This window comes from Nyctibius grandis, chromosome 4 (genome assembly GCF_013368605.1).
Source record: "Nyctibius grandis isolate bNycGra1 chromosome 4, bNycGra1.pri, whole genome shotgun sequence".
In the NCBI taxonomy this organism is placed as follows: domain Eukaryota; kingdom Metazoa; phylum Chordata; class Aves; order Nyctibiiformes; family Nyctibiidae; genus Nyctibius; species Nyctibius grandis.
This window is the reverse complement of record NC_090661.1, coordinates 16,311,600-16,455,778: the sequence shown is the minus strand read 5'-3', so window position 1 is coordinate 16,455,778 and position 144,179 is coordinate 16,311,600. Positions and strand designations below refer to the sequence as shown.

At 41.2% G+C, this 144,179-nt stretch overlaps 2 protein-coding genes across 2 annotated transcripts in view; both read left to right on the top strand.

Moving 5' to 3' along the window:
• The first annotated feature begins 40,573 nt into the window (after nt 1-40,573).
• Nucleotides 40,574-122,381, top strand: PTPN5 (protein tyrosine phosphatase non-receptor type 5). The gene is made up of 14 exons (XM_068398702.1): nt 40,574-40,637; nt 41,610-41,770; nt 83,946-84,127; nt 85,067-85,186; nt 87,009-87,092; nt 92,658-92,896; nt 95,864-96,053; nt 99,343-99,427; nt 103,964-104,043; nt 104,537-104,674; nt 108,320-108,430; nt 113,311-113,471; nt 116,697-116,810; nt 120,566-122,381. The coding sequence occupies exons 3-14, from the start codon at nt 83,966-83,968 to the stop codon at nt 120,657-120,659; spliced, it is 1,578 nt and encodes a 525-aa protein (XP_068254803.1). The 5' UTR covers nt 40,574-40,637; nt 41,610-41,770; nt 83,946-83,965; the 3' UTR covers nt 120,660-122,381.
• An 8,130-nt stretch (nt 122,382-130,511) lies between these two features.
• The window catches only part of IGSF22 (immunoglobulin superfamily member 22), a 22,326-nt gene continuing 8,658 nt past the window's right edge, over nt 130,512-144,179 (top strand). The window contains 22 exon segments of the mRNA XM_068400043.1: nt 130,512-130,554; nt 130,960-131,088; nt 131,804-131,903; nt 131,994-132,001; nt 132,992-133,069; nt 133,353-133,507; nt 134,661-134,937; nt 135,267-135,433; nt 135,435-135,500; nt 135,502-135,559; nt 136,603-136,657; nt 137,321-137,456; nt 138,087-138,173; nt 138,175-138,232; nt 139,451-139,634; nt 139,636-139,707; nt 140,052-140,121; nt 140,124-140,289; nt 141,267-141,437; nt 142,791-142,830; nt 142,832-142,894; nt 142,896-142,915. Coding sequence (XP_068256144.1) covers nt 130,512-130,554; nt 130,960-131,088; nt 131,804-131,903; nt 131,994-132,001; nt 132,992-133,069; nt 133,353-133,507; nt 134,661-134,937; nt 135,267-135,433; nt 135,435-135,500; nt 135,502-135,559; nt 136,603-136,657; nt 137,321-137,456; nt 138,087-138,173; nt 138,175-138,232; nt 139,451-139,634; nt 139,636-139,707; nt 140,052-140,121; nt 140,124-140,289; nt 141,267-141,437; nt 142,791-142,830; nt 142,832-142,894; nt 142,896-142,915 — 2,203 coding nt within the window.

Sequence of the window (144,179 nt, the reverse complement as noted above, 5' to 3'; positions counted from 1 at the left end):
TTTTTTTAATTTCCACTTAGTATGTATTTCCATGCCAAGCAGAAGTATGCTCTCTACCCACTCTGAAATTCATACCCAAAGACACATTGCCTGCAGAAATGCAGACTTTAGGAGGCTTTTTTTTCTTGTCTATTTTTTCCTATCTAATGCTTTTGCTGGTTATGGAAAGTTGTTCAAGACTCTGATCACTCAGAGTGCTCTGAAAGAACTTTTATTAGCAACAACCAAAGCTAACAGGCCAAGGCAGCACATAAACAAGAGGTTTCTTCTTTTCACATCAGGATCCCTAAAGAAAGGGATCTATTGATCTTCTAAACTATAATGCAGAGCACTCAGCTTTCTATATTTTGCCTACAAAAGCTGCTCTAAGTTCCCACCAGGAAAATGATGCCAGGCTGACTTCATAAAGCATCCTGAAAAAGGTTTGAGCTCTTATGAAAACTAGAAATTCCATGGCTATTCTTAATACTCTTATAAATATTATTAATATTATCTGATTAATATTCTGTTAAAAATAGTCTGTATTACCTTCCTCTATGAGTTTTTACTGAAGTAGCATTATACAGATCCTTACTACATAAGCACACTTTGGTAGTGGCAGGAAGAGAATTTTGAGCACCTGAGCGCAGACACCCACATCACTTGTCACAAGGCCCCGAAAGGACCTCAGTGAGTGGGAGCTCTGTTTCTGCCCAAGGGGCAACTCTGCCGCTCTTCAGTCTCACAAGCATTGCTAGCGTTGGCCTTGCTTCAGTAAACTGTCCACCAGTTGACTCCCTGCATTTAAGCATCAAGCCAGCTAGCCTTGCTGGCCCAGGCACCATGTTGTGCCACCTCGGTGCCGTGTTGCTTGGGGTTTGAGAAGTTCAGTAGGACTGGCCACACTGGAACTCAACCAGGCAAATAGTGACAGCTCTGCTACCATAGCAGGTACTTGTGTTATGCAGGAAGTGAGACCTGACAGATGATATAAAATCTCCCATTAGCCCACTATCGTGTAAATGACAGTGGCCAATAGCAGAAGCCTAGGGAATAAAAGGAGAAGAGAATAACAGCATGCTAAGCATGTAGTAATGCTTTCCCAGGGTCTCTCTGGCAGGTTTTCTCCAGCATCCAACAATCTGCAGCTCAGGGCTCTGGGATGTAAAGATATAGGCATCTGTTGCGCATCTATGTGGTTAGACATTGATGCTTTTCGTGGGAAAGAATACAATTCATCAAGAATCAAAATACAGATGTTTCTTTCTTCAAAAGTTAATTCAGACTTATAAATACCAGAATCATTTGATGAAAGCCTGGAAAATTTTATGGAAAAATAAATTTAAAAGCAAGAAAGAGGGAACTTCCCAGCCTACCCTTGTCTCATATTCCCTTGTGTGCACCCCACCTATTTGATCCCGTTGAGCTAAATTGGTATCAGTGATACGGTAAACTACAGACTAGGTGAGGTTATGCCAGTGGTACAGTCAGTCATCCTGTCTTCGCTAAACCATTTTCAGAGGAGCAAGAGGAAGGACTAGGAAGACCTTTGTAATGTGCGCAAGTATATCGGTGCTTTTATGGCCTGTTGACTGGAAGCCCTACACATTTCAGTTGATAAGGCAATCACAAGGCTTTCACTCTCATCTGAATAAGAACATTTAATCTTTGCAGCATTAAGTCCCATGTGCTAAATTAAATTTCCTGACAGCTCAGCAAACAGTTTTGATACTTTGAACTGCATTGTACATGCTTTCCTTTCATCACAGGATACATTCTGTCTCAGCATCAACAGCCAAGAGGAGAAACACCACTTAGGCTAGGGAGCTGCATCTGCTTCAGCACAAATATAAATACTGCGGTCAGTGCGCTGTGGTATCCAGAACCACTGTCAAACAGCAGGCAGCTGGGGTGGGATTCAGATGACCAAGCAGAGGTACCTGCAGTGTGAGCAACTATGTCTCAACTAGTCATTGCAGGCTCCTTTAACTGTCCATGGAGATAAACGGCTACTTGGTTGGCACAGTGCATCTCATCTGATGCAAGCAGCTGGGCAGATAGCATCCTAAAAGTGCCTCTTTCTCTGCATTGATTTTTAAGGCTGTGCAGAGAATTAGCCTAGGTGTAGACAGCCACATTGCAAATCTCTGTGGTCAGGAAGGAAGAACCTGACTTTCAGTTCCCTCCCAGTTCTAGTCTAATAAAAGTCTTTGCCACAGTAGGTTTGGGGAGGCTTCTTTATTCCCCCTGCTGCAACTCACTCATCTATGAATGTGTTTCAAAAAGCTTCATACTTATGGCTAAATTTTGCATTTTCATTCAAGAGTTGCCTAAAAATCTAAAGCTGAGACAGCTGGTCATATTTTTCTTTCAAGGGAAGAGAAGGAAGACAGGGAGCAGCTGATGGCATTATTGAAAAAGCAGATATTTTTTCACATCATAAATTCTCAACAAGTTTAAAACATTGCATTTTGGTAAAGTTTGCCAAATACTTGTGCTGATTTTGTAAACAAAGTTTTAACTCTTTTAAATCTTTGTTAAACTTTCCTTATTTACATTTTTACTAAATAAGAGTGGGTGACAGTTGTGATTAAGAAGATTAAGAACAAGTGGTGTTCCCCAGGGCTCAGTATTGGGGCCAGTTCTGTTTAATATCTTTATCAATTATCTGGACGAGGGGATCGAGTGCACCCTCAGTAAGTTTGCAGACAACGTCAAGTTAGGTGGGAGTGTCTGAGGGTAGGAAGGCTCTGCAGAGGGATCTGGACAGGTTGGATTGATGGGCCAAGGCCAACTGTATGAGTTTCAACAAGCCTAAGTGTCGGGTCCTGCACTTGAGTCGCAACAACCCCATGCAACGCTACAGGCTGGAGGAAGAGTGGCTGGAAAGCTGCATGGTGGAAAAGGACCTGGGGGTGTTGATCAACAGCCGGCTGAATATGAACTAGCAGTGTGCCCAGGTGGCCAAGAAGGCCAACAGCATCCTGGCTTGTATCAGAAATACTGTGGACTGTTTCTAGGAGCAGGACTAGGAAGGCGATCGTCCCCCTGTACTTGGCACTGGTGAGGCTGCACCTTGAATACTGTGTTTAGTTTTGGGCCCCTCACTACAAGAAAGACGTTGAGGTGCTGGAGCAAGTCCAGAGAAGGGCAATGAAGCTGGTGAAGGGTCTAGAGCACAAGTCTTATGAGGAGCGTCTGAGGGAACTGGGGTGGTTTAGTCTGGAGAAAATGAGGGTGAGGGGAGATCTTATTGCTGCATACAAGTACCTGAAAGGAGGTTGTAACGAGGTGGGTGCTAGTCTCTTCTCCCAGGTAACAAGTGATAGGACAAGAGGAAACAGCCTCAAGTTGCACCAGGAGAGGTTTAGATTGGATATCAGGAGAAATTTCTTCACGGAAAGGGTTGTCAAGCACTGGAACAGGCTGCCCAGGGAAGTGGTAGATTCACCATCCCTGGAGGTATTTAAAAGAAGAGTAGATGTAGTGCTTAGGGACATGGTTTAGTGTGGACTTGGCAGTGCTAGGTTAATGGTTGGACCTGATGATCTTAAAGGCCTTTTCCAACCAAAATGATTCTATGATTCTAAGATTTTAAAGAAACAAAAGTTCTATGGATGCTACAGTACAAGCAAAAGGTAGACTGGGGGAGCAATACACAGTGAAAAAAAAATTGTCGGAGGACAGAAATTCAGTTGTCTTTTGGTCAGCTCTATTCACAGCTTAGTCTCTTCCCAGTTTTTCTTGCATCATCTGGAGCTCATAGCGTTTTAGAGATTTGCTGGCACAGGTTCAGAAGTATAGCGGGTTTAGCTATTAAAATCAACTAAAAAATACACTTTTCTTTGTTATACCAGTGAAATGTCACAGGAAGACGAGTTTGACCTACAAACCTCAATTTCTCAGTATCCCAAACTCTAGCCTTACTTGATCAGAGTAACTGAACATGCTTGAAGAAGAAAAGCTTAATTTGCTATAAGAAGGAATTAAATGTGTATAAACAGAAACGAGGTTTTGGCAGGCTATCCTCTTTCCTAATCCCTCAGTATTTCCCCAATCATTCTACATAAGTTGTTTTTATTAACACTACAAGAGGCCATCTGTCTACAAATACCCAGTCAAATAATAGAAACCAATGCAAGAATAACCAAATTCAGCTACTGACAGATCTAAAAGATTTGTGTGCAGAATAAATATTTACTTTTTAGGCACTTCAATAGCATTCTGGGAGTTTTCCAAGCATTTATCATTTCAGGGTGGCAGGGAACTGTAACAATTCTTTCTCCACCCATTTCAAGAATTTTTACTTTCAGTCACCAAAGATGATGTAACATGAGGCCTTTCCAATCTGCATCACCCTGTTATCACACCTCCAAAATACTGTGCGTGCTGTAAATGTGACAAGCTTATAGAAAACATAATGGCACATTCTGATCCCCAAAATTCTACCTCTCTTAGAAGTGTCTCATCTGAAAGATCAGAGTTGCTCTACAAAACTATGTCTGTAGCAATGGGCAGGTCCTCTGGATGGGTCCCCTGAATCAGTTTAGATGGATTGGGTTTAGTAATCTAAACTAAAATACTTGGATTAGTTGAACAGTTTCTGGTGAGAAATATTTTAGATTTGTTTTTAAACACACCAATTTGCATAGAAGCTTCCTTTAAAAGCTTCATTTTGAAATCAGCATTGTTTGTCATATTAATATTCCCATTGAAAAGGAGGGAGAAGAGGAAGAAAAATGGGGAGGCTGCATAGAACTAACCTGCTGGCCAGCACTAGCAAATATAGCAACTTATATCATATTGTGCCGTTATCTTCTGCTATCCAAAGTTTCCACGGGGACAAAAGAGATTGAAAAGAGTAACTACAAGTTGCAATACATCTCTGAGCAATGAACATAACAAAATGTGTGCAAGTGTGGGAAGAGGGTGGTTTCCCTTCCTGTTCAACAATCTAAGAAATGATAGTGATCCGGTAGTGTGTAGTTATTTTTCAGCTGCTCCTTGGCTTCCATGTTTCACCACTGCTTGTCCAGATGCCTGAGAGAGAGGAATACCCACTTAACCCTATGAACAAAATACCCTGGTAGTCACAGGGCCTCCCGGGGCAGGCTGTTGCTGCAATGTTCACAGAGAGCTGTAGAGCTGTGCACTTCCCGCTTTGCCACATGCAGGTTAGAGCCCCCAGCCTGTCAGCAGAGCAGTTACTTGTGTCTGGCCCTGATGCTGGGAGGTAAAAATTCAGAAATGTTGCAGGCACATATGATCACTCTCTTACATTGATTTCCACTGACTCAGAACTGAATTTGCCTCAGTGGCCATAATGATTCTAACTTGTAATTTTAGGTTTTAAATTAAGTGTCAAAATATATTATAAGCAGCTGATCACAATGAAAACAAAATTAAATATGATGAAGAAAGATCAAAAAAGTGTTATGGAAATGGACTAGATTGCCTCTTGAATGATTATCTCTGCTTGAATACACAGATACTTAAAATAAAAGCCTGTCTGCCTTAGGAAAACTTGCCTTCAAAATATATCCTGGGATTTCTTGTTCTTAAGAGAATGAAATATACATTGAATGAAATGAGGGATATCTTTTCACTAACTACCTTATGCTGTAGAGTTCTGATATACTGAGAACAATGACCACAGTAACTAAAAAAGGTAGACATACAGCAGGTTTGTATAAAAAAAATACATAAATGTTTGCAATATGGTCCGAAGTATTATCATTACTGCTTAGGGAACTAAAACATTTCACCAGGGATAACTACAGCAGCCAAAAATCAACTATTATGTAATAGCTGAAAAAAAAAAAAAAAGGGAGAAAGAGGGAGAGTCCAAAAAAAAACCACTCTGCATCTCCTCATGGTCCCTGGGGTATCTCTCAGACCAGATGTTAAGAGGGAAGGATGTGCTTGTACAGCTTGCTGCACAAGAAATGACACAAGGACCATGCTGCTTGCAACAGGGTAGGTAAAGAGGTGTCAGAAATGCTTAGGAACTCATGCTTGTGGAAGGCAATGGGGAGGAAGAAACTCCTGTGCTTAGTTGTAGGTCTCACCTTCAGAAGATGAGGGGCTAGTTCCTGGCTGTGACGTTTGGTAAATCAACTCATCTCCTTTTGTGCCTTGGCCACCTGTATGATGGCTTAAGCCAAATAGCAATTTTGTATCATTCAGAGCCATGTTTAAAAAAAAGGAATCATTAATTTTAAAATCAAATAGTTATACTAATAGATATTAGTTATTTTACGTTGCTATACAATAATATAGTTGTTATAAACGATATTTATATCTGCTTTGCAGATAAAACAGTGCATTTGGAAAACAGTTCTTCAACTACAAAAACTATACTAATAAAATGTATTCCCCTTCCTGCATAAGCTATACTGTTACAAGGCACTTACCACCCACGTAACTGTGGCCACATTCAGTAGGAGTTGTTTCCTTTTTTACTAGCTCAGTGGAGTGAATGCAGTATGACTTCAGAGCGCAGAGAGGGACCAGCAATAAAAAATGCTCTTCGGCTGTTAAACCCACGCACCATTTTGCTGGGCCTGAGAAAAGGATGGACAAGTAGCAGGAGAGTTAATGTCAGGAAATAATAATAACACTAATACTTCACTAATTACTCTTTTCCTCTGCACTCGATCAAAAGTGAGATTAGGACTGCAGCTAACCAAAAAATAAACCCCAAAAGTTTATGTTAAGAATAAGAGGATACATCTGTTTCCGGCCTTAGCCAGATCTGCTCACCCTTGTCATCAGAATAGTGCACTGAGACACAAGGTTCTGAAGATTAAAGCTGAGGGTCACTATTTTTACCCAGAAGAGCTCAAGAATATGCGTAAGAGTAGTTCATTATGTCATCTCTGCCTGTGACAATGCAGAAGTCTTGCCAAACAGGGAAACTCCTAATTGTAAAAAGATCATTTGAGTGAACACAAGTGAGAGATTAAGGAAATATCTGGCCCAAAAGAGTTCTTTACTCCATTTCTGGAAGTCAAAAAGACAAGCTTACCATGGATTTAACTAAGCACAGCTCTAACATTTGGCTTTAGCAGGACTTTGCCAGTATGTCTAACATGTCTTAGTTCCTACAGTGGAAAGTCCTTTCCGTATTTTAGAGCTGGTAAAGAGATACTTTAAAAACAGACTCCTTCATTTCATTTTTCTTTTACATACCTCTGGTTTCGGCCTGTTGGCAGGATTTTTTAAAAGATGAAATTTGCTACAAAAACTATCAGAGTGGGAATACCTAGTCACACTGACAACTTGCTACCATCTGTTCACTGGTTACTCATGAGTGGTTGGAGTCCCCTTTGTGCTAAGCACTGCATGTATGCATGGCAAATGAGAAAGTGTCTGCCCCAAATAGCTCAGAATAGACAGAGGTAAGATTTGCCCAAGACTGCAAGATGTACATGGCAGAGCTGGGAAATAAGGCCAGGTTCTCTCATTTCAAATCCAATTCCAATTCACCTTTCTTTCTGAAATGGATTGGAAACTGGCCTATGTCTGTAAGGAAAAAAGGTCCATATCACTGACGAATGCACACAGGGTTTTAGCAGTCTGTGGCTAAACACAGGAGGATGTACAGACGCTGTGTATGGAGAAGCTAAGTTATTTTTTAAGCTCAATGAAGGTGGAGGCTCTGCTGCAGCCTGCACTGTTCGGGGTGATAGCAGCAGAAGTAATCACTTTGTTTCACACAGACATCTCTCCCTGTGAAGCCTCCTGTCCTAGAGGAAGTAACGGTTTGGGTTTTGCCACCCCTTTTCTCCCTTCCCTAATATAGACCCCAACTTATCCTTATTCTAGCAACCTTCTGTCTTCAAAATGCCTGAACCAGGTTTCTACAAATCTGAGATTTACAAAAGAAAAATACCTTTGGAACCCTTTTTAGTTGTCTTGTTTGTCTTTTTTTGTCCAATATCTCAGGACCTGCTCGGGCAGTGGGGAGATCTGAGCAGGGAGGGAGAAAGGGAGAAAAGAACCCTGCTCAAATAAACAGCCTGTTCCTGCTCCTCACTGGTCCCTTGCCCAAAAGATCTGCTAATATCACAGAATCTATGTTGTAGCAGATTTTCATGACATCTTGAACCATTAACCTACAGAGCCTGGTGTTCAGTTAAATGGAACAAATCCCAGTCCAAGTATATGCCTGGATTACTGGTACATTGGAGCCTCAGAGCCAGGGAGGTGCAGAAGGTCCAGAGAAGCAATGTGCAGAAATTGCACGTATTGGTGCCGTGATTCCTTCTGTAGCGGTCAAACAGCAAGAGCTGCTGTGTGCCCAAGGAAACAGGTCTGTGTTTGTCCTAATGATCTGCAACCAGGTGTCTTTCTCAAAGTCCCTTCATACAGGAACACAGAGGAGGTCAAAGCTACTACTGCAGGCCAGGAGCTGTGATGATGACCATGCAGCTGTTCTATGCGATGTCTGCAATAACTTGTATCACCACCACTTCCTGAGCCCTGGAGGTCCTCACACAGAGCTCTTTTACCCTAGCTTTGCAAGGAATTAGGTTTTGGACCAAAAGGCACTTAATTACTATGCAACTGAAGAACTATGGAAGGTGCTACCTAGGTTTTTGACAGCATGATTCACAGTGGTTACTTTTGTCCTTTCAATGAAAGCGATGTAATTAAGGAAAGCACAGTAAGATCAAGTTTGCCTTGCAGAAGGAGACAGAACTACAGTGACTGAAGCACATAACAGAGCGATGGAAAATAAGCACTCCTCCACAGTTCATGCAATGAAGCACTCACAGTGTCAGCTTTGAACTATCCTGCAGTGTATTTTGAATAATACATTACTTACATGCCTGGAATAAAACAGAAATCTTAACGTTACATTGATTTGACTTTGTAAGTGGTTAACTCATAAATCCTCTTAATCAAACAAATGCATCCAGGCTGAAGATTAAGGTTGGTTTTAGAATTTTTTTTTTAAAAGTCACCACTGCCAAATTTCAACTGTAAGGGAAGGTGTTACATGTGCAGTTTCTAATGTTACTGCTCAGCCTGCAATGAGATTATGGTATTGTTAAATTGAAGGAATTCCTGTTCCATGGTGTTGTTTTTGGCTGATCTAGTATTGTGGGTTAACTTCATGTGATGTATTTTCTTTAGAACAAATTTCCTTCAATTCATCAGCAGAGGTTCAAGCTGCTCTGCTAAGAGTTTGTGACATTTTTTTGGAAGTGGTTATGAACACGCCAATGAAAAGTTAACAGATTGTCAGGAAGACTCCCTTGGGAATGACGTTTCTAATTTTTCTTTATTCTTTATCTTTTGTTTATCCTCTTTTCCTTTTCGAGACTGTACCTTTCCAGCCCAGCAAAACTGTTGTGTGGAGCTGTCTACCTATGACACAATCCTAGAGAGCTGCAGAAGAACCCAGACCAGGCAAGAACAATCTAATTATCCACTAGAATGGAGGCCTTGAGCAACAGAGATTCAAGAGCAAACCCGCAGTTAGTGGTTACTGTAGACTCTGCTCCTGGCTCTCCCACAGACTCATTGGATAACCATCGCCGATGATTACAATCGGGTATTTCAGACCCAGCCATAAAGATACACATCAACAAATTACCAGTGGTGCAATTGGTGCAGAACAACCAGCAGGTCACCTGTGGAATTGTCTCTAAACAAAAATAGGTGTGTCCTATGCTTCACAAAGGACAGAAACAGCCAACACACACAGTAAAACTGGAATGAGCTCTCTGACAGAGTCATCTGGATCATGACAAGAGTATGCCATTAAGTATTTAGTCAGTGGGAAAAGGCATGTGATTGTAGGTAACATAGCTAAGTCATCTGTCTTGGTAATTAGAGATAAGAAAACACTATACTCAGCCAAGCGGTGGAGAAAGATGGATTAAAATAATATGGTGTCAGTAAGAACAGGTAGGGACAAATTCTTTTGCTTTAAAGCAAAAGAATACTTGCTATTTATTTTCCTCTGAGGTTTTTTAGATTTTATAGAAACAGACCATTTTGAAAAATTCTAATTGGCTCACTTAATACAAATGCCTGTCCAAGCCTCTTCAAATCCATTAAGAGAGGCAGAGAGTACTATTAAGAAAAAAAAAACAATGGAAGTAGTGAATGAATGACCCTTGTCCTATAGCCCTGTTCAAACATACATTTCCCTTAACAAGTGCAGTAAACTGCAGCTTTGAATTGGATACGGAAAGAAATATACCCCTAGAAAAGTTAGATTTAGCTCAGCCATGAAAGCTGTTCTGTAATGTGGCAACAACAGGAATACAAGAGCTTCACATTCCCCTTTTATATGTTTAACCTTTGACAAAAAGGTTAAACACTTTCCTCACGACTGACTCACATCAGGAAACACAAGAACCATACTCTCCAGATGAAGCCTTGCTAGCTGCAAAATGCAATGTCAGCGTCTGAAGTGCAGTAAAACAAGGATTCCTTGTGCAGTTCCTAGTACTGCTACCAGGGCAGGAAGCAGGTCAGCAAGAGGGTCTTTTCCAGACAGGAGAGAGCTGAAATGGTGACAGGAACAATAAGGAAGTTCAGGGCGGGGAGAGAATTGGCTCCAATTCCAAACATCTCACTGAGATCTAATTTAAATGCATTGATGTGTTAAAATTCCCCTAGCAACATAGCAGGAACGTTTACAAAACATTAAATGGAATATCTGTGAAAGCTTCCCGTGTTTCCCATTCTTTGCCTTACAGATATTTTAGGGCCAGATTCTCATCTGGTGTCAATATGCCTAGTTCCCTTCACTTGGCTGATGAATGTAAGCTCAGGTTTGGCTGGATGTGTTGGTTTATTCATTGGAAGACTGGTGGCCAAACTCCTGAACTGTAGCAGCTCCAAAGTCAATCAAATCTGCAAGTACTTAGTACCTCTGAAATTCAGGTCTGAGGACAAAATAGTGCCACTGATTGTTACTTAGTGCCCTAACTGGCTAGAGATGTAATCCAGGTTAAACACAGGCCCTGTGAGGAGGGACAAAGTTGCTCGCAGAGTGCTGAGGAATGAAGGCTGCAGGAAGTGAAGAAGTGCTGAGCACTGACCTCTACCCAGGATAAAGCATAAAGAAATGATCAGAGGTGAGTCTAAGGGTGACTCCCCTCCTCAGTTTAGTATTTGGAGGGGCCCACATACACAGGTAAGAGTGCACCTGCAGTACCTAACATAGGAAAACCCAGGAGTGCAGTTCCTCCACCTGGAGTATGTTGGGCAATGGGAAGAGAAAAGAAATTGCCATGAACATGGCAATCAGCATCTGGAAGTAAGGTATTCTGGCATCCGTGGACAGACCATGCTGGTATGACAGCCAGGCAACTAAGATTGTGAAAAGGTCTTGGAGGGAGTAAATTATGCTACTCCCCTTCCCCATGGCATACTCTGGGAGGGAAAGGGGAATGTAGGATGTGAAGAACCAAGCACTGTTTTCAGGAGCAGATCCTCTCTGAGGTGACCCCTGAGCACTGAATTTGCCATCTGCCCCAACTTAATCCCTCCACTCTACCCCCCACTGCTCTAATCAGCCTTCTTCCTTCTACATTTTGATTTGACTCCTTCTCTGGCAGGAGAAAGCCCACTAGAAAAAGTCATAGGGCTCTAGGACTTCTTGCTCTTCCAGGCTTCCTAGCTGCCTCACCTTTCCCTGCTGCTAGCAACCAACCCACCCCATTTCCCTGCTCACCCCTCTCCTGACATCATATGGCGTCATGTTACTCCTGCTTTTGATGGTGGCAGCAGGAAGCAAGACACAGGGGAACACTTCTCTTGCCTGGAGCATGCATGTTAGGGTAGAAGGGTGAGCTGGCACCTCCACTTGGCCCAGGACACAAAAGCTCTTGAAAACCACAGCACAGTGTAAGGAACTCAGGAAATGGTTGTGGCCAAATTCATGGTTCCTCTCTGCACAGTAAGCCAATTGTGAAACTCTCTGTAGCACAGCATGGGATGGTGTCCGGGTGTTGTCCAAAAGTATTCCCTTCAAGACAATGTGCAGAGAGGATGTGAGGAAGAGGCCATTCCAGGACTCTCTTGACTCAGAGGGAACAGGACTGCTTGTCACAGCAGCACAGACCCTTTCAGCCAAGTTGGTGTGGATGCAGGCTTCACAGCATATTAGGGCATGGAAATGGAGTCTTCTCTGTATAGAGCCTACATGGAGGTGATTCTAAACCATGAAATAAAATTATAAAGTCAGATCTGTAGGTGAGATCTGTCCAGCATATCTAGAGAGTGACAACGCTCTATAACCTGCTGTCCTGAAGGTCTGTCTCCTGCTTCCTTCATTATATGTGCAGTATAGCAAAGGGTAAATCCTACCTCTGGAACCTTGTGGGACTTCTCCCACAATCAAGAACAAATTCACTTCAAGGGAAGCAGAAACTGGCTCTTGATTAGTGATTCAATTTCCCTCCAACACCAAAGCAAAATAAACAAAAAGGAACTCTTCTGCATTTGAAGAGTATTCAAAAATCAGGAGTTTTCTTGGACACTTGGGTTGAAGAGATACTGCCAATGCACGGATCTGCAGCAAATGTTGTACTGCACAGTGCTAACAGGGGATGCAGCCACCATCTCAGTGTCCTCCAGGAAACTCACCACTGCAGTAAACTACATGGTTATACTGGGTTTACAAATGCAGTGAGGACTGTGGCAACCAGCACATTCCAAAATCATCAGACACCCAGGCTCCAGCATTTTGGTATTAACCGTTCCCATCCTGCCCCTCTCACAAGAAACCTTTCAAGCCCAATATTTTACATCAAACCCACAGCATTTGCTACAGAAATTGTCATAGAAACACTGCATCTTCTGCAGCGTGGTATACGATGCTAGCAGGCACCAGGTGGCGATGTAATTACAAGATTAGCAGTGATATCACAAAATCATGTTGTAGTAGAAGTGTTAACTAGACACTTCCATGTATCATTATTGATTCAAAATGAAAATTGCATCACACTCTAGCAACTGCCTGATCTGACATGCACTGAATTTCTGAGCCTCTGTAATAGAATAGATTTGACCTTTAAAAGACTAAAAGGAAGGTTACCTCAGTGTGGGATAATTGACAGCTTTCAGCCGGAGTTTTTCAGACAGATTCTGAGTGGGTTTGCTCATGCTTTTGTACGCGCATGTGCATGTGTGTTTCAAAGAGTAGGAATAACTCGTGAATGGTCAGAATGAACTCCTGCTCATGGAAATGGGAGACACTCTGCACCACTCTACTTTGCAACGATTCTCCACTGGGGGAGAAGGGGAAAAAAGGAGTGGGCAGAATAGGCATGTAAGGGCTGACTCAGTGAACAAATGTTCACTTAGTGGAACAAACAGAAGAAAGTAATAAGACAGTAAAGAACATCCGAGCTTGCTGACTGGAATAGCTGGCACCAAGTGCTCAGACCTGTAGCACTAACGGGTTCAGGATCAGGAGCAAACAGACCTCAGGCCTGTTTCTCCTCTCATCAGGAATAGCACATTAAAGTCAGCAGAGTTATTCTGACATACATTCCCATATCTGGATGCCAGATGGGAAATAAGTAACACATTTTTAAGAGTGAGAGTGACTAACCATTGGAACAGACTAGCAGGGGAAGCAGCAGATTCTCAGTTTTCTGAGCCCAAACTGGATGCCTGCTTTGTGCAGGCTGTGTTCTAGTGAGACACACAACGCTCACTGCAAGGACAGCAGTTTATGGTCTGTGATTAGAAAACATACTATTCAATCTGGCTCTTAATTTTATTAATCTGTAACAATCAGAGCAAATGAAAGGAGAATTGGTTCCTGCATAATTGTTTCTTAAGTGGGTGCATGAACCAAGCTTCCAGTGTAAATACTTGCAATGCAGGATTCAAAGTTCATTTTTTTCATAACTCATCTGCTGGTATAATCACATCATTTGAAATTCACATTAGCTCATCTAAACTGGTTATAATACAAGTGAACTAATTTTCTTTTTGGAATGAGTACCTTTGCTCTGCATTGTGATTTTGGATAACCAAGATCAAGCCTAATTTACACGCAAAATCTATGATCCCAGCACTTTGGTTTTACTATTGCATTTCTGCTGGTTAATCCCACTTAAGATTCCAGCCAACTTGCAAGAGATGGATGCAAATCATCCAGGTAGAATCTGCCTCTCTCTGCAATAACGTACGACCTTGGAAGTTCAAAATAAATAATAGTCATATCAAAGATTCATTTGCACATGACCTCTTCCAGACAGCAAAGCCTGTGAGCTAGTTTAAAATTATTTCTCATCAAAAAGACATATATTTCTCCCCAAAGAACTAATATAGTTTGTAAATGTTTCTCTGTGTGTCCTCAGACACATACATTTACCTCTAACGAACTGTGGTACAAGAGTATCCAATGAAGATGGATCCATGTTACTGTAACTGGCGATTGGCAAAACTGATACGGAAAACTTCATCAGCTGAGTTTTGTAACAAGTTCTAGATGAACTAGCTTTTGATAAATGGGCTAGATTGTGCCTATGCTTTCATTCCTTTTAAGCAACAATGAACATGCCACTAGCCATAAAGTTTTGTACTGGTTCAATTAATTCTGATAGTCTAATACATGGAAGAGTTAAGATATAATAACTCTAAATGGTGACATTTTATTCTTGGTGTTTCATTATTATTCATTGCAATGCATCTTATCTTGATTAATGCAGTGGATATTCATGTGAATCTCCCTTCAATTAAAACTGTGTTATAATTGACAATTGGCATAACTAATTGAAATAACGCTTCCTTTTTCAATCACATAATCTACACATTACAAAAGTATATAACAGTCTTTTTGTTTGCTCATTAGTAAGTTGCATAAAAAGACTAGACCAAAACTCTGTTTCTTGAGATAAAGGAGATGAAAAGCTTATTTTCTTCTGCTGTTTAAATATGTAGATGGCTATGAATAATTTGTGAATATCCTGTACGCATATGTGCCCATCTCCATCTCCAAGCACCACTGCACATAAAAAATGAACTATTCTGTTCAGAAAAAAGTGGTCCAGAATAGTCCCAAGACACCTCACTGGACTGTATACAAGAGAACACAGCAAACTAGCTCTTTGTGGCTGTCCGTCAAGCAGCTCCATTTTCAGTCACTGTGCCATTCTGCCCTCTGTGTAAAAACACTGAAACTATTTGGGATCTCTGCTGCCTTCCACCTTCAGAGTTCAGCATAAAAGACTTCTTTGCTGCTCCCATGCAGAAAAGCCTGAATCCCAAAGGACTGGCTACAGTGGAGCAGGCCAAAAAGCTTCCCCCTGCCACAACAGGGCCCAGCCTGTCAGTGCTGGTGTTCAGGTAAAGCTGGCTCCTTCTACAACCTCAGCTTTGGGTCCCAAGGTGCTAGAGCTTTTTCAAATGTTGAGATCAGACATAAATCTACATAACAGATGTCTTTCAGAGATTAAGTCATGTGTCACTGTCAATATGGTGAATGAGCCTATTTTTTTGGTCCCTATTTTACATAGCACTGCAGAAAATGGACTCTACTTCTGTTCTCATAATTTCTAATCCTGCCTGCACATTTGCAGTCTCTTGGGTCATTGCCCCTTTTCTTGAACAGTGTGTTGTGTTCCACATCAAACAATAAACCGAACTAAGCACTTCCTCACAGTACTCTTCCAGTTTTTCATCACCCTTTCATTGAACAGGATTTTAAAACATTGTTTCAAACCCATTTTTGACACACTCTTACGGTTAAATGGTACGTTCCCTGGGGTAGGCAGATCCTCTTTCTCTTTTCAGTTAGCAGTGCGCTTCGTAAAGCACAAACAACAGCCAGCTATTTCAGTAGAGCTGAGCTTAAGCTGTGTTTTCCTGGAAAAATATATTACCAAGCAGTAACAAACACAGCTGTCTGGTTTTTGTTTTGGGTCAGGTGGTAGGAGATCTGAAATTAATTCAATCTCCAAGATTCAAATCCTGAATGAACATAGATAATACGAAAATCTGCCACTTGGGGAATTATAGTATATGTTCATTTTTCACTGCCTCTCTTTTAGGGAGAAATTCTACTTCCTATTACACCAATGTAAATTCATAGCAATAGCACCGACGTTGGTGGTCTTACCCTGAAATATACCCTTGTATATCAAATTAGGGTACGGCCCTCTATCCAAAGGTGAAAGGCATGGTATGAAAAATGCAGATTACTTATTAACAGTGGAGTGCCTGCAGTGTCATTACCAGCTGAGCTAATATGTATTTTCAAATTTTTGAGGATCATTTACTAACAAAGCTTTTAAATATATTTTAAGATGTGAGTTTAAGAAGAAAGCATGCCTTTTTTTTTTTATAGTATTTCTCTGCACTACTCTCAGAAATTCTCTTAAAATCCCAGAGCAAAGCACTGTCCTGCTCTGTATCCCCCCCCAGATGCACTACTATGGGCTAGCCAACTGTGTGATCTCATGGACAAACCACTGGCCTGAGGATCCCAGCAGCCAGACCCTACTGCCCTCCCTGCCATGACCTGCCCCTCTCCTAACCTCAGTCTTTGATCTCTCCAGTCCTGCTCCCTGTGCCTTACTTAAACTTCAAGCTGGGAAAGTACCACTGTTTGGGGCAGTCTCAAAAATAAGTCTTGAGTAGGGATTGAACAAAGCCTGTGTTGAACCACTTTCCTGGGACTGATGAGTGTATGTTTTCTGAGCACAGTCTGTTTGGCCAGGGCTTGCCTCCAGGAGTCATGGCCAAGCTCTAGCTATGCTGGCAAAGCCCCTTGCAGATACTTGTCATACAATGACTAAAGGAGTGTCTCTGAAAGCATTGCTACATCGGGGTGCCTTCCTCCCCTTCTCCTCCCCAAGTCTCCAGCTAGCAACTACTCTAGCCGAATACTCTAGTACAAACCTGACCTCAGTCTGTCTGCTTCTTCCCATGAACACAAAAGCACTCAGCTACAGCTTTTCCCCACTGATGTAACAGAGATCAGTTGTGATCAGAGCCCTAAGCAGGGGTCTGATTACAGGGAGCAATAGACTCCCAGTACCAAGTAGAGGTATGTGTGGTGGGACAATGGCACAGCCAATGCACAGCCACCCTCTCCAGTGCAGCTGCAGCTCCTCCACTTGGGACTCAAACCTGAAATCTCTGGGGTGTTGCTGTGGAACATCCAAATTGAGTTGTTAATTAAAGAGGCTGTATTATGCTCCAAAAACCTCACCTCAACAAGCAAACCCTTCTCCTTGTTCTCTATTCCCCTCCCACCTTGCCCTATCTTCACACCTTTGGCTCCTTATGTGAAGTTAGCACCTATGTTATCCTCTGTGAGGATGTAAGGGGGTCATTTTCCTTCTGTACTAGTTTTTTTTTTCCTTTTTGGAACTGCCCTTGCCATTCTGCAGACAAGTTCCCAGCTCCAAGAGAACAGTGCATGCCTGCTGTGGGTGTTATGTGAACGGAAATTAAGTGGTTTGGATTTTTATGTGAGAATTCCAGAGGAAAGCTAAATGTTGCAAATAACCTCCATAAATCATTTTAAACAAAGGTCGGGAAATGCCATAATGATTTAGCTGGCTATATCTAAAAAGAAGTTCACACTGTTCCCTGATTCCTGGTAAGTAAGTACGTTTGCTTAAGACGTAATTGAAAAAGTACTGTGTTACCATCTACATTTTCCATTTTGTATCTATCTCCTGTCCAGGCAGAGCTCACTGCTGGCAGCTCTTAACTTGTACTATGCAGTATTTCATCATCCAAACAACAGTCCCTCTGGGGCTACAAAATAAATGGCTGGAGGGAGATAGGTACCAACCAGAAAACGGTTGGGGAAGGCTGGAGTGAAAGCCTGGTGACATCTATAGAGCTGCGGAGTTACTGCATTTTCCTTTGCCCTTCACTTTCCTCAGTCCTTCAGGCTGAGAAACAACCACCAGTTACTCAGTGTGGGATTCTACACTTAGAACACCAGTCTGCTTATTTGTTGTCCTGTACTGCCTCACACGTTTATTCATGTCACTGCAAAACCCTGCCTAACCAGATTCCTGTTTTTTAAGAAATGCTCTTTGCAGGTGGATAGTCAGACAGTGAAGAACCAGGCTGGTTTAGTCCAAACCAGTGATGAGCATTTGTTGGGAAGGAGACATACTCTCTACTGCAAAACACCAGTTTTAGTAAACAAGTTTAAGGAAATAAAGTTAATATGACCAACCAGAGATGTAGTTTCAGGACAGCAGCAAATGTCTTGTTGCCATCAACCTTTGACATACAAAGTCATGCTGGAATGAGCTATGGAAAGAAAAAGAACACAATTTGGAGCACAACAGTAAAATCTGGGAGTTCGTGATCATTCCCCTTACTGATATTCCACTAGGCTTAAAGATAGGATAGTCTTTTGAGAGCATATGCAGTTATAAAATTCTCTCTTGCCTCATTGGTTTTATACGAAGAAAACAGTTGTCTACAGTCAAATCTATTTACTTGCTTGTCTCTCAGGTAAGTTTTATATTGTTCAATAAAAGCTCACCTTACTTATTCAGTATATAAAATCAATACCAAGACATCCCACATTAATTCTAAGGAGTTAGAAATCATTTATTTACCTACTTACTACTATTTTTACTTCTATTTTTATTGCTTAGCTGCCCCAGGAGGGCTGGGGCTCAAATACATCTATTTGGTGAGAAATGGCCTCAGTCTGATGCTCTGATACAAGACTAAGTCAAAGAAAAGAAACATTATCATCCTATTTTTTTTTTTAGCAGTAGGAACTGAGGCACATGGTAATTTGCTCATACACTCCAAAAGTCTGTGTCAGAGCTGGAATTTTAATTTAGATCTCTTGAGTCTCTGCAGTGCCGTTTTTAATGTCTCAGTGAAAGTAGACTTGAATTTCTGTCACATTTCTGAAGGCAGCGGGCCTCAGACAGGCCTCCTTCAGCTTCCATACCTGACTGCAATGCCTCAGAGAGTTGCTCTGAGTGACAGGAGGCACTTTCTTTCCCTGCTGGCAAGATGAGTGTGTTTATTATTTTCTCAACCTGCATTTTGGAAGGTTACTTATGCAGGCTTAGAAGTTCACATGTGACTCTTCTGTGCCAGTCCTCAGAGTCATGGTCCCTGCTGCTGAATATTTGCTATGCTCTTTTGATCCACAGCTTTGAAGAGAGATCTATCAGAGAAAAGGGGGAACTGCCACAGCTGTCTTTTTATAAGTATTTATTTATGCGTATAAAACCAGATGGGAAAGGTGCCAATCCTGTGCCCTAGGCGCTCCTGATGATTATTTAAAAGCACTGCATAACAGAAAGACAAAACCAGTAGACACACAGCAGCAACCTTTGCTTAGAGCCTAAATCAAAAGTGAGAGTAATATGAAAGAGGAAGAATATCCAGACCTTCAGGGTGAAAAAAAAACCAAACCACCACACACTAAGAAACAGCCATGTCTCCAAAAGCCCTAGAATTTGCCAGCTCCTAATTTGGGACTGAATCACAACAGATTGGGGAATTCTGCAAAGAGATGGGGTAGAGGTACCCAGGTCAAGCAGTATGACCATCACAGAGCACGTCCCTGGAACATCCAGAATGTGGTTTCTCTCTGCAAATAAAAAAAGTTAAAAGTAATTTTTCTTGACCACTAAAGAGCTGCTCAGAAATTCTGACCTGGAAAGCTCAAGTAATTTGGACATGATTAGTCAGAAGCATCAACAATTCTGTACACAAATCCTTCTCTGGCTCCTCTCTTGCTCATGCTCCTGAAGGTACCAGGGATAAAATATAGCAACTTCACACTCTCTGTTCTGATCCAGTACAACAGCATTCAAAACACAGGATGCAACCATTAACTTTAATGTCACTCTGGAAAAAAAAAAAAACACACAGAAAAAAACATTGACAAATGTCTCTCCCTGCTCTCTCTCCTTCTGAGGCTTTTCTAATCATTCAGTGCCGTTCACCAGAGGCTGTTGTTTTCTCCCAGGAGTTGACAGTTGCCTGAGAGAGTACTCCTGAAGTACCTTAAGTGGCTTTCAGAGGAAGCTGTGACATTTAGATGCAGGCAGAACAAACCAGGAGGTTTAGAACACCCCACTGGCAAGGTAGCCGAGAGCCGGGCACGCACAGAGTGCCTCAGGACACAGAATTACAGCCCTCCTCAGCAGGAGGCAGAAGTCGAGAACCCATTTTCAAACACATCCCAGTGAAATCCCAGCCACTCCAGTTACAATTCTTTTCTTTCCTGCAGCAGCCAAAGACTAAACCTTGTACTGCAAGAAAACATGCTATTATTTTCTTCAAGAATCATGTTCTAGTTCATATTCTCCTTAACTGCTCACTTTCTAGGAGGTTCAGATTGCTTTCTGTAGGTTCTGTGTATTCTAAGCTAACATTTTGAAATGTCATGCATTTGACATGTTGGAAAATATTGGGACAGCATAAAGATTCACTCTTATTAGACCTATATAAACATCTCCCAACTGATGACCAACTCCCCCTTTGGAGGATGGGGACACTTTGCTAAAGTCATTGATGTAGGCTTTGAAAAGCATTCTCCTGCTAAGAATATAGAGTAGCTTCAGGCATTATGAACCACTTATGCCACGGGTCTGTACCAGAGCCTGTGACAGAATTGCAGGCTTCTGGAATTTTATGTCAACCATTCTTTCCCGCACAAGGCACAGCTATTTCACCCTATCCAGGTTGCCAAAGTCATATTAGCACTGTTCTTTCATATTTTGCATTCTTACATTTGTTCTGCCACATCTATTGGATTCCACCCTGCCATCGCTACCATTTACACGAACATGGTGGACAAATGGATTGCTTCGGTCTTCTTATGCCACCAGCCCTGGCCTTTGCTCCTTCTCACCAATAAACTTCAGGTTCTTGAGCCAAACTGGAATGGCTCCAAGTCACATCAATGTTAATTTGCATGTGTCCGCTGCTGTGGTGCTTCATGTGAACTGCAGTATAGTTGGCTTATGCGCTTCTTTTGCCTTCAGTCGCAGCTATTTGAGATCTCCTGTCAATACTGAATGGGCACAAGGTAGGGCAACTAACACAGTATGCCCTGGGACTCACCTGACCCTAGGCAATTTAGAGAAACTCAGTGGGTTGGCATGACAATCCCAAATTATTTATGTGGCACAGAGACAAGTCAAATTGAATTCAAATCGTTAATTTTCTGTTCAGTAAATATAATACAACCAATCCACTTTGGGACTACAGAAATACCTGAGGCCTCCATTTCCTAACCAGCATTTATTGGAACTTTTCAACCCACAGAAAGGAAAAGATATCAATATTATCATGTTTGGCCCAATTCCTGATAAACATGAATTTTCAAATACCAGAATTTCACGTGGGACAAAATGCTCTCATTTATTTGCTCTTTTGCTGCAGAGAGTGGGAAAGAATTCTAAGCACAAATATGAACCTCGAGATTATTTCTGCTTTCAGAGGGAAAGATGGAGGCATAAAGAGACTGAACTCTGACTGATCCAAGGACAAAAAAACAGTAAATCACCCAAATTACTTTCAGGAGCCAGAAATTCTGACTCTTTGTCCACTGCTGTAATGATTAAAAGATGATGCCAGTCATGATAAAAACCATATAACAAGAGAAGGTGGGCGTTTGAACACCTGTAATTGGCGACAACTAGGCTAATCATACATAGTCTGTATAATCCGAATACCTAAAAAAATACTTTCTCCAACCCACACAGGAAAACTGTATCACTCCACACTCCTACGATGCATTGTACTATATTTTTTTGTTAAAACTGCATCAACAGTTTGTGTAACACTCTTACTAACACATTCTTAAGTTAGAAATAGGAAATGAGTAATAACGCAAGCAAGAGCATCTCTTGTGTTACTTTTGTGTGTGCATGCAATATATTCGTGATATGTGTCACTACTCTGAATCAACAAGAGAGATATTAGACTGCTTGATTCCTGGGTGGCATTAAATTGAAAGTGAAGGTCACCCTTTTGTTGCTCTCCTGATCTCAGGGACATTGCATCAATAAATATAAACAGGACTTTCATGTTGTAAAAGAGTTAAGGTCCAGAGAATTGACACTTAAATGAATGGATTAAAATGCTGTAAATTTAACAAGCAAAATGGATCTCAGATAGAATTTACTTTGAAATATGGATCTAGTCATGCCTCAGTACTGCTTTAGGCGAGTCTCTCACCATCACATTGCAATGAAAACTGGGAAGGGAGACTTCAGTTGATACTTTAGCAAATAATAAAAACTTATTCTTAACTCCTTTGTTTCCCAGTTGAAGTGTTCCAGTAGCTACTTGAATTCAAACAGCTCTAGCCAGTCATACGAAGAATATGGAAAGAGAAAAATCAAGCTTTAGGCATTTTAAGACTTAGTCCACTCTGGATATAAGCAGACAGAATTTGTATCAGCTTCAAAAAGAATTGCCCTGGCTTATGCCATGGATGAGTGTGAACTTAGAGCACAGTTGTTGTATATACTAAGGCAAATACATGCCAGTATGAGCTCAGAACAGCACCTTTGAAGTTAGGGCCTGGGGTCAAGAGGTTAAGGAGGCTGTAAGGCAGGCTTTGTCCACAGCCATACCATCTTAATACATTACAAAAGTTCAAAGTAATGTGAGCTCTGAAGAACTCAAGAAAGAAACTCCAGTATTTAAGAGTTTTGACCCATCATTTAGGTTTAGAAGAGATTTTCTTATTACTTCAGCTAGGAATGCTGATATATTTGAATCTTCAATGACACTAATACACAAAATAGCACCGTAGACTCATCACACAATGCCCTATCTTGACGCTCCAGACCACGAAGAAGACAGTCTCCAGGATGTGAAGACTTCTTGCTTCCCTCATATACCATCTACTCCACAGAGATTTGATCTTGCTGGAAGCCAAAATCTCCTCATCCAGGACTTCAGCACAACCAACCGCATTGAAGCTCCTGCTTCCTTAGACATTATGCTTCACCACAACCCTCCACCCTTCCTTCATTTGTGACACCCTGGTATCCACAGGTAGCCACTGCCCCGATAGGTATGGAAGCTCTGGAACTTCACTGAGAAGATGGAGGCACATTCCAAGAAAAAGCCATTCCCAATTCCTTTACCACCTTGTTGCTAGAGCTGAGAGGTCAAATGGCTCTCTTGGATGGTCTAGAGCATGACCTAAGCTCTGGAGAGAAGGAATTGTGGGGAGATAAAAGGAAGAGAATCTGTAAAGGTTCAGTCAGAGTAGGATTCATCTGGATCATGCAGAACACAATACAAGGATACTGCAATACTTAAGAAGTGCTGTCACCTTGTCCTTTTGGTACCATTTTAAGTCACATACATTTAGATTCAGGATCCTGAATTCCCACCACTTACTGTGCATCCAAAACCATGATAATGGCAGAAAAAAACCCCACTAAACATTTAAAATCATGAACTGTGGTTCTTTTTGTTCTCCTTCTGGGTTTTGGTCCCTGAAGACTCAGACCAGGAGAAAAATTTAGTTTCACTTTAAAAGTTAAGATTCTTATAATGTAGCTATGGTTTAGCCATAACAGCATCAAATGCTGCCAGCTCTGCAGTAAAATGTTGCAGTTTCTTGACACTGCCTTCAAACTCTGTCATATCACAAGTATTGACTCACGGAAATGCCTCTCTCCCAGACAGTTCCTGTAGGGCAACAACCTCCACACAAAGATTCCTCTCAAATCAACAGCTAATCAATGCAACACTTTTCTGAGGTGAAGCTTCATCACTGTTCCACAGCTAAAAGAATGATATGCTGAGATTAAGATTCAAGATTATTGCCCCTCTCCACGGTCCAGACACAAACTTTGGCAATGTCCCAGCTCCAGGCTGAGTTGTTACCTGGGCAGGTGCTACTTTCCCACTATCTTCTTTACTTGACAACCTGATTTATGTGGAGGAAAAAAATAGGCAGTCAAACTATATCTTCAGAGACAGAGTCTGCTAGATCTGCAGCTTGTCCCTTTGACAACACTAGTCAGAGTGAGCTATTACTTGTTGAGAAAAGTCTAAGAGGTACCATGCTGAAATTAATCCCTCCCCTTTCCTCCTGCAGTACCAAGCTATCAGGTGGGCATTAACAAGACAGGTGAAACCAAAACAGTTCTCAACAGCCCACTTTCAATTAACGAGGCTCCATTTCCCTGACAAAGTAGCACTTTGCAATAGGCCCTAATGACCACTACTCACAGTTCTCAAACTTGTTTATTGCTTTGTTCCGATGACATTATTTTATATAGAAAATAGATGTAAAGATGAAATGTAACTATTGTCATTTAGGAATAGAGCAATAGTCCAGTTTGCTCTGCATCCTGCCTCTGTATCTGGCCTATACAGAAGGCTTAAAAAGAGGACATGAATGAAAGGAGGGGAAAAAAATATCCGCCTTCTTACCCTCTTCAGTGCCATGGCCTTAGCCACTTTTCTTAGAAAACTCTTTACCTGACCCCACCTGGTAATGTGCCGGTATCATGACACGTGAAGACCAATGTCGTGGTTTAACCCCAGCCGGCAACCAAGCACTACACAGCCGCTCGCTCACTCCCCTCACAGTGGGACGGGGAGAGAATTGGAAGGGTAAAAGTAAGAAAACTCATGGGTTGACATAAAGACAGTTTAATAGGTAAAGCAAATGCCACATGCACAAGCAGAGCAAAACAAGGAATTCATTCCCTACTTCCCATCAGCAGCAGGTGTTCAGCCATCCCCAGGAAAGCAGGGCTCCATCACGCGTAACAGTTACTTGGGAAGACAAATGTCATCACTCCAAATGTCCCCCCCTTCCTCCTTCTTCCCCCAGCTTTATATGCTGAGCATGACATCATATGGTCTGGGATATCCCTTTGGTCAGTTGTCCCAGCTGTGTCCCCTCCCAACTCCTTGTGCACACCAAGCCTACTCACTGGTGGGGTGGCGTGAGAAGCAGAAAAGGCCTTGGCTCTGTGTAAGCCCTGCTCAGCAGTAACGAAAACATCCCTGTATTATCAACACTGTTTTCAGCACAAATCCAAAACATATCCCCATACCAGCTACTATGAAGAAAATTAACTCTATCCCAGTCAAAACCAGCACAACCAATAAATGTCAGAGCTGTATAGCTTGGAGTAAGTACACTTGCTTTTTTTAATAATACTTGTTTAGTTCTTACCTCCTCCTCTGAAGGCCTGTGACAGTCCACCTCCTGCTCCATTTTAAGAAGATACAGCAACAGGGTAGGGATACAGATGCAGCGTAGGGATATAGACGTTATACCACTGATATAACAGTTGGCCATAGGTAAGTAATTTTTTTTTCTTAAGACGAAGCTCACCCTCCATTTTAAGTGTGGATGACCTTCCAGTTTCTCTTTCTGAACTCTATGCTTGAGTGCCATATAGATCCTATGCCAGTTACTCCTACTCTGAGTATCACACACACCAATTGGTGTGCATTACCCAAGCACTAAATAATGGAAATTGCTTATTACTTTCTCAAATGGTTATTACAGAAAATGAAAATTCTATGTTTCTTGCAGTATACAAACTTTAACAGCGTTCATATTCATAGAGAGGTACTAAATTACATGGCAGACAGCACTGTTAAGCAATAAGGCTTTTCAAAGACACCTACTCCGAACTGGTTAGTTTTAGTAAAGGAGGCTCAAATCAAGTATTCTTGAAATTGTATATTTATATTCTATATAAGTTTTTTTCCAACCAAAAGTAAGTCAGACTATATTATGGTTATTTGTGCAGAAACAGTTTGTGTAAAGATACATATATGCATTAAGAAGACTGATGACATTAACAATGGGTTCCTGCATATACTCTGTAAATAGTGTTCTAGAAAAACCATTAGTTTCATCTACTGCAAAAGGAGTATCTACACAAGAAAAATGCCAAAGTTGCACTAGAAAACTTTCACTTGACATAGGTTATTGCTATTCAGGTTTTTTATTGTCATTCCTCATTATTAATATTTTTCAAATGGGGAAAACATACTTCATAGGCTCCCATACGTCAGAATTTGGAGCAACTTTTGAGCACTAGCTGATGAACTAGGCTTTGTCACAACAGGCAGAAAGAAAGGGCGCTGCTGCTGCTGCTGGCAGTTCAGTAATGCTAAGTGACAACAAGACTGGGAATGAATACCAACTAGAAGAATTCAAAGAAAAAGCTTGAAAACAGCTTCAGGTGCCAGACAAAGCAGTCTTGCAGAGCATATGCCAACTTCTGATGACTACATACAACATGCAGGTCCTTGGTTTCTTAAGTTATTTTCAGCAAAGGGATAGATATCTTGTCTTTAAGTTACCTGCTGTGACATATAAGTTAAAATTCTTAGGTGATTATATGCCCTGGAACCTAATTAAACCAGAGACAAATCTCATCTTTTCCCAATATACTGAAGGCATTTTTTAAGACACCAAGATACTATTAAAACAAAAAAAGTTATTTTCTATGATGGAGATCTCCTAGAAATAGGATACCAAACTTAATTCTGCTCAAGGATTTGATCATAAGGCCCTAATCAGTTTGACTTCCCTGGTTTAATATTTCAGCTTGCCATGTGGTGACCCCTTGGGGCCACCGTTATTCATATACATCATATACATATTCATATACATCATATACATATTCATATACATGTCTCTGTACAGCCATAATTGCTGGTATATACTGGCAATGAATGAACTTCAATAGCAAAGGATATTTATTTATCCTAGACACTTGGAAAGCTTAGGAAGTATCACTGAAATGATTCTTTTCTGCATGAGTTATCTGAAATCCCATGTTTTCAAATATTTCTGACCTTGGTAGGACTATTCCAAGTCAGAAGATACTTTCTATGAAACATTTTTCTACGGGACTCTTGGACCAAATGTACATGTGGTCTCTTGCTACTGAAGCTTACATTTCTCTTCCCAAGGATGATTTTTCACATTATTTTCCTTCAATCTGGAGCAAGAGGACTATTAAATCAGAGAGATAAACAGGTAAAAATCTTCGGCCATACCCAGCTGTAGAGACTTCAGCTATCGCAAGTGTCTGTCAAATCTGCTTAGCAGCAACACTTGCTGTGAAATGCTTGTTTACTAATATTGGCAAGACTACAACAGATGTACAAAAATCAGCTAGGCTACAGTGAACATTAAGAAAGGGCAGCTGATTGCTTAATCTAGAGAGAATTTGTCAAAAACCCCGCTAGCTGTCTGCTGGCATTGAATTTTTTCTAGTTAAGAGGCAATATTCTCTATAGTGACAGCTTTTCCCTTCAAATTTGTGCTTTTGCCCCCTTTTATTCCCCCTGAAATCATAGCAGCTGAAGCTAGACTATGGATTTTTACATATAGGGAGATCTGGCTGGTGATTGCTGTTGGTTTTGCCAAAACTTTTGTGATTTGACCATTTGTATGTAAAATATGCAACAGCAAGAATGCAGAGCCAATGTTTTGAATGCTAGATGTGGACAGAAGGGATCCTGCATAGGTCAAACGAAGCTAGGGGTAACTGGGGTACTTTCATGCTTTGGAAAGCTTGACATGTATTAAAGGGCAACATTTTACAGGCAGCTGTAAGGATAAGGTTAGGTTTCCACAGCAGCCATTAGTCCTTTTTCTTGTTGGCTAATACAACAAAATTTCATGGGCTGTGAGTGTATATATATAATGTGGCATACTGTACTTCTCAATGGATTGCATTTCTGTTTGCAAAAAAAAGGATGTCTTTTAGCACCTAAAATCCAGCCCATGTAGTTTCAGGCTTTTGTAAGAGTCTCACCTGCTTTCTTATGATTGACCTCTGTTGAGTTGGTGCAGAAAACTACAATCGTGGCCTCAGGAATTTACTATCCAATTCAGAAAAAGATACTTTAATGAGTGATAACACATGTCAGGGGGAAATGGAGGAAGAACAATACAGGTGATAAGATCAAGCAATTACAGAAGCTAACAAAATTATTTTAATTTTAGAATTTCCCCATCAGATCTTAATACCTAATATTTCATTAATCTTTTTTTCTACCATTTTAAAGCCAGCCCTGCACCAACTGAGCAATCCTGAACTCACAAGAGTTCCGAAAGTGAATAAGAAATTTTAAATGCACTGCATTTATGGATTCTGTCTTGAACTATCTCCCAGGGCCTGATACTGACAATGCACAGAATGGCCATCAATTTCCTTAAGCGGTCTTAAGTCAAGCACTTACTAATACCAAAAGTCCCATGAACACCAGCTGCTTTTGAAAATATATGCATTGTCTATTTTATTTTTGTTTCTTCTCATATTCATACAAAAAATGGTCTCAAGCTCTTCCACTTCTCATTATCAGACCATTTTCAAAATCGTACATTCTCACAGTATCAGAGCACATGTTCTCTCCTTCAGCAAAGGTATCTTTCATGCTGTAGCTGTAGAGGTCTGCATGCATGATCCCCTGAAAGCACACTGCCATCAGCATACTTTTTGTCCTTAAACAAGGAATAGCAAGCTGCCATTCTGATTTCCTCTGAGCCATATGCTTCGGCATCTTGAAAGCATCCAAGCCAAGACTTCTTTTGCTTTTGTTGAACCTCTACAGTGAGATAACCTCACAGTCCCAATCTTAAACTTTTGGCTTTTTTATTTCTGACTTTTGTGCAAATTGAGGTTTTTACCTCAAGCAGAAATTATGCTTCCAAAGTTTTGAATATGACCACGTCAGCATTCTGCAGTGTGTGTTTATCAAAATAGCTGCTGGTGACACACACTGAGAGAGGGGAAACCCCAGGACATGCACCATATGGTGACAGGGACAGCATCAGAAACAGTAATTACTAATTAAAACAGTTCTTCATGGTTTCAAAATGGCTTTTCCATGAAGTATTAACAACTGCTGGTTAATCCTTCCTTATGACTACTTAATTCTGAATAAACACATCTCTTTCTCAACTTTGGGAAAAGTTGTTTTTTTCTCCTTCTGCCTTTTTTAACATTTGAAATATAAGGAGTATTATAGTAACCATGGTATCCTGATGACATAATGGTTACCATGAGAACAAAGCTGAAATAGTGTCATCAGAGCCCCTTCTCTCTGCTGTGTGTTGAGTTTTATATTTAATAGAGATGGCCAAACTGCTGCCACCCAGCCTGGCAAATTCTATCCTGCTTCACTTGGGTTTCAAAGCCTGTAAAAGCAAAGGTGCCCTGCGCTGCTGCCTTCCACCTTAGCACAGTTAGTTTTGCTTCAGGGCATCAGTGCCACCAGCTTATAAAATAAGTCTGCATAGCAGCCAGGTAGGAGGATAACTGTATTGTAGCAGATTCCCCTAAGACAGTGTCATTTGTCATGTCCCCAGGACATACTCCATTTTAGCCTTTGGCCATGTGTAAAATGGCAGTTCTTGGTCTTCGCTTGCTAGACAAACCAGATTTTAAATCATGTTTACTTAACTGTGCTAGAAGGTTTCTTTGCTAACCTATGCAGGGTCTCTCACCGCATGATTGTCTGTGGTCCAGTCCTGCAATAACTTCTGCCCAGAGAGTGCTTTGTACCCACAAAGGGATCCACTGGCTTCAGGGGGTACTAGCTACGTGCAGAGATGCATCACACCCAGCCTGTTATAGGACAAGAGCACTGAAGCAGGCACCAAGACTCAAGACAACATCGTGACTCAAGTTGCACACAATTCATCTTTATGAGTGCTCCTAAGTGCAGGCAATTCAGAAATTAGTTCCGATTCTCTGTTACCATCAGTCTGACTGCTGTGAACATCAAGTGCTACTCGTCCCTGGGGCAAGCACATCCCATTGCTACAGGGCAAACAGGCACTGCCAAAACACATTACCCAGAGGGTAGCTGCTCCAGCTTCAGATAAGCAAAAGCTATTCCCAATTAGTTTCCTCAGAGAAGCTCCTCTTTCTTTTATTGCAAGAACCACTGGACATGACTCACTGCATATTGTTTGTTCATTTTGCTATATATATTTCCCAAATGCTATTTTAAGTCTCATTTCTCCCTTATGCTCCTACCAAGTTTACTTCACGAAAACAACCCTCTAATTTTAACTTCGTATTTAACCAAAGCAAATGTGATGTGGCTCTGTTCAATAAAGCTATCATCTTAATTTATGTCATGCATACAGATACAAGAAAACGGGTCAGAGGGGAAGACATGGAGGGTACTACAAAACCAAGGCGCAGTAAGCGGGCAGCATTTCATATAAAGCTCCCTGCATTCTGCCTGTTTAACAAAATGTTTCCACACCAACCCAAGTCAGTTCCTGCAGATGGTTCACATATATTTCCTTCCTCCTCTAACCACAATCCACCGCATAGGCTCCTCCTGAAGCTTCTGACCATAAAGTTTATATTGTAGCCCCTTTTTAGTACCTACTACCTGACTTTTTTACTCCAGTTTCACACAGTTCTTCCCGTTTCCTTGCTTTAACCTTACACTCCCTTCTTGGAAAATCAGGATACAGAGTCATTGTCAAAGGCTGACTGCAAAGATTCTCTCTAAAACCATAGAATAATTCAGGTTGGAAGGGGCCTCTGGGAGTCATCTGGTCCAATTCCTACTAAAAGCAGGACCAACCTGGAAGTTAAATGAGGTTGCTCAGGGCATTGTCCAGTTGAGTTCTGAGTACTGCCAAACATGGAGATACCACAATCTCTCTGGGCAGCCTGTGCCAGTTTTTAATCATGCTCACCATGAAAGCGAAAGTAGTCACAATTCCCTTAGATCTGGTCAGAATGTAGCTCTTGGTACAAATTAAGAGCGCTTGCCTCCTGTTCTTTTGCTATGCAGAGTCTGATTCTGCCTTTATTTCTCACTGTCAGGTAGGTGAAGACAGCATTATGATCCTCCCTTTGCCTTCTCTTATCCAGGTTAAAAAAGAAACTACCTCAGCACTCTCAATCCCTCTTTGCAGCAGCATGCTCCAGCTCCTAACCATCTTAGGGACCCCTCCACTAGACTCCCTTGTGTTTATTAATCTCTCTTTTGTATAGGGACACTCAGAACTCCAGATGCAGCTTCACAAGTACTTCACAGAGGTGAGAAGTCACTTCCGTCAACTGCTGCCTATGCTTTTGCTAATACAGCCTGGTATGCAGTTGGCCTTCATTGCTGCAAGGGCACACTGCTGATTCAGGTTCAGCTTGTCATACGCTGGGACCCCCACATCCTTTCCTGCAAAGCTGCTCTCTGGTCCCCAGCTTATACTGTCACATGGGACTACTCCATCAATACCAAAAATACCGCACAAAACTACAAGACTTCGCACAAAACCACAAAACTTTCATTTACCTCAGAACATCATGAGGCTTCTGTTGGCCCATTCCTCAGCTTCTTGACATCCCTCTGAACAGCAGCCCCAATTTGGTTTCATCTGTGAAACGAGGGTATAGTCTGTCCCCTCACATAGGTCACCGATAATGATGTTAAACAGCAACAGCCCCAGAGGAATATCACTAATAACCAGTCACCAGATAAATTTTGAATTGTTGACCACTACCCTTCAAGCCCTGGGGCTAAGCCAATTTTTTACCCACCTTGCAGCTCACCTATCATTCCATGCCTCCCCAATTGTCTACAAGGATGCTATAGGAGACTAAGTCAAAAGCCTTGCTAATGTCAAGGTAAACGATGTCTACTGCTTTCTTCTTGTTCCCTGAACTAAACTTTTCATCATACAAGACAATCAGACTGGGCAGGTATTGTTTGCCTTTGGTAAACCCATTCTCGGTGTTTCCAATCACCATCTTCTCCATGTGCCTAGAAATTGCTTCCAGGCAAATCTCCTTCATAACCTCCCCAGGGACTGAGGTGGGATTGACAAGCCTGCAGTAATACAAATCCTCCTCCTTGCTCTTTTTGAAGATGGGCATCGCATTCGTCTTTCTCCAGTCACCAGGGAGCTCCTCCAGTTGCCACAACCTTTCAAAAAGATAGGAGAAAGCAAGCTTTGTACTGACATAAACCACTCCCTTAGCACCCTTAGATGCATCTTGTCTGGTCCCATGGACATCTATTTATAGATTTTTTTTTTTATATGAAAGATAAACTTGTAAAAAATACAATAGACACAGTAGGGCATAGCTCAAAGTCAAAATAAATGTAATTATATATACAATAGTTCAGGATTTTTGGAATAACGTTTTGTAAGAAAAAAAACACAACTAACCCTCCATTACTGAAGGACCTGCTCTTGGTAGTTTGAGGATACTTGGACAGAGTAAGTCCATCTCCATCACTTCTTCCTTGCTGTACCTCGGGACAGAAAAGAGACAGGGAGATATGATGTGACTTTGAGGCCAAATGTAAGCTGGCCCTAATATGGTTTGGAGAAGCCTTAAGGAAACGTGGATATGTTCATTTTGTTTGACTTCACATACCTGATGCAGAACTACTGAGCTGGGCTGGAAACATTTCTCCCATCAGTGTACAGTGCACTTCATCAGCTTTCTCTGCAGTCTCTGGTTAGCCTTCTGGCTCTTTTATTCTACCACCTCTGCATGAGATCTGTCCTGTTCAGAGGAAGACATAGGCTGAAGTAAACAAGAGAGGGAAAAGAAATATAAAAGCCTGTCAGGTTCCACTAGACTCTTCCCACTGGAAGCAGGATTAATCCTTTCCTTACACTGCAAAGTGGGGGGGCAGCCCATATGTATCAACATGGCCAGATAAATGCGGCAGGTTTAGCTAATTTGAAAGAACTGAGCCATTTGGGAGGGAGGCCCAAAGCTGTCGCATTATTTATTGACTGCTATTTTGCTACTTTCCCCCAAGACAACGCAAGTCCACTAGGGACTGTGTTGTTCTATCTGCTGTGTTATCAATGGGATCCTCCTTTTCTTTCTAAAAGGAGTGGCAACAAGAAGCCTGAGAGCTGAACAGCTCATCATTTTTCTGAGGGTGTCACCTTGGGGCTTTTGCTGCAGAAAGCTGCTCCTACTCTCTCAGCCACAGATCCTCAAAAGACCTCACAAAGATTACTCGCAATGGTGCCTGTGATTTTACAAGGTTTGCTCTCACATCTAAGGAGAACTGGGCTGGTGTTAAGTCATGGTTGTTAGTGCAGGTCAGCTGTTTTGCTGCAGATGAAAAGCAGGGAAAGGAAACAACCTCACCAGTGCACCCCAGGTAACATTTTGACCTCAGTGTGTCTATCTTGCCATAAAACTAAAACCTTCACTGACTTTTTACCTTCACAAGGCTGATTTGCATTTATGAACCTGAGGTTTAAAAAAACCATATATGCCTGTATCAAAGACAGTCCCAGAGAGCAGTCTCAACCCACATCCCTCACCCACTAGCAGGAATTTGACCAAAAGAAGAATGTTGTGAGGGCCTGACTGCTCTTTGCTGCAAACAGTTGGAAGGTCAAAAGGGAAATAAACAAAGTCATTTAGAAACCAGCTGGACTACATTTTTTTAATGACTTCCTGAGCCACAAAATCAAACAGACATATAGCATTAACAAGGACACAAATACAGCAGCGTACCAACTTCAAGTTCCCATCTATTCCCCCCTTAACCCTTACTCAGGATCCTTTACCTGCTCCAACAGCTGCCTCAGACCCACCTTAGTGTAACTGCTTCACCCTCAGCAAGCTGAAACTTGAATCCAAATTTCAGCCACAGCCTCTACTCCACAACCATATCAGTGGATTCCCCAAAATTAGTTAGGAAACACCTTCTGAACACTACTCCAAACCTGGCTCATCAGCTGTGCTTCACCCAAAGTTGAACCCTGATCCCAGCTGTAACCCTAAGTCAGTAACCTCTGCCTGCCTAGCAGAAAGCTAGGAAACCAATACTAATGATAATACAAAACACACAAAATTATACTTAGCCCATAGAGTGATAGCAAGTCACTCCAGGGATAGCAATTGTTGAGAAGAAAGAGGGAAAAGAGAAGAGAGCAAAGGGGAAAAAAAACCCACGCCATCCCCAGCAAGCTTTCCCTTTTATAGTGAACCTGACATTAATGTTACAGAATACACCTGTGGGCCAGCCTGGGTCAGCTGCCCTGGATTTAACTGCTAAGGGCCTTGATCACCACACCACGGCTGGCCACAAACTGAAACAAAACGTAACAGAAAATTGATTCTATAAATTTTATCCCCACAAAACCAGGACACCCTGCTAGACCCTGGCTAGCAGGGTGACAAACACCAGAACAAACCCTAATGCCAAACTGCAATCAGCCTAAATTCAGGGTCATCATGCCCTCATGGCTCAGCCATATACCCAACCCTAAATACTGGCTCCTTTTCTTCTGACGTAATTTTAACAGAGAGTAGCTGGTTGACTGATTCCAACACATTCTCTGCAGCAAGCAGTTAGTAGAGTATAGGGTACCCAAATTTTGCTATTCAAAATCAGTTGGGGCAGATCTAGGCTGTTTTTCAGCAAAAAAAAAATGCAGAGAACATACCCATCAGCACATGTGGCTTTAATGTCATACCCCCTGCACTTGGGGAAGCCCAAGAAGCAAAATGGTTTCTCACAGTGAAGCAGAGAAGCCCTGCTGCCTCTCGACTATTTACTGCTGCTAGCTTCATCCCCCTGCAAAGCTACTATGCACCCCACAGCAACGAGTGGCAGGCGGCTGGTACAGTAGCTAGGAGCATTTGGGACCAAGCGCTAATGCCCTGGGGTCCACTGCAGTCTTTCTGAACTCTAAGAGGACTTCCCATCACAGGCTCATTCCAGGTTTTCACACCACTGACTTTTGGAAGGGAAGAGGATACTGAGCTAGTCCAGTAGTAACTGATGAGTCCAGTTTTGCCTCTTACATCAAACTCTGAGTCACCCTGCACTGATACCAACTTGCAATTCTCTCTTAATTGCAAAAATCACTAGGATAGTACTCACTGCCAGAATTCTGGGTCATAAAGTCATTCTCTGACTCAGAAGAAGGTTTACAACAGCTGTGGCAGTGAGATGTACTGTAGGTGAGTCACATTGAACTATTAGCACAAACATGAGAACCTTCAAAACAAATACATAAGAATTGCACTGACCCAACTAAATTATAATCTTACATTTGTTATCCTATAGCAAAGGACTTGGCAATGTTTTATTGTGCACTGAGTTTTCAGGAATGCAAAATTTAAAAAATAACATTACTAAGACACTTATATGAATCCCAAGCAGCTTTTTAAATTCAGAGGCTAAAATTTTAGCTGATATAAGTTTTCTGGCAGGCATGAAACTTGTGGAGGTATGCTGATTTAAAACAGCTCAGAATCTAATTCTAGATTCATGGGATAAAACCCCATGTTTATTGATTACGTAACTGCAAATGCAGATATGTCTCAAGTGCAGCATGCAATGTATCTAATAGCATATAACAACATACTCCATGCATATGCAGAAGTGGAAAATACCCTGTTCGATTTAAGTTGTAGGAGAGATCTAGACAGATAACACTATTGGGTTTTCCAATCAAGGATTCCAATAAATAAAATTAAGAAAATATATAAAATATTAAGTAACTTAGAGGAATTACTGACCTTCAGTGAATGGATACTGAGGTAATTTCACTGCCTTAGTAGGCCCCCATTACCAAAACATTTAATCCTTTGACTCTCCAGTAAGTTAGGCTAGTAAAACTAATGTCACAAACGAAACTCAATGATATTCATGCCAAAGCAGTGGGAAAACCACCGGTCTCCCGCCAGAGGTTGTGAAGTGTGTGTTCAACAAGTCACAACCTTCTTAGGGACAACTGATCCAAGGAAAAAAGGGATTACAAGGCTACCTCACAGCACCAAGTAATCACTGGGAAAACCAAGCGGGCTTAAAGCAATCTTTGAGATCCTTTCCTCCCTCCTATTACTTCTGTACAAGGGTCCTGGTTCAGGTATTAGGTGCTGGGTTTTTATCAGTATAAAATAGGTTGCCTTTGGTGGAGCAAAGTAGGTTTACAGGAGATGAGGAATCAGCCACTTTGCTTATGTACAAGGCCATGGTCATGGCTCTGGTTTGAGAAGGCATCAACCTTCCACCTTCTACCCCAAGTTTTTTCACCCAAACTTCAGCTGACAAGAGACGCGCTCCTCATCCACTTCAGCACAAAGTCAACCACACTAACTACAGCGCTTGCTCTAAGCCATAGGGACACGTGCTCTAGGCACTGTTCAGATGTGGCCCTGGGAGTTTTGGGGCTGAATGGCAGGGACAAACCCCAGAAAAGGGGTAGCTGCATCTTAAAACCCCTCTGAGAAGACAGACTCGGGGGACGACACACACACGTTGGCAGTCTGCGGCCGCCGGCTCCCCTCCTCAGGAGCCAGCAGCCCGCAGCAGAGGCTGGGGGCACGGACGCCCCGCCGCAGCGCTGCCCACAGCACACCGGTCTACCCACCTGGGCCTCGCCCCCGGGGGCCTCACTGCGGCGGCTCCGGCTCCCCCGGGGGCTGGGGCCGGCTTCTGTGCGGCCGCCGCCGGGCGCCCCCGCTCGCTGCCTGTCTGTTTCATTCATGCTTTCTCCTTCGCCATCTCCCTCTCCGACTGAGGGGAAACGGGAGCGCGCGTGGGCGGCCGCTGGAAGGCTCCGTGTCAGTCAAGCGGCCGAGCTGAAAAGGCGGCGAGCGAGGGAGAAGGAGGGAGAACAGCTTTCCCGGGGGAGGGGGCGGCTGTTGTCGCTGCCAGCCTCACAGCCCTTCCCAGGGGCAGCTACAGAGAGGGGGTGGGGGGAAAGGCAGGAACAGTTTTGTACCACAGACCTTCCCGCCTCGGGGGGAGCGGGCGGCTCCTCTGCTGCCCGCTCATCACCTGTGCCCCCTCCACACCCACCCACTCAGTGGCGACGGGGGAAGCACGGCAGCCGCTCTAAGGGAGAGTGCTAAGCGGGAGGGCTCCGTGCCCCTAGTGGAGCGCAGACAGGGCGCTCTGGCGGTCTGCCGCGTACGTGTCTGCCGGGGGCTGCAGGGGTGGCGCGCCGGCGGAGGGGGGCGGCCGCCTACTCCCGCTGCTCGCCGGAGGGCGAGACCGGTGTGGGTCAGTGGCGGAGGGGGTACGTGGGGTGGCGGGGGTCCCCTTCAGCTCTCCCCGGGGCTGGGGAACTTCCTGAGGCTGAGGGGTGCTTCGTAGTCCCGGCACCAACTGCACCACTGGCGGGGGCGGGAGGGGGAGTGAGGGGGTTTTGGGGAGAGGCGCAGGGCGAGTTATAACGGTTTCGTGGCGGAGGGGGGGGGGGGGGGCGGCGCGCGCGCCCCGCAGCGGGCTGAGGCGGGCAGGGCGCTCGGTAGCGGGGAGGGGTGCGGGCGGCTGCCGGCGGCGGGAGCGGGGGCGCCGGTGCAGTGCGCAGCAGGGCTGGGGGCTCGGCGGGGGAGAGGCGCGGCGTGTGAGGGCCCGCTGCCCCCCGCCGCGCCGCAGCGGGCGGCTCTGCCTTTGTGCTCCCTCCGCACCTGAGTGCGGGGCTGGGAGGGACGGCGCAGGTGGGGGCGGGCACGGTAGGCAGCGGCGGCGGATCCCCGGAGCCAGGGAGGGGAGGTAAGGCTGCGCCGTGCTGCGGCGGCCGCTCCCGGGGCTGCGGGGGGCGGCTGCACGCCGGGGGCGGCGGGCAGCGCAGGTCCCTTGCTTGGCTTTTCCTCTAGCCGCTTCCCATCTCGTCCTGCTGCACAGAGAGAGATGTAACAGCAGCAGCCCGGTCCCCTGGGGAAGGACGGTGCTCGGAGGTGGGCAAGACGCATCAGCCCGGCCGATGCGCGTTAGGGGCTGCCGGGCGAGGGGCTGGGGAAGCGGGGGAGCAGCCGCCGGTGCGTGCCCGCTCCCGCGGTCCCCACGCAGGCGCCCGTGAACCTGCGAGGAGCGCTGAGGGCGGACGGCAGCCCGTCTCCTCCGGCGCCGCTTACACCCCCGAGGCGCCCGCTCCCCTCCCGGCCCTCCGCCAGCCCGTCGCAGGGCCCGGGGCGTGGTGGCGGCGCGCACAGGGCTGGGTGCTCGCACTGTGAATATTCTCTGTTTTCCCTCCGCCAAAGAACACGCCACGATACGTGAAGCAGACGCTGGTGTATGTGCTTAGCGGATCTCGCTTGGGAAGGACGGAAGGATTTAGGGGAGGCTGCTTTCGAACCGGTATGGCCGGTAGTTAACTACTGGCTGCAGTTAAAATTTTAGCAGTAGCAACAGCTTTGCGATGCTTTCCGGGAATATTGCTGCTTTTGAGCTGGTGTGACAGGCAGCCCGTGGTACGCTGCCACTTTCGACTAGATGGCACTGCGGAGAGCAGGATAGTTGGCCTTGGAGGTAAGGAAGTGTTGGGAAGCTGGAGACTTTGTGCAGCTGCATTTTGGTGGCGTTGTGGGTGGAACAGAAGAGGCTTCACATGTGTGTGCCCTGTGAGTTTATTTGCAATTAAGAGGATTTTTTCACTTTACAGTCGTTATTTTGTTACGCGATTATGTTTTAGTGAGACTGTGATTCTTACATTACATTTGGAAAGGAAAAACAAATGTAGTAGGTTAAGCCTTTGTATTACAGCATTGTTTACAAAGTTTCTGTGGGTTGGATCCAGCTCCCACTGACTGCCACCTGATTGGCAAAGAAAGATTTACAGCTGAGGATCAGATTCTGTGCTTGTTAGAGCAATAAATTACTGATTGAAAAAGAAATGTGGCTGCATTACCCTCTTTTTATTTTAGGAGTGATGTATATACTGAGGAAGTTTGATCACAGTGTTTTATTAGGCAGTTTGAGATAACTTCTTTGTTGATGGATCAAGTTCAAATCTTGGATAGACCCAGAGCTCATGTTGATTTCAGCAGAAGTTGTGTGGCACATGACAGAGTGCTGAATTTTGCTGTGTGGAATATCTGAAGTAAAAAAATTTCTCTCTGCTCACCCTACACTTGTTTTTCAATTTGTTCCTTTGGAGTAGCAGAGTGTCGTCCTTTTGCCAATGTTTTCATTGATATATTTGAATTAGGATTGTATATCTGAAGCCAAGGATTGTTCAGGGGCTCAATAGGAGCCTATTGAGAGAGAAAAAATTTAGCCTGTTGACTTGAATGTGAATAAAATGGACACCAGAACTCTTATTTTATATTTGCATATAATGAGTCCCAACACTTTCAGTAGGTATGTGCAGGAAGGTAAGCATTGACTAGACATTATTCTTTGTATTTTGTTGGTGGTTTTTTTGGTGTGGTTTTTTTTTTTTTTACTTCTCTTTTAGCATTATCGTGGTTTAAGGGCTAAGCTTTAAAACGTTTGTCACTTCACTGCAGAGAGAGTTGCCAAGTGGATGTCATGCATGTAAAACTAGAACAAGAGCCTTTAAATAGTAAGACCATCAATTTAGTAACAATTCAGTGTGATAAATGATAGAATACACAATAAGAATGCAAATCTGAATGACTATAGCATGCATCTTTTAATATTGATAAAGTACAAAGCAGAAAAGCAAATAAACATGTTCAGCTTTTAAGTACCTAAACTGAATTGAAATGGAAGAGCTGTTTTCTGTTATACAGTGTATGCTTAAAAAAAAAGGGTGAGGGAGGGAAGAAAAGTTATTTATGAACATTTATTTTGTTTTCTGGATCTCAAAATTCCATTATGTAGCAGGGTGCTTTCCAGTATCTTCGTTCTCAGTATCTGGAGAGGCAGGTGTTGCTGTAGTAGGAGCAATTACACTGATTTGCAGCACAGGAGAAAAAAAAAATTTAAAATTCTGTTCTCACTTTTCTGCCTCTGCCTAAAAAGATCAGCCATTTAGCTCTGTTTTGGGCTTGTCGACAGAAAAGATGAGATAGAGTTTGTTCAAAAAAGGGAGTGAAGTTAACATACAAATTAGGAAATTTCTGTTTCCAGAATAAAATGAGTAAATTTGCCTAACAGACTACATTAAAGAATTCCCCCTGCTTGGCTTTGCCTCGCCATTGTGCAGAAACAAACCCTCACCCGAAGTCGGGGAGTTTTCCTAGGTTTTATTGGTTGCTAGTTGCTTAACCAGATCGCTCTGTCCTGTGGGATGTTGAGTCAAAAGGCAGAAGAGGCAGTGAAGACTAGAGCCCTGTAGGCTTTTGTAGAAGAGGCTTTCTGAATTGTAGCTTTTTAAAAGGTGTGTAACAGAATCCCATCTTCCCTAAGATCACTGAGAATTCTGCGATCGCAGTTCTCTTGCAGTTCACTTCTTATCCTGCGTAGACCGCAGCAAAGTGTGACTGATGGAACCCAAGATTTAACCTATGATAGGGCATGGGTTCTTGGTTTAAGCTGATGCTTTAAAAAGTTTATTTTTAGTTTTCAGTTATAAAGTGTTTCTACTTTAGAGGATATTTGAGACTCCCCGCAAACAAAACATGCAAGTGGAAGTTAAGAGCTGAAGAGCTGATTTGTACTAAAGCGTCTTTAGCAGAATACGGCCAGAAGAGATGCAGAGTATGTGTATGCTATATGTACGTGAGCTACTGCCTCGTGAGCGAGCTATGGTATTCAGGAAAAGCAAGGTTCTTGAATGTCTCTGGAAGGTGACAGGATTTTTTTATCTCACTGTGGAGCTCAAGCACAGTAATTCTTTTTTTGGCTCTTTTCAGACTCTTCCCTTAATGGTACGGAACCAACGTGACCTGTGATTTTGAGCAACGTTTTAAAGATCTGGTATGGTAATAATTTGCATGTTTGAAGTCAGATTCGAGCTCCTGCGTTGTCATACTCCTGGTTTGTGACCAGCTAGAATTACAGTAAGTGGTTCTGTATGTTCTTGGTTTGTGTCTTTTTTTCCTCTTAGCGCTTCCTTGCTTAGTGATCTGCTGCATGTAACCTGCATGTTTGGGGCAGGAGCAACCTTTTGTGACTTGTTTCAGTGGGGCTCAAATTCCTGTTTGCATCTCTAAGAGACTGGTTTAACAGAAAGTAACAGTCTGACCCTGGTTTAAGGTCAAGGGTAGCTGCCCAAAATATTTAGTATTTTTAAGAGGTGGACCTCTAGCATAAAAAAAAAATTGTTTCTTGTTTTCTTTGTGATTCTGTATCGTAACAAGTTTTGTTCTATGTTTTACTGCTGTGCTTATAACAGCTAGATAGTGCAGCCTTCTGTATTTTTATAGCAATGCTGACCTATGGACACAACTGCATGTGTTAATGGGAACTCTTGTTTTAGACACAAACTCACCCTTCAGGTATAAGCAGCTTGCGTGAGTTACAGGGAGATTGATCTCCCTTATCTATCATCAGATAAACACCTTCAGACTAGCCTTGTCAATCACTGCAGTATAATAAATCCATTTAGACCATTTTTTCTAAAAGAATTGAATATGTGATACTGGGTTCAAATAGGAATGAGTGCTAGAAAGAGTGACAACTGCATGTAATATCTTGTATGTGCATGAATTTGTTTAGGATGATACCTACCTTCATAATCCAGTGTGTGCAAACTTAGTACTTCCAGATGTGCCAGAGGTTCAGACAGATTTTGAAGGCTTCAATGCAACGTTACTAACAGCTGCAGTGTGCAGAGCCTGCTCACTAGTTTTGCCCACTGTCACACACACAGCTAATGTGTCACTGTCCAAACTGATGTCTGTGTACATACACCACTCATCAAACTGCTTAAGCTATGACGCAGCTAGTCTTAATTACACTGCTTTTTTAAATCATTCAAATGTTGTGATTCATATATCACTAGAATTGTTCTACCGCTCGTTTGTCCACAGATCATGTTTCATTAAAAGTGCCGATGAGCACCCAGGACTCTGAAGACAGCAGTTTTGTGCAAGATAAGAATGTTCCTTAAAGAAGCTGATGGAGGATAGAGCTCCAGAGTTCCTGGCAGGCACTGACAGCGTAAGATGGCACCGTAGTCTAGTCTGAAATTGTAAGTCTGAAGGAGGACTAGATGTCCTTGACTTTAGAAGTAGTTATTGCACTGAAGAAACTTAATAGTGGGCTAGAGTAGATAGGACCTGCGTAGATGCATTTGATTCAGTTCAGTTACATTAACATGACTATTGAGCAACTAGGTTTTCTCTACATGTGAGTGTGAATTGAAACCCTGTACATTAGAGGAAGTAAGTTTATTTACCCCAGTGAACCTGGAACCTGCATCCATCATTTCTGAACTACTTTGTTTCTAGAACTGTTTGGAAATCTAGGAAATGCTTGGTATAAGCTTTACAGCATGACTGAAACTACTGGTTCCAAAGGAGTCTTCATTTTGAAAACTGTGTGTTCCAGAGATGTTAGTTCATTTGCAGAAGGCTGTTTGAAACCTGCAGTTGGTAAAGGTCATGAAATCATTGATGTAATGAAATATGCAAAATATGTCATATGAATGATGTCCATACCTTTGCAAAGTCTTTTTTGTCACTGGGGCTTTTTGCAGTATAGTGACCTGTCAGTAGGGAACAGGTTACAAGGCAGGAGGTGAGGACACTAACACTGCATATTATGGCTTGAAATACATTACACAGTGGTAACTCCAATATTAAATACAAAAATAACACTATACTTGGCAGATGTAAGATTGATAACTGCTCCTGGGGGGAAAAAAAAATCAATATTAGTGGATATTTTAGTGGACAAGTCCAGTGGACTTAGATTTTTCCATTTCAGGAAGTGGAAGAATCTTATCTCTGGCTTCCATTTCCTTTCACCTTCATTAAACAGTTCTTGTAAGAAACACTAAATGCAGAAAGCAATCTTGCAAAGTATGTTTCTATTTCTAAGTAGGCAGTGATCAAATCCTGTCTTTCAGTCCTGTGTGACCCTGAGAGATGAGGGAGATGGATTTCTTTCACTGGGAAATTGAGGGCTAATTTACATATGGAAATCTGCTAATATTAGCGTGCCAAGCTTATTTTCCACACGTGCACACCTCTTACAGAAACAGGCTGTGAACATGGAAATATATATGCCTAAATATTCAGAATGACTCTTCTAGTAGGTAGCACTGTGTAGACAGACTCTTGGATCTAAATTACTATTGCAGAAGTTGGTGAAATCACTTCTAAACCTAAAGGAGAATAAAGCAAGAAAAGGAGCCCAATAACAGTGCAAGTTGAAGTGTAACAAAAGCACAAAGATCTTCAAAGTACATGTGCTTTGGTAAAGATACATATTTTCATCTGTAAACCCAATATGAAAAGTTAAGGTTAAATGTCCTAGATATATACTCCTTTGTTCTGTATCTGTATAGTGAACAGAATAGTTTCTATTTAGAAGAATACTTTCTATTTACAGTTGTAGCTGTTTATTCAGGTAATGATGCATCTTCTATTACTAGTGCAGTAGAGAAGTGACTCTGTGACATTTGTTACTTCTTGAAGTGCGTGTTTACTGAAATCAGAATTATACCTAGAAATTACAATCTCCCTAGATCCTGTGAGTTCTGTGCGTCTGGAGATGTATACCCTTTACTCAAATGTAAGGGGTGCAGGTAAAGATAACTTGCATTATGTGTCATTAAGAATTAGATGTTGAAAATTGGTGTAAGAATAGCACTAGTCTGTAAACTTAAGTCAGTAAAGTATAAAATTGTTTGAAATAAATGGCAAAGGAGCAGACATGGAACAGTCAGGGCTGTTGATGGATGCAAAGCAACAAACAAGATGCCTGAAGGAAGTTGTCCTTTCAAAAAAAACCCCTTAATTATTTGTAGGAATTTTGGTAAAAATCAGTAAGTATTTTAGATTTTCTTTGTTGTAAGTTACATTTTTCATGTCAAGCTCCTAAGTGTTTGACAGTGGGGTATTTGCAGTATGGGACCACATCGGCCTATGAAATCGTTGCAAATGAGAGTCAAAAGAAGTATTACAACAAATTCGGTGATGGCCTGTGAGTTAAAATGTATTCTAAAATTGTGATTTAACTTAAATTTAAACTGAAAATCTTTTTTGAAAGAATATTTTTATTGAGGAGACATAATTTGGAATGTTTTGATTACCTTCAGTTATTTCATCTATACTTCCTTTCGGGTCTTTCTTTTTTTTCATAACCTACCTTTATTGTTTCTGACATTCTTAGAAGCAGAAACTTGGAACTATCACATCCTTAAAGATTCAATCAAAGCTTACAGGACCATTTGTGTTTACTAATACTAGGTTTGTGCATACCTTCTTTCATTATTGAAACAACAGCATACTACTAATGTTACCGTTTAATGTATAGTTTAATTCTCTACTGATTTCACCTCTTAGCAGGGGCGGCTTAGATGAATTTAGGTGATGAATTCATTTAGGCAAATGTATACCTCACTTTCAAAATGAGGTTGTATCTCCTTTTTTCCCTAATTCCACACCCCAGAAAGTAGCAATCCTTGTAGTTTCTACCCTGAGAGACAGACATTTCCTTTTTCCTTGCAGATAGTTGGTACTCCCCTTCAGTGTGAGAACATACTCTGTTTGTAACGCCAGCAATATCATGAGCCTCTAATGTTATTTTAGAGTTTGTTAGGAAATACAAATGCTGGCATTTTGTAAAGATGCAGAGAGCTTTTTCAGATATCATCGAATAACCAAAACTACTGAAAAAAGCTCAGAATTTTGCACGGTCAGGGTATTTGTTCTGAACTGTATCTCTCAGGTGCTATAAATAATAACTATTTTCTTAATAGATGACTTGCAGTCTGTAAAAGCAGGTCATTCCAATTACTACCTTCTTTCTCTTCCTGCTGCTTCAATGGCAGGAGATTTTTAGCAACCAACAGCATTGCAGACTTTTTTAGGTGGAGGTGAATAGTTTATGGATGTGATATAAGGGGAAGGCTCCATTGGAGTATAACAAGCTTTGGATACTTTTGGAAGGCAGGATTCAAGAAGCTGAGGTGGGCTAAACCAGCAGTAACTAGCTTTTTTTTTTTTTTTTTTTGGGCAGGCAGATACTTAATGTAATTTCACTCTTAAAGAAGGGTTGTTTTTTGTAGCCCCATTCCTACCTCCCACAGGAGGACCACAGCTTTACTTCATGTGTGGAGAATGATAGTTGTAAGTGAACGGTAAGGGGACGGGGAGAGGAGGAGTTGAGAAGTTTCTTCTTTGGTTGAGGAAAGTATGGGGGGAGCAGAACAGTCCATTGAACCTGCTCACTGATCCCAGCTGGTCTTCAAAAATTGGGTTGTCACAAGCAGCCCATGGGTTGGAGGTTGACAGTTGTCATGTGCAGCTGTGGTGACAGCACACAAACATCAGAAGCTTTTCCATACAGCCACTCTGGAAACCTGTTCTTACAATTCTGCTGTTGAGTAGCTACCTACTCAAAAGGCAGGCAGCTGGATCTCCCTGGCTGCATTCCAAGTGTTTCTCAATCAGTAATGAAATGTTGCATCTCATAGTGGTGTCTTGGACTTGAACAAAATTTGGGCTATTTAAAATACAGGCATATACTCCCATAAAATAATAAGGAAGGCAGACTATTGCAGGCCTGCTAATAGCAGTGAGAATCCTTATGGGCTGGAGGTTTCATTTTTCAGATGTTATTTGAAGCATTCCCTTGGATATATGATACCACTTTTGGATTTCCTGTCGATTCACTGAATTACACTTGCCTGTTTAGTTTCTTTTGGGTTTTTTTTTGTTTGTTTGGCTTTTTTTGTACAGGTAAATAAAATATGCTTAATATTTTTTCTAGCCTCATCCAGAGATTCTGGGAAAGGGTGTCCATTTTATTAATCAGGCAGTACAATTTTTTCTGATGGTTCTGCAGAGCCCTTTTTACTTTTAGGAACAGAGACTTGCTGTTTCCTTCCTGTACCTTGACTTGTTGAGTATGGCTAGATTTGTTTATTTTATTTTCCAGAACATCTTCCATTTAGTACTTCAACAGCATCTGTTCCCTCATTTTCAGTCTAAGTGCACATTACCAGCCTGGGGCTTGACTGTAACTGTGTCCTTTAGGAGCAGAGCCTCCCTTGCCAGTACAGATCGCTCCCACCATTCCATTACACTGACCGAAGCATTTGCTCCTTAAGTTTGAGAATAGCAAGCCAGAGAGGTGGAATAATTTAAGTAGTTGGCTTGTTTCAGTCCTCTTCTAAACATGGAAATTGGAGCCTGCAAACATTCATAAAATGAAACATTGGCACAGACATGATCTTTTCTGTGAAACTGAAACTGATGTGACTACTTTGTTATGAAACTTCTGGGAGCTTCGTTATTGTAACAAATCCTGTGACTAAAAAGCATGTAATGGCTATTTTATTCTGCTGGTGATTACTTCTGCACTTCAGAGCCCATTTAGAATGGCCATGTAATTAAAATAGTTAACATTTTCTTTTAAATTAGAGGGGGACTTCTCACATACTTACATGATGCCTAACTTGCACTGATGTACATAAGGAGTTGAGTGCCCAAATGCTGTGTGTATTTTAGCCCGTTATTTATTGTCTTAAACCATGTTTTCGGACCCTTAAGTGCTCTGTTCTTTATGGTAGATTACTGCAAGCATGTGTAACATTCTCCATGCTATTTATGTTTTATAACATCTCTGGTTTCTTAATTATGTATTTTTTCCCTGAAGTAGGCACTGCCGTTTGTTCTTAACTTTTATCTCTTTTGAGCTTTAAGCATCATGTACAACAGTGTATGTCCTGAATTTTTTAGGAAAAAACATTGTCCCTTTGAATTTTGTATGCACTTTCTGACACCCTCACCCCTCAAACCCCTGATTGGAAACACTAGATCTTACTACTGAATATAGTTTTGGCCATTTGCTGCAGTTCTGCGTGTTGCCGGTGGGCAGCAGATCACAAATGGAGATTCAGTGCTCTAAAGTTTTGTAGTGATGCTAGGTAATGAGAGAACCAGCAACTGTGCAACAATACGTTTTATCTGCAGTGTATTCTGTGCAGCTCAGAACATCAGTTTTCAGTCTGTTATCCTTGAGTGGATTAGATTACATTATATTAGCTTGCATTAGATTGAGAATGGTTGCTTTGTGTTAGTCCTGGGCATGACTTTAATGTTACATAAAGGTTTTTTTAGCCAAAAAAATTGTGCCAGTGGTAAGATACTGATTCAGGCATGATTCTTGTTCCTGTGTGTGGATGGAGGAGACCATTACCTGTGTACGCAGGATTTAGAAAAAGATTCTCTTCTGCTTGGCAAGCTTGCTTAAAAGTCAGGTCCTGGTAACACTGTCTCTGGCTTTACTGTGTTCTGTTGCAGTTTACTGGCATTTATCTGGTGGCCTGGGATTTGTAAAGCTGTGCCTATGAGATTGCTTATTACACTGGGAAGAGAAGGCAGTCCAAAGCTAGCTGGAATAGTGCCTGCTGTCCTTTGGGAATTTGCTTTATTAAGGCATCTGACTTATTCCCTTGGTTGTTGATACTGAACAGAAGTAGAAATTGAGAGCAGATCTCTAAGCTGATTTACTGTCCTTGAAACCGGATGTTTATTCCAGTTTGGAATATAGAATTTCCTATCTGTGTCTACAAGCTTCTCTTCCTTAATTTTTTCAGCCAATACTATCTCTGCTGCTTTGTGCATGGCTCTCATCCTTTCCATCTGTGTCTGTCACCTCTCCAGCCCAAGTGTTATCTCCTCTAGCTATGTATTTCTCTCTCTTTCTCTCATAAAGAGCTGAGTAACCTTCTGCCACAAAGGCTTCAAACCAAGGAAGTACAGACTGCTCTCTTTGTCCACTACATCCTCTCAGATTAGCAGCTTCTGTTTGATGTTGTCCAAGTATGAAAGAAGCAGCTTTGCCCCGGAAGCCATAAAATCCCTTGTTTGTAAGGGACTTTTATCACAGACTGAAATGAGATGGTGGCCACCACTACAGGATACATAAAAGAATCATTTGCTTCTGGTTTTTGTTCCTCTTTCGCAACTGATTGCTGTGGACATCGTGCTCTCTGATTCTGAGAACACAGCGGGTATTTGGAAATAATAATCTTGAAACCAGTATTGGTTCTGGAAAATGCCACATTAATCAATCCAGCCATTTCTAGGCCATTTCCTGAAATACTGAACTTAAGCATTGCATCAACCTGCTTGTGATTGCCAACTTTCTTCTTTGGTTGCCACATGATTTTAGGAGCTGATACTTCATAAGTTACCAGAGCTAGAGATGAGCAGAAATCTTGAGATTCTGCTAATATGTCAGGCTAGATAAAAGCCTTGCTTGCTAGTCATAGTGATTTACATGGCATTAGTCCTTTGTCCTAGAGAAGCATTTTTTTTTCATGCTGTTCAAGAACTGGTCTCAGACCTTAGATCAGTGTAAGTTTAAAGCTCCTATGCTGTGCTGATCTCTTATTGTGTCATTTTGGAGCTGTTAATTGATGATAATTCTGAATGCTTAACCCATTTTGTTTGAGGATTTCTAAACCTTTTTCTGGCAGACTATTTCTCGGTGACACTGGTTGATGTGGGAAATGGTTTTGGGGAAGCAAAGGGATTGGAAGGCAGAATAAGCTGTTTCTCTGTAGCGTCTTTTGTGTGCAGTGATGCCATGAAAAGCAAGGGCTGGAAAGGGTGAGAGTGTGATTGTCGCTGTCCCCCTCTGCACCCGCCAGACATTCACATTTGAAGAACATGATGCAGAAGCAGAGTCCCATCTGCTGATGTTCACCGTTGCGTGAGATAGTTCCTTAAAGAAGGGTCCTTACATAAATGACTTTGCTGACCTGTGTTTCTGTGTATATGCCGTATCATATCTGTGGGTGTGTTGTTAACTGCTGCACAGAAAAGGAAAAGCAAGAAATAAAGTCAGTGCTAGAGCTGGAGAAACTAAGCAACCCCTTTAGTTGTATGCTGGTCATTATTTCTAAGCAAGGTTTAGCATCTTCACAAAACGTGGACCAAAATAACTTCAGAAGTTACCCCAAAATGAAGCTTAATTTCTCTTCATGTTGAACTTGATGGCAGAAATCCCCCAGATGGTGGAGGGAACAAGATCAGACTACATGGTGATGGCTTGCAGGTTGTGAAATTTCAAGGCCACACAAGCATTGGTATTTTTTCTGTCTGAAGGGATCCTGATACTCTGCTGGGGGGCAAAAGCTGCTGTTCTATTTTGACTTGAAGTGGTGTCTAGGGAAAGGAAAACAGTATTGGCAGCAGCTTCTTTTGCTTTGAGTATTACGTCTGCATACTCCCTAGAGAACTCATTAATTTTTAAGGCTGTGGCAGCAATGGGCTAAATGGATACAGTGGCGGTACACTGATGGTTTGAGGTGCTGCATTCACCCTTTTGGGATAACCAGTTCTGCTCCGTTCAGTGATGTGTGGCAGCCCAGGATCAATGGGGCATTTTAAGCTGAGAAGGCAGCTAGTTAGCAAACAGGAAGATGCCATTTGGTACAACGGTGGAAACAAGAAAACTGTTCTCTTTGTAGAGCGTTGTCTGTGCTCTGATCAAATCCTTCTTAAGATCGACTTACCATGCTAGTAAACTCAGCCTGTTTGTAGAACTGGAGGAATTATGCAAGAAGGCCACGGTTTATGCTGGGGAGACAACAGTGTGTGAAAGGCAAGGTTCTGAGTTACAGTATGATTTCTAATCAGTAATTGCTAGTCAGTGTCTTGATTGTTGACTTACAGGATCTTAATGTTGTGAATGGATAAGCTTTTCAAACCCGGGTACATTAAGGGTTGTCATATTTCATGTACATGTATATATGGCCCTTTTGTAGCTTGTAGTGTCCAAATACTGTCTTTATGTGGGAAGTCTTATATCAGACAGGGTGCGGAGCTCGTGAGTCCTGACCTAGGACCTGAGTTTTTATGCCCAGCTTCATCTCTATGAAGAGGTGTAACAGATTGACACTGTGTTTTGAGCTATAGCCCTGGACTCTAGAAGAAACAGTGTTTTTGCCATGGGTAGGTGCTTCAAAGGGGTAGTAATCAATGCTGAGCTGGCAAAGCCCAAGCAGGGGAGGCTGTGACATGGCCCTGGGGTCCTGATACCATTTTGCTGTCACCTGGACACACAGCCACAAAGCGTGGGGCAGGATAAAAGGGGGATCCTCCCATGCCCCAGCACTCTGCTCCAGCTGATGGGATTGGAAGCTGTAGGAGCTCCAAAGCTGATACTATATATTTTCTAATTAAACAACGCCAAGATACTGTGAAATACACCACATATAAACATCAAGGGGAGAGTAATGCTCCATCTAATGCAAAGTATATTCTGCACATAAAGCTCGTATATACTGTATGTTTCATCATGTTTGGAAGTTTATAGTGCGTATCTTCCTGACCCTGGACTGTAGACGTCATCAGCCCTGTGATGGAAGCAGGATCAAGCTCTCTAAACCAAGAATAACAGAGCAAGTATAGATGGACTGTGATCCAGACCCCAGAAACAGCTACATGCTTTAACACCCATTGATATAAATCAGTACTTAGACACTGGTTATCCCTTAATCTTTGGGGGGATGCTAACTACCCGTATGTCCCACTGAGATTAGAGTCAAGGGCATTTACCACCTACAGGATTCAGCCTTAAATGCCTGCCAGAATGTTCTCTGCTTTTGGAACTTGAAATGGTTCCAAGCTGGTTTGGTTTTTTTTGTTGTTTTGTTTTGTATTTTCGAATTAAAATATGAAATCCAATCTACCCTGATACTGACACTTTCTCCCCACCTCCCTTCCAGAGTCTGTCTTCCTGGACTGGAACCCTGTATAGCATGTTTCAGTAAGTTTCAGGATTGTTTTGCTAACATATAATTAGGGATTTATAATGTAAATGCTGACACAACCTTAACTAGCCTATTGCAAATGTGACACTATGCATTAAGTACTCTCTAGGGTGCGGTATGCTCCTTGGTGGATTAGCTTCCTGGAAATTTAATGGCAGTTTGCAATTTGTCATCCAATTTTGGTTTTAGTCTCTCTCTTACTACTATACAAAGCAATTTTGATTCTGATAATGTGAGAGATTCTATTTTACTTTGTTTTACTTTCATGCTGTACTTCAGATAGTAGGATGAGTCAGCTGGGGAGATCGTGGAGAAACGATACAAAGACAGGTTGCTTTGTGTCCAGTTAATTTCTAGAAGACTAAGCAGGATATTCATGCCCAGCCCTCAGTAACCAGTTGAATTCATATCTCACCTGTTGGTGAAGCTCAGTTAAGTTCAGAAAAGGCACCTGAGATTTATGTGTAATTCAACCTTTATTTCTGCCCAGTAATTTTATGGAGGTGGAGATAAGCATTATAGGGTATTGTAGGATTTACTTAGTTCTTGGTACATCTGGAGGCTAGATTATTTTGCTTCATCTCAGAAAAAACATTGCATTGTTTTTATTCGTGGGATGCTACAATATTCTGTACTACTTACAGGTTATCCATATAACATCACTATGCAGTAACTTTCTAAACAACTTCATGTACGGACACATTCATTCTGGAATAGCTATTCTTAAAATATTCATCCGACTGTACTGTGACATAACTTGTATCTGTAGCCAAGTTCATAAAAGTTTAATAGTTTTGGAGAGATCTAATTATAAGAACCAAATTGGTCTATGTAGAAGAAATTATTTTTTGTAGAACTGCTTAGCTAAAATGTCGTCTTTATAAAGATCAGCATTTATTTAGCTATTATATACTACTTTTCAAACTCTGCCACCCTAAAAGTTACCATTTTGTTTTCAAGTTCTTGGTTGCCAAATACTTTCCAGCCATTTCATTTAAATACTTAAGCTGTTTATCTTTTTTTTTTTTGAAAGAGAGAGAGTAAATGAATTAGTGGGTCCTTTAAAATGCTTCACCCTAAAACAACTGTCCCTTTTCAAGCATATTTATAGATTCAAAATATGTGCCCCCCCAACCTAGCGTTAACCATGAAAATAGCTTAATTTTTTGAAATTTTAGAATATTACTGAAGACAAAAGCTTATTTAGTGATGACATATATTCTTCTGTGTATTCTACTGCGGGTTGACTGACTTGTGGATGTACTTGACTTATGCTGTTTGAACTCTACAAATGCTGGGGAACCATGAAAATTTTGGCTACCATTACTCATGCCATATGCTGTGCTAGTATGATGCTTGCTCATAAGCTCATCAGGCTGTTTTGATGGAGACTCAGTGCTGAGAGATCATGAACCCACACTAATATTTAATGGCAAAACAGTCTTCAGAGTGATATTGCACAAGAGCAGAAAAAAATACTCCAAAATGAAATACAGCTCTGAAACATCCTTATGAATGCATAAAGACTCTGCTCTGAGTATGCTGGATCATCTTGAGTAACCCTATCAACCCCACTTATGGCATGAAACAAAGGAATAGCAAGCAGATTCTGGGCTCCTTCAGATAGACCGTTCCTGCAAAGGATAAAACTAGGTGAGGCAGTTAGGATCTGCAGTGCAAACATAATAGTCAGTGGAATGGGGTAGGAATGTGTCCGATTCTTTCAAAGTTAGGCTAGTATGGGGAGATTTATAGTGTGCTTTAAAAAATCCCCATGTGAATGATTTTGAAGCCAGTTCTTGATGTGAACTTAAACCATCTAGCAAAAGTTGCTCTAAGTATCTCTCCATAATGTTTCCACAAACCATTTGATGAGCTCTCTGGACGTATGTTGAATTCAGAATTACAGCACTTGCATTTGTATTTTAGTAGCCTTCCAGTACCTGAAGGGGGCCTACAAGAAAGCTGGAGAGGGACTTTTTACAAGGACATGTAGGGATAGAACCAGGGAGAATTGTTTTTTAAACTGAAAGAGGGTAGATTTAGATTAGATATTAGGAAGAAATTCTTTACTGTAAGGGTAGTGAGACACTGAAACAGGTTGCCCAGAGAAGTTGTGGATGCCCCCTCCCTGGCAGTGTTTAAGGCCAGGTCGGATGGGGCTTTGAGCAACCTGCTCTAGTGGAAGGTGTCCCTGTCCATGGCAGGGGGGTTGCAACTAGATGATCTTTAAGGTCCCTTCCAACCCAAACCCTTCTATGTTGCCTGTGATCTGTTTCTGCTTTTTGTTACGTATGACCTGTACTCTGGCTCACCCAGAAGCATACAAACATTTCCTTACCTGAATCAACTTAGAATTTCATGAGCCGTGCTGCACTACTTGGATTGAGATTCATGTGGGTGGGAAGGGGCATTATATCATTTTAATCCAGCAGTTAGCTTAAGGCGTGAAGGAAAGGGGAAGCGATGGCTGTGCAGAGGTGAGTAGAGTTGGTAGAAGGGCAAAGGGCTGTGTGGCAGGACAATAACTCCGTTTTCATGTCAAATTTCTTTGCAGCTGCAGTGTATATCACATGGGGCAGTGCTAATGGCCAGAAGGTGTTTCCCCCTCTTTACACTCTTAGAAAGATGATCTTGAAAGACTTACATGGATTTTGGTAGGGTTGTGAGACTGGACTCAAAACTGCGCTCTGTGGATCTGGTATTCTTACTACTCATGAGAGTCCTAGGCAGAAGAATGTGGTAATTTTGATGCTTGCTGTTGTGCTTCGTGAAATCTGGTGAGAGGGTATTATCCTTAGTGCCCAAAGACTGAGAGCTGAGGAGGATATTGTGACCCCTTGTAGTGGCTAGCTCTATAGCAGGGGTTTTGTCTGTTATGTGGGAGGCTTAGGTTTCTTCAGAGCGGAGAATTTAATTTCCCTATTTCACTGGGGTTGGATTTTTACAGAAATGTAACTCTGTGTACCTTGCAGAATCTGCAGGAGAGCAGAGCTGATTTGTGTTGAGACAGATCTCCCACACAGCTGTGAAAACAAGTGCACAAATTCAGAGTAGCTGGGTGTAAATCTGAAGTAACTGTCATGGAGATTGATGTTCTCTCTAGGAGTTAATCTAGATTTACATCAGGGTAATTGTGACCAGAATCTCTCAGGATTCATCTTTGCTAGACTTCAGTAGCTCACTAAATTAATTGCTAATTAACTTGAGATGGTTGATTGTTGTGGATGCTTCCTACATATTTCTTCTGTCTTACCATCATAGAATTTAAAGACAGAGCTCCACTCGATCAGAACAGATCTTACCTATTCTGAACTCCTACTTGTCAAAAGTTGTTCCCTTCAGCTAGATACTAACACACTGAGCGCAGTCAGCAGACATTACACCAAAGCACTGCAGTACTCAGGAATCCAAACTTGTGCACATCTGGGGTGAAAACAGCAGAGATGTGGCAGCCCATATTGCCAAAGGCACTTCAAATAAGGAAGGGGTTAGAAGAGGTCCTGCAAGGCAGTCCCAGACTGCCCTTGAAGGCTGTCTTGCTGGTTTCACAGTGGAGTGAGGCAGTGTGAGACTTCTTGACGTAAATAGAGTAGACAAAGTTAAGTGGGTTCACCACCGAGATATCTAAGAAACAGCGTGAGCTACCTCCCCTCAAAGCACTTCTTCCCTTGTGTGTCAGAAAGCAGTTGAATTGGTGCTTTGTTAATTCTATGCAAAACAGGTTGTAACATGAAGTATCTCATGGTAAAATACTAATTTGCAGCATCCAGGGCCATTGGATGGGGAAATGGCCAAAGTCATTCCTTCAAGGCCTGACAACATTGAGGCACCTGGAAATTCTACCTCCCTCCCTTCCTCTTCAGATTTTGCTATCAATATCATACTAAAAAGGCACACCCTTCTTCTATGTGTTTTGTATGGTTTAAATGAAATTGGGATGCCAGAAGGATGGGATCCATGTGAACCTGCTGTAATCTGGGCAAGGAGGTCTTATGACAGCCTTACTTCAAAACTAAATTCAGGTTCTGCTCTTGCTTTGTCCAGAATAGAGGCAGAGAAGGACAGTTAAAGCGAGCCAACTGAGAACCCCTAATGCCCTTGAAGATAGTAAAAGGATCTGTGTTGGGGTTGAAAGCAAAACTAAATTAGGCTTCTGTTCAATAGAAGGTCCTTATTCTTAAAATAAACATTTTGTTAGGCCCCACCAAAAAATGTGTCTAAACAGCATGAATCTAAAAGTCACCCTTGTCTTTACAGGCATGCTTAACAACCTTCCAGTCCTTGGGCTTCACTTTGAACTGGTCTGTCTCCTAACAGATTGTAGTTTGAATTGGGAAGGCCTGGTCATACTGACTGATGAACATGCATTGAAGATGTAAGAATACAATAAACAGGTGATCATCTTTCTTGCCTGCATAAGAAAGTAAAGGCATTGTGCCAAGCAAATATGCGCATTAGATGACTAACAGAGCTCCCACACTGTCAGTGTAGGCAGGGAATATGCAATGCAGCCACATATGTGTCTCAGAACCATACTGAGTGCTTTTTATTCTTAATGTTTGGTTTTGTTTTTAAATAGGAGTTCAGATCCTTGAGCAGGATGTTTATCTCTATGCACAGAAAACAATATTGGTCATAGTTTTTAATATACAATCAAGTTTCATAACTACCAGCTGATATATCTATTGCGAGTGACATCAGAATTTCAAGTAATTGCTATAAATGTTCACTAGGATAACTGTGCATGTCATATGTAATTATCTGAGTTTACCTTTTTTTTTTAATGGCTGGAAAAACCCTTTTGTTTTTTCCAGTGGGAATGTTGTTGGAAAGTTTTGTACTTAACTGCCCTAATTGAGGTTTGGTCTCTCTTTCTTTGGTAAAATTGGTGTGAGTTTTTCCCCAAAATTAGTATGCTGTGACAAAGGAGTTTAATTCGATTTGATACTTGCTTCACCATAGTTTTAAAATATACATGCAGATACTACTGAGCTGAACACCCAGGGAAGGTCTGTAAATCCCTGTAAGCAGAATGCAGTTCAACTTTGCATTTAGTCTAGCAGTGAGCTTCAACTGAAGATGGTCCCCTTTTCACTCCTCCAACGATGACTAATCCACCCCCCAAATTAATTCATTTTCCATCAGTTCTGCAAGCTGAAGCAGCAGCCTTGTTGCTGCATAGATAAGATTCACTCTCCTCTATTGCATCACATCCATCAATAAGATGAAACAAACCCCTCTCTTTCTGCAGCAGTGTAAGGCTGGATAATCTCAAATGCAACAGGAAGCTAACCTTAAGTGCTGGTTGTTTGGATGATAGTCTCATTTAAATTCCCCAAGAAATGTTAAGGACCCACTGAGCTAAGAACTCTACAAACACAGAATGGGAGACAGTCTCTTGAGCTGAATCTTAAAAAATGGAGAAACTGGAAACCAAAGACAGGATCCCAAACTGCCAAGTTACTGTTCTGTGACCTGACAACCAGATGATCAAGTATGCAGTGGACAGACCTCGGTTGTTCCCAGAGCTGAAATTTTTCTGATTTTATAATGCTTTTCACTGGCTTATCTCATAAGCATACGGTATTTCAGAAAGCAGACTTTCGGAGTACACGTAGAGAAAGGGAGAAGTCTTCAGACTCTTTCCAGGACTCTCTTTCATTGACAGTTGTCATGCTTTAACCCCAGCTGGCAACTAAGCACAAGCATCACACAGCCCCTCGCACACTTGCATCGCAGTGGGGTGGGGGAGAAAATTGGAAGAGTAAAAGTAAGAAAACTCATGGGTTGAGTTAAAGACAGTTTAATAGGTAAAGCAAAAGCCACGTGCGCAAGCAGAGCAAAACAAGGAGTTCATTCACCACTTCCCATCAGCAGGCAGGTGTTCAGCCATCTCCAGGAAAGCAGGGCAAGAAGCAACAAAGCCCTATTTCCCTTACAGAACTATTTAGTAGCCTGTGTAATATGGATTGGTTTCTATTTCCTCTGTTTTGAACACCTGTTTCTTCTTTCTTGCTCTCTGTGAAAGTTGACATCTAGATCCAGTTACTTTATTTTTACCAGCAAATATTGCTGTTATGTGGAATAGCAGTTACGAGGGGTTGTGTGGAATGACTGAGATGCGAGTCCACAGATAGCCTGCATTATATAAATGGTGCTTTCCACTCAGCTGGTTAATTAAACTTGGTTTTCAGATCCCAAGACAGAAACCACTTATGTGCACGCTTTATTTTAATAACATGTTTCTTTTCCTCTGCCCCAGGAGGCTTGGCCCTGTCTTCAGGTTTGTCTGTTCTTAAGGTGGAGAAAAGGGAATATAAGGACAAAAGGAGAGTGTGTGGCTCTCTAGTCCCTTTTCAGGTAAATACTCCTGTCTGATTTGGGGTTGTAGATAGAGTGAGGGAACATCTTGCAACACAACATCACTACAGATTGCCTGAATGATGTGTTCTTTGGAATAGATTCTGTGTCCTTCCCAGAACAGGGAAAAAGTGAACAGTAGCAATAAATCATTTTATCGTTTTGTGTTCCACCCTCTGGATTTGTGTTTCTGTTCTGTGATGATGCTCCTGCACATTAACCTGCTTTGCTGCTCTGTCAGTGCCAAGGTATACATACAGATAATTGCGTGCGCAGTATTTGCTTGCATCTGGGCAGACTATGCCAGTGTTTTCAGCAAAAATGAACCTGGTGGCTTAAAAACATGGGGGTTTGCTCCTACATAGCACAAGATAAATTCACTCTTGCTTCCATGAAGTAGTCTGAATGTGCTGCTGAGTACTTGCTACCAGTAGTTTTGCAATTGCCTATCCGTCCTCTGTGACACATCCTCCAGAGGTTTCACACAGAGTAAAATGAAGCGCTGAAATCTCTTAACTCAGAGCCTGATTTTGCTGGCACTTATGCACACAAATAAGTGCTCCTGTGACTAGTTTTGCTGCTCATGTCAGTACAACAAAGGACACACAAGAGTTTTAAAAGCAAGGTCATGCAGTTGTATTGCCTTTATTGTTTAAGGTGACTGGCTTTCTGTAAAACTACTCTGCCTTCAAGGTTTTCCTCACAGTCATGGGCACATGGCAACATATTTCTTCTACATCAGTGTAAAGTAGATGTAGAATGCTACCAAATCTGAATATTGTTTTCACATGAGTTTTCCATTGGTAATAACTGCAAGATGTAAGGTAACTGAGAATAAGGCTGTATGCATTTTCAGAGACAGGAGTGGTTCCTAACCTTGCTTTAGTGGTATCTTCTTCTGATCATTCGCATGCTGTTGGAGAGACAGAAAGACGTGACATGTTAGGCAGTAGATGGACTTATTTCCTTCAACAGTTTAAAACTACACTTGTCCCTAAGTTACACGGTGGGGGAAAGAGGAAGCAGGGGAGGAATGCTTGAATTTAGAGGCAGTATAGAGAAAGGGTTTAAGTGTGCAGTCTGGCAAGGCATTTGTACTGAAAGCTGACTACAACAGTTGCATATAGCTTAAGAAGAGGTAACTCTTTCTTTCTAGAAGCTATAAGGACCTAGAGATACAGGCCTTGTGCCTACAGCTTCAGCATTAATTCTTATCCATTTGGCCTCTCTGGAAATGTCGTGATACCAAGTTCCTTGCACAGCAGCATGTGTAAAGAAAACACTTTTATACCAGCATTTGAATATTGTGGTGGACTGCAGGCACTAAGGAAGGTCAAAGAACAGCATTTGGGGCTACTGTATTTTCAAACAGCTTTATGTTGAAAACTAAGATGTGTGATCAAGTTACCTTGTGTCAGCTGAACACAGTAACTATGTGTACACATTCTTAGTCTGCTTTTGTGAAAGCACTAAGCACTTCTTGCTTGAATTTTAGCAATCTTGTCTTCTGTTCGCATTGGACTGAGCGTATGCAGAGTCAATTACACTTTCACTTAAAAGTAGTAATAACTTTATATACTGGGGCAACCTGTTCAGATACTGGAGCCCTTCGTGTCAAGACAAGGTAGCATAAGGAGAGCTGTATAGAGAGACATAGCATCTTTTATTAGACCACTTGATGTAGTTTGAGGATATAATTTGGCCTTCAGTAGTGAGTCAAGAGGCACCAATTCCTTTTTTTCCAGTGGCAATCACTTATGAAATCAAGTTAACTTCTTGGTTCTGCACTTCATGGACTTGCTGCTGGAGTGGAATGAGTGTGTTGCGAAGCCTGTTTTCTCAGGAGCTGTTGCGCAGAGCTGGCGATTATGTCATCAACAGAAGTTTCAGAGGAGCAATGGAGGTGCTGATGGTGGACTCAGAACTATCCACACCGTCTTTTTACGGCGCTTGTTAGTTGTTTTGAATGGCACCTGCTCTGTAAAAGAAGGTTAACTCCTCTTGGGACTTTCCTGCAAGACATCTTTTCTGTGTTTGAGCTTTGACTTAAGTTTTCTGATGGGTTTTCTTAAACATCTAGGTGAAAATAATCGGTTGTCATCTTTTCCTGCGAGGGAGGGAGAGGTGTCTCTAAGTGGATATAAAAGCATAAATACCATATGTATGCTTTATGCCTGATTTTTCTGGTTTTAAAATAACTTTTGAATTATGTTTTGACACGCATTGTGTACAGCGACAGTATTTCTTATTCTTGGACCCACATAGTTCCTCCATACTATGTTTGTATTACAAGTGAAAGACACAGCATGTACCCAGGCCTGTACAGCAAGTTTCCTCCCTTGACTTAGTAGTCCATTGTCCTGGGTAGCAGAGGATTGCTTAATGCTAAGATGTGCTATATTGGTTGAGGTGGTTTTTGGAGGAGTGCCTCACACATGGCTCTGCTGACTTGCCTTTTCCTGGATGCTGTCTTGTGGCATCCTGGTGTCTTCTAAGAATATGACTTGCTTTTAAATATGTTTGTCTTTAACATGTAGTTATGCTTATCTATATGCGGTGGTCACCTCATGTCCCAGTGTCAGAGGTGAAGTCTGGCTTTCTACGTGGTCTTTGATTTATTAGCCCATCACAACTGGAAAGATCAGTTTCTAATGAAATGAACTCTCTGTGATTTCAACAGGACCTCTGTAGGAGAGGGCACTTTCAGGATTTAGGCCTTTATACTCTTATTCTTCGGGAGACTTCTTGATAGGGTTTGTGATGCAAAGTGTGTTGGCATCAATAGAAAGAGTTGTAGTGGTTTCTGTGGGCTTTGAATGAGACTGTGAACGAACTGCCCTGATGTTCACAGTGTGAGGTGCTATAGAAGTAGATGACGAATCTACAAAGGAAGTCTACAAAGAAGATCAGATATCTCGTACTGTCACTTTAGTACAGATGAAAAATAGTCATACACTCTTTCAGAATTTGTCCTAATCTTCTTGGAGAATGAAAGGAACAAGAAAAAAAAAAAAGGAAAGGAAAATTCATTGCAGGTTTTAAATGTTTTGCAAAGCCTGGTTAGCATGGAAGGTACTTTTTGCTAGATCTTTTTGTAGTGGAGCATATCTTTTAATCCAGCTGTGGTTCTCACATTATGCAAAGAGTCCATTTTACCTCCATTACCTGGTTGATGTCTATGAAGTTTGTTTTAACTAGGATTTCTAAGCAAGCCTAAAGGATTGAGCCTTTGTCTCCTAAAAGCTCTTTAGAAAGTCCTTCTAAGTCCAGTCCATAGCTGTCTCAAACATGTTTTTGATTTATTTGTGGTAAGCAGTAGGTAAATTAGTTTTGTTTAATCATCAAGGAAGTGGGTGTTTTCAAGTCATTCTGGACTTGGTTCGAAGCATATTCTGTCTCTTACCAGAAAGTGTTTCCTATCTGCTCAATGAGGGCTCTTGGAGCTACCGGACTTCGGATTTTGAATCATGCATCTGGTATAGATAAACCTTTTTTCTAGCTGATCTACTTACCTTCTGGTTACAGCCTCAATATGCCTTAATGTTGCACTGGACCAGCCTTTCGAACCATCTTGCAGGTATGGATGTCTTGCAGACTATTGCAGTCTGTGGTTTTTACAGTACAGAGGCCAGTTCAGCTGATGCAGGTGTGCCTTTGGAATCAACTGCACACTGTGAAGGAGGCCCAGCTTATGGAAAGAGGATGCTGAAAGCCTTTATTAGGGAGCGTTTGGAGGGCAAAAACATATTCTGTATGCGAACAAGCTGTAAGGTGAATGGGTTCATTCCACATGCTCTATGCTTTACTTCTGAAAAGCCCTTTATGAGCTATGACCTTTTATTACTTATATAAGAATCCTGAGAAACTTCAGGTAACCTACAGGTATTTCTCCCGGGTGTTCACATTCTCTCTGCAGATTAGATATAAGTGGTCAGCTTTGGCAAGCTGATAGTCAATGCTTGCCACTCATTTGATGGCAGAAAGGATGTGCTTTCCTTTCTGTAAGCTCAGAAAGTCATGCTAGTGTTCTTTACAGCCTTTGTGTTATACAGTCTTATCCAGGTCTTTTGAGGCCAGTGTTAAACCTAGGCCATAAAACATCAATATTATTTACTTTTATATTGAGGTGGTGTGTAGGTATACCAAATAATTGGCAGGCTTATTATGTTAGGACATGTACAAACATGCGCTAAATGATAAACATGCACTTTTTGCCTCAAAGCACTTACTCTTGATAGTTTAGCATAAGTAAAAACATGATACGATATGTTACCTGGTCTTTATAGTCATAGACTATATTAATTTCAAAGCAAGATGTAAATGCAGTTCTGCTGGTTATACAAAATAATGAATTCAGAAATCACTTTGCAGAGTTTGTCAAATTTATCCCTGCACTGAAATTTGTCGTAAAATGTAGTTAAAAGTATGGAGTTAAACCATGAGTGAATTTGATCCATCCACCAACGCAGAAACCACATACACATCCTATTTGTAACTGGGTAGTTTAAAAAAAAATTATATCTATGTGCTATAAATCCAGTGTATGATTCTTACGGATACTGAGTATATTCAGAGGTCTTTCACATTTTACTTCCTATTTCCTGTCCACGAATATGGCTGCTCTGGGGGGAAGCGTGTGAATGGTTCTGGTAGAGTCATGCTTTTTTTTTTTGCCCCCCCCATTTTTTTTTTCTCTCCTGGTTTATATGGGACTTCACTTCTTCCCCTTTTGTTTTCCCTTAGGCTTTGACACTGCTCTAAGACAAGTGTTCCACTCTTTATTTGCTTCTCCTCATCTCCACTGAATTCTGCTTGGCCAAAATACCATGTGTTCACACACATAGCCTGCAGGTTGTTCGTCAAAAAGATCTTTAATTCAGCAGTGATACTGGCTTGCTCTTTGTATGTGGGCAATACAAAGAGAAGTTTTTCAAACAGTTTTGGTTTTATTGCAGAATAAGGCGTGGGTAGTTCTGCCTTGCAGAAAAGCTTAGCCTGGGAAGACCTGATGTGGGAGAGGAGAAAGAAAAGATCGACAATCATTTATTGTGTGACACCAAAGTGGAATATTTCCAACAAAAAAACTTATGGTAAAGCTTTCCAGCTGAATGTGAGCTTGAAGGTTATGCACTTGCCTTCGTGTTAACATAATAGTGTCAGCATGGAAGCATTGGTAAAGTACCATGGAAGAAAGTCTGTTTGTATAGGCTGCCTCTGGCAAGCATGCTTGCTGAAAAGGTACCCTGAAAAGGCCTCAGTCTGAGGTGGCTGAACAGACTGGTTTTGGCACGAGAGGCAAAGACAATTAGAAAGTATCAATAGTACTAATTTGAGTGAAGGCTCAGGAAATGGTGTATGAAATTTAAATCCATGTCTTTAAAGTTGACGGAAGATGTTCCAATAAATGTTGGAAGTAAAAGTCATTGTCCAGGCATTGTCATAGGACTGCAGACTGGCCCTCGTTTCAAATTTGGCTAAGAAAAGCGTATCATTCTGTTCAGCTGTCACAAGCACACTAACAAACTTCAGTATTGCAGAAAATGCTCTGTAGAATGTGGCCAGAGGTTTACAGTGTTTTAGTGCCTAAGTTGGGTGATCAATAAAACACATACAAAGAAAATATTGTCATTTTCATTGCAGGGCATGTGAGATAATGAGAAACTTCTAATGTATTGCTTGGTTAGGGTAGGTTGGAGGGCAAATCTTAAAGCAGTGTTCACTTTCAAATTCTGAAAAATGCCTTGGGAAACTGTTAGGATGTGTTTGTACCAGCCAATGAAAATGGATGGTGAAAACATAAAATGATGGACTAGATTGAAAAATGGTCATTTTAAGTAACCAGAAGGCTATTTATTTCACAGAACTGCCTCGTGTTAGATTTTGCATGTGCTTGCATCCAACATAGTGCAGGAAGCAAAAAGTGTGCAAAGTGAAATAAAACTGGATGGTGTTCCTGGAGGCTTGAAAAATGTTGCTGTAGCTGTGCGACATAGCCATGAGCTGCTGTGGTGTGGGTGGAACAGGATGCAGATAAAAGAGGTCACATGAGTCTGTGGAGATGAGCAAAATTAACATGCTATTTTTGAAGGAGTATGCACTTGGGCTGACAGTTTGAAGTTGAAGTCTTTCAGTTAAGTCTTTGTTAAAGTAAGTTTCTTCTGCAGTGTGTACACAAAACACTGTAGGAACTTAAACTGATGAAAATCTCAGTCCATCTCTGAACAGCATCTAAGAATCGGAGATGATGAAAATGAGGCAGTTTGTAGTGCCAAGGTACATCTACAGGTTTGCATCTACAGGGACCCTGATTTCAACAAAGAGTTAAATTAAAAATCAGTCTAGTCTTTTTGACAAGTATCTATTTGGTAAATTATCATGTGCCAGTTTTAGTTCTATGGTCCTTATTGCTTTAGTGCAGTTTCTTTCAGGATTATATAAGACAGTTTACCTTGAAGGAACTTTAAGAAAGGCATTGGCTATCTGCGATACATGAGGGAGTAATTGTTGTTTCTTGTGGGCCAGATTGTAATCCCTGTTTCATTTGATGGTGTTGCACAAATAATCCTGATGACTTCAGGGAGGTTTCTTACAAAAAGAAGAGTGAAGAAGTGAATAAGGAGGCCTTAGTCTGGCTCTGTGTGGTTTATACTGCTTCTGTTTGAGAAATAAGATGTAGCAACACACTCTCAGTGGAAAGAACACTTCTCTGGGAACATAGTGGAAGGAAGAGGAGATTCTTTCCTTTACTTAATGGTTTGACAAATACAAGTTGAGAGACTGTTCCATTTAACATTGAGCTTTCATTATGTGGACATTCCATGATTTCACTGTAGTATTTATAAACAGTAGTCAGCATTTCTAATGAATGCTTGATTCAGAAAGAGATTTGTGCTTATGAAATGTTTGTATAGTAACATGAGCAGAGTTTGGCTAACCATATGCTTGCATACAGAATACAAATAGAACCATGAAAAAAGCCACTCCGACTTTTGCATGAAAAATCCCACCCATTTGCTTGTAAGGTTGTTTTTCTTCCTGTTCCATTACAAAACATGAAGAAGTGGCATTCACAGCACACTAGGTAAAAGTGGTGAAAATGTCAGTTGCGACAATGAGGAGAATTAAAAGAAATGTAACCATGGTTGGAAAGTTTAGCATTTACCAATGGATTAAATATGTGGGTAACATGTATTTACCAAGTGTTTTATGCTATATGGGTAACATGGGTAAATACTCAGCAAAATTTTGTCTTTGTCAAAATCTTAAAGGAAGAACAATGACTTGGAAGGTAATGTTTGGAAGATGTTTATTGTGTGGCATAGCTTTATGAAGGGCTGGACAAATTCTTAGACTTTTTTTTTGATTCTTCTTGTACTTGATCCTTTCTCAAGCTGGATAGGTGGCAAATGAGTTGACTTGATGCTCTTCCTTCTATTCTGTGCATAAAATGGTTTCCTTGCCTCATACCAAGGGGTATAACTCTGGTAAACTGGTATTTATAACTAACGTAGAGTTGAACCTGTTGACGCTGACCCCCTATGTATGCTTATTCCTCTGCCAGCTCCATTAGCCCAGCATAGCAGTCACAATATCAAGGATATATTTTTGTTTAATACTAAAGATAATACTCTGTTGTTTAGACTGGGATTTTATGAGTCATTTAAGGAAACTGATTATTTTTTTTCTGCTGAAGTTCCAGTGGAAGTTGGAATCATTTGGTCACATATAAGGCGTCGTGCGTGAAAACACAAAAGAATCCATTTGCTGATATGTCCCTAAGTCTCTGTATCACTAAGTGACTTTATAGGTCACCATGGAGGGATTGCCATTCATCATGTCACTGTAACTAGAAAATTGTGAAGCTGGCAATGCTGACAGTTTGGTATTGGTGGAATATCCATTTTCAAATTATGAACTGCTACAAAGGTTTATCTTGAACTTCAAAAGGCCTAGCAGGCCACATCAACTGGATTAGAGCATACAGGTTTCTGCAGACAGCAATTTGTAATGGTGTGTTGTGAAGTGGTGGTGTGTGTTGTCATCTTCAACCTAGCAGCCCAAGTAAAAGATAAACACAGGCTGATCTAGCACAGTGTTTTGGTGCAAAGCTCCAGCTTGTGTTTTGTGTTTCCACAGCAAGGTATTCTAACCACTGTGCTGCTGTTTCCCCAGCAGCTGTGAGTTTTTCCTTGGTTTCCACAAGGATGTACATCCATGTTCCTCCAGGTACATTCCACCATGCCTCTCCCATTCCCAGATAAACACTGCATTTCCAGTTGCGGTGGCAGCATGGTTTGGGGCTTTTTTCCAAATTGATAAGATGAAGCTGCTTCTTGTTTGCTTGATGATGCTGTACTGTGCTTACAATGAAAAAGTAACCAAATGAAGTGGAATGCACTTGAGTTTGGGCTCACATGTTCATTTGACCACACCAATTATTTATTTTGGTTTCAGTCTTTGGACCTTAATGCAAGAATGTAACTTGAAAAGTTTAAAGATTTATCAAGAATCATGAGCATATCTTCAGAGGACATTGAGGCATCCTTAATATGATATGACCCAGGAGTGCTAGCAGAAGTAGGTAGCTGAGTTTCAGAGATGGATCGCAGTTTGTTTTTTAAAACAGTTTCTGGCAGTCCCTAGGAAGATTGGGATCCGAAGTCCAAGGTAAAAATGCATCCTACTCTGTTTCCGCTGCTACATAGGCAGCAAAGTTGTATCTCACGGCTGTCACTGTCCCCCAAGGATTATTGAAGACTCTTCTGTCAGTCCTCCTTTCACCATTAGGACAGTTTTCCCCTCATGTGCCTTTGCCTCTGTGTATGTAGCTCCCACCTTTTAAGCTTGACCTTCCACAATAGGGGCTGTCACAGAAGATAAATCTGACCATGTGCTTTATCTGTGTTAGAGTGAGATCTGGGTAGCATCATCTTTCTATCTTTTTTCCTGGTTTATGATGAAGGAAATGTGGGCATATGGATCTGAGGAGAGCAACAGCAAACTCCAGTTGCAACCCTGCTCCAGATGGTCACAGAGGGGAAGAATCACGGTTGTAGTTTGTTCCTGCTGTGCAATTAGGTGTAGCTGTGCAGTTAGATGCAGCAGCCTATGCACACGCACCATGACAAAAAACAGGTTCGGGCATGGTGGGGTATTCCCTGAAATGGCATTTCTTGGCTTGGCATGTCTACCTGTAAGGCCATGTTCTGGCCCTGTGAGAGTTGACAGAACTGAAGCTATATTAGGCCCTGGCTAGTGCTGTAATTCTTCCCTGCATGGGACTTTCTCAGGTTTTGTGCAGGTGCAAATATCATAAACATCGCTGCAGTTTAAGACCTGGAATGCTGGGCTGTCCCCAGACTGCCCAGTTTGTAGTATTTGATTTTCTTGCAAGTGCACCTGTGTTTTCTTAATTGTGAGTGACAAATAGACATGCATTTGTATGCTGTATTCAAGACACTATTAAAGGAAGCAAAAGCATATGGTAGGCAGCAGTTTGAAAAGCATGCCGGTCTCAGTTTCAAAAGCAACTATGCAGTGTTGTCTCACTATCCTTCAGTGTGAAATGGACTCCATATTTTTAAGCCACTTTTGAAAATTGAACTTAAGCCCATCTTTTGAAAAACAGTTAAAGTTGTTTCAGCAGAAATAGGGTCTTATCTGTCTGGATTGGGGATTTTGAAAATTTCCCTAGACCTTTTGAAAATCTGGCCTCTTGATGCCCTAAATCATTTAGGAGGTACCCAACATCATGTTTCCCACTAGAAAAATGAATCAAAATCAATGTCTGATTTCTGCAGCTTTGCCTTTGAAAATTTCCATGAAATGCTCACAGTGGCAATTGGGAAATGACAATGACAGAAAAGTTTAACTAGATTTTTTTCCCACTTCAGAGTTTAGAGCAAGGTATTCTAGAGGAGAGGGAGGGAAGACTCTCTACCCTAACTCTGAGGTTACTTAATCCCCAAGAGGAAGTTTTCAATGTACTGCACTTCTTGCATATGCTGCCTTGTTTCATTTGAGCTACTGCCAGATGATGTTTTTAGTTTCCACTCAGCCCTTCTGACAGGCTTTCACACTCCTCCTCCTCCTGTGGGCTTCTCTTCTTTGGCCTTGTATTTATTTTCCTTCTTTCATCTCTTCTCTCATCACATATTCTCATTTCTATTATTCTCAAACATACTCACACCTTCTTTTGTCACTTTTGTCATCTTCTTTCTCTGGTTGTTGCTGCTAATCTGTTGTCTAGCTTAACTTTCGTCTTCCATGTTACCTGATGAGAGTGGTTTTGTAGGACCTGGTTTAATGTCATAGAACAGACATTTTAGAAGTCAAAAATACCAAAGGGCCTGTTTCAGGGATGTGAGATCCAAAATGGTGCAGTGTTTTGAATTGGGCACATTGTTACATACCAGATTTTATGCATGCCTCATGGTCACTCTTTGGGTTGGTGGACTAACTGACATTAATGGACAAACTAATCACATAACTGCATGCTGAAATAAGCTGAAAATCAGCCTGGTAAAAGTGCTCATAATTTTTGAGAACAGAACCTTGCTGACATGTGTGTCTCCAACAGTCTTATAAACTGTGTTTTTTAGCTGAAGCAAACCACCCTTTGGAAGTCTAATGTCTGTTGTCACAGTGTCTCAGACCTCTGCTGCTTTTGGAATCATGCTTTCTAGACCTCTGCCTTATCAGTTTGCAGATTGAGGTTTCATGCTTTCTTTATGCCTGCTGGTGACATCTCTGTCACCATGGGAAAATGCGAGAAACCTCAATGAGAAAAGTATTTCAATAAGGATAGCATTAAGAAGAGAGTGGGAGGGGAATACCAACCTCAAGAATTAGAGGTTTTAATGATGGAATGTTTTCTTCATTGTATCACAGTTCTCTCTCAGAAAGGAGGTCTTGGGAACCTGAGACTTGCTTTATCTTTGTACATATTCTTATCTCTTTCCACCTACTCTTGATCTCTGATCTTTGTTAATCTGGATCTTCTCTGCATGTTCACAGGGAAAAGTTCTTAAAGGAAAGAGGGACTGCAAGGACTAAGAAGTTAGCAAAGCTGATGGAGAGCAGGCATTGAGTCATGCTCAACTGTCCAAAAGCAGTGAGGAGACTTCCCAACCCTGCTGCCTGAGAAGAGTTGTCAAAGCAGAGGTGATCATGGCATGGTCTCACCTGGTTGTTAAATTTCCAGCTGCAGTGTGTTGCACTAGGAAATCTGGTTGAACGCAACCTGGGAGATCCCCATGGCCCTTTCACCACAAAATGTGCCCTCCAATTGAGATCTGGCTATGTTGCAAAAAAGAGCCGTATTCAAGCATGTTATTGAAGGAGAGAACAGGAAGGGAAGTCTGTCTTGGTGAACCTTCCTTAGGAGCATTCAGAGTAGAACTGGGCAGCATAAGCTCTCAGATGTAGTGGAGAAAGGCGAGATTCTGGCACACCATGAGAAGAGCTCTTGGGAGGACAGAAGAGGAATCGAGTAAATATTGACACATTTGGCTTTTTTGAGGTGCATTTTAGCAACATCTGTCAAGCTTCCTTTAAAAATACCCAGCCAGCTATGGCTTGACCGTGGGTATTTTCCATACTTACTTCCCAGTGTAAAGAATTGTCATTTTAATTTCACAAATAAATCTACCAGTTTATGGGCTTCATCCACCTACTCATGGAAATGGAAACCCGGTAGACTGAGTTTGTTCTCATGTACTTTGCCATCGTAGCTTTCTGGTTGTCATCTAAGCTTTACATAGTCTATTCTGTTCAGGTTTTGTGTTACGCTGTATTCTATATAATTTCATCCCTGAAATTGCACCCACCACTACAATGTGTGCTAGCACTGGGTTGTTAGACTGTTCTCACCATGGGATCTGAATGCCTCTTCACTGTAGTCTGTTTGGCTTCTTGTGTGCTGCACCCCATGCTGTGGTAGCAAGCTGCCTGGGTATTACTATATTGTGGTTCTTTACACCTACCAAAGAGCATGAACACTTATCATGTGTCCTTAATAACATGAATCGGCATTGCTTTATTTTCAACTCAGCTGTTTAACTAAAAGAAAAAAGCAATTTCACCTGAAAATAAATGGCCAAATGGAATTTTATTTAGTCCTGACAATAGAGGCCATTTGCTGTTGATGATTGTCATCATGGCACGCTTTAAGTGAGAACAAACATACTAACCCCCTCCAATACACACAGGCCTTTTTTCCTAACAGATTTATTCATTAAGCATATGTTCAAAGACTACAGCTATTACAACTTTTAAATAGAACCATTTTTTTCATTGCTTTTCATAGATACAATGCCACAGTGTTATGAAAAACCCATTAATGTTCCAGATTTAATTAACTAACATATTCTATTAAAACTCCTTTCTGCTCCATCAGTTGTTTGACAATAGGCAGATAAATACTCTATGTTGGAGACTGCCCTTCAAATAACAGTCCAAAGTTGCTGCTTTGCAAAGTCTTTAGCAGTTTGAATGCCTTTGTCTTCCCTGTATGTATGTTAAAAAGGTCTCATACTTCTGAACCCAGAAATAGGAGGGGAGGTACTCAGGCTGCAAGGCTTGGTCCCAGCTTCCTTGCGCAGGCAACATTCCTGCTGAAATAGGTAAAAGTTTCAGGAAGAGAGATGGCGCTCCTGAAAGGCACTAAACGCCTTCCATTTTATGTGCCTTCTGTGGGAGACAAAGGTAAATACAGAAAGCTTTTTCAGAATAGGTAATTTTTCTTTCTGACATGTTCATGCAGGGGCTCTCAAAATGGCCCCTTTTAGCACCCTGTGTACTCACTGGTACTGGCAGGTTCTGAATGTCCTTTGCCAGGACATTGAAGAGGCTGTGCTGTTTTCCATAGGGAAAAATGCTTGTGCAACAGCTCTTACGTGAAGCTTCCTTTGTTCTTGAGGTTTTTGTGTGTGCTACTAACGTGCTGTTCCTACTGGGTTTATGTGTGGATTTGGTGATGCTATGTCTTTTCAGTTGGTAAGATCATTTCAAGATCTGTAGAGATGGAAAGATGGACTATAATGTTATAATTATCCCTCAAAAGTAGGACTTGATATTTCCTTGCTTCATCTTTTGCCTTTGTGTCTCTGCTTAGCATATCTGAAATAGATCACTGTGCTTCGACCTGGGCCATGCATAAAACATAGTTTCTTCTTGTCCATTCTGCTTATGATCTTCCCAGCATAATTAATGCTATCTTCAGGAAACAGGAACAAGAGAGTGTGTTGCACATAGTTGCCACTGGGAGTTGAGAGGTGAAAAGAAAAAAATCTGTTAGTAGAATCTGACCCTTGTGAAGGAAGACAGAGGTGGGGTGGGTTTGAAAGTGTTGCATTGGTCCTTACAAGCTAAGAATGAGATTTACAAGATTACTCAATGCAGGTTTAACTTCAAGTCAAGTGTATACCTCAGTGTGGGAAGAGACTTGGTATGAGGTGTTTGGCATCTCCTGTTCATGCAGATGAAGTGTTCTGGATAGCATAGCAGGAATATAGCTATGTGGATGAAATCTTGCTTCCCATTGACACATACTGTCACCCACACTTCATAAGGAACACACTATGGAAGGCAATTGACTACCTGTATTTCAAAATACAGTATATACACAGCAGTGTTTCAACATGGAGACAGAACAGTGGAGCAACTAGGAGTCCATAAGGATATGTTTGGTGCCTTTGTGGTGACCTAAATTATAAATGTTATGAAATCAGGAGCTCCTGAAAAGGGAGAAATGCTTTAATTGAGGCCTGAGAAAACAATGTTTTTGAATAGCCCAAATTTGTGTTGCATAGATGAGGTGGTAAAATAACTTGCTGTCTTTTCATCCTCAGAATAGGAGATATTGTGAGACCTTTTATACATGTAGCAATGAGAGCTTTTAAGTGTACCTCCTTGACGGCTATGCCTCCCACAAATACAGCATACCTGCCACCTGCTTCCATGTAGCATCAGATCATATTCAAGTCCTCTCCAGAATGATCTCAGTCTAAGGTATCAAAGAGCATTTCTGCACTGTTTGCTGGAGTACAGAACAAAAATCCCTAGGCTAGCTGTTACCAAGCTGGCCCTGGAGATAGAAGTAGAAATGCTATGCTGATGCAGGATCCAAAATGGTGTCTCCACAGGACTTTGCTTACTATCTTGCAGACCTGCTGATTAATGTAAGCTCTTGCTGAAGTAATTCGGCATGAGGCTCTGTGGTGTGTGGTACAGTCACCTGAGATCAAGTGGAGCCTTGGGATGCACGCGTCAGTGAGAGGTTTGTTTCTTTGGATTGTTTTGTAGAGTGAAGCTCATGACTGCAGGCAAGTGGTGCAAAATCCTCCCAGAATAATTGCAAAGCTAGTCATCAGCGTGTGCTTTTTTCATCTCACCTTCTCTAACATAGATCCGTAACAACTTGTGCATGTCTGCTTATCTATCTAGACAAAACATTGCTCTGTGCATGTTCCCTAACTGGGAAGAGGATGAGCAGGCAAGCTGTTGTATTTTTTTAGTTCACTGCTTAAGGCTGTGTATCCATGTTGATGAGCACAGTATAGGAACCCATAATAGACTAGACACAAGTAAACAAAGTGGACTGCTACCTTCTTCGGTGTGCACTGTTCACTTTTTTTGCTGCTATGTGGTTAGCTAGGGAGAAGGGGAGATTAATGAGACCATTATACTTAGCACATTTTAATAATCTAAGCATGCCCTTAACATGAAGGGACTTCAGTTACAGAGGTAGCAGAGCATTGAACTGAAAGCAGTGTTATTTAATTGTGCAGGCTTTGCATTTGGGCCCATAATGGAGTGGCCCTGGTTGGAAATAGCACTCTAGTACAGAGATAAAATTGAGTGTGGACATCCTGTTTCTAGATGTCCACACCCTTATCTATACAAGTGGTTATTCTGGAGCTTGAGTTATAGTATCCGATACCATTTCTTTCTGAGGAAGCCAAGCAGTGCAAGTGTAGCCTTTTTAAATGCATGAAAGAAAGTGAAATGCTTATACTTGGGATATTACCCTTGAGGCATGTATCAGGTATGTGGCTGAAGATGATTGTTGAGATGGTCTTGATATAATTTACTTTGCTCAGGAAAGAGAATGTCTTTGAAATAAATGCTGAATGTGATAGTGGCTTTCCTAAATGTTTTTGCTGCAGGCTCCAGGGCATAAGATTTTAGTCACTTAGTAAAGCAGGCTATCCCCAAATGAATCACATCAAAATGTTCACATTTGAACCTGGCAGGAAGCCAGCATATGAGCCATCTGCTTCAAGGTGCAAACCCTCTCATTCACCAGAGCAGAAAGCAGATTTAATACAGGACACCAGGCTAGTAAGTCACTGAAGAGAAGTTAGAAACACACAATGGTATTAGAACTGTAGAAGTCATTAGTTTATGACAAGAAATATGCTTTTTTTCAAGAAATACAAGTGAGCTAACACCAATTCAGATGATAGTAGTATGAACAGTAAATACTTCCGAACGTGTGTGAAACCAGAATGTGCTTGGTTTTTTTTCATTGTCAGATTCACTCTTGTATCGCAGAGACTGTTTGACTGGTTTTTAATTATTACTGCTATTTTTTGATTATGCATTCAGGCACATTTAAGTATATCCTGTAGTTAAAGGCACAAGAGTTATAATTTGGGTTTGGGAGGGTAGAGTTGGTTATCCTGTTTTAGAAAGAGAATTCAACCCTGTACATCTCGATCTGCATCGCTGTTGTGCTGTTGACGGCTCTCCCTGGTTATGTTGTCTGTGAAAGGCTGATTCGTGAGCAGTCAAAGCCGTAGCTCTTTAACTGTGGAATTACAGAGCTGCTTTGTGGGTTTCCATTTTCAGTGTTAAAGGGAGTTTGCAGGCTGGGAATAATATGAGACAACCAACTCCACTGAAAGTCAACTTGCAGTCTGTTTGCAAAAGCTCAAGGCACCTCCAAAATTATCACCAGGCACTTGAAGACTTTCACTGAAGAAAACAGCGTAACAAAGAAATGTATTCTTTATTAAAAAAAGGAAAAAAATTGCATCTAATTGTTAAGCAGTAATCAGACAAACCTTCTGTAAGGGGTTTAATAGGAAAGGAGGAAAGAGCCTTATGCAAAAAACAAAAGAAGCTTTGAAGCCTGATACAAAAATCAGAGATCTTCAAACCCCCTTGCTTTCTAACTTTCCTCACCGAAGTGGGAAGCTAGGTGCGGCTGGGTAAGGAGTCCGAAAGAAAACTCAATTACACCAGAGTGTGTTATTAAGCAGGCATTCTTTATTGCAGCGCTGGGCAGCACTGGGGATTATCCACCATGAGTGCTCCACCGATTTTGCAGATTTTCAGAGATTATATACCATAAAGTTATACATAGTCATAAGATTCCCAAGAACTCATTTACATAGTCATGAGATTTCCCGGAACTCATTAATATATGTAAATGTCCATTCCGCATGCGCAGTCATTTTCTCTGGTGGTCGTCAGGGGTCTTCAGATGAAGGCTTGTAGTCTTCCTCACTGTGTTCGCTGACTGACCCCTGCTTCTGCACAAACTCAGTCCGTGGATCACGTAGGTCATGTAAGCTATGTCCTTCAAGGCAGCTGTTGCAACTCCTTTATCTTTAGGTTTCTGTGCCTCTGTTTTCCCAAAGCCAAGTTGTCTGAAGTGAAATACAGCCATCCTAATTAGAAACTATCTTTTCAAGGCCCAGTCATCTGAAGTGAGATATACCCATCTAAATTAAAAAAAGGCTCCCCTTTGTTTATTTATATAACTAGGTTAGTCGAATGTCTAAGGTATTTACAACATCCTCCTTGTTCTTGGGGTCCCCAACCGTTTCAAGCCCTGATGGAAAGATGGCAAATGCTAATTATGTGCGGGTGTGATAGAAGTCAATATTCATTGTCTTGGCGTGCCGAGGGTCTACATTCACTTAAGAGCTGTAATTTGACACCATATTTAATATTTTAATTGTTTTGAAGCAAACACTGCTCTAGGGGCCCTACCTGCCATGAGAAATAGCGTATCCTTTAACTTGATATATTTTGCAGGAGAAGAGGAAAAAGGACAGTGCTTAACACATCTTGTGTTTAAGACTTTTAGGTATTACTAGAGCCATTAATAATAAACCTCTTGTGTGTTCGACTTAGTAGTGGGAGTACGATTTATATGTGGACAAGTGCATAACTAATCTTGCATTGGAAATTAAGAGCAACTTCCCCATTATTAGTAGAGACATAGCGGTTTATAATGAGGATTGGAGGAGAATTGGACCCCAGCAGATAGAGCAGTAGCTCTCATATATTTCCCATATGGTTGCTTTATCTAACCATCCCTTACTGCTTCTGATGGCTCCTAGCAGTTCATCTTTGCTGAACTGGGAGGGCTGTCGTTCTGGAGTAGAGCGCCTGATGAGTTTGTGGTGTTCTCACTACCATGTAAGTGAGGCTTACACCTGAACGGTGTCAGCCAAGTGTGTTGTGAGCTGCTTTGCCCTTGCAGCTCTGTTTCATGTGATTATTATGGCCTAGAGATTTGGTGAGATGATCCAATAAATTATTTTCTCTTATTAGTTGAGCTAGGTATATTAAGCAGCCAACAGCACTGCATAGGATTCCAGGTCTGGTAGGAGTGCTGCCTTGAGAATCTGGTTTCTCCCAGGAAGAGTTTGACAGCAGCTCAAATGAAGTCTCCCAGTCTCACCCTTCAGTGAAACAAAGTCTCTGGTGGCAGGGCTGCATCCTTCCCTCTTCAGGGATGATTTCATAGACTGGAGTCCTGCCTTGTAAAATTGGTTTGCAAATTCTTTGGATTATTTGGAACAAAAAACTGTATGGAGACAGGGAAATTTGAGAAGGTTTTGAGTTTTGCTTTTCTCTTCCCATATTTCTTTTCCCCTGCAGTTATCATATTTTTTCATGAACTGTTTCTTGAGCAACATGACAATGATCTGCTCTAGAGGGTGGGGAGTGGAAGCTAACATAGAAAGGCATGTTAATGCAATGTCATTAAACTCTTCTGAGACTGGGTTTTGTCTTTGCCCTTCAGGCCTGTAGAGCACAAGCACATTTTCAAGCGAACAGACTTACACCAGAAGAATTACTGAGAAGCAAGGCTGAACATTATCTAAGAACAGACTCTTTCTCACAGGGAAAAACAGGCTTACTTTTTGAATTGCTAATTCTGCTTAATAAAACAAAATCTTATTTAGTTCCTAACAAGCCCTCGGTTTTTCTACTGAATACTAACAGTAGCCGTAGATTAAGAATTAGCCTGAAAATTTATCACAGTTGTCCTGGTTTAGTCTGAAAGTCTGTTTCAGAAGCACTTTTTCAGATCATTGATTTAATAAACTGGGAAGCTTCTGGGCATCTTCTTTTTTCATGATCTATGAACTGTACTGTCCAGAAATATAATTACAGAAAAAATGACTATCTTAATTTAGTTAAATATATGTTTCAATATGTATAGCCCAACCTAAGAGCAATCTGGACCCTCTATAACCATGATAAACAAGTATCCCACCACTGATAGCAGAGTCCCTTTTCTACGTAGGAATTTAATAGGTAGTAGGAGATGTTGGCTCCTGTTATGCTTGGGTTTTATGGAAGCTGCAAGAAAACGGGAAAGATTTTCTCTTCATCTTCTTGAATGATGAAAGTTGGGGCTGGTGGACATTTTCTCTGCAGCAACTCAGCTGAAGATGCCCTTAGGAACCAGAATCTATCCAGATGGTATTGGCACTTGTCATTGTGGCACTTCCCTGTGGCAGCCAGTCAATTACTACACAATACCTGTTGAACTGTTGAAAAAAAATCACAGCAGCTTGAAAGCTCTTCTAAAACACAGAAAAGACGGAAAACCTCAGGGCCTGGTCTGAAGCCTGAAATTTGCAGCGTATATCAGCAAGCATATGACATCAGTGACTGATTGGGAATCAGATGAGGTTTGCAACTTGTTCACTGGCCAGTGTCCTCTTGAAGAAGAGGGGGAGGCATTTTTGTCTTGCAATCTGATATTTGTCTTCTTCATCCCTCTAGCAGCTTGCAGGCTTGCTTTTATATGTGACCCTGCAGTATCATCATAATGGTCCTGGGTGAACATGAACATTTTTTCTGACTTCACCTCTTTTTCTCTCCTCCCACCCATCCCAGATGAAGTGGCAGGTGGACTGAGTGGGAGCAGTGTGAAAATGAATGCAGAGAAAATGTGTGACTCAGCAGTTCAGCAGGGAGCTGCTGAGTGGAAAGGCAACTATTCTCCTCGCACAGTCTGGCATCAGGTTCCGGTTCCCTCAGAGATGAGAATCGGCCATTTATGGATGGAGCTGTGCAGCCCACCAGCAGGGAGAAGGAGCTGTATATTTTTTTCAGCAGAACTTAATTCCAGTAGAGAGGAAAGTTTCTTCTCCAGATTTGTTAAAAATGTTGCCAGTGAAAGGGGAGAAGCATTGGACTAGGAAGATGTAGACCTCAGTTCGCTGCCTGACTTGCTCGCAGATTTTCTGCATGACTTTCCTCCTTGCTTCCCTTTTCTCTTGATGCATCTGTCCATTTTGGTAATCAGTTTGGCTTAAGCAGCAGCAAGACTTTACCAGCTGAGCTTGAAATATGCACGTCTCCAGTGCCTTTCCTGGCTCGTAGATGACACCCATTTCCCTCTCAGTGCTGTCGTTTCAAGAACTCCACAGAGAACATTTGCCTTTCTCGGAATGAAGCTGCTGGATTTAAGCATGCTAGCTGCCACTCAACAGACAAGTGCAAAGGAAAATTGATTATATTTGTGGACTGTCCTCTGTCGCACAAGGGTAAATTAACGTTTTTCCCACTCAATATTAGGAAGGGGCCATTGCAGTGTCTTTCTAAGCAGTTTTGTAATGATGCAAAAAGTTGTGGTATTTTATTGTCGGTTTCTGTGGTTTTCTTTCAAAAGGGAGGACTGAAGCAGATTTTTCTCTGTAGACTAAGGAACAGCAGGTAGACACTTTATATCAGTGGTCATACTTACTAAAAGCTCAGTTTTAAAGCTGTAGTGTGCATCATTGTCACCAAATTTTCCAGACTTGTGTTCCAGAGTTTGATCTTTCAGATGAACTTTTTCCCTTTTGGCCTATCTAGATAACATGCAAAAAACCCCAACACCCACCCCACCCCCCAAAAAAAAACGTATGGGGTGGTGTTCTCTTGAATCTTCAGAGAGCCTGAAACAGTGTCACTTGAGAGCTCTTGAGCAGCTGAACTCCTCTTGATGGGATTATCAACCCAGGAATCAAGAGTGAATTAAATACCAATATTCTTGGCTACTTCCAGTGTGATCATTTTATCAAAAACATCCAACTTTCCCAAGTTGAATCCCTGAATGTTATAAATTTCAGTTGTTCCACACACAGCTATGAATACCTGTAGCTTGGCCCAGATAATTCTTACAGTGCAGGGTAGATACACTTAGTGCAAACTGAAAGCATTAGAAATCATAAATTGAATTTCATCTCGGAATAAGTAACATAGGAGACTGACAGTCAGGTTGGTGGTATGTATACTGAGTCTTCGTGAAGAGTTTTCCATTCCTCCGTGTCAGAGATGGTGGTTACAGTTGCTTGGACCTCTTACTTGGATTAATGATACATCAGGCTTATTTCTTCTTTAAGCTCTGTTACACAGAGGAGAATGAAGTCTGTGGTTACAGTTGGCAGTCCTACAAAGGACCACCGGATGAATCTAACTGGCTTCCAAGTTAGATGCCAAAGTGATTTTAGAATTGCTTTGGTGCCTTGCAGTGTTTGGTGGTAAACTTAGTGGGATATGTGGATCTGTCTGGGCTGTTGCTAGTGTTTGAATTAAGCTGTCTGGTATCTTCTGAAGTAGCTCTCCAGGTGGTTTTGCATTACAAATGCAAGATCTACCAACCACAAATTCTTGGCAGCTAAAACTTGGACTTTTTCCAGAGTGGAATGGGAAGTACTGAGGCAATTACTTGTTGTAAATTCCTTCTATCTCCAGTCAGGCGGTAGTAGGTAGCTGTAGGGTGCATTTGGGAATGTTTTTCTTTGAGCTCCTAATCTGGATACTTTCAGGGACTAGATGCTCTCCTCCCAATCAGTTGTTTTATTCAGCCATTTGGAAAAGGTAAATGTATCAAACTCTTGTAAACAGAGCGGGTCAGGGATCAAGTGTAGTAGAAGTAGCCAGTACCATATCATGACTGGGAAGGTCAAAAAAAAAAAAATCATGAAGGAGTCAGAGAGAAAGAGAGGTGTTCTTACGATAGCAGCAAGAGTTGGAAATAGCATTCCCAGCTTTCAACACAGCTCATTAGATCTTGAGTGTAATTTTTAACATATCAGATGAGTTAGGAGCACAGAGCATCAAGAAAAAACAGACTTTCCTAGGTGGTGAATTATATCCATCTGTAAACAGGAATGATGCTTCTGTCATTATGTTTAGCTCCTTAACATCCGAGATTGGCTGGTTATAAAGAAGTTCAGTAAAAGTTTCAGAGTTGTTAGAATAGTGACCCTCCAGTTGGTTTCCTGCAGAAAGAGGAATGTAAATACACCAGGTGTGTTTGCCATGCAAGTATGAAAGGTCCCCTTCCTCTTACCCACTTCCTCCCGTAGCACTGCAGTGCAAAAGAAAGATTTACTTTTGGTCCAAAAGCTAATTATTCTGTTTCCATCCTTTTCATACTGCAGTGGCAAGCAAAAAAGAGAATGTCTTCTTAGCCAATACCTTTCTGCTAAAGCTCCAGTCTTTGATTATATGAGCTGTCTTTTTATCCTCCAGCACAAACTCTCTCTCATTCACGTGCGCTCTGAGGCAGCTCATTCAGCTTTGATGTGTCTTGCCAGCATCTGGACTTGCCTGCAATCAGTGTGTCTTATGACCTGCAGATTTAACAAGGTCTTGACCAGATATGTGAAGTACAATGCCAGGGCTATGTCCTACATATGCAATATAGGTGCATATGAAAGCAAGCAATTGATTTGCAGACCCGTATCAGTAGTATACGTTCGTCTACTGTTCTCTAATCAATAGCAGGTCTCCCTAGCAGTTAGATGGAAATCAGAGACACTGATTGCAGTAGGCAGTTGCATTTTGGTATCTGAAGATGTAGAGGCTATACGTGGATGTGGGACTCCAGTGTGAAGTGCTGGTAATCTTGATGGATGTGAAGTATTGCTGGCATGTTCATACTTTGCAATGCTTCCACACTGTGGTCCCTTCCTATACAGTAAATTCTTGCCGTTCACAGTCATCATGAAGATATAGATAAGTTCAGAGGGAGATGGATCTCCACACACATAAATATAAGACAATGAAGCTGAGCTGCTGTGGTGTGTTGGCTGCTGCAGCTTGAGAGTTGGCAGAACAGGTGAGGCCTGTTTTTCTCTCCTATCTTGCGTGTCTGGCAGGTAGTTCCACAGACCTCGGGGATTCCACCACGAATTAAGAAGAAGCCACCATTAACAAAATTTGTATTTCCTAGTGAAAAGGCAGTACCACCCAATCCCCCAGAAGCATAATTCCCACAGGCACAGTGTGATGGATATAAGTAAAAGTCCAATAACTGTAGGAGCACTATGTTTTCATTGCTGGGGTAGCTTTTATTTCTATTATAAAAATCCTTTTGGTAAGGAACAAGTCTTTTTTTCATCTTAAAAATACATTGTTAAATTAAGTCTGCCAACAGAGCAGTGTCAATTCCTTGAGCATTAGCACCCATGCACAAGAGAGGGCACAAGTTCCTTTTACAATGCTAACTTCATTAGGAAATACAGCCAGGATATGTTGTCCTAGAGGGTTGTTGTTTGTTTTGTTTTGTTTTTCTCTGAAACCTCTAAGTATGAATCAGTTGAGTTACAGAGCTGCTGATGCCTCGCCCACAGCAGCATTTGGTTGGATCATGGCATGCTTGTTACTGTGAGGCATTTTTAACTTATCATTACTACAGTGCTTTTTCGTGTTTCTATTAAGTCTAGTACTCTAAGCACATTTTTCTGAGAGTGTATACAGGTATTGTTTCATTCTTCTGCCTTTTATGTACCCACATACGAAGTCAGAAGAAGAAAGAGACGGAGACACAGGAGTTTTCACATGGGCATTGTATGACTTATGGAAGCCAGCTGTTCCCTTGTGAGTGGACAAAGATGTTTCCCTGTATAGATTATTCCATAGCAAAGTGTTGTGCCCTTTATTTTTGGCAGCTTGTACTGGCGGCTACTTTTAAGGAAAGAATGCAGATGGATGGATCAGTGGCTTGGTCCAGAAAGTTCCTTTCCCTGAGCAGCAAGGATGAGGTTAAGGTTATGGTGCTGTTTTGAAATTTCAAGTTGCTTTAACAAGCTATATGGCTGCTACAGATGTCAGAGACCTTTTAATTCTTCTGCCAAAGGGTTTTTTCTAGTAAGTGTGGTCCTGTGTCAAAGCAGAAGTACTCGTGGAACTAGAATCCCGATCTCCATGATGCAGGAGTTCAGGAGGATATCACATGGATGTTAGATTCCACTGTCAGTCAAAACACTAGCAGAGGATATGCTTAATTCACTCCTCCTTGATGTAGTCATCCTTGTCAGCTGTCTCAAGACCTTCACACTGACCTTGACACAAGAAAACTTTACTGGTGTCTCACTCATTTATTACCTAATCTGTGCACTGAAAGAATCCAGGGCCCATTAGGGCAAATAATACAGGAATATAGTCTTGTGAGTTGAAGTATGAATGGTAATTGAAGTATTGTTTAAAGCTGACACAGTTAAATCAATAGAGAACCCTAGGTGGGCATCGTTATGTTTGTCAAAATCTAATCTTCTGTAATTTGGAGTAGCAAATTTTTGAGTGGACTTTAATTAATCCAGGGCACTTTCTTTGTATACCCACGACATGAATCTTAATCTATACATTTATACATACAAATTCAGACAATTCTCCAGTATTTTAGTTTTACTATATTAATGAAAATACCTGTTGGTAACAGTATCAATTCAGCAGAGCTGGAATTCTGGGCTCCTAGGCTCATAGACCAGTTCTCTACCTTATGCAGTGAAAATAATTGAAAGTAGAAGTAGTCTATTGTCCTTCATATAGGGCAGTCATAAGAAGGAGAGTGTGGCTCCTACAATTGTAGAGCTGTTGCTAGACAACACTGGAATACCAGGAATTAGGCTTCTAGGCTGTGGAGAGGCATAGATTCCCATGGTTACAGAGACAGAGTGGTCCCCTAACTTTGACATCTTTGTTCCAGAAGGCGTGTGGTTAAGTGGCCTTCACATCATCGTATTAGAGTCAGGGTTCTGTTTCCAACCTAGACAGAAATTACATTGTAAAATCTCAGGCTGTTAGAGATATGAAACAATTTAACTGCTGCATGAGGCAGGTGAAGGAGCTTTAGGTCAACTAAAAAAAAGATCTTCTGAAATATTATGACTTATAAAAAATAGTTGAAAGCTGAGCTTAAAATCTGCATTCCCTGGCTCCTTGTTCTGGTTGTCTTTGCAAAGATGTTTTAGTTCCGCTCTGTGTGTATTTTATCTTGAGCTTTGGGGAGGCGTATCCAAGAAAGGAAGTCACTAGGATTTGCAGAAACAGTGAATAGGTTCATTAGCCATTCTTAGGGACAGAGGTGCATTATTTAAAGATAAAAGAAAAGTCGAACTTAAAACATGCGTAGTGAAAATGGAAGGTTGGAGACTTCAGGAGCAAACCATAACAAACTATATGTAAATAGATATTTTTGAAGCTTTATATGTCAGCCACAGGTGGATGTCTTTTTGCAAGGATGGCAAAAATTATTTCTGACATCAAAATTCTGTCCCTGCTAAATTTCAAATTCCAGTTCCAAAACACAGAGCAGAAACATCCCATGAAAATAGCAGGAAAAAAATGACAATCATTAACAAGGGTTTTCCCCTCAAATCTTGTCCAAGTCCAGTGAGACATGAAGCAGTTTCGAAGCCTGAAAATTTTCAACTTTAACTGCTAAGTTTTAGCACATTATAGAAAATGAAAACAAAGGTCAGCATTGAAAGTATTTAGGCAGCCTTAACTGTGGCTGCTTAATGTGGCCACTGTCTTCTCCTCCTGGAGAGCTTGTGAGTCCAGCTCTATGTAGCATGGTATCAAAAGTCAGGTGTTAAGCATATGGTCAGTGTCCCTGGACACCAAGGACTGCATCTGGGCTCTCTGTGTTTCTTCGGGGGGTTTGTCATGGACTGTAGATTACTGGCTGGAGCCTGAAGGTCAGAGAGGTAGAGCTCCCATGATGTCTTGAGCTATATTGCAGAAACTGTCTGCTTTTCTTTGCAAAGTGCTATTTTCAAGCGGTTGTCTTCTAGCATTCAAGACATACAGATGAAAGTGAAGGAAGTTTTACCACTGTGAGAAATACAGGCTGGGATTGTTGACAATTCTGATTTTACCTCTTTAGTTCCATATTTTTCCATGTTTTATTGACCTGTATTTAATATGAAATTTTGATAGTGTTTATGCAAATTACCATACTGAGTCCTTCCTGGCAAATAGTCAGCTAATTTCAGCATATACCTGTGGTATGATGTACATGGATGAATGTCTATCTAGATGCACATTCTCTATGCTTTGTGAGAAATACCTGTGTAAAGACAATGCAAATAGCTACATATAACCAGTTATACCCAGCATACCCTGCTGAGGCCACTACCCGTCATAAACTGACTGGAGTTATTTTGAAAATTAGTAACCTGAGCTCCTGGGAAAGTACCTGGTAGTACCTTGAAGGTGCTCCTTCTTGTGTCTCTGGACCTCTCCAGTGATTACACAATGATGACCTTCTTGTTGCTGGGCAGCTGTGGGAATGGAGAACCTTGTAAAGGAAGCCCTCAGTGTTTCCCAAACACTTTGTTCTCTTGTACAGGGATGGATGTCCTAAGGTCTGTTTCAGTGAGGGGAGGGAGAGCAATCACAGAGTGGGAATAAACATCTTAAGTTCTTGTCCACTCTCATATTTTTGTATTTTAGAAATCAGAATGGGATATTTTCATGAATCTTTACTGTACCAATGGCCAGACCCTCATCTGATACACGGATCCTATGTTTCATTTGCCTAATTAGAGCTGCAGCTAGTTTATGGATGCTTATCTGACTTAGAGTTACTATTGTGAGACATTTAGAAAAATGTCTGATGAGAGGAACATTTTGGAGAAACCTGACCTGGAAGGTCCAATGATGGAAGGGCCAATGACATGGCCTTTCCCTGGGGCACAGGTGGCTGGCTTAGGCTTAAGGCTACAGTGTTGTACACAGGGCAGCCTTGGGGCTTTCCTCATATAGAAAGATGTAAATCAGTAGTACTTAGGTCAAACGAGTCTGATCTTTCACTCCTTTTAGCTTGTAAATTAATTTATATCTATAGAGACTATGTTTAAAATACTGTTACTGAGGGACTGGCCACTCCAGTGCATATTTCCACTGAATGGAATAGCATTACAACATTATTAAATAGCTCTTGAGTATGAATTCATACAAGAAATAGGTTATTAGAATAAAGTCTATTTTATTAGTGCCTTAGGACACTCAGCCAAAACCCAGAGCCCTTGAGTGCTATTCAGACACGTAACATGAAACAGTCTCTATCTGAGAAATTTCTAATCAAATTAAACAAAGCAGACAAATAATGGGAAATAGAGAAATTGAGGCAGGGAGGGACAAAATGGGTTCTCTGCCACCATGTAGCTGGGAAGTGTGGAGCTAGGAAATGGCACAGATGGTTCCCTTTAAAAAGTAAAAACAAAAAGGTGCAGCGATGTGAATGAGAATTTATTAACAACAAAGCCCAGAATCTGCACCTCCGGAAAGAAAGGGAAAATAATTTATCCGCCCACACTCACTCTTTTCTGACGAAGGCAGGTGAATACAGCTGCACTAATAGAGTGTGACGCTCACAATCCTGAGCTGCGCTTACTGATGCAGAACTGAGAGGTAACCATCGTCTCTAGGAAAACAATAGCCCTTGCAGCCTCTGCGGTGGCTGCAGGGTTACATACTATTCATTCCCTGCACATGTCATTTTCACATGAAGGTCCTTCCAATCCAGCTGTTATGGAGTCAATGGATAAAGCTGAAGGACAACAAGGACAGCTGAACAGGAAGGAGCAGTCCCTGAAAACCTCACAGAAAACAGCACCGCTTGGTTGGGCTGACCGGTGGAATGGATTAATGCCTGGACACAGCATGTATCTGTTTGTCCTCTCACAGATACTGGTAAGGCAGCTTGTCATTGCTTTGAAATGCTGGGACCCTTCTTTTAAGCTCTGTTGGCTTGGGAGCTTTCCTACTCATTCATTGTAGATGTAGCAATGGACATAGCTGCAATCCTCTCATTTCTGCAGCCACCTCTTGTTGCCCTGCTTTGCAAACAGCCCCTGCCTTTTGATGTCCCAGACTCCCATCCCATTCCCTGCCTCTCTGCAAATGCCTCCTTTGCCAAATGACCCATCTCCCAAGAAATCCATCTTCTGTAACTGATATGTATGGGGGTAAATAACCATCTTGTTAAAAAGTGGGCTGGGAGGTATATCCTTTGGAGTTGCAGTGTACCCTTCATGGTCGGGGATGAGGGTATACCTCTCTGTGAGGGTGTTAAATATAGTGTCATTGGTTTTGTAGTTTTATGTTAACTGTGGTGTGTGCAGCAACCTTAAGTGGTTCAAATTAAATGTTTCAACATGTGTATGTTTGTGTGTTTGTATCTGTTTATAGGGATGCCTATGTGAACATGGGTATTTGAGAGATCTTTGCATAGTATGAGATAGGCCTTAACAGTCTTTTAATAACGTACAAAGTTCTCTGAATTACCAGTTTTGATCTAAAAGTAATAATGCTGAAAGTTCAGAAGTCAGAGGAATCGGTTGCTCTTTCATTGTACAGGCTACCATGGACAGTCCTTTTGCTAGTGTAGATCAGAGTAAGCTTCCTTAACTCAGTGCTACGCATCTAGTTAATGGTAGCAGAGCATTTAGCCTTCAGTCTTTTTATTCTTATTAAGCTACAGCCTAGAAAATACCTGACTTCTTAAAGCAAAGATGATGATCAACGTGAAATCAATGAGAATTAAATTAGTTAATTATGCAGTCTTGAAATGAAAATGAATGTTTGTATAATGAGAGATGCTCATTATGTATTTTCTGATTGATTGCACAGCTTCTCTGCATGATGCTGTGGTACAGCACTTACGGGACCATCCCAGCAGCTCAGAATGCCTTTGACCTGCTGTCTTACATGCTTATCCCATTTAAACAGGTTTTGTTAGATCAAGGGGAGGTAAGTCCCTGTACTCCTCTCTGGTTATATAGTTGATGTGTGTAGCCTTGGGTCGTGCTTCTAATATCTCTTCTGATTAAGAGTATAATACACATGTACTTCATATAATATAGTGACTGCTGCATTGTGTGTGTGTCCTGAAATGGTGAAAACAGATCCATACTTTATTTTCAAGATACAGGGCTGCATTTTTGGCTCTGGCATTAGATCAGCACAGCAGATCTTTCATAATGTGCAAATGATTGCAAATGAAACAAAGCAATAGGAAATCAGCCCACAAAGGTTTAGTCCACAGTAAAGGGAGAGCTGGAACTTAATTTATTAGGATAGATAGAAACTTGAATTCTGGAGGAATGGATCAACCCACATAAAGGGTGCAAATCACAAGATACTCAGTCACAAAATCCTATTTTTGTTGAGTGGTTAGAGCATATCTATGTGCAGTAAATGTATTTCAGGTGTACTAGGTGTACAGATTCAATTATATCTACAAAGCTACCCCAGTAAATTTGCTTAGCATCTCACCATGACATAATGACACGTATACCAGTATGATTCATCCGATAAATTACTTGGGTAATTATACCCACTGCAGATTCCTCTAGTGTGGCCAGAACCTTAATTAAATGGTGAGCAGCTACTTTAAAAAATCAGGTGAAATATATTTGCTATCAGAATGCTTAGATTCATTGTACATAATCTTTGTAGCAGAGGCTATGCTGTACAAGTAGGAAATCTGACTCAGTGCCTCTTGTGGCTGAAGTATAGTGGAGACTGTTTTCTGCCTTCTCTTAATGTTTACGAGCTGCATGTTGCCTGCTCTTTTGTTTATTTGAAAGAAGCACTTTTTCTTTGCCCTTTCTCAGTTGGATCTATTATGCACAATCAGAGCTCTTCACAGAGTATTGCCTGTATCTTATTTGCAGTGGGTCGATCATTAACAAATTGTTTCTTACAGAAAATCCCTGATTTATAGAGTTTTGACATAAAATAAACGTTCAGTGTGGAGGAAACTGATTCCTAGAATGCACCACAGGAACACCCCAAGTATGACTGTGCAGATGTTCATGCATATCTTTGAGGACTGTTTATTATAGCACTATTTTCAAGTTAAATTTGCACAGTAAACAGTAAAGGCAAAGAAATCTTCTGACATTAAAATAAGAAAATGACAGCTCTTAACTCAGAATTTCTCTTTAGCTGTACTAGTGGGTCAGAAACAGAGTAAAATTCCTTGCCCACTGAAGCCTATTAGAATTTAATTTTGCACCTACTACTGAGAATAGACTGAACTCTAAACTACTTAAATATGACTAAGACATTCAAGTGAATTTCATTGCCGGTGCTATGAATGAACCTGATGGTATTTCACAGAATGTGTAGAAAATGTAGAAAAATCCTCTGTGGCTGGGTTTCATGTAAGGACTCACAAACACGGGGTCCTTTGCCACAGTATAAAATTACACTGACTGTGGCAATGAAATGTTGATCTAGGCTGCAAAATTGAATCATTGATCCAGATCTCAATTTTGGCAATGCATGAGAGTAGGAAGCAGATTTCGTGTTTGCCTTCACAGTGATATCCAGTTTTTAGACCTTCTGAGATGCTGGGGCTTAGAGATTGTTTCCATTTCAGTCTTCTCCAAAGCCTGGCATTTTTTCTGTTGGTGGTGGTAGCTTTTCCACAGACAAGAGTATGGTATGACTAAATGTGCTTGGGAAATCCAAGAATGAATACACAGTTTGCCAAGAATGTGCATGTAGACACTATATTGTGCCCTTAAATATTTTATGAATCATTGTCAATTCTTTTTTTTCACAGGACCTGACTAGAATTGGGAGCATTGTTGTATCGTATATCCTGCTGTCTTTAGCTTCTCTAGGACTGTTATTTGTAGGGTCTCTGGTAAGTTATGATACTGTGCAAGCTGTATTGATGCCCTTTTTCAGTGAGTTTTTATAAGATGTCTAATTTACCTGAAGTTGTTGATGTTATGCCCAAGTTGATTGTAAAGCAACATCTTTGGGGCTATTTCTATATATAATCTGCTTGCTTTCACAGAGGAATCATGACTACACTTTCCTTATTCAATTTCTTGATGAATTGGGGATTACACTGATGGTTTTTATTCTTTCCATCCACAGATGGGCAAACTATTTTCACTTAAATAGAAGGGATGTGGTCCGGTAACGGGACCATCTAATATCGCTGCCTTATGAATTGCCTGCAAAGCATCCATTGACTTAAGTGGCAGAAAGAGCTGTTCCAGAGCACCAGTGTACTTGTGAACCTAATGCCCTTGTAGATGTAGGCCAATCACAGAATCACAGAATGTTAGGGATTGGAAGGGACCTCGAAAGATCATCTAGTCCAATCCCCCTGCCGGGGCAGGATTGCCTAGACCATATCACACAGGAACGCGTCCAGGCGGGTTTTGAATGTCTCCAGAGAAGGAGACTCCACAACCTCTCTGGGCAGCCTGTTCCAGTGTTCAGTCACCCTCACCGTAAAGAAGTTTTTCCTCAAATTTATGCGGAACCTCCTGCGTTCCAGCTTGCACCCATTGCCCCTTGTCCTGTCAAGGGATGTCACTGAGAAGAGCCTGGCTCCATCCTCTTGACACTTGTCCTTTACATATTTATAAACATTAATGAGGTCACCCCTCAGTCTCCTCTTCTCCAAGCTAAAGAGACCCAGCTCCCTCAGCCTCTCCTCATAAGGGAGATGTTCCACCCCCTTAATCATCTTCGTGGCTCTGCGCTGGACTCTCTCTAGCAGTTCCCTGTCCTTCTTGAACTGAGGGGCCCAGAACTGGACACAATACTCCAGATGCGGCCTCACCAGGGCAGAGTAGAGGGGGAGGAGAACCTCTCTCGACCCAGCTGCAGAACAAGATTAGTGGCGGACCGCAATTAACCTAGCTAGCTGTTAGCTGTTTGGGAGCAGGAGGAGTGTATTGTATTTCTCCATTGATTATGTAACTGGCACAAAGTTGTGTGGTAGATGGGAAAGCTATGGAGAATTCTTTCTTTTAGGGAGCTCTAACTGAACATGGCTTTTCATACCCCTGTATACTGTTCTGTTAGAGTGGGAATGCAGTTCCTGAACATGCAGGTGGAACATCACCTCCTGTCCTTACAGCAGTGCACCTTCAGGTAGCTCAGGAAGGTGAAGCTGTACTATGTACCTGCCATTTGAGTGATGCACAGTATAATGAATTACATCATAGAATCATGGGACTGTTGGTGAGAAGGGACCTCTAGAGATTGCTAGTCTAACATCCTGCTTGAAGCAGGGCTGTTGCCAACACTCGATAAGGTCAGCCATGCATTTTTCTACACAGGTTTTGAAAACCTCCAGGGAAGGAGATGTATCATCTTTCTAGGTAACTGTGCCACAACTGCATGGCACTCTTGGGGAAGAATTTTTTCCTGTTGTCTGATCTGAATTTCCCAAAGCTGAATGTCCGATCTGAATTTCTGCAACTTGTGGCCATTGTCCCTTGTGGTATCAGCTGCCACTACCAAGAAGAGTCTGTCTGCATCATCTCTGGAGCTGCCCTTCAAGTAGTTGCAGACTGCTGTTAGATCACCCCAGCCTCCTCTTTGCCAGGCTGAACAAGCCCAATTCCCTTCACCTTTTTCAAAGGTCATGTGCTCCAGACCCCTCACCTCCTTTGTAGCCCTCCACTGGGCCCACTCTAGTTTGTCCATATGTGTCTTAAATTGGACACAGTATTCAAGGTGCAGCTGCATCAGTGCCAAGGAGAGGGGAATATCTCCTTTGACTTGCTTGCCACACTCCCTGGTAGAAAGTTTGTTGTATTACATACCATGGTTAAGTTCACTCAGAGGCAGCACAGTGGGAAAATCTTCTGTTTAATGTATCGGGTGAATGTACTTTTTAAAACCATTCACAAGGCAAAGTAATTAGTGTTAATGCATCCATTATTGTGATCATTGATGTAGGCAAGGAAGTTAGTTGGGTTTATGCAATTTTCTGCTTTTTTTGATGCTGCTGTTCCTTATCCAGATTAATTTTGTCCTCAAAAAATAAACTTCTGGTGATTTTGTAATTGCAAATATTAAAGAACAAAAATGGGACATCTGAGAATTGCGATGAACTGTGTGAATTCCAGGTAATTTTGCATCAAAACATTCTGAGTTGAAAATCAGAATAGCAGGGGTGTGATTTTTCTGCATATCCAACCTATTTCTTGGTGGATGGAAACATTTTATTGCTGACCCATTCTTAGCACAGAAAGTAATTTTAAATGAAACTTCTCTATGTCCAAAAATTCTGATCTCAGTTTGAACTGCTTTGTATTAGTAACTCCTTGCAAGTGAACGCCTATACCAGTGTAGATGAGAGCAGACTTGGCCTGTTTTTAAGTGTTGGTTTAAACTTTTGTCCTGGGATCTGTGCTAACAGTCTTCTAGCTAGAGTGGAGGCACGAACGTCACTGTGTTACAGCCTGTTCTCTGGATGAGTTGCAGAGCATCAGAATATAAGAAATGTCCTGTGAGTTCAGACCGATGGTCATCCTTGCCCAATACGTTCTCTCTAACAGTGGCGTTAGGAAGGAGAGGCTGTTTAGAGAGAGCATATGAGCCTCGTCCCTTCCTACCTACCTGTTACCTTACTCTCTGACATCTCAGGTCATGCTGTTCTGCAATTTGAAGACATCTGCTTCTACCAGTATTTAGGGAATAAGGTATAAAACAGTCATTAGCAGAACATTGAAAATAATGTAGTGATGGAGCTAAGCAAGGTTTCTAGAATCCCAGCCTGGTGGACAACAGATAGTTGCGTGAAGACAGTTTACTTTATTTTCCCTCTGTCTCAGCTGATTGATCTCTCGTGTTCTCTCTCTCTCTCTCTCTCTCTCTCTCTCTCACACACACACACACACATACAATGGGTTTTAAGTGATGTGCTGCCTAGAAGGGACCTTGAAGGGGTCTTTTACATTTAGGAGTGCCTTTATGATGAAATCTTTCTTTCCCAAATGTACCGTTCTCTCTTTATAGAGGGACCTGATAAATCAGTCCCACACTGATGGCATACCAGAGAAAAGCATCTTAAGAATTTTTTTTATTCAGCAACTGTGATAACTTACACTAATGCTTTAGTAGTTCCCTGGGGAAGGGAGCAACCTGTTTAAAGCAACAAAGTACCTGTATAATGTGGACCAATAACTTTTAGGCCATGTAACAAGGCTGAGAAATGGTCATCAAGTAGATTCTAAGAAGTGGTACCAAGAGAACAGAGGTCCTGTCTGGTCTGTGCACATGCTGAAGTCCAGCTCATTCCTGTATCGGGGAATTTGTGACTCTAATACATGTAGAGTGAATTTTCCAGGAGAGCAGACCTCAGCTAACATTTGAGGCACTTTTCTGAGAATACCCAGGTACCTGAATGCTTTGGGAGGTTAGCAATCACAGTGAAAATAAAAGGCTGGATAGTGCTTGAGGCTTGTATGAGATGCTGTTTGTTTTCCGTCTCATATAATGGCGTGTTAAGACCCAGGCAGCTGCAGAAAACCAGCACTGAGCTGTCTAGTCCTCCTGAACAGGTTTTCATAGCTGACTATTTTTCCATTATTTAGTTTAACCCCATCACTTTTAAGTATAACTTAATTTCTTCCAGTGTCTTGGGCAGCTCCTTATTTACCACACACTTCCTTCAACCTAAAGAAAAGCTGCTTTGTGTCTAGGGTGAACTTTTTGTTCCTTTGGATTTACAGTGTGTTAAGTCACCAGTAAAATCAATCCTGCGTCACCATACCAGCTCTAGAATCTGTAAAATATAATTGGTACCTAGACCTTACTCTTGGCCCTCAGCACAAGTGTTGATTTTAGTAACAACAGCACTCTCCAGCAGTACAAAGTTGTTGAGCAGATACTTTACACTGTGAACTGCTCAGCTATTACAGTCTTGCAGTCTGTGAAAGAACCATGGTTAGTAGTGTGGGACTGCCAAGCTCTAGAAGTCATCTTGGGGAATGAAAATAGAATCAGATCTTCAAGCTTCTTGCTTGTCATCCAACAGGCCAAGCATGTAGGACAGACTCAGTTCAGACTTGGCCCCAAATTTGTGTAATATAAAAGTCTAGTAATCATGTTCCTATGTTTGCTTTTGTAATTACAGTGTACTCTGATTAACTGAAACAAAAAGATTTGTTTGAAGTAACTGTCAGAGGAATACTGCTGCTTTGTGAGAGTCTAACATTTGCTAGAGCTGACTTATGGACAGAAATTAAAACTTGCTTCACTTCCTTTCATTCTTTAGGCTCAGAGAAATGAGAGTACATGAAGACACACGGGCACAAGAAAATTCTTGTATAAAATCCTGTACAAGCTAATGTGCTTTAGTAGCCTAGGAAGAGAAAATTGACCTTTTTTAATGGCACATTTTCAAAATTCAACTGTCCATTTAAAAGCCATATAAGAAAAGGATGGAAGAGGCTTTACTTTGGAAAATATGACCTGTTCTTCTTAGTCTCAAAAGGATGCATGTCAGTACAATATAGTTTGTATAACATTTAGCCTGAGTGATACTGCTCCTAGTTCAATGCCAGAGGGATGAAGTTGGCCTAAGGTTCCAGATCCTGGAATTCAGAGGTGGGCTTGAAATTTTTAACTGAGGCCTGTGTGGAGGATTAAACAGTCTACTGATACAATCTCCAAATCATCTAGTCTGCCACAGCTTCCGTGCAAACCAATATGATACAGTAATTTTTTAGATTCATGCCATTTCAAATCTTTCATTAATTTATATTATAAACTTTAATATTACATTTATGTCCTAGAACTTCACAAGATTTATTATTTCATGTCTATACAATCAGATAATTAGATTACAAAACAGTCTTTGCTGTTGACCAGAAACTGATATGGGCATTCTGAGCCTCAAAACCAGGTACATCAAAATCGCAGCCTTTTAAAAAATGGTTGGTTTATACATGAATTCAGGGTACAGTGACAGATTATCAAAGAAAGATGTGCAGTTCAGGAAAATTATATTTACTTTTCTTAACTCAGATATATCTAAATTTTAGATGGAAAACTATTAAGCCAGGAGAGGTATGATTTGTAGAATAATATAGTAGATTTTTATTTTGTAAACAAGCCTAGGAAGGGTAAGCAACTGAACAAAAGGACAGTGATATCACGTTGGCTTTCATATGATGGTCACAAGCACATTCCGCTTCCACTGTATCCCCGAGTTAAGCCTGGACAGCTCTGTGGAAACCTCTGTGGCTGAAAGCAGGTTTGAATGGGTAAACGTGAGTTCTTGTACCATGCACCACAAAGCTACTCCTGCATGGAACTTTCCTGTCCTCTTCAGTACCCTCCAGTTCTAATACATTATAGTGAGCTGGGATGCTGCCCTAAAGACCCATCCTCTAGGCTGTCTGGAAGGGCTGGCAACAAGCAGAAAGCTTTTTTAAATGTTTGTTTCCTCCAGTTTTGGCATCTACTCAGAGCCCGTCCAGATCCCCCCTTTCCACTACAAGAGGACAGACGCCAATCTGTGAGCCGGCAGCCTTCATTCACATACTCGGAGTGGACAGAGGATAAAAATGAGGATGACTTCCTAGATTTGGATCCCGTACCAGAGACTCCGGTCTTTGACTGCGTAATGGATATTAAAGCGGAGACAGATCCAGCTACTCTAACGGTTAAATCCGTGGGCTTGCAAGAAAGGTAGGGTAGATGTGACTAATAGGGCGAAGTCTGGTCCCAGATTTTGTGGATTTAGGAGTTCTGTGCCTAGTAGGAAGCTTTGTTGCCTTCATGAATGTCACTTTAAAATGTGGTTTTAAAGCCAAGGACCTGCTTTATTTCCTGTCTGGTTTTCGATCCAATCATAAATATAAACATATTAGCCAAAAAACATACAGTTTCTAGACAGCTGTCAACAAGTGTTATTAAAAGCATCATTTCTTTCCTTTGAAATACCCATTTGTGTTTGATCAGTCTCTTGCCATTCCCCAAAATGGTAACTGCATAGCATGAAATTCACTATAAGGTGGTGAAAGCTTTTACCTCTGAAAGAAGTGGATCTTGTTGACTTTTTTCTGTCACTCATGCTGGAGGATTAGTCCTTTCTCCAAAAGCAAACCATAAGATAAGTGGTAATCTGCAATAATTCTCGTATAAGTGGGTTAGTCCCAAAGTAAATTAATTTCTTTGAAATTAACCCAGTAATGAAACTTTGGGGTGAGCTGGTGTTCACTGCTTGAACTGTCAGAGCCACGGAGCTTCTCAGAGAGATTCACAGCTGGGAGAAGGCAGTTTTAAGATAAAAGGAAGATCTTTTTCTGTTTTGTGTTCTTTCAGTTGTCTTAGTGAAATATAACAAAGAACTTGATGATAGACATCCTAGGAAGAAATTCTGCAAAGGTGATGATATTATGAATAAGGATGAGGTTACTGAAGGGCCCAACATAGCAAAGTATCACCTTTCTTTATTTCTAGGTTTTCAAGCTTAGTTGGAGTGCTAACCATAGTTAATTCTCATATCTAGAACTTAAACCAAAGGGCAGAACTTAGATTTTAAGAAGTATGATGCTGACTTTCCAAAGCTCCACATGACACAGTGAAAGGAAATGTTACAGAAGAGGCTTTTAATTTGCACTCTGTGAGCTCAGAAATTTTTTTTCTCATTTTATTCTTGGTTACATTTGTCCTAAAATGTCCTGCCTTTTGTTGTTATGTTCTACTTTAAATATGAGATTGCAGTAACCTCTGGGGCTTGTTCCTGAACCTTCTGCTATCAGTGAGTTTTGCCATTGTTTTTCATTATGGGCAAGATTGGGCTTGAAATGCATCAGTCATTTGTGCTTTTCACTGTCCCTGATTTCATTCCATCTCTCTTCATTTTAAAGATGCTGACATTTGTTCTCAGGTGACCGCTAGCCTGCAGGAAAGATACTCACTGTTTCAAGACAATTGGGGAATATCAGTTGGCGAGTATCAATTGGTTCAAGTCATGAATTACAATGAAAAAACTGTCAAAGAAGTAGAGATGGGAAAAAGAAAGCAATTGCTTGAAGTTCTTACACTAGGTAGAACGTGTACACTCAAGATGTAAAATAAACATGTTTTCAACATACACATGTGCTTGAGAAGCCAGACCGTTTCAGGTTTGAGCTGTGCTCTGACAGATTCAATTTACATCGAGCATTGGTCACTCTTCCTTTGTTTGGCGTTGTGTTGAATTATCTACCTATCCCTCTTTTGCATCCATTCTGCTTCTCCATCTTACTTCCCTCTCATTCTTTAACTACCTACGCCATTAGAAGGGAAATCAGTAGGTAAATTCAAACAGCACTGAGTGTTACTCTTAAGAAGAAACAATCTCATTTCCTCATGCTGAAAAACTATTAATATCTTTATGTATGTAGCCTCTTCTACCTTAAAAGAACCAAAAGCATTCGTTATCAAATGCAGCTGTTTCTGGGGAGGAACGTAGTAGCTATTTAACAGCACGCAGGAGGGGTAGGGTCAAATCTTTTGAAAGGTGTTACTAAAGACTCAGTGTCTGCCACTAGTGATCATGTTTCATCCAAAATCACTTCCCCATGACTGTGAATCATAGCAGGAGGCTGGCTGCACATTCTTTTGGAAAAACTCCTGAATCCAGAAAAGGGCTGTGATCCAAGTAACAACTTCTACTGTCTTCTCTGTGAGCTGGTCATGCCTGCATGTTTACATGGTTTTTCAACAGCTCCTGCAAACACCTCCTGACTAGATTTTACCAGTTGAGAGTCATCAAAAATAGGTTTACTGTGTGAATGCATAGACCATTGCATCTAGTAATCATCATATTGTGTGATTTTTATTATTACGTTCAAGATATTTAAATATAGATTCACTGATGGCATTTGAATCTTACTTTTGTCTGTGATATGTGAGATTGACAGAAGCTCAGAAATGTTTTAAAACTACATTTAATAAGTAGTGCAGACATTTTGACTTTTTTGTTTTGTTTTGTGGCTAACTTACAGTAAAGCCACTAAAAATTCTACACTCAACAGCATCTCTGTTTTTCATGTAACTTAAAACATTGGGACCCTCATTTTGCCCTTCTCATGAGGTACTGTTTTGGAAAGAATGTTTTTCAGACAGAAAAAATATTTGCTGTAATGATTGGCTTCTCATGTCTTTATTAATGCTGAACTGGTAGTATTTATCCCAAGATCTTACCCTACTGGTGTTGTTTGTGCTACTAATAAATGGTTATTCAGTAGGATCTGGCCTGATGAAAACTAAGACCAAAATTTTCACCTATAATGTCTAAAATGTCAGTTTGTATTTAGGCATCCAGAAATATGGTGTGATTTACACAAGTATGAAAACTTTCCTGCAGTTAGCTGCTCAGCACCTTTGACAAGCAAGTTGCTTCTATTTAGGTGACAAAGTATACAGTTACCTCACTACAGACAACACTTGGAATTGCTGGCCTTCATATTCCAGTGTACAAAATCATCTTCTGGTCTTGTCTACACAAGAAGCGTCACCCATTTTTCACAGTGACTAAAATGTACACAACAGAACCAGCTGGGTGCTTTTCTAAAAGTTGCTGTTTATCTGTCATTGGGACTGTGTCCATTGCTGACAGTGATGGGTCAGTCTGTTCTGTTGTAAGCAGATCTTTCTGTTTTGCAGGAGAGGTTCAAATGTCTCACTCACGCTGGATATGTGTACCCCAGGGTGCTCTGAGCAAGGTTTTGGCTATGTCATGTCACCACGGGAACAGTCAGCCCAAGAATACCTCCAGACGGCATCAAACATCCTTACTGAAGAGGAACTGCACAAGAAAGCACTGGATCCTTTCATACTGCAGGCGGAGTTCTTTGTGAGTATCTGACCTCTCTCTTTTAGGAGCATCAGAAAAAATGGGATGTTTTCTCTCTTCTATGAACCTTGCTGTTATTTTCTGCAAGTCTAAAATTAGTACATACAAACTCCACTTCCATCAGTGAAGCATTTAATGCAGTTCCCAAATTCGTCATCCCTTGAAATGACAATGTCTGCAAGCTTTCAGTGATATTGTCACTAAAAAACTAGGGAGTTGGTTCTGGCAACAAAAAAAAGCTTTGTTTTCACAAGTCTCTTTTTTTCTGTTGGCGTGCTACTTTTTAACAAAAAAAGAAAATCAGACTTTTTCACTAGAGTACAGAAAAAAAGCCAAGTTTGCTATAGGCATAACTTCTTGAAATGTGTCTGGAGTTGCCCTAGGGATGAAATTAGTCCAAGTGCATGCTCTTTGCTGTTAAATGCTTGACATGGAGCTACTTTCCAAGCCTGAATGTTCTCCAGTTAACTGAAGCACAGGATGGCTATGTCACTCAGCAGGAGCCATAGAAAGTATGTCTTACTGGGTTTTTTCTGCACAAAAATTATTTACTAGTTGTAGGCTGCTCTGTCAGTTGCTTTTAGGATTCTGAAATATGTTTCCTTGGCTCACTGTGTCCACTGTTGGTTTGGGAGAAAGAATTCTTCACCTCATTTTGGGAAAAAAATATATGCACACTGATGAAGCAAGCACTTGAAAACTGGATTTCTAAGTAGTTTAGGATAAAGACCAGATACATTTTGGTGTAGTGAGTACACTGGCTTTTCAGATCTTTGCATTCTGTGAGTCTCTTCCCTAATTGTTTGAGTGAATGGTTTTAAACTGAAAGAGGGTAGATTTAGATTAGATATTAGGAAGAAATTCTTTACTGTGAGGGTGGTGAGACACTGGCACAGGTTGCCCAGAGAAGCTGTGGCTGCCCCCTCCCTGGCAGTGTTCAAGGCCAAGTTGGATGGGGCTTTGAGCAACCTGATGTAGAGGAAAGTTGTCCCTGCCTGTGGCAGGGGGGTTGGAACTAGATGATCTTTAAGGTCCCTTCCAACCCAAACCATTCTATGATTCTATGAGTGTCCATGTGATAGGCATTGTCACGTTTATTATACCTGGCAAAAAAAATATGCAAAATGCTGCAGTGGCTATGAGTATTATGTCTACTAGGCAGGGCCGTGAATTCCTGCACAAGATGAGAGGTAACCAGGGCACAGTCTTCGCATACTGGGGTATTTCAGAGCACGTGATCAACAGCTACTGAAGTTAATGCTGCGAAGTCAAATATTCTCTTAAGCATGGAATCTCAGCAGAGCAGGAGGAAGATGATGTTTTGCAACAAAACAGCCTTTTCAGCCTGTCCTCTTTATGACCTGTAAGGGTCTGAAAGGGCAGGAGTAACGCTTTGAGTATCACTTGCTATCCTCCCTCCTTGTGCAGTTTCAGGGTTTTTTTCACTTTACAAGCACAGGGGGAGATGAAATAGTCTGGACTTCTGTCTTAAAATAGACCGCCGGATATCTGTAGTCCTTAATTCACTTAGTGCTGTACAAGTTGAAGAAAAGCAGCTTTTGTGAAGGCAAGCCCTGAGATTCTTTTAAAGTAAAGCATCTATTGCTGTTCTAGGGAGGAAATGTTCACTAGGTGAGTGTCTGAATCGACTGCTGAACAAGTCCACATACAGTTTCATCAGTCTCTGAGGTGCACTGTAGCTTTCAAGTGAAGAAAATAATGTTAGAAGTAGGAAAAAAAATGCTTCATTTCTCTGAGAGATTTGGAATTAGTTTTCCTGGTGTTCAGAAAATTATTCAACAGCCAAACTATCCTAAGCCATTTTCACTCTTTAATGAAAACTGGAAAAGCATAGATAAAAATGCTGTGTTATCAACATATTATTTCTGTAATTAAAAATTGTAAACTAGTTGGGTTTTTTATGAAACAGTTATCACCAGCTAGCTCTACATCATGTATTTTCAGTCTGTCTAACCTACTTGGTTTTTGAAGTCCAGATCCATGATGAAGCAAGCATCATTTTGGAAGAAAAGTCAGAGAGGACATCACTTGCAGGGCTAAGTCCTGAAATTCTTACAAGATTTAGAGCTTTTCCTCAGGCAGAAGCCCTGTTGATTTTGCCAAGAATTTGCTTCAGCAGTGAATAACTTAAGTCCCAAAAACAGACCGTAGAGCTTGACTCGAGAAGAGTTTTGGGTGACTAAATACCAAATAACAACTGAGGTTTCGTTCCCATGCAGTTCCCCAAATGGAGAGGAAACTACTTCAACAAAATGTTTTTATCATTAATTGCCTCTGGTTAAGCCCAACAGTACGCTCAGTGTAAGAGACAGAATGCTGATGGTCAGTCTTCTAAAGCTCCAGCATCTGAAATAGTCCACAGCTCTGCTCGTCTTAGTTTCTTCCCAGAGTGAGGCCTGTCTTACTCAACCGTGACTCCTGTTACCAGTGTGTCCAGTACTGGCCTCTCAAATCCAGTGTGCAGCAGCTGGGATGACCAGCTCTGCTTCCAAGCTCATATGAGCCCTTTCTCTGCTGAGCCTGATTAACACATCCCGTGTCATCACATGACTCCAGTTGGTGGAAGGTTCCTGTTTGTTCCTGCCTGGCATTGGCCACTTACTTGCAGGAGATGAGTAGTGGAGAATAAGAAGCCCCTCTGTCTTTGTGTGTTCTTTGGCTCAGCAGTGGAGAGAGCAGGTAATTCCTGAACACCTATTTGCTGTCCTTGCCTACGGAGCTTTAAAGTGTGGCGAGCAAGAAGAGTGACGCTCCCCCAGCTGCATAGAGTCAGGTCAGTTTGCCAACCTGTCATAATGTGTGTCATAATTTGTTGCTGGTGAGAGTCACTAGCAAATGATTTCCTTCCACCCTCAGAGAGGAAGAAGGAGCGTGAGTCAGAAAGGATGGTGTCTGAGGTCCATCGCTTTTGGAGTAGAGTATCTTACGTACCACCTTTTGCTTAGTTCTGTGCCTACACTTGCAATTCAGTTCTAATATTATTAGGAGCTAACATAGTGCTGTTGTGCATATTACTCAATGAATTAGTCACTATGAGCATTTTCGTATTAAGGATTTCAGAAAAGAAAGCCAGTGACAATAAAAGGAAACATCAATCATATTTTGGTGGTAAATTGCTAGAAGCACTGTACCATATGTCTCAGTTGACTTCATCACTTTGCCTCCCTCACAGGCAGGACATAATGGGCTTGGGTTTTTTATTCCTCTTGTGAATCTAATAATACTACCTACTGTGTTTTGTGGTTTGTTTTTTTTTTTTTTTTTACAGGAAATTCCAATGAACTTTGTTGATCCGAAGGAGTATGATATTCCAGGCTTAGTGCGTAAGAATCGCTACAAAACAATTCTCCCAAGTAAGTTTCTGCTTTTTAAGTCACTGAGGCAGGGTGGTTTATTCCACATGCTGAAGGGCTTTGCACTTTCCTTTCCAGAATGCATGGTGTGCTGTCACTACAATGTATTGTTCAAAGGCCATATTTATGAAGCAGCAACATGGCTTCAAAGCATAAATCAAATTTCAAAAGAGGTAGAGCATGAAGAACATAAGATTCACTGAAGACCAGCAGCACTTAGGTTTTGAAGTCATTAGAATTGCCTTATTTGGTGCTGCTTAAAAATTCTACGCAAGAACTTGGTGTGTTTATTCAGATGTTACTTAGTGGTTTGTTTGATTAAACTCCTTTAGAAGGACTAAATTCTAGCAATGTTATTTTTCTGACCTATGTTTTTCTCAGCATCATACCTCAAGTGCAAACTGAGAATATTGGGAACTGGGCTGATGGCATGAAGATGATACAGAAAGTCAAAATGTTTTTCTTTTCTATTACACTATTTTTATTTGTAGCCAGGAGTAGGAGTTTTGAGAAACATTTTGGTACAAATTTTTACAAGTGTCATCACTTTCCTCTCTGTCATACATAAAGTTAGTTTGAAAAGTGATACAATTAGATGTCATGCCTCTTTTTTTGCTCTAAGCCATTGTTGGAAGATGCCACGACTAGCCACAGTGGCTCTGTTTGCAAAGGCAAAAGATTCAGTGTCAGGTTAGCAAATATAAGTGCAGAGAAGTCAAAAATTTCCTCAGATACACCTGTCATTTTAGTCAATGAACCTGGATTGGACATGGTTCCAGCAGAGATTTTTTTTATCTAGACTTAAAACTCCGGCAGCTGCAGCCAATGATCCAATGTGCACAACGCTTCCGATGACTTTGTAATCCACCTTAGACCAGAAGTGTAAAAACATTCAGCCACATTTCACTGTTTCTGTGCTAATGACTGAGGTGAATCATTCCAGTATTAATTCACTGTTTTTGCTGGAAAGGGAAGGTTGCAAAAGTGTGGCTAGTGATTTCAGATGCCCAAACTACTAGATTTTAAAATAATCTATATATTCTGAATTCAGTATCTAATGTGTACTTGGAGAACTGGATTAATTTTTTAAATATCTCATATTGGATGTTTAAATTGAAACATCAGAATTGCTGCCATTTTGAACAACCTATTCCAGAGTTGTAAACAGATGCCAACTGGCCCCCTACCATACTTTTTAAGAATGATCACTCAATGGGTTAATTATTTGCTGCAAACTTCATCTCAGCCATATGGATATCTGCTAGCAGCCATTGTTGTCACTTTGACCTCTCCAGATAAGATAACTAGTTTCTACCCTACCATGTCTCCAAGGGTTAACAAGCTTATTCCAAGCTCATTATGATCTGGATATTTTTTCTGAATTAATTCCAAAACTCTGCAACTTTGTATGTGGCTATGAGCAAAGATGTCTTGATATTGCTGAGGAAAGAAGAGGGCTGAGTGTTCACTCTTATCCAACTACCTCAGTTTCTAAGGGCTTGGTGCTGGCAGTAAAGAGGCTAGCAAGGAGAGCTAAACATCCCCTTTATGCTTCAAAACCGGGGATCCCAGTAAGCTATCAATGCACAAAGTAGGAGAGGGCACCAGAGGCAAGAAAAGGGAGAGTCCAGTGCTTTTCAGGCTTTGATCATCCACTGGCTTTTGTTTCTGAGCTGACCAAATGTAGCCTATGCTGCCTTGAGTATCTGCCTAGCATTCCTCCAGTTTCTAGCTGCAGAAAGTAGTAATGGCAGGAACTGCTGAACAAGCTGCAGTACAGCAGGCTCAGACAACTGATTATCATAAGGAACAACAAATGCTTGATTACCAAACTAGAGTCAACCCAAAATCTGAGTTTAAAAGTAACTAAAATTCCCTTACCAGCTTGTATTGCCAGAAGCAATCTAGGCAGTTACCATTAAAAGGTAAGCAGTCACTTAATATAATGATCAGTTACTTGCAACCCTAGAGTTGATTGTAGTAAGTGAGAGACATGATAGTAGTCTGTAATTAATCGCATTTATATTTCATTTGTAGTAAATTCTTTTTGCAGATTCTCCAATTTTGCTGTTGGTAGTAAAATGGATCTGTTTTTTGATGGCGGAAGGGTGTTTTGGGGAAAACGCCAAGCTAAGGAGGTTGATTTGGATATTTCATAACTATAAATTTGTTTGTTTGCAGACAGTCCTCTTCTGGGGATGAGTCCTATGGCAGTTCCTGGAAAATGATAACTTTTCTCTAAGATGTGTGCAGGCACTTTTTGAATATATAGAAAAGGATGTTCTTGTTATAGAATTCCAGAGGTGGCAAGAACTTATTGGAGCATGTTGTATATGAATCTCATTGAATCCTTTTCTCAAGAGTAATGTCTAGGCAGACTTTAGATTTCTACATAGCTCTATTGCTTTTACACCATTTTAAGTTATGCGAAACATTTCGGTTAAGTTTAGTGAGTTCCTCTAAAATGTCAGGCATAGTATCAACACAAAATGGCCATCAAAGAGACTGTGGAAAAAATAGCTGGCATACTATTAGTAGTAGTACAGACTACTACTGTTTTTTTAAAGGCTTGGTGTATGCTTGAACCTGGCCTGTGCACTAGTTTTGTCCTGAGAGAAATATTTTCATTAAGAGTACGATTTGGTTTTGCTTAAATGCCTCTCCATTGAAAATTTGAAATTCATACTGCAAACTCTTATATTGAAGTCTTGTTATGATTTTTTTTTTAAAAGGAGGAGTTATCCCTGTTTATATATTTCTAGGAGATGTGATTCAGCTTTGGCTACACTTTCTGCAAAACAGTGCACGTTCTTGTATCAACAGTGCATTAACAGACCTCTCTTATGAGGTTGAAACTGTTCACTAATGAACTACATTTACAAATGTAAATACTGTATTAACAGAAAAGTCACAAGCCAAGTATTATAATTTAAAGTACAAGCATATTCTGAATAATGTTTTAATACTTGTGGATACAGCAATTGAAAAGTCCGCAGTGAAAGGTAACTCAAATTCTATTGCAGTTGTAGAATACTAAAAGATGCCTGTGCTTAAAAGTCTGTGGCATATGTTGATAGAGCTCTTCACATCCATTTTATTTCTCCTTAGAGACCCACCATGAGATGGACAACATAGTGTTATTGCTGTTATTAGTAGGGAAAAATCACGTAATCATTACTCAAACTTCAGCAGACTCAACGGATGACTGCGTAAAACCCAGGCAAAGGGACTTCGTGGGTCTAACTACCCAGTCCAGTGACATTTGAATAAACATCTGGCAACCTATGTCTCCTTTTTAATGGTGTGACATGTCACAGGCTATCAGAATTACTGATTAAAAAGCAGATTTTTATCTCTTGTCTCACCATCTCCCTAGCAGTAAAGACGTGAGCAAAGTTGAGCAGTGAGGGAACTGTATTAGAGGGAACTTGCTGGTTTCAGTACTTCTGTGCTATAGAACAGTATCTTTTTTAATATCTTTGCTTTGCAGTTTGTGATTATATTATCACATAACAGATAACATGAATCCATTCTGAGGACAGGGTTTCGTGCTGTCTGTGTTTGTAGTACTGTAGAAATGACTGTGTGCTTAGTCCTTTGTGCTCTTACCCAATATCACACTGGTTTTGCATATTTTTTATTTTTGTTCTGGTTCTAAGCAGCTGGATTTTTTATGAAGAAGTCATCTGTGGTTTGTTTTTAATATTCTCCTGGTGATATACACTGCTGCTGTTTGCTGAGGCCTCTGTCAGGAGGATGTTTCTTGTTCAATGATAACAGACTTTGTAGTACTGATGAAAGTGGAGATGAACGTGGGCCTCTGTCAGCTTGCATTAAAATCAGTGGATCAGCTCCCATTGACTGCAATGGGATTTGGCCTGGACTTCTCAGGTGGAATAATGTTTTCATTTGTGGTCTTATTAAAACAAGAATAATGTTTTAATTATTATTCATAAACAGCCCCAATGAGGGAGACTCAAGTACTGAAGAGACTTACACAAAGTACAAGAGACTGTTAATGTTAATTTCTCTTTAACCACTATATTATTAATGGCACACCTTGGAGTTTAGTTCACTGCAAGACAAAACAGGGAAAGAGTTATTGTCATCTGGCTTTCCTGTGTGCAAGAAATGTGTGGTTATGGTTTGGGAGAAAAGCTGTTTGCTGTCATTTCACAAACAATATTCTAATGTCTTACAAGCCAGAATGAGTCTGTTGACCTAACAAATTGAGAAATAATTTCCTGGAGCAGAAACCTGCTTTTCCAGAGTTACTCTGGGACACTGACTCTGCAACAGGAACAGTTAAGCAGGCTTCAGAGAGTGGGTAAAACTATCAGAAGCAGCCAAATTACGCTAACCATCCCTTCCCTTTTTTTATGATGACATTTTAACATGGGAGCTCTCCAAGGCCACTCACATCTGTTGTGATGGCCATGAATGCACGTAAATGTCTCGCTGTACAAAATAATCTTGTGTCTCTTTCTCTCCTCTGAGCAACTAATAAACTATTACTTATCTCTTTACACCTTTCAGATCCTCACAGCAGAGTGTGCCTTACCTCAGCTGATCAGGACGACCCCCTCAGCTCTTACATCAATGCTAACTACATCAGGGTAAGAGCTCAATAGTCCAATGTGTCTGCCTAGCCTCTCTCAGCCACTGTTAATGTAAACAGAATTGCAACATCCGCTGGCTTTTAAAGGCATCCTAGCTGAACTGATTGCTCTCCTGCTTACATTAACTGAAACGAAATCTCGAAGTGCAACTGCTACAGGTTCAGACCAGACACACACACACTTTGGCACTTCTTGATGCAAATTGCTTGTCAGCTAGCCTGACCAAGGCGCCAGATAATAAGCCTGAATAAGGCTCTTGACCTAGCCAGAGTCACCTCGAGGCTGTTGGACACTCATTGCTGGAATTATGAGAGTCCGTATTGTGCCTTTGCTCCATGTACGCATATGCAAGAGAGAGGTTCAGAGGGGAAGAACTGATGCTGTGGAGTTACCATTTCAACCAGTGGTAGCTCTCTGTTTTAAAGACTAAACCTTCAAGGATGTGGTGGACATCTCTGTTAAAATTGATCTCTTGTTGTTTTGTTGGCAGGGCTATGGAGGAGAGGAAAAGGTGTATATTGCTACTCAGGGACCGATAGTTAATACTGTCAGTGATTTCTGGAGAATGGTGTGGCAGGAGCGTTCTCCCATCATTGTCATGATTACCAATATAGAAGAGATGAATGAGGTAATGGTGTTACATATAGTCTATGTTTTTATCTGTACTCTCGCAGATGTTTTTGGCATAGATGCTAAGCCAGCTGAGGGAGCTGGGTCTCTTTAGCTTGGAGAAGAGGAGACTGAGGGGTGACCTCATTAATGTTTATAAATATGTAAAGGGCAAATGTCACAAGGATGGAGCCAGGCTCTTCTCAGTGACATCCATTGACAGGACAAGGGGCAACGGGTGCAAGCTGGAACACAGGAGGTTCCACATAAATATGGGGCAAAACTTCTTTACGGTGAGGGTAACTGAACACTGGAACAGGCTGCCCAGAGAGGTTGTGGAGTCTCCTTCTCTGGAGACATTCAAAACCCGCCTGGACGCATTCCTGAGTGATATGATCTAGGTAATCCTGCTCCGGCAGGGGGATTGGACTAGATGATCTTTCGAGGTCCCTTCCAATCCCTAACATTCTGTGATTCTGTGAACAGAAGTTAGTTCAGTGGCCTGAGCAATTAGAGCCAGCATTAAATTCTTCAGGCTCAGAGAAGATGTGGGCTTCTCTTTCAGTTCAGTTTACTGTCTTGTTTTGCTGTCTGACTGTCTACTGCTGGTTTTGCCATTTTTCCTCTCCCAGCTGACCTGAAACATCTCCAAACCCAGTTCTTATTTGCAGATACTCTTTCAAGTTCCCTCTAAAGGCATCAAAACCAATAGTACCCCAAAACTACTAAGGTTGAATATCTTTAATCAACAGAGCTGGTGCTGCTTTATCTTGCATTTATTATGATTTAGTGTCTATATCCACATTTCATTGAGGCTATCCCTGACTTGTGAAAGATGCTAGTTACAATAATCAACAGCTAGAGCTGACTGGGGTGTGGAGGACCTTTTCCTGAATGTGTCTAGGAAATGCTTTAGAGATATTGAAATTAAGATGCTGAAATTTTCTATTCACCACCTTCTTCCAGAAATTAAACTGTTGCAGTGTTTCTGCTAATCCACCTAATGTGATTTTTGTTTGCAGTTTAAAATACTGCTGCCCTTCAGCTGTTCATTACTTACCTGCTGAAATATTTGCCCCATAGCAGAGTTGCAAGAACTGTGTGTCTGGGCTTCAGTTCACAGACAGGTAGCTGAGCTTACGTCTGTCTTTATAGGCAGTGTAAGATATGAGAAAGTGGCCTGGGCATGTGGTCCGCGTCCCCCCTCACTGCTGGCAGTAAGGTGTAGTGGACAGATTCAAATGGTGTTTCTTAAGCTGCAGCAGCAGTATTTGTCAGAGCTTGTCCCTGAGAACTCATTAGTAATTAGGTGAGAGAGTTTCCTTTGGAGAAGAGGCTTTTATACACTTAGAAGCCCAAGAATATGGGCATACCTCCGTCGTACACACAGTTATAATGGCTTAACTGCTAGCTGGAAGCTTAGTGCCCATAATTATGCATTTGCATAAACCTTTAGCTTTCTGCAGTTGTGAAGTAAATAAATTTAACCTTGAACTTTAGTGAAAAAAGACACGAACAAGACAGATGCAGAATTAATCATGCTTTGCAAAAACACAGTATGTTGCTGAACTAAATGTTTTGTTTGCCCTAACATTTTTAAACTCACATCTGCGTCTATCTGAGAGGCAGCACTGAAGTAATAACTTGCTCGTTGATCAGAGCTGCCAATTAATGGCAAATAGGATGTTAAAATGTCATGACATAGTGTACCAGAATCATTTAAGGACTTTGAGGTTTAAAGAAGAAGATGCAGAGGAAGTACTGGTCCTGAATGACATATCTGGTGATAAGTTCTTCCACTATAGATTTCATAGCAAGATTGTATAACAGGAATGTAAAATAACCTTTACATCTGAATTTCCTCTTACCTACACTGACCAAGTATTTCACCCATCATATCAGTCTTGGGAAGCAGTGCACTGCAGTGCCGATGCACTGTATAACTGAAGCTTGCTACAGCCTATATACCGTAACAGAGCTGCTGAGTCTTTTCTGATACCTTTTGTGTCAAAAATTAGACGGTGTCAGGAATCTCATCCATAAATATAGGGTAAGTCCTTTCATATAAATGTATTCTATATGCATTCCCTTTCTTCCATAACAGACATATTAATATATGAATAACAGGACTCAGAAGTACATAGATTCAAAACCGAAACCTTTGTTCGGCAATGATGCTAGTAACAGAGGCTTTGTGTTCCTCCTCAGTGCAATGACTTTGCTAATGTGAGTATTAAAAGCTCTGTATCTCAGCCCTCTGTCACATCTAATGTGAACTGACAGACAGCCCACAGGAATGAGTGGGCAATCTTACTCCACTCCTTTAAGCAGAGCAACGTCTGTGCTATTGATAGCTGCTAGCGCTCTTGACAATTTTTACAATGGGTTCTGCAGTTTAAGAGTAGAGGAAGAAAAAATGCGATCTGCGTAAATAATTTTATAGAGACAGTGGGCCACGCTCCCAGTGGGTTATTAACTGATGCATGATGCAGATGGAACAACACTGATTCTCCCACGCAAGAATTTTAACTTTGCAAGATACTTTTCTGTTGTTAGTCCTGCTCCTGAAGTGGAATTATTTTTGGTGGGGAAAAGCAAAATAATTTAACTTGCTTCCTTCAAGACTGTGTACAGCTATGTAAAAGAGGAAGCTTACAAGCATCATCTTCAACTGGGTTTGTCCAATAGCAGATTCTTATTCTCCTGTGATAATGAGATTGCTTCTTTCATTATCACAAGGGAGCCTTTTTCTCAGACCCTGCCTTGTTCATGTCATTCGTTGTCCATGAACTAGTTCATGCACCATGTTGGAGTGCCTGTCTCTTCCTTTGCATGTTGATTAAAGAGAAACTGCATACAAAAACCCACAGTCTTTTTCAGACCTCCTTCCAGGATAGGAGTGCTTACAAATTCTCACCTACTCATCTCTAGTGTATCAGTACCACAATGTAGACTTGCAAATGGACTATAGTTTCTACTTCTCTAATTGTCAGGTTATGCTGGCTGCATCTCTGACTGTTTTTTGGTAAAATCAAATGTAGTAGTCTAATAGCTCTCACAGCTATTGCCTCCTTTTAGTTCCTTAGCTTTGAAAGGTTCTCAGTGTCCATTTAAAGTGGATTTTGGTACATAATCTAGTTCCCAAAACATCCTCAGTCATGTTCTTTTGTACAAAAATCTACGCAAATGATCATCTTATATTCAGAGAGCATTGACCATTCATAAAAAATAGAAAAGGTGTATTTTGTGTTTCCATATCAGTGTATACACACCACAGAAATATTGGTAACTAGTGTATAGTATCCTAATCATTATCTTAAGAAAAGGGTTAATCTAAATACACAAGCACATTGCCGCTGGCCTTTCTAATGAACCTTCAAAATGCTTATCAGCTGCGTAAAGGTAAATAAGGATGTGTGTTTTTAAAAGCATTGCTTAGTCATTACTTGATTTGTGCATTTTTAATCAAGCAATCAGGCTATTATCAATGCAGCAAAAATCACTTGAAATGTGGTCCCTGTTTAGAAAGTGAAAACTTGTACTTATTATAGAAACAAAGTTTATTCATATTCATCTATGCATGTGCTTTATCCAATTTCAGAGGACTAAAAATGAAACCTCCCTTGATAGCTGCTTAACTAGATTAATTTTATATTGCACACAGAAATGCACAGAATATTGGCCAGAGGAACAGGTCACCTACGAAGGAATAGAAATCACAGTTAACCAAGTCATACAAGCAGACGATTACCGTTTAAGGCTCATCACCCTAAAGGTAAATCATTCCAATGTACTTAGCTGTATAATAGTAGTTTAGCTGTCTAAACCCTTAAATGGAAATGTTCATGAAGAGTTGTGTAGAAATCTTCTGGACAGTGTACTGCTGTACAGATAACACTTTTCATTACTCAAGTTGTCGTAGCTTTGCCCCGTTCACCAACATACTAAGTCTACAGTAAAATAAGCAGAGATTTCGACTGTGTATGTACAGTCTTAAAACTACCAGGCCAATTGTAGTAGTACGGGGTTCACTCAGTGGAAGAAACCAGTGACTCATTCTGTGTCTGTGTCCTCTGTGTTCACTGGTCATTTAGAGTGACATGTTAGCTCACAGATAGCTTCTTACCAGCCTTTGCAAGTCATACGATGGACAGCACTTGTGGAATAACCTGCTAAGCTCTATGATGATGTTCTGTAGAATTCAAAGCCTTGTTTATTCTTTGGGCCATGGGCTCAGGCCAAAGGGTTACTGATACTCACAGGCTCTTCTACCCTGCATGGCGTCTTGCATATTTTGTAGTATGGGGACACCCCTACAAAATATTAGGTTGTACTTCTTGTTCTTTTTATGATTCATTATTAGGATGCTGTCAGACTGCTGGATACCCCACCAGCTGTTTATACCCAAGATGACTTGTGCTGCTAAGAAGAAGTGGTGGGAGTTGAGAACTGAGCAAAAGGCATTTTAATTTTGTTACCTGTTTTCAGTTTCTCTCAGCAGTGGGACTACTGGTCTGCTTGGCACTTGTCAGTTGGCTTTTTGTGGTAGCACCACTTCTGTTCACCATGGCTGAACCCCTTTTAATAGGTATCATGCTAATTTATTCTTTGAGTGATTTGGCTCACTTGACTTTGAAGATACTTTAAGGGATCATTCTACTCCAAGACACTAAAACAGTTGATCACCTTTAAAAATGCTTTCACCACAGCGTTCGCCATGCTTACATTTCTAAACATCAGTATCTTTCCAACTAACTGTATATGTAGTTTTACATACCAGTAACCATTCTGTCATCTTGGGGATAGAAAGCTTAACCACAGGTATAGTTTTTTAAGTACTTACATGCTACTTAGTCTAAAGTACCAGAGTCCTATTTTACAACTGTTTCATTGCTAGGTTCTAGAATCTCAAGCTACGTGTTTTAATAAGAACAGTCTATTTACATAAACTTATACATCTTTCATCTACCAGATCTACCCTTGACCTCAGTATAACACCACAATTTCTTTCCAAGCTGAAAAAACTCTCCTTTTATCCAACTAGTTTCAAGTCTCTTCAGCCATATGCTAATAGGCAGAAAGCCAGCATATGAAATCCCGTGTCTGGATTGAGAGTGTGGAAAGTCTGTCACTCATGCTTTTGGCAAAGGCAGCAAGGAGAAAATCATGCTCCCTGACAAGTGGGAAGTAAAGAATATTTACAAGTATGTTGCAGACTTGCAGAAGTCTTAAATACAACTTGTCCCAAACAGTACAGTGCAGCAGCAAGAATAATACACAGATTAATTCTGCTGGAATGCTGATATCTGACAGAACTGATCACTTTTTAGTTACGGTGACAAAACTAAATTTTTCTAAATAAAAAACTATGCTGTCTGCCAGAGGAGTTTTTCATAGTTGTTTTAAATCATTAAATTACAGCATTTTAATATTAGTGAATATTGCTTTTTTTTTCAGCTTGACATTAACTTTAAAGATTTAGGTTGAGATGTTCTTTTTTTTTTCCTTCTTACCCTCCAACAAAAAAAACACTTTCCCCCTGTGTTCATGGAAGGAAATTTTATTCTCTCCCTAGGGAAGCATCATTCCAATTCTTCTTAGGAAAGTGATAGCCAGTTCCATTTTCAGATGGGAATTGCAGGGGAGTGGCTTTTAATATTGATATTGCAGTGGCATATCCAAAAAACAGTCTCACTTTAACAGGTGTTGCACAAAACAAAGAAACAGTCCTGAAGAGCTTATATACAACAATTCAAGCATAATAAGCCATACTCCCATCTCAGAAGTACCTTTTCATAATAATACTCATCCCTGCAGAATGTTTTCTTACAACAGCAACCTCTCAGTGTTTTTCCCAGATTCTCTTGTCCCTGCTCAGTTATTCCTTAGGTGAAGCTTTCCATGTTAGAGTATGAGCTTCAGAATTTAGAGTCAGATATGACTATATCTTTTCTTTATATATAACTGTGGATCCCACAGGGGGGAAAAAAAAAAAAAAAAAAACCAAAACACAACAACCAGCAAACTGAAAGCCAGATTATTTGTCAGGGCTGGCGTATCCAGTACATTCAGGCACTAACAGAAAAAAAAGAATAGCTAGGGTAGCAGAGTACAGCAAAGTCATAAGTAAAGAAGTATAGATCCCACACATTTTTCCCAGTCATAGTCAAGAAAGACAAGTGCTTGCCTGTCACAAATGATGAGAAAGCCTTTATTGGACATACCCATCTCTCCAAGGATGTAGTTTCTTCCCTACTCAAATGACTTGATCGTTTTGATGATTTTATTTAAGCTCATCCCAGTTTTTCAGTTAAATGATGTTTTTGTTTTCAGTACTCGTGGGGCAGTGTCTCTTTCTCCCCACCCCAGAATGTCAGGAGGTGAGCTGCTGATTTCTAGAGCTGAAATAAAGATTCCATTTGTTAAGTTACCGTTGCCTAGAGCTGTACATTTGTCATTCAATAGCACTAGTGGAGTAGCAGCTCCAGACCATACGTATGTTAAATGACTTGGTAGTGAAAACTAGAGAAGCCATAAATTGACTCCTGTTTTCCCTTAAACAGGAGTGGTCAGAAATATATGATACTACTACTAGCAATATATGATTACTGCATGTGTTACAGGGTGGACTGCCATAATTCTCTCAGAATAGGGGATGAGATTTGGCAAGCTTTAGGAATTTAGAGAATGCTCAGGCAATAGGGCAAGGCTTGTTTTCCTTTCTCAAAGGAACCTTCCAGTGTCTAGCCACTGATTCATGATCTCAGCCTCAGCTATGGCATACATGATGGTAGACTTCAAACCATTGATTAAATCTTGCTTCCTCCTAGGTGTTCCCAAGTCTTCTCAGTCGCAAGGAAGCACAAATAGAGAATATTTTGTCAAAGTCAAAGCCGAAGTGTACAGAACCACAGAAGTCAGGGTTCTCTAAGCAGAAGCGTAAAACTGGTAACAGCATAGACAAAACCAGAGGCATCCAGAGTTCATCTTTAGAGCTTTGGCTCTTTCCTGTTTCTGTCAAATGAGTAACTTTATGTAGTGATTCATGTTTTCCTTCAGATGATTTTTATCTTTTACTTTTCTCTCAGTATTACTGACGTTTTTATTATGATTTTTCACAACGCACTTGAGAATCCAGCATTTGTAACGTCAGTGGCTCACACATAGCCACACATTCAAAAGCAACTGTGTATGTTTAATGTTTCAGTGCAGTGTTGAAATTTGATTGGATTTACTGTAGTGAGCTTGAGTACTATTCATGACAACTAGTTATGCTCTCTTAACCAGAATATCTTCTCACTAGAGTGAATAAGGTAAAGCCAGGCTCTGTGCTATGATAGTAAGACTCTCTTTTCCTAAACTGAGCTAAACATACCCTTAAGGTTCCTATGGCTGTGCTTCAATGAGCACTTTAAACCCAGTATAAGCTGGAACAGCAACTAAATTAAGCCCAGCCTCCATTTCTCCAGCTGTCTTGTTCCTACCCTTCTGCCATTTCCCATGTGCCCACACAAGCATTCATGTGACTGTGTGGTAAGCCAAAGGGAGAAACTGATCGATCCATCTGAAAATTAATCCAGCATGAGAAAGAAAAAAGATTTAACTAGATCCCTTCCCCAGTTTAGTTCACTGTGAAGCTGTGCAAAAGCTTTGTCAACCAAAGAGAAGGATGGAAAGTTGCACAACCACAGAGCAGTTTTAACATCCAGCGACTGACAGTCATAGAGACGTAGGAGTGTAGATGACAAACTGTTCCCAGATTTTTGTGCCTTGTTCTTTAGAAAGAGACAAATTTGTTCTCTTTTTCCTCCCCTCTTAAACTCAGCCAGCCATGTACTTAAGGGAAGGTTGTGGAAGCTAACACTTCTGTTCCCAGACCTTTTGAAGACATTTGCTTAGCCCTGTGCCAGCTGGCTTATGTAATGGCTGAAAGGTCCCCTGAGCTCCGTGTTACTATTTGGCACCTTTAGAAATCAGGCAGAAGGATGTCACTTTGAACACACAAAATCAGAAGCACACGGTGCTACTTGGCACTCAGAAAAGGTAACAGCACATTTGTTATATTCATAGCCACGCTGAGACATAGAGAGAATTGGAATTTGTGTCTCTCAAAAAGCCCTGGACTACAGCTAGATACAATTCCCACCTTCTGTAGTATCTCTGAATTTCTCACCATGTCTAAGAGAAGAGTTCACAGGAAACTGATATGAGTCTGTCTGTCAGAAGAGAGAGAAAAATAAGCTCCCATCTTTCTCCCTCATCTATCTATCTAGCTATCGGAGACAGAGATATGGCTCCTGGCTCTCTGTCTGTCAAATACATTATGAAAGCAATTATGTCACAAGCACAGCTCTGGCTTTGCTGAATTAATCTATCAAGAGGGAACAGACTGCCTGGAGTGTTTTGCACACAGCTCTTGGCACTAAAAGAGCAGCATACTTGGAGGGGGAATTTTTTTTAAGGCAGTTTACTGAAGTGCAGACATGATATTTGAAATCCAGATTTCTGTGTTGTGTGCCTTGCCATTTGAATCTCCTGTTCTGTTTAGCATTGATTTATTCATCTCATTCTTAAATGGAAAGCCAGGTTTCAGTATCAATTTACAACCAGAAGTTCCTTTAAAACTTTGTGGTGTTTGTCTTAACTGGATTGCAGAAGGGAGAAGAAGTCAGAAACTTAAAACATTACTGGTACACGTCTTGGCCAGACCAGAAGACACCAGATCAAGCCCCACCTCTGTTACAGCTAGTACTGGAAGTGGAAGAGGCAATGCAGAGTGCAGAAGAGAAGAATGCCCCAGTGATTGTTCACTGCAGGTAAATAAATGTCGTATCTGACTTCTAAGGGCTTCTAAGGGCTGTATACAGACATCATGACAGCATAGTGCAGATACTGTCCTATTGGGCATCAGTCAGACATGGGGGGAGATCTTGCCCAACAGCTTCTGAAATATGCTTGGAACTTATAAAATTTAATGACAACAATTTTCTATTTAACAAGTGTTGCATTTAGAATGAGCTCAACACAGAAGCTGGTGGTGGCTCAGTTACAAGTAAGAACAGTCTCATTTTATTTGCCTTACCAGTAATATATGCCTTTAATGATCTTAAACGGGCCAGGTTACCAAAGATTAACATACTGTGAGTGAAATTGAGTAGGAAGACACATGCAAGCAGAAAAATGAGAACGTTGAACTTTAAGCCTCAAAATTGCCCAGTTTTGTAGATTCCTTCTTTAATTTTAAAAAATCCTCATTAGGCCAAAGACAATAATTTAAGTGTAATACATAAAACAAATGAAACAGTGGCAAAGCTGATTGTAGCAAGTACTGATCAACAGACAGGAAATGTATGAAATTGATAGTAAAACTGAAATATCTGTGAAAAGAGCCTGGCAAAGATGAAAACTTCTTATATGGAAGAAGCAAAATCTTTACAGTGGTTTGAAGTCTGATGAGAAAATTGTAAATATCAATCACAGAGGAGAAAAAATAGATGAAGATAGATACTTCTGTCTTCAGAAAGAAGTAGGATGATGTACTTATCACTTGTAGACACGATGAAGTGCATTCTTCTGCACTGCGAACAAGCAAATGTGTTAAGCAACAGCTACTAACTGGTATTAAATCAGCTATACTAGATGATTTTCACCCAAGAGTGTTTAAAAAAAATTGGTCCACAGGCTCTAAACCATTAAAGTTTAATATAGCTGAGTTCTAGTTCTTGGAGAATTTGAGAAGTTCCGGAGGCCTAAAAGCAAGTCCTGTTTCTCCAGTGTTTAGAAAGGTCAGATGTGATTACTTGAAAACTACAAGTCAGTTCTCAAAACAATTATTCCGGGTAAATAGCAGAAAGCCTGATAAGCAATGAAGTAATCTTCCATAATTTCAATAAAATATATATTGCCAAATTGATCTTTGGGATTTTTGTAAGGATTTTATCTAGTTTTGCATAACATTTTCTAGGAGATGGCGGATGATTGCTATCCAGAAGCTGTAGTAAATGGGGTATTATCATACAATAGGAATGTTTTTAAAGAGACTCTTGGCATGAATGGTTGGTAGCCCGGTGTCATCAAAGATCCACCTGTAAGCTAATATGGAGTAATCACTAGGAAAATGTTCGTATGATGCCACAGTCCAGTTTTTCTGCCTCTGTTTTAAAACAGATTTTGACAAATTGGGGAGAGTTCAGAGAACAATAACAAATGGTTTGTAAGAAGGTCCCCTTTGCCCTTGGAAATCTGTGACTCTCTAAGGTCCTTGAAGTATTATGGTATTTGCAGGTAAAGATTCTGGTCACCATGTCACTCTTGCTTTGGCATACTTGTTTTGTCCTCTTGTATGGTGTCATCCCCATGACACAGTAATAATTTGGGGGGAAATGGGGTATTTTTATTTGAAATAACTAATAAGAGATATGGTGATAGGGTTATTAAGTATTTTGTTATAACTGTGGACCAGAGCCTTTTCAGATTATTCTCAGTTGCAGTCATTTTATGTGAAGAAGGAATTTAATATGTTGCCTCTGTTTGAGAGGGGTGTATGCAGCAAGCTGTTAGCCAGGGCCTGTGTTACACTGAGTACTGTAGCTCCTTTGGTCTTTGCGGGAGAACCTCAGTAGAAAAAAATCACTGTGGTTTTGGCCTTCAGTGATGTAAAATAACACACCTTTAAGAAAAAATAGAAACAAACCTAATAATGAAGTTATTCAATTCATAGAATAGTTTGAGTTGGAAGGGAACTTTAAAGGTCATCTAGTCTAACCTTCCCCTGCAATGAGCAGGGACATCTTCAACTAGAGCAGGTTGCTCAGAGCCCCCATATTTGGTTATGGCATAAATTGGAAGATGAAGGGCCTTTTTTTTTTTTTTTTACCATTGATGTACATCCATATGTAGCAGAGGCCTCTGAAACCCTGAAATATTTGAAGTATTGGTGAACAAACTAGATATAGCAAAGAAAACAGAAGTCAAGGCATGAGATACAAGAGTTTCAGGGATAAAAATTTTAAGTCAGGTAGGTACCTCCATCACAAGTCTTTGAAGACTGAGATGAGTTCTTAGTGAGTGAGATCATCCCCCAAACTTCCACTGAATTGCCTTGATCATTCTGTAATAGAAGTTAAAACAGTTCCAATGTAGCTGTTTCTCTAACGAGCATAAATGCAGAGTGAAAAACCTGTCTATACAGTCAAAGAAACAGTATTAGGACTTTGCGAAGAACTGCCAACTCCATTGTTGCTTGTACATTTGTTGCCAGAGTTTTTGTATTATGACTTTAGCGCAATTTAAATGAAAGCAGGATTTCTTGCAGTTGTTTCAAGTAATTATTCCTGAGGATGCTCATTTAATTATTTAACGCATAAGAAGGGCTGTCAGCTTTCACTGCTAGCTTTTTACCATGTGATAAGAAGAATTCGCAGCTTTGATAGCACTGTGCCTTTGAGAATAAAATCAATTCTGGTCATTAAGCAAGGAGTGAATCAGATACAAAGGTGTTCAGGAAAGCCAAAGAAATTTCTTTAATAGTGAATTTGTTGTATCCTGCACTAATTCAGAGAATTACTAGATTGCAGATCTGAAGGGCAAATGGCATCACATTTACCATATTGCTGTTAGCTCTAATTATTTAGGCAAGGGGATTGTTGGCTTTTTTTACTGTACCTGTGAATCAAAATGGCTTTCAAAGAAGCTATTAGGATTAAGAATCTCAAAGCAAAGGTTGCCTTCAAAGCAAGTCTAACTAAGAAATACTGTTTAACTGCTTATTTTCAATGGTTCAGTGACATATCAGGTCAAACAGTACCAAACAGTCCATTTTTAGCACTGTATGTGCAACGTCCATCCTTTTGCTGTGAGTGGCTCACACTTAATTGTGTTTTCCCATTGAAGTTAGTATCTTTTTCTAGTTATGGCTTTGTATTCACAAGCACCCAGCTGGCAAAGGTTGGAGGGAGGAAAGGGATAATGGGGTTTGATTGCTGGTTTAATGGTGCCATTCTAACATCTCCACTGCCTCTCTCTGCTTTTCCATCCCTTAGTGCAGGCATCGGGAGGACTGGCTGCTTTATTGCAACTAGTGTCTGTTGTAAACAGCTGAAGAGCGAGGGCATAGTTGACATATTGCGAACAGCCTGCCAGTTACGGTTAGACAGGTAAGAAAGCCTGTTTCCTTTCCAGAAAAAAAAAATGTAATCTTTCCCTTTACCTAAGGAGAAACAAATGGGAACAGGGGAGGAACAAAGGCAATTGCAGGCCAAGAGAGAACGTTCGTGGAAGGAAGTTGTCCTGTTCTAAGCAGTTCTGACTTGTAATCTTTGCCTGTTTTATGAGCAGTAAACCTTCACGAACAGCCCTAGAACTGAGCTAGATTCACAGCTGGCATCAAAATCTGCACAGCTGTGCAGCTGCACAGCTCAGTGCAGCAATGGATGACCTTTCACCAGCTGAGGAGTTGGCCCCATGTTCTTACAGAAGCAAAGGCTCAAAGGTCTGCTGTACTTAAGTTCAGAGTCACAGATGAGCACTTTGCTCTCAGGAGGAGTAAAGAAACTGGCCTTGCGTAGCTGGAGCTGTGAGCACTGTTTGGGAGGGCATGGCTGCTTGGCACTTTGTGGGGAGAGGGAGAGTATGCAGAGTCTGGAGTGTTTGCAGACATATGAAAGGAGCTGTGAAAATCTCTAGAAATTCAATGGTTTCCAGTTAAGCATTTCTTAACACACCACCATGAATTTGATTATGAAGTAAGCAGACTTGAATTTTGCACCAGAGATGTTATTTTTCCTCTCCCACTGGTTTCAAGTGCCATCAAAACATGTCTCAGTGCTCTCTCTAATGATAATGATAAATGTAGTCGGGGGAAGAGATGTCACGAAAAACATACCCAAGATTTTTCTGAGGAAAAAAAAAAAAAGAACCTCAACCCCATGCTGAACTTTATTTCAGAGGAGAAATTATACTCAGTGAGAGGCAGAAAATGAAATGCTTGCTGCCCTGCTGAGGCTCTGATAAACAGGGACCTGCAGGGGCTTGGAGGTTTGTCTGTTTCAATGGATTCCAGGCCAGACAAGGAAAGGCTTCTTGAGAAAAAGAAAACCAGAATCTGGGTAGTAAGTGCTGGTTATCCATGGCCCGGTGGAATATCTGGCTGGATTTGAAATACCTTGTCTCTGTGACTAATGTTACACAGGAAAATAGCCATACAAATGAAGGTTGAAGACACCTGCTTACAAGTGTGCTTGATACAGAAGGCCAATTAAAAATACTGGCTTTGCAGGGAGAGGGAAACTGACAGTCATTTGCAGGGGCTGGAGAAGGGAGATCACACTTAAGAGAGGCCATGGAGGAAAAGGAAGCTTGCAGGGACCTCTGTAGCTGCCATGTACCTCTGGGGGTGGGATGGGATAGGAAAAGGCCATTTAAATGTCATAGGAGACAATACTCAAGATGGAAAACAGTCAAGTCACCATCCTTGCTACAGAAGAGCATGGTTTCTTCAAGGAGTGAAAAATGGGGCTCGTAGTCTCTTGGAAGTCATACTGCCGTCCACTGCTGTTGTCACTAAACCCCTACAAAAGGTTTGTGTGACTCCAAAAGCAGCATGAGAGGATGAGACAGTGTCCAAGCAGCTATAGGAAGGAAGACCCTCTCTGTCTTCTCCTCCTGCCTGGTGGTTATGGGCTAGAGAAAATAGGGTGGATGGGAAGGAGTCACCAGGGACTTAGGGAAAGAGGGTTGGATGCAGGCCAGAGCAGACATGTAAAGGAATGGACCTCACTGCTTCACAGCAGTAGAGGGGTTCACATTAGCCCTGAGAACCGCCTTTGAGGTTACTGTGCAGGATGAAGGGGACAAATGTTTCTTTCCCTTCGTTCCCTTACAGGAAAAACCCTGTGCACTGGGCTTTGTACCAGGGGCCAACAGTTGGTCCTAAAATAACCTAGTATGAGTAAAGAGAGGAAGTGGTCATTTCTGCATCCCTCCCACAGTCCTGAGAGACATTTGCTGTCCGTTCCCACAATGCAGGTCAAATTTGAAAGGTTCCTGTGGCAAATAGGGTTGAAAACATAATTTCTCTATTCTGTGCCGAAGCCTGGACAGCAAGCATATGTCATGGTGTCCATGTGTGTGGGAAGGGAAGGAAACCACCACATAGCAGGGAATCAGATAAAAAGGAAAATTATTTCCTGTGGTCTGAAGCTTGATGGCTACCCTAGTGCTTCTGTTGCTACAACTTCAGGGTACAACCTCACTGTTAATGGAATTGCATGGGGAGTAATTGCCAGATATGACTAACGTTCCTTGTGTGTCATGAACTGACATAAATATGTTTCAGTTCTGTGTGCAGCACAGAAGGACTCAGAAGCAGATCCACTGTGAGCCTGTATTTAGTAGAGCAGATGGGGAGGCGATGCTCAGCAACAAAATAGTTTCTTTAGAAACACAGTGTGTGTTTCCCACCTTTGCTTATTGATTAGACATTAAAGCATGGGTCCCTGCCCTTCCCTGCTTATTGTTATTTCAAACAGCTGCTTAACAAAATAACTGCAAGAGGCTGAAGGAGCAGGTTGTCTTGCCCACTTATCTACCCCTTACAGGTATGGTTACTGTGTGACACACAATTGTTAAGTGGGACCCCATAGAAGACGGCAGTCCTCAAGGAGGGTGCTAGCAGTCTGCTATATGTTTGGCTCAGAGGAAGCAACTTTTCATTAATTTCCTCCGGTGGAGGTTTCTGAGGGAAAGCACCACATATGCTCTTGCTCAGACTGACACATTCTGGTTGGCGCTGGCCACCAACGGATTCCCCTGTTCCTCAGCGCCGCTTGTCGTTTCAGCCTCCTTTTGGCGCTGCGTTCCTGGGCTCTGTGCACCAGCACCAATGCTGACACAATTCTGCATACGCCTTCTGTGAAACTGAGCCATGGGGTTTAATTATTTTCATAATGGATTATCAAGAGATCATATCACTGGTGTTGAGGTACTCGTAGCAGAATTTTAAGTGTTAGTAAAATCTGCTTAAAATGGACAACTTCATCCTTGTTTTTTTTCATTTCTGTCTCCTGCTGTAGTACTGTAGTGTTGATTAATATGCTACTTGCAGAAATACACAGGCTAATGATACATGAAAAAGCAACTGTTTCTGCTCCTGCTTGCATTTCCTTTCAGGTTTGCAGTTTTAAACAGCAAAAGCTGAAATAAAAGCTGAACCAAAACAGATTTCTGTGCTTGGGAGTCTTTTACTGATCCAGATGTGCATGGTAGTCAATTCAGTTACAAATCTGAGTTGTCTTTTGTTAAAGTTCCATTGTCCATTCCAAAATCCTGCTGGCCATCCCCTAGTTCCCTGGTGAACTTGCAAAAAGCACAGCATGGGATGGCATAGAGGAAAGAACCCTCATTCCAGAATGGGAAAGTTGTGTGCTACATCAGTTGTCTGGGCTGGTCTGGCCCTGAATTCAGTCCCTGGTGCAGCTGTGAAGTCTTGGATAAGCTACTTCCCCTCTCTAGTCCTCCTGCTCCCATCTATCCGTCTAGAGCTTGGGGCTGGGGATTGCTCTTCATGGTGTTTAAAATGGTGCTTGGAGTATAGGTGCTCCGGTAATACGAATGTAAATGATGATGGCGTTGCCTTACTGGATGAGGGCCTCTGCCAAGAAAAATGAAGGTAAAGCCCATTGCTGTTCTGATTACTTGCTGTTCCTTGGTTAGCAGAGACTTTCAAAATGGAGCTTGAGCTCAGACTGCGAGCTGGTTGCCATCAGTGGGCACTTTTCACTCATTTCAGGAAGCTTTGGAATAGATCTTTTGTGTGTAACACCAGCTTCATGTTAGCTATGCCATTTTCTCATATGTTATTTACATGTAGTAAGGCTGCTGTTTCTCTCCCCTTTTTTTCTTTCATTTACAGGGGAGGAATGATCCAGACTTGTGAACAGTATCAATTTGTCCATCATGTCATGAGCTTGTACGGAAAACAGCTTTCTAGAGCAGCAGAAGAATAAGTGTTCGTGATATTCCTAAAGGCTAAAACCAAGAGAACTTCTGACTGCATTCAGATATATTTCAGATCTGATGAGAGACACATGGTAATCTGGCTGTCTTAGCTGGAAAGAAAGATATATTATTTTACTTTGATATTGCTTTTATGCTCTTGTTTGCATTGACATTTAAGAGCTGAGGTATGCCTTGTCTTAAACATATGTGACAGGACATAATCTTCACCAAAAAAAGGCTTATTTATACTGTAAATAAGAATAGTAGCTTCATTTGTTACAAAAGCAAGAAAAAAAAACAGAAAAAAAATCCAGTCTTCAGTTTGCTATTTTTAAAAAATCATTGCTAATATATCCAAATACAGTGTGAAACTTTTCGGATTGTTATGCTGAAACGTGCCGTATGTTGACTAAGCTTGGAAGTAACTTTTTGCCTCTTTCTGATTGTTTTTACATATAAAATTACCGAATACTGTGTATATCGTAAACCTTCTGAGCCTCTGCGTTGAAAAATTCAAGTAGATTCACATTGAAATGATGTTTCACACATCATGTTTGCTTGTTTATTTTTTCTAAAGCAGTCCACCACCAGTGTTATCAGAACTAAGGGGAAAAAATATTTTAATGATGACAGTCAAATTCTTACCAGCAATGTTACCCCAGTATCAGGACAGCTGGGTGAATCTGAGGTGAACAGTAGAAGCTAATCTGAACATAAATTCTTTACACTTTACCTTTTCTTTGTCAATATTTTGGCATCTCAGTTTGCAACCAGATTTGATTTTTCCAAATAGTTCCTCTTTTTATGTAGTCAGACCACAATCCGAATACAATTTCCCCTGAAATTTGAGGTTTGAGATCAGGTGAGGGATTTTGTGAGTTGAATTAATCTTATTAAAAATGTAATAATAAAATCGCTGTATTCTATGAACTTAAACTTGTTTCAAAGCTTTGAGGATGACCAGGTGCCCAGTGCTCATTAAAATTAACACACATCCTATAGGCAGCTTTAAAAAAAAAATCGGTCTGAATTTGTTGGCTGCTTTTTGATAAATTTGCCCTCAAACCAAATTCAGACAATCATTATCCCCTTCTAATCACTAGTCCGGGCAGCAGTGTTTCCTTTCCAATAATACAGGCTGCTGCCTATGCTTTTCTTTTTAAACCTCAGTCAGGCTGTGAAGACTGTAGTTTGTGTTTAATGCTTAGAGGTAAGCACATGTTGAAGTGCTTTATGGAGCAGAGAAAGATGGAGGTACACAGGACCCTTAACATGAAAGATGAGTGTTTTGTGAATAGAAGCTGTAATGATCTACTAAAATATTTTTTCTTCTCTTATTTGTAACAATAACCAAAACCCACCGTTTTTATTAGTGCAGGAGATTCTGAGAATTTACTGCACTTCCTCATCAGGAGAAGGTAAAGCAGCTCTCGGAACAGTAAGGGCTGATCCTGCTCCCACTGAAGTTTTGCACTGACGTCAGTAGGTGCAGGGTGTAGGGCCTGAAATGTTATGCCTACAACTTCATCACTGTGCAGAAACTTTCCCAGTATTTCAGCACACAACCTTTGTGTTTATTCTGTATCCATGAACCTGTAAAAATCCTGTTGGCAGGGTTTGCATGAATGTGTGGCAAAATGTGTTATCTTTAAACCACTTGATTTTATTGCTGTATTTAAAATATTTCCTTCAGTGAGAAGCTAGCAGGAAGAACTGGCATTCTTTTTAAAAATACTGGTGGTAGTCATTAAATAGAGCAATAAACTTAAGCTTTTGAGCATAACATGACTGTTAGTTTTATGTAAACCTTGCTAGCTATATTCTCCCCATTGCTACCAATTCTTTCGAAAGGGTAACACTATTCCATCTAAGCACTCCTTAGAAATAACAAAAGCACCACTGATGTTCTGAATAACATTGTAAGTGGAAGTCCCTATAAATGTTTTCAGCTGTTCAGTGCCCTTCAGTGTCAAAACTGGGTCAGTGAATAAAATCACTTGTTCTATCATCAGCTTCCTGTGCATCTGATAAAGAATATTTGTTGATGATTGATAGGAGTGTGCATATAGGAGCGAATTTCAATGTATAAGTTGCCTCCTGTACAAGGAGACTTTCTAGAGGAGAATTACTTTATGGCAAGCAAGGTATAAAGGGCTCTAAGATACTGACTTTGAGGTCCTTGTGCAGATTCTCATCAGGTATTAGTTGGCAGTGCTTCACTGACTTGTGTAGAAGTGAACGATTTATACTGATGAAGGAAATCTAGCCTGCTGTCCACTCCCATTCTACAGATGTGGAATGTCCTGAGAGAGTGGTCACTGATAAAATCGGGCTGCTTTGCATCAATTCACTAGTACAAAGCAAATGTCAGCCTAGTTGCACAGTCTGGTTATGAGGGCTACACTGCTGCCATCTCACACCAGGCAAAAGCATGCTGCTTGGTCAGGATCAAAATATTCAAATGCGTCTTGAAGTGTTATTTTTGTCTAACAGATTTGGAGCTAAGCCTCCTATTTACTCTTTGGCCTTACTGTAATTAACATATTTCTCTCTGTGTCTCTTTACTAGAATTTGAGGTCTGAAGGACCTGATATCAGCTGTTCTGATCTTTTCTGATGGCAGAGGTAGTCTTAAGAAGTGCTTAGGATTAGCAGAAAGGAGCTCTGGCCATGCAGAAGCACTTGAGATGAGTGGGCTTTCAGCTTCTGTAATCAGTAGGTTTGAAACTGAGCTGACAATAGGAACTAAGCTAAGCTATGTGTCTTACTAGACTGCTCTTTTTACTGGGCACTCTTTCTCTATTAAAAGGACATTCCTAGCACGTTTCATCCAGTCTCTCCAGATCACTGCCCAGACCTCTGTACCAGAGACTACAGCATTAATACCTACAACACAGTTGTTTCCCAGAGGACTAAATTTCTCTCTCTAGGTGGGTTAGCATGTAACAAACTTGAGATGATGTTATTTAGAACCAATTGTGATGTCTTCTGTTTCATAAGCTTTTTCACACTTCATGAACAGGGCAGAGCCTAGCTCAATGTCTCACTTGTTCACTGGTCATTTGGTTGTTGGCCATCACACTTAAGCAGTGTTATCCTGTTTATGCTTCTGTCATGGTAACAGACTAATGACACACTCTGTCCTTTTGTAGGTACTCTGAGATCAGCAGATACACAGGGTTATGTAAAAACAAAAATTAAGATTGCACTTGAGAGCAAGAGCTGTCCCCAGGGGTCAAATTATCTGAAACATCAACTACCTAGCAGTCATATACGGTAGAGCGTCACATTTACCTGCAAGACTTTCAAAAGTAGCTAACAGTTCTGGACATTTCCTCTACAATTAATCTACTTTGGAAAATCTTATCCTTAACCTGTTAATCTGCAGTTGCAAAAGGGCTTGAGGCTGAAGAGATCGCTAAACAGGACCTTGGTTCTTGGCACTTGCCTGCTGTCTCTGCAGTGGAGGAACCATGCAGCTTGCACACATGTGGTCTAAGAAAGTGTATGTCTGTTGATTGGTGAGTTGGCAGGTTTTAAAAATGGACCTGCACTATTATTTTTGATGTGTTCTTTCCCCGGAAACCATTTTAAACAAAGGGAAATGGTAAATTTACAATTTGTTAATCATAACTGTGTCTGTCTCTATTTTTGACATGAAACATGCCTTATACATTTGCTAAGGAGAAAAAACAAAACACTTTTTCTAAGATACATTGGGGATAACCTTGTTTCTTCTGCCAAGTCTGTAGATGTATATTTGCTGATGTCTGTGAGAGTGAGTATCAACTTAGGATAATGTAGGGCAGCTCAGGAGTCCTGCAAGAAAAAAAAATTACTTCATTCAAAAGCATGGAAGAAATATGTGAATGAAAGCAGCATTTGCAGCTTTGTGCATAAGGGACAGGCAGTGAAAGAACTGCATGCTCTAGACAACACAAGCATTGGTTTCTAATGTCTAAAAGTGAGTTTCACATATTCACAAAGAGGTTTAATTCCTTATATTACATGCAAGGGAAGAGAAGAGCCCACTCTCCTCTGAGTACTGATACAGATCAGGCTCCAGCACTTGAATACAACAGATGCCACATTCTCGTGGTATGGTGTGAAAGTCACAGAAGGGGATATGATTAACTTTGATGCAGAAGACCTGCCCAAGCTTGTGTGCCATGTAATCCCCAGCAGGGCAGCAATGTCAGGTTTATTCAGCTGATAGCAAAGCTGAATGCAGGGAAAAGCTAAATTATTTACTCAGAATTAAAAGCTGCATTGGCACCAGAGCTGGCAATAGGGTTCAGAGCATTTAAGAAGATAAAGCTTAAACAGTCTGGCAAAGCACTTGGGTGTTGCAGTTCCTGGCCCTTTCTCTCCACTGGACCATGCTACTCAACTTCTGTGTTCGCTATTGCTTCTTTATCTCTTATATGCCTGTTGCTTCTTAGACTTAAAAGAGAATTTAAAAAGTCACTGTATTGCACTAGTTCTAATCCAATATGTTGATAGCCATTGTTCTCCAGCGATCATCTCTTCCCTTGGAGAGAGCCTGTCTTGCCAGACACTCTTCAGAGGGCTCAGCCTCTTCTGCCTACCTTTTGATCTCAATACATCTCACAATTTTGGCGATGGAGAAGTCTGCAGTACTGTGCATCTTACTAAAGGCATTTCTTCTTTGGGAAAGGGTAGTGTTTGCCCGAGTCAAAGTTTTCTTATTATGTCAGACCTCAACTCCCCTAGTCCCAGTAGCAGCTGCAAGCTGTCTGCTTTCCTCTGAAACGGCAAAGACAACACTTCTCTCCAGGGATCAGAGGGAAAAAATCCTGCATAGATCCTTTTGCTCTTTCTCCTTTGCATGCTTAGCTTGTTTGCTTCTGAAGTGGACACAAGGAAGACTGTCAGGAATTAAGTCAAAACTAATAAGGCACAACAGGACAACAGAAACCTCCTCTTGTAAATTACCTTTGACTCATTTTGTCTCAAAAGAAGGAAAATCAGATGTAATTGGTTTCACTACATCCACTGTCATCTTCTTGGTCTTTAGGCTGTTGTGAGGAATATGGAGAGCAAACACTCAAGCATCACAAAGGTCAGAGTAATGAAGAGATCGTTCAGAGTCACTCCTCCTCTTTTTGAAGCCTATGTCTGGCAGCGTGGCCAGACTTAATGATCCAAACTGAGAGACCTTCTAATTCATATGCATTGGTGTTCTCCCACAGCAGTGTGTGTGCATGAGTGCATACACACATGCCTGCTCAACGTGCCACAGTAGCTGGTGTAAGAGTAGAAATATGAGAGAGGATTCACGAGCACTGTGAAGTGAACATGGAAAGGGACTGCCTGGTTTTTGCGTCAGTTTGGATAGGTGGGAGGAACTGGACTGGGTTGGCAATGTTTTGCTTTTGTTGGGGAATACGTGACTTCTAGCCCAGATACCAGGTTTCTCTGTATCTAAGTTGAGCTCTTGTTCCTGAATTAGAATATTGAAGAGGTAAGTGAAGGATGGTTCCTTGATAGGTTTATTAGACAAGCAATAAATAATACCTTATAGCGTGACCGATCCCATTTCCACGCACTTCTGATTTGATAAATGCATCTGTGTTAATAAGAACACTGACTTCTAGAGAAGGGAGCACAGAGCCTCTGTCTTGCTGGAATCCTTCTTCAGCCTGTGAACTACAGCATGTGTTTATTTTGGCTGTCTGTCCATGGTATATTTGCTCACTGGAAAAGTTGACAGTGTTTCAACCCCTGCATGATTTTGTCTCGATTTTTGTTAAATTTTTTACCTTCCTCTTTCTTTCCCAGACTAGCAGAAATAATCTTAAAATCATCAGGAAAGGTGGTGTATTCCCAGGGGGTTTGCCGTTGTGTTTTCCGGAGTTTACCCCCAGAATTATTCCTGTCAGCCTCTGGAAGATGGCTAGATTTTGATGTTCTTTGGTTTTCTAAGTTCCTGTGTTTTGCAAAGTATAACCCAGGTGCCTCCTGCACTAGACTCCCTTTTTATTCGAATTTAACATAAATACAGAATAGATAACAGCAATCTGTTCCAAACAGAAATCAAATGCTGTCAGTTAAGAGAAGCAGTTTATTGTCAGTAGTTCAGTCTTCATTGCAAGCAAGATATGTAGTTTGTGTCCTTCAGAATGGATAGACCTGCATAGGTGTAAAACAGCCTTTTGTACCTGCGCTGTTTCAGCACTGCTGCTGTTAGCACTAGTGAAATAAAAGAGCTAAATACACAGGCTGAGATCTGTAATTCATTCTCTTCTTGAGAAGTACCTTATTCATTGGGAATGAAGGCCTTCTCCACATGAAGAAGAGTGACAGAATCTCAGATTTATTAAGGAGTAGAAGAGAACTGATTAAAGAATGACCTCTGTAATCTAAAGGTGTGAACTGATTTTCTAAAGAGCCTAGTCCCTGTTTGAATAACTGAATGAACTGGCTGGACTTGGAAATGGTGGAAACTTGCTGCCTGTATAACTTAAAAACAAACAAAGCCAAAGCCTGGCCGTTTCACTGAGGTGTGAAAGAAACACTGGGGACTGACTTAAACACCAAAGCAGGATTTGTTGACTGTTTGAAACTTGGACTCATATATTTTGTTTTTAACATGAAAAACAAGGCTGGTAAATTGTTTAATAGTCTGCCTTTGATCAAGGTTTTAAAATGGTGTAACAATCAATCATAAGAAAACCTGGGATTGGGGAGGTAATGTTTATTTTTAAATAAAAAGGTATCATTTTGGCCTACAGAAGGTTTACTCCTTTTAGCCTCACACTTGAAGTTTTATCGTCCTGTTATTCCAAGAATGAGAAACTGCTGAAGCCAGTGTAAAGGATGTAACAACATAGCCCACAAGAGGCCGGTATGTATTTAAATTTAAACTACTCAAAGCCATATTTGTCCAGTGTAAAGGGACCCAGGCATTTTCCTAGGAATGCAACAATCTACAGGACTTCATGTGAGCTGAGGGACACAGAAGGGTCAGTAATGGTCTTGAAAGCTCCTGTCTCTTTAGAAGGAATGATCGGGACCTTAGCAGCTGGGGGAAAAAAAAAAAAAGATGAAATACACCTAAACGTATTCTCAAGAAAGTCCTAATACTTTGTATTCTGTGGCTGTGGGCAGGCAGGGTGGACATTGGCTCTGTGAGATCAATAGCTTTAGTCTCATATCTGCTTTGCTTTTCCTTTCTTTCCCTTTCCAAGAGAGGAACATTGTGAAGTACCACTCTGAAGTATAACTCTTTGAGACACTTAAAACCAGAAGTAAAAGAGCTGTGAAAAGTATGGTGTAGGGAAGACTCAGTTACTTACAAAAGAATTAGTCAAACTTGTGCAACTCTGTCTTCTGTAACAAACTAAAATTACCATTCACTTGCACCAAGTCTTTGTTGTGTGTACTTCAGTGGTGCTGACAAGTCTTGTCTTGAGATCTGGTTTGCCTTGTAAATGTGCGCTGATTCTGTTAATAGCAGCCATAGTAAATACAGTAGCCACACCATATGTGATAAGTTATTCTCTCTGCAGAGTACCTGTGGATTGATTCATGGTGTATCTGTGTTCCTAAGCACGGAGGGAGCATTATCATTTTGTTTTCTTTCTTGCCCACAGTCCAAGGTATAGGCAAGTTGAATCGTGGTGATGGGCAGTAACAGACAATGTCACATCCTTCAAATGCAACCTTTTGGGCTCTGGAGGTCTGTTCCAGTCTCATCAAGAAACAGGAAATCTTGTAATCTGACAAGGCTTTGAAAAGCTCATCACTTACTAGTAAGGGCAATTTTTCTGACAGAGTTCTTGCTCTCCTGACTGAAGGATAACAAAAGGTAATAGTTGAACAGTTTGGAAAAAATCTGTTTCTTACCAGCGATTTCTACTCCTTAGCTGGCACAAGCTACTGGATATTAACCTGTATCATTTTCGTGTTCAGAAAATCTTTGTCCAAGGGTTAAAATTTTCATCAGGTAAAAGAAATATAAGTAAAGTGAATTCCATTTTTAAGGCGAAAGGAGGAACTGTTAAAATGGTGGCTTGGCTTTTAAACTGTGTCACTGTGAGCTTTGTAGGATTTGAAAATCCAAAGGTATGCAGAGAGTTGTGCGGTGGAGCAGGTGAGTAAAGCAGCATGCTATATGCCTTCTCATTTTAGCACTTGGTGCTACTGGTGTGGATTTGCCCCATAATGACTAAGGGCAAAATACACACTTTTCTAGGGTGTTTGGGATTATAGAGTAACATCTCGTCTCTTCCTAACCAGCCCCAATCATCACTGTCACCAACACCAATGACCATTGGTATGCGAGAGTGAAAGGCTGAGAACAGAACAGTCAGAGAGGTTGGTAAGGGGCGAGGGGAACACCTTTGAGCAGATGAGGCAAAAGCAAGAGTGATCTCTTTCTCTTGGCTTCTTGGTTTGTAGGAAAGACTTGAAATATTATGTGTCTGTGAGAAAATTTCTGAGCAGAAGAGGAAGGACATAACAGGGTCTAGAGATGCATGATATCCCTATTTAATTTTAGAGAGTATATGGAGATAGATAGTCTAGGATAGAGAATTTTCATTTGTCTTTTGTCCATAAGGAATTGGAGAACATTTTTCTCATATAGGCAGGCTGGGGGACAAAGGCCAGCTCAGCAATTAGACCAGGATATATATATTCTGATAAGGAAAGGGATCTCCTTGGGAGGATGCCAAAAACAGAGCACTTCTGGCATAGCTGTAATTTCTGCTGGCAACAAAGCAAAGTCTCAAGGTCATATGGTCTTAACGTTGTCTTCCCTGTGGACTGTTATCTTCTAGGTTGCAGTGCATAATTATAACTTTATCATTTGTGCCATCAAATCCTGGAAAGGCTTGTGTTTTGGGTTGATTTACTTCTGCCCCAAGATCCTTCAGCAGCACACAACTGTGTCAGAGACTACCATTCTTTACTGTATCTGTCTTGCCAAGCAACACTTTTTAAAACTAGGAAGCTACAATTTCTAGATGACTAGTACTCATCCCTCAAGGACTAGAATCAAATAGTCCCTTTTCTTCAAACTGCCTTCCATAGTGGGACTAGTCAGCAGAGTCCCCACTGGAAACAGGCTATATGGTGACAGAATTTTTTCCAGTAGTATGGTGACATGGCCTCCCTAGGTGATGCACACCAAGCTTACAAAAGGTGGACTGCATCTGTGCGGTGGGGTTTGCCTTCTGCTGAGGGGAAGTGAGTATTTTTGTTCTTCTCAAAGGCCAGCACATGGTCCACCTGCTATTGCAAGACTACAAGTATTGCCCTTGCATCAGCCATTGCCTTTGATTAGAAACATTTTGTCTTGCTTTGATTATCTTGGCTTAAACCAAGCTCCTTACTGGTCTGTCTCAACATTGCAGTGAGGACAATGACACAGTTCCAAGCCACATCCAATGAGAGCAGGGTGTGCACAGGCCCTTGTAGCATTCACATATCCCACTGTATGTGATACACTTAGGAGAGCTGGGCAGGCCCTTAATTAAGGAAAAGTGCAATGAAATAGTCTAAATGAATAAGCTGTAATAATCCAAGCTGGTAATAGAGTTTCTGTTGATTTTCCTGGTGTAAAACTGAGACCTTTTGCTATTAACCACAGAAAAATATCTCAGTTCCAGTGAGGCGTTTGCATGGAGCTGTTAGAAATGAGTATTCAGGGCCAGCTCCTTACTGGTCAGTCTGGCTGGAAAAAAAATACAGTTTTACCTGAACTGAAGAACTAGTTCTTATAAAAACAAACTAAATGGGTTTATTAAAAATGCAGCTCTTTGGAGCCTCCTGAAATGAACAGTTTAAAGGAGGAGGATTTGTCTTAAACTATGGGCATTTGTCTAAACATAGGGCATGAGCAGTACTCAGGAGCTTAGTACAGCTTGTGCAGAACAGAGTAAGTCCTAATGGGCCTTTTGATACGTCCAGTTTTGATACCTTTCTTGGATGACATTGAACATCAAAGCATCTTGCAGCACCCCTGTGCAGCAAGGCAGCCCAGTTTTCCCATTGTGTAGATGTCAAGACTAGTACAGTGAGAGCAAATTAGTTGCCCAAAATCCTGCAGAAAGACTGGAAAGAAGCAAGGAATTGATCAGCAGTCCCCTATGGACAGCTAGCACTCTTCTTGCTGCACAAGCCTTCCTCTTCCAAGGATTTTAACTGACTGGGGCAATTCTCTGTGTAACTTTGTGTTTCAGGGCTTCTTGTTGTATCCACCCTTTCCTACTCCCAGTAAATAAATCCTTCAAACAGTACCTCTCTGTTCTGCTTGATTAATGTATTTTTTCCCCAACTGAAGAAGTTGTTTGTAGGAAGTCTTCTGCCTTATTGGAGTCTTTTAGCATGGTGACATGCTCCTTTGAGATCCTTGCTGGAGAAAGCATTCCTGAATTTGTGGGAAAACCTTGTCCCCTGGCAACACCCGAGGGTGAGTAACAACAATTTCTGGTGAAAGACAGTTCTTTACCTAGTACGTGCCAACAACTGACTGCATTTTCAGGTGCTCTTTGGTATATTCACCCACCTCATGCAAGTAAATATGGTCCGTCATCTTCTACAACCAGAAGAGTGGTAACCAAAAACAGGTGCAAACTGCAGTTACCTATGCCCATCCTCACAGTTTTGAGAGATTTATTGTGGATCTGTCAAAATCAGTGGGAAAGCTGCTGTTCATTTTAGCTGCTGGAAACCTCTCCTTACTGATTTAAATACAGCAGTTCTTGTTTATGCAAAACCCATGGTCGAATGATTTGGCTGGGGCTGGAAGAATGTGACCTTTAATGCACAAGTAAATAAGCCTTTCCATCATGTATAATCTCTCCGACATGACAGATCTGTGACTGTCTAAAGTGACAGATCATATGAGTCTTTATATCACCAAAAAATCAAAAATCATTCCTGTCAGTGTGCAGAGCACTGCTAATGAACAAATTTCATTCCTAGAATAGTATCTGTGATGGATGTAAAGTTGTAATAAGTACAATAAGTAAAGTAAAGCAAAGTTAATCTAATCTCCTTCATAAAACAGACAGGAAAAGAAACCATGCATTTAAAATAAACCCAAACAGAGAAAGTAAGTAACAGGCCCCTGTTCCATTTCACTCATTCATTCATTAATTCCAGTGTTTCTTCTTGAATTCTAGGAGACAAAGCAATATTCTGAGCTAAAGCTAAAAGTAAGCCAAAGGCTAATGCAACATGGAAAAGAGAGAGTGGGTACCCATAGAAGAAGGATCCAGAATGGTTTTGACAATATTTTTAAGAAGTATGTGCTAAGGTAACACACCTTTTTTTCTTGCCATTAACTCTTTTTTTTTTTTTTAATTTCAACAGTAGAAACTGTAAAAAATAAAAACTTAAGCACTATAGTAAATACACAGCAGCAATAAAAATGTTCCCGTTTGCAGTGGGCCTGCTGCAATACTGCTACTTCCAAATACTGCTGTGTGTTTACAGGGCAGTGTTTCCGATCAACAGAAAAAGAGTATCAGAGCAGGAACCATCATTTTTGTTCCTGCTCTGACCATGCTAAACACTTGGTTTTGTGTTTAGCATAGTGAGGCCCTAATGCCTCTTGTGTGCTGTTCAGGCAAAACCAACATTAAATCCTAATAATGCATAATATTCAAAATGCATCCCAGTTCAGCCCTGTTTAGTTTGTGATGTTCCATGGCTGCAAAAGTTCTGCCCTTCTGTTCTTTTCCTTAGTTTCCTTGCTCTGTCCCTTTTTCTCCTCTCTCCTCAATTCTTAGTTCACTCTAATTCACCTCTTCTCTCAGGCAGTCCTTTGTTTACAAGTCTGCCAGCCAGGGCAGGTCAAACTCTTTTTCTTTTCCTGCAGTACTCCACAGTCTTAAATCCAACAGCTTGCATTCACCCTCCTCTGGCCTCTGTATTGCTTATGCAGTTCAGGGGTAATATTCACTTTCAATATGGAGCACCAGAATAAAAGGATGTCTCTGAGAAGAAATGTGACTTCATTTTGCTGCCTTAGGCCAAGAATGGACCTGATCCAAAATATATCACTGTCAGTGGGAAGACTTCTGTCTGTTTCTGGGTCTTTGGGAAGGCCCAAAGGGATCCCCAGAGGGATCTTTAGCGAGGAGGGAGCGTTGAATTTGACCTCAAAATTTCTGCCCTCAGAGATTCTCGATTTTCAGCAGGTCAGTTCTGTTAATGATTAAAAAAAATACTGATTTAAGCACAAATAAAAAGAGGGATTCCCTAATACATTTGCCATATCTGCTCCCAACCGCCTCAGCCTATGTGGAGCTTTTGCTTATTCCTTTCTCTATGATTTTTTTCTTTCCAGTCTAAATGCTTCTCCTGAGATGATACAGATAACAAGTGTGTAGTGTCCAATACCCACACTGATGCCATCTACACAGTATCCTTGATCATGACTAAAGGTAAGCTCTAAAGGTCTGGCTTGATTAGTGACTAGACCAGTTAGTAACAACTAGGCTTGGAAGAATTTTTTAAGTTAGACAAAATGGAGAGTCTTTGCAGGGCAGATTTGCTGCAAGTAGAGTGGGGTGAAGCAGGATGAAATAATTTATCCCCTACTGACTTTAAACTGAGCGCTGTGTGTCTTGCCTTCTGTGTCCACTGCACAAAAAGAACATGCTTTCAAAGGTGCAAGCATTGTGCTTTTTATGGGGAAGAGCCTTTGTGTTCCCTGTATTCCCTGAGAAAAAAATTATATGAAGCATATGGGTATGAAATATATGCTGTGCATCACCAATGTGAATGGGAAAGACCTTGGCACCTACAGTCTTCTTGTAGCTGACAAGAAACTCTCTGTTATGCTGAGAGTGATAGATAGTCTTTGTTCTTGGATACATGAGGTTCTGTGACAATGTCAACATCTGCAAACAAAAATTTGAGGATCAAAACTGGTGGGCCAAACTGTGACCTACTTTCTTTTCTTATATGTCCTTGTAATATTCATGATTCACTGGTCTTTTTAGGCTCAAACAGAAATCTAACATTGTACAAGTCATAAACCAACCCACAATTACCAGAGCGCCCATGTGAAAACACCTTCCATGAGATAGCAGATTTCAGTTTGAAGCCTAGTTATTACACTTAATAAGCCAAATTCTCCACTGACGTCAGTGTGGCAGGGGTGTGAGTCACTACTGAATTTGAATCAGTTTTAGTGAAAAAGATGGGAATGACAGAATGCACCTTGGCACTGTCCTTTTAGTGGAAGTGAACTCCGCTCAAACAATGTTACTGGACTTGGGAGTGAGTGGATGGGCCTGGGCATAATGACAGCGATCTTTCTTTCATGTGTATATGCTTCCTACAACCAGCCAAATGTGTTCCTGCTGTTTGAAAGAAAACCAGCCACATTATATACAGCAAACTTGCTTGACATCAATGCTAAGTAAATGTGATGCTGCCCACCTGCCTACCTTTTATTGCAGTAGGACCATCTCTTAAAGATAGGCTTTGCCATAAGTACCATTCTTTAAGTATAATACTTATCTTTTTGATAAAGCCCTTAGCAGGGCTTGGGCACAGGCTGTTTGGTAGTGTGGCAGATTCCCTTACTTAAGCCAAATAGTGATCCTATGCCAGGCACTGCAGCACTCTTGACAGATAATGTAGGAAGGTGTCAGTCCTCCTTCAGCTTGCCAAATGGTTCCAGGTATGCTTTTAGATATCATCTGCAGTTGCCTGAAGCCATTTACTTTACAATGACCTGCAATAAAGGAGAGGAAAAAAAAGCAGAGCTAAGACAGAAGAACGGAACAAAAAAGCAGTGTGTCTGTTGGTAAGCGGCTTTGTAGGATTACATGCAACTTTTACTGAACATTAAGAACTGTAGTTAGCTTAATTTCCACTGAAGTTGAAGGAATTAATTGATCTTTGCTACCACTCAAGAAAGAAACCAAAATGACTTCACTAAAGTCTAGCTATTTAGTGTAGGAAATCTGAGGTCAGGAACTAAGCATAACAGAATGAATATTTGTCTTTTTGGTATTTTAACAGGTAAGCCCCCAACTCCTGAGGGAACTCAAACCACTGAAAGTGACTGAAAGACAGACAGCAGTGTTTGAAATCAGTCTGCCCATGAAAATGCAAAACTTCATCTAGAAGTTCAATGGGAAGGAGTTGAAATGGGATGATAAGTACGAAATCATCACATCTGACGACGGAAATTTGACATCTGACACTGTGAAAATTAAGGGTATTCTGTCCGGTGACTTTAAAGAACTCAGTGTTGAGACTGGAGATCTAGTGCAGAACACTCCACTCTTCATTGATCATAAGTAATGCAAAGTAAGCATCTTTGGGCAGTGGGTGGATCAAACGCAAGATAGCAGCGTTTGAGCTGCAAAATCCATAAAGCTAAAACACAAAGCCCCAGAGCTTGGGCTGAAAAAAATGGAAACTACAGTCTCATAAAGCTAGTCTGTGGACGGGCAAGCAGAGGAGCATCAAGACCTCATTTTTACACTGGAGGTCCCAAGCCTGGAATCTCTCTTGCACACAAGCCTGTGTTATATCCCACGAAGGCAAAGCCACCTGTTTTTATTTATAAGGTGCTTGCTGGTATGTGCCATTTTTTCTTTCCAACCTCTTCCCCTTTCCCAGGGGTTCCAATTCAGTTCATTGGCAGTCTCAAGAACGCCCAAGTGAAAAAGAAGGGAAAAGCCTGCCTGGAGTGCGTGCTGACTTATGAAGATGTGACCCTGAAGGGGATGTAGAATGGATGAGTGATTGAGAGGTCTCCTCAGTACATCGTGAAGCATGAGGGGAAGAAAGAGAGCAGAGCTTATCATTAGTGCTGCTGAGCTGAGTGACTCAGGAGATTGCACAGCGATCATAGGCTATGCAAGACAGTGACCCTAATGAGCAGTACAGCAGTGCCAGTGTAACTGTGGAAGGTAAGTGTGAATGCCTCAAGAGAGGAAGAGGAATAGTAGTCTTCACACTGTTCTTCAGTGAACTCTGCAGAGGAGCAGTGCTGCTTTGCTATAATGGCTAGGAAACTGATGTGAGATAACACTGCTCTGCAGTCTACTTATTGTTTAACATGGAATAAGCTGTTAGTCTGTGCGCCTTCTTGGTAGCAGGCAGATAATAATTAAGGATTTCCCTTTGCTGTATAAAGCAGTAGAAGCATAAAGCAGTAAATCTTCGATTTAAGTCCTTGCACATGTCACCTAAACCAGCCTAGTAAAGTGTACCGTGTTTTTTATTTTAATCAGGGTTGTCCTAATGAATTCTTACCCTGATTCTTTAAAGCGACCCATGGGACATTTGACTGCAGTCTGCTGAGGACCAGCAGCACAACATGAGGCTGGTAAATATTTAATATCACATATGTTTGGTGAATTAATTTTGCAGTAGCATTATTGATGCTGTAAACTTAAGCCTATGATCTTTATAGAAAGACACAAGGCTATTAAGAGTGGGGAAAAAAGTTGGAAAGCTTAGCTTCATGCTCCCAGCATAGGCTGGAGAAGAATTTCAAACTTAGGGTGTGGGTTTTAGTGGCTGTTAGTATTTGAGATGACTTCTGTTAGATGTAGACCAGCTTTGAACTATGCCCAGGTGCCTTCCATGAAAAGTGCAGCATTTTAAGACCATTTTAAAATTAACTGCATGGAAGGAGGATAAAATTATATTACTGTATCCTTCAGAGGTTCAGAAACAATGGAATATTCAGTTGGTAGGATGGTATGAAGGGAACTTCAGGGGCCAAAAGAAGCTCAGCTGTGAGGTCAAGCAGATTTTCTCACATGGAGGATTGATCTGCCCTAGTACCCATCCCTGACAGGTGTCTCCATGAGGCTGGTCTCTTCCTAATAGTCGTGTGGTTTGTGTTAGCTGATGCCCTGCAAACTCTGCCCTGGTGTATGGACTTGGGTGGAGGTCACTCCGTTAGTTGCATTTTGGCCATGTATTTCTCATTTTCTTTTCCCAGAACAGGCCAGAAGGGAGCAGTTTCCCAATGGCATCCCTAGCCCTGGGCTTTCCAGGTGCGCAGCCTGGCCAGGAGTCTGTGGCCAGGGTTGAGCATGGCTGGTGGTGGGCAAGGAAGCCCTGGCTCCTGGCAGATGGCTACCAGGCCTGGTATGCAAGTGCCCTCTGTGGGCCATGGCCAGGGTGGCCTGAAGTGACAGTGTGGGGCAGGGGCCTTCTCTGACTACTCCTCTGGGACAGAAACCACTTCTGTGGCACAGGTAGCCTGGAAAGCCTTGGCTGAGCTGCCTCTGACTCCTGTGCACGCTGGAATTGCAGGCTAGTGCATTAGTTACCGATTCATCTTTCCCCATGTGGAGTTCAGGTTCAGATACAAATATTAGGTAGGCAGTAGAGGAAGTGTTTGGCTGGTTTGACAGCTCCTCTGGACCAGCTACGGGTCTGGAGCAGTGCCAAGAGGCTGTGTTCTGCTTCAGCTTTTGGGTTCCTATCGCTACATTCCCTCCAGTGAACACCCATAAAGAAGGGCAAAAGCTACTTAGGAACAGCCTTTCTCCATCCCCCTGTCTTCCTGTGATGTCCAATTCACTAAACCACTTTTGTCCTGAGGGCCTGTCCATTTTGTTATGAGGTCTCCCTGCTGTTAAATACCTCCTTGGTGTTTGAAGTGGTCAGTCAACAATCATTCTGCAGTTTTTCTGTTCACATGCTTCCACCAGGATTTCTTCCAGAGACATTCGCAACCGTGAAGACTATGTGTGTGACGTTCATGCTCTAATTGGGGATCCTGCTGAGCTTTGTGTTGTCCTGAATGATGTGAAGGTGGAAGGAATATGGCTCAATGATGGCAAATAGGTAAAATGCGCATGGTATTGTCAATGTAACGAAAGGCTGCAAAACCCTAGTGGGAAATTTTCTCCGAATAGCTACTGTGGGACTTGGCCTGGGTTTGATAAAGGGCTTTTGACTAAGGATGAACAGATGGACAGATCAGACCAAGAAGGCATCTAATCTTTCGCAGTCTACTGCAGCCTCAGTCTTACTAAGTTTTGGCTTTGAATCGTGGCTTTTTCAAAATTTTCCTTCCCATTCTTCTGTAAAGATGCCTTCACATTTGCTAACCCATTTTCTCAGCCTGTAGACTCACATTCTTTCCCACAAGGTCAGCTTCTCACCACCCACCCTTCTCCCTCTCCCAGTCTCTAATTTTCAGAGCAATCAGTAAATGTATCCTTTGCATCCTAATGCACACCCTTTGTTACATGCCATGTGGCTCATCTGTGCAGATGCACAGATCACTCTGTCCGTGTAACACTGAATTCATTTTGTTCATAGATCACAGAGCTTTTTACCAGAGTAGGAACTAGAAATCCTGACCGCTTAGTCATCTTAGAGCAGGAAACTCTGATCAGAGGATTCAGGGACAGGGTTGGAGATGGTGTTTGTTACAATGTGAGTTGTTTCCTGCCTCAATCTTCTTATCAGATTATGGATATTAAAAGGATCTGGATAGTGAAGCAGGGAGCCATCCACAAACTCAGCACTGACAGAATGGGAGAGGAGCGTGAAGGGAGGGAGGTACACGTTCAGGGCCAAGCGGGCAGAGCATGGAGCAACCGTTGCCATTGGAGGTAGCCACCCCATCTCCTTACTGCTCTTTACCAGGCATACATGAACACTTGCAGAATCAGTGCTTCCCCAGGTCTCCTTACCTGGGCCCGTATCATTTTACAGGCTTATCTCTGTGCATGAGCAAACCTTTTCTTTCTGCTTCTTTGTTCCCCGAGGGGAGAAAATTGAACAGTCGTACTGGTTGATTTAAAGTGACTAAGCATAGGTTTCTGTGTTTATAAATCAGTGATCAAGAATTTTGGCCTGAGCCTTTACTTCAAACGTTGTCAGGAGCAACAAGAAAAACACCTTTCCTGAAATTATATATAGAAATATATAAACATGCGCATTACTCAGCTCGGGGCAGCCAGATGGCGCCAGATGGACTTTCAGGCTTGTCTGCAGTGTAGAAATAAGCCTCTTCCTGTCTGCTGAATCAAGGCAAGGTGGATGGATAGATACTGCTGCACGGACAGTGGGACAAACGCAGCAGTAAGGATGTTATAGCTGCAGCACTGCATATTTATCATATCTGCGTTGCAGTAAAAACCCATCCACAGCAAAGCTTTGGTATAGGGAGACTTGATTTTCCTGCATTCAAAAATATTTTTGAATGCCTTTTTATGACTTTCAGCAGAAGATTGTTATTTCTAAACATACACATTGTGTGACAAAAATAAAAGGAAAAACACCAACTCTGTTTAGGAACCTGGTTATTTTTCTTTATTGTGTGCAGGACATCCTTATCATTTTCCCATATTACTCTGAAACAAATGAGGGAGTGTTTTCTTTACAAGCAGTATCACACTTCGAGTCTCCTATCTTTACCATGATCGTAGATATCCCAGTGTGGCCTTAGGGAAGAACAGTACAAAGGGCTTTTTCTTGTGCTTTGCAAAACTTAGAAACTGCCTGGAATCAAATCTCCAGGCCCTAGGGAAGTGAGGAGCTTTGGGGCTTGCTGTTTCTCAGAGGTGCCTCTTTTTCTGCTGAGCTGAAAAACTAAAGGAGGTCAGCTGGCTCCCTGTACAAGAAACAGAACTAAATTAACAGAATCAAAACACAGTGAAGATTTTGAGCATCCCCAAAGACTTTCACAAAATACAGGATTCTTATATTAAAAACATGAAGGAGTGTATGAAGGGCCCAGCTTTGGACCACCTTTTCTGGGAACTCACAGACACAGGAAAGATGTCAAGCTATAATTGTAGCTTTCAGGTGTCTTCTCTTCTTTCCAGATTCTCCTGTTATTGGAGAATCTGTCCTCAAGCTTTTTGCTGCACACAGTGTTAGTGTGAAGACTAAGCATACAGCAAGCATCATGGTGCCTCTCAAGGCAAAGCCAATGCCCAGAGTCATATGGTTCAAAGATGGTATTGAGGTGACAGAGGAAGAGAAGGTGGTGATGGAGAGAGCCAGTGACTGCGTTACTCACAATCAAAACCTGTGCAAGAGAAGACAGTGGAGCAATTACGCTGAATCTGAAAAAATTACTGTGCCCTGGCTTCTGACAATCCTTACCTCAACTTTGTTAGTAGGTCCCAAATTAATCATTTTATAGCAGGACAATCACTGGTAGATATGTTGGGTTACACATGCTGTAATTCAGACTTACTTTTTAAAAATCTTCCAGTGGGGCAGACTCTGAGTTATCAAATCAAGTGATTCAAGACAGTTTAGCTTTGCTGTAATCTACTCTGATTTACACCATGACACGATATGACCATCTAAATAATAGTCCTCCGTGTCACTCTGGTCAGCTTCTCACACTGCAGACAAGCTAAAACCCCACAGGGGAAAGCAGAGTTCCTGTAACACATGGGGAAAATGTAAAATGAGATGGAAAGCACCCAAAGGCAGTGGAGGAAAGCAGGTTACTCACGTCGTCATCAAGAAGACGATGGCTGGAGAAAAAAGTCATGGATCAAAGCAGGGGTGGTAGAGAGCATCTACACCACATTTGCTATGGAGAAGGGGGAGGAAGGGAAAGCCTACTAATTCAGAATACATGCCATCAACTCTGAGGGCCTCATCAAGCCCCTGGAAGCAGAAGAAATTTTTGCTGGAGAACCTGTTAGCCAGCTGTTTATAATGTGGTATCACAATCCCGCTTCCCATCATTTTTGTCCTCTTCCTCCTTGCCAGTCCCCAAAAGAACACTGTCCCCTGTGCTTCAGGGGACAAATTCCAAGGACAGAGCTTAGAAGCTGCTTTGTGCTTAGGCTGATAGCCAGGATCAAACAAATACCCAGGTCCTTTCACTGCAAGTGTTTGTGGACTCAGAAACCCCTCGACATGGACTGACCACAAGAGAGGACTGACTAACACTCTGTTCTAGTGTCAGTTACGTAAGCTTCATGGGATACGGCAGAAATGAACAGTGGCTTTCTCTGGAAAATATTGTGGGGGAGGAGGAAAGATAATTTCAAAGGGAATGCTTAAAAACATTTTGTTTTTCAGCCAAAAAAAGAAAATATGTCAGCCAAAAACTAACTTGATTAGAAAACACTGCTGAACTGTCTCCTGGGAGTTATAGTTTGGATACCTCTTGTTCCCATTTTTCCTTTATGGACTGGGATTCCCAAGGAAAGGGGGTTTGCAGTCCCCTTTCCCCCAGACCAGAGTGTACCACAGAAGATACAGTGCAAATCGCGAGTCTGGCCTATTGAAACACAGAAAGAAAATTACCAAATTGAAGTAATATATATCAATTCTCACCTAAAACTTTGCATTTTTGTCCAAACTTCCTATGGATTAGGGAAGGTGTTTCGGAGCTACTATGTAATGCATAGCAGAAAGAGCTCATTTTCAGAATAAGTGCAAGAATTGAATTGTTTTCAACATTTGAAATGACAAAGAGAAGTACATGGCAAAGAAGGAGTCTTTAGAAAAAAGGTTGTGGCCATCAATAAACCTTAACATACAAGTTACCCTCCTTGACTTCTTCCTCTACATACATACATATATATTTATACACACAGTTATAACACATACACACAATTTGGAGTCAATGAATTCTGATTGTACTGTGCTAATTTGATTTCTTCTGTGTAGAGCCTCTGAAACAGGTGTCTCAGCCTCAAGTTGTAGATGTCAGGAAAGAAGATGTCACTATCACCTGGAACTTCCCAGCCCAGGATGGAGGCTTCCCAGTAAAAGGTTACATCATAGAAAAAAGGAAGAAAGGAGCAATCTTTGTCCTAATCACCAAGGAGCCAGTCCAAGGTCAGGCCAAGATTATTATCTTGGTTTATGTAGGCAGAAGGAAAGTTAGATAAGCTTTGAATGCAAAGCTGAGTATTGATTAATCAAGGAAAATCTCATCATGGCATCTAGCAAGATACACATTTTGACATATGCTGTTCAAAGCGAGATTTTCAGCCCTCAAATAGAAATGGTTTGATACCCATGATCAACGATGAGAGGGCAGAACACTCAGCACCTCTGAAAGTCACACCTATGGATTTGGGTGCTTAATTTCAAGCATCTATATTTTACATTTCTCCCTACCTAAATTTCACTGCTTTTCCCTGACTTAGACCAGAACTGAATTAAACAAGTGTCTGATTTTGTTGTATCCATCAGATAGCAACCATATGATCCATGCTTAGCACAGCTTGTATAACACATGGGAGTATTCCTATCAGGAGCAGCATCTGACTAACGAGACTTTTGCTTTTCCTTTTCTGTTAATATTTTGGTTCTTTCTTGGATTCTTTCCTCCGTCTCATTCAAAATGTTGGACTTTCATATTAATTAAGTTAAAATCAATCACACTATCCAAAAATATCCTTCTTAAAGCACCATTATTACTCATGGTAAATAATGGAAACACTTTTTAAGGCAAATTATTCAATTATTGAGGTTTTTTCCAAAACTGAATGGAGGATTAAACTTGTTTGAAGGCTAGATTGTGAAAGGCTTGGCCACTCTATTATAGAGTTCGTTATGTCATGGGCAATCCCACTGAAGTCAGCGGAGCAAGACATGAAGATATTTTTCCCCAGCATGTATGATTATACCAGGCTATAGGCCATAATCTAGTGGAAAGCAAATTATGCATTTTTCCTCTTATTATATGCATCAAAGTTCCCTCTCCTCCTTAGGGAGAGAAAAATGAAAATGGAGCAGATCACTGGAGAAGTGAAGGTTGTAGTTAGATTAGGGTACGGTGACCGGAAAATCTCGGGCTGTAACGGAAGGTAGGCGTGGCGAAAGGAGCAGGATGTGTCATTATTGTGCGAGTTCATACGGGACAAGACGACTATATAAGGCTGTTGCGCAGTTAAATAAACGCCACTTGTTGCATCCTCACATTGGTGTCAGTGCTCAATGGCCCTGGGGTGCGGATAGCCTCAGGCCAGCCAGCAACCGAACGGAGCTTGCCGCAGACAAGCGGCAACAAAGGTTAGACCTAGTTAAGGGGCTCCCTGAAATTTGTATTGTTCTCCAGCAGTCTGTGAGTTGTAATTTCTTCTCCGTTTATCTCAATCCAAAACAATTAAAAAAAAGTGACCACTTGGGGACACTTTCATGGGTGATTAGAGAGTTGTGTAATTGCAACATGTGTGTCTCTAGGTACCAGATTCAAAGTGGATGGTTTTGCAGAGGATACGGAGAGAGTTCCATGTGATAGCTGTGAACCGTGCAGGCCCTGGACTTCTCAGCATGCCCTCAACCTCTTGTTGCAAAGGATCCAATCAGTATGCTTCTTTCACTGTTTAATGGCTAGTTTTCCTAAACATGTATGTGATGATCAGATCTATGCATTTATGACTGAAGTCTGAGGGAATGTGGCAAATTCCAGCCTGGCACAATGTAATGGACTGCATTGTGTTTACAGCTTAACTAAAGATTAAGACAGGCCTTAATACTGTTGGCCATAAACGTAATTATATTGTAAGTGCCTGAAAGTGTGATATTATCACTTAAAATGTGTAACTATTAAGATAAGGGCACAGTAAGAGATTCCCACCTGGGGGAAACGAGCATATGCAAACAGCAGAGATCAACATAATAAAGGTGCTCTAAGGTGTTGATACCTTCAGTGCTTAATGTTCCATGTGTGGGTTGCCAAAGGCCCTAATGTATGACAAAGAAAAGAATTTCTCATACATGTTACTATGCTCCTTTCATCAGTCTCCCATCAACCCTTTTAAAAGAAGAGAAAACTCTTGCAGAATTCATGGAAGTTGCTTACATTCTTTTATTTTAATACTTGATTTTTAGTAGTAAAGAATCTGTCCCTAATCCTGGACTGATCAAAATCACAGACATACTCCAAAAGATTACAGTAGCCTCAGAAATTCTGAAATGTGCAGATTCATTTTGTGCCAGTTATAGAGAATTCTTATTCTATATGACCATATAACTAAAGTATTTTAAAAACAAAAGGCTGACAGAGGCCATCAATAAATAGCTTAAACTATTGATGGAATCTTGTAATAGATACAGGAGTGGGCCTTAGTAGGTGTACACAATTTAGAAAAAAATCTGGCCAAGTCTGGAAGCTGGTATAGCTAAAAAATGAGAGACTTCTGTGTAGTAAACAAGAGCCTTGAGGTTAAATAGTTACTCAGATAGGAAAGCATTCAGGTTCCTTTACATCAGAAAACAACACAAAAACAATCTAAAGCCTGAAGCTATGGTTCTTCTCTTATCTGAAGAATTGCATTATTTCACATTAGGCCTAGGAGAATATGTACTGTCCATATGTACCATGTTCCTTATGACCCTGTGTGCTCATATGAGTGTTCTGTATAAAAGTCATTAGCATCAAGTTTTTCATGGCATGCTGCACTGGTTGACTTTTTTGGGTTGGGGAGGGCAAGGGGAAGTCATTGCATTTTAGCTGAGACTTTCAGAGCAGAACGTGGATTTGGATACACAACTCCCTATTCATTTGATTAAAAAATACCTGTATGTTTTTAATGTCCCATCTTTTGCTCTTCTTACATATTACGGAGA

What these genes read in the sequence shown, in the direction of transcription:
- PTPN5 (XM_068398702.1), top strand. Translation starts at nt 83,966, where the DNA reads ATGGAGTCAATGGATAAAGCTGAAGGACAACAAGGACAGCTGAACAGG. An exon ending in TGTTATTTGTAGGGTCTCTG is followed by an intron (nt 87,093 to 92,657) that starts GTAAGTTATGAT and finishes TGTTTCCTCCAG; the next exon opens with TTTTGGCATCTACTCAGAGC. An exon ending in CCAGTGATTGTTCACTGCAG is followed by an intron (nt 113,472 to 116,696) that starts GTAAATAAATGT and finishes TCCATCCCTTAG; the next exon opens with TGCAGGCATCGGGAGGACTG.